General features: G+C 38.3%; 7 protein-coding genes, 1 long non-coding RNA gene and 2 pseudogenes across 8 annotated transcripts; 7 read left to right on the top strand and 3 right to left on the bottom strand.

Moving 5' to 3' along the window:
* Window positions 1–4,825: 4,825 nt before the first annotated feature.
* Window positions 4,826–6,198, top strand: LOC116525345 (olfactory receptor 6A2). The gene has a single exon (XM_032241149.1). It carries the CDS (start codon window positions 5,020–5,022, stop codon window positions 6,001–6,003), a length of 984 nt encoding a protein of 327 aa, XP_032097040.1. The 5' UTR covers window positions 4,826–5,019; the 3' UTR covers window positions 6,004–6,198.
* Window positions 6,199–13,407: 7,209 nt separating this feature from the next.
* On the top strand, window positions 13,408–14,334 carry LOC116525344 (olfactory receptor 6-like). Its single transcript, XM_032241148.1, has one exon. It carries the CDS (start codon window positions 13,408–13,410, stop codon window positions 14,332–14,334), a length of 927 nt encoding a protein of 308 aa, XP_032097039.1.
* Window positions 14,335–17,012: 2,678 nt separating this feature from the next.
* On the bottom strand, window positions 17,013–30,624 carry LOC116525343. The gene is made up of 3 exons (XR_004257650.1): window positions 30,545–30,624; window positions 20,100–20,110; window positions 17,013–17,023 (listed from the first exon to the last, which is right to left on the bottom strand). It is a non-coding gene; the product is annotated as an uncharacterized LOC116525343 (long non-coding RNA).
* Window positions 30,625–45,830: 15,206 nt separating this feature from the next.
* Window positions 45,831–46,754, top strand: LOC116525342 (olfactory receptor 2D3-like). Its single transcript, XM_032241147.1, has one exon. It carries the CDS (start codon window positions 45,831–45,833, stop codon window positions 46,752–46,754), a length of 924 nt encoding a protein of 307 aa, XP_032097038.1.
* Window positions 46,755–60,118: 13,364 nt separating this feature from the next.
* Window positions 60,119–61,042, top strand: LOC116525341 (olfactory receptor 2D3-like). Its single transcript, XM_032241146.1, has one exon. It carries the CDS (start codon window positions 60,119–60,121, stop codon window positions 61,040–61,042), a length of 924 nt encoding a protein of 307 aa, XP_032097037.1.
* A 10,190-nt stretch (window positions 61,043–71,232) lies between these two features.
* LOC116525064 (olfactory receptor 2AG1) lies at window positions 71,233–129,120 on the bottom strand. Its single transcript, XM_032240594.1, has 2 exons — window positions 129,043–129,120; window positions 71,233–73,466 (listed from the first exon to the last, which is right to left on the bottom strand). The coding sequence occupies exon 2, from the start codon at window positions 73,444–73,446 to the stop codon at window positions 72,496–72,498; it is 951 nt and encodes a 316-aa protein (XP_032096485.1). The 5' UTR covers window positions 73,447–73,466; window positions 129,043–129,120; the 3' UTR covers window positions 71,233–72,495.
* Window positions 86,949–88,855, top strand: LOC116525065 (olfactory receptor 2AG2). The gene has a single exon (XM_032240595.1). It carries the CDS (start codon window positions 87,891–87,893, stop codon window positions 88,839–88,841), a length of 951 nt encoding a protein of 316 aa, XP_032096486.1. The 5' UTR covers window positions 86,949–87,890; the 3' UTR covers window positions 88,842–88,855.
* LOC116524996 lies at window positions 94,461–96,082 on the bottom strand (annotated as a pseudogene).
* On the top strand, window positions 99,680–106,946 carry LOC116525067 (annotated as a pseudogene).
* Window positions 129,105–131,886, top strand: MRPL17 (mitochondrial ribosomal protein L17). Its single transcript, XM_032240596.1, has 3 exons — window positions 129,105–129,591; window positions 129,871–129,939; window positions 130,285–131,886. Exons 1-3 carry the CDS (start codon window positions 129,418–129,420, stop codon window positions 130,567–130,569), a joined length of 528 nt encoding a protein of 175 aa, XP_032096487.1. The 5' UTR covers window positions 129,105–129,417; the 3' UTR covers window positions 130,570–131,886.
* Window positions 131,887–144,179: the final 12,293 nt, after the last annotated feature.

Here is a 144,179-nt window from a genome sequence, read left to right as displayed (position 1 = left end):
TTTTGAGAAATGTTTTCACCCAATTACCTATAAAAATCCTACTTAAAACTCAGAATCTCAAAAATCCTCCTCTTAAATCTCCAATGTTCTCATGAATAATTCTTTCTCCTATACCAACAGACTCAGATTCAACAAATATCCTTCAACAACAGCTAATATTTACTGAGAAATACTATGCTCCCAGTGCTGTTCTAAAAAACTTCCATTCATATATTAATTCATTGAATCCTCACAACAACTCGGTGAAGTAGATATCAGAATTGTTTTCATTTTACAGCTGAGAAAACAGAGGCCCAAAGAGTCTGAATATTTTCCCAAGGTTGCATATCTGAACATAAGCTATGTGACTGTGAATCCCATGTAATTATTTTGTTGGACCTCAGTATGACACTGAATACTGTGGATTGAATAGGGTGCCAAATCTTGTCACAAATTTTGGGTTTTTTAATCCTCAAAACACTTTAATAATATTTTTATATGTTTGTATCATTTTGTGGAAAACAAACACATGTAACAAAACCCCAAATTAAAAATCATATCCAATACAAACATGAAACTAAAACCCAGAAACCCTAACTCTCAATTCAGTGCTCCTCATATGACAACATGGAGTTAATGAATATCACCCAGATGGCATCAGGGGCTAAAGAAGGAAGTGTCTAGCACTGATGAGCCCCTGTCATGTTCCAGGCTCTGTACATATGTTAATAACATTGGCTCCTCTCAACAATCCTGTGAGGTATATGAATCCCATTATATTGATTAGGAATGTAAGGCCTGAAGAGGTTAAATAAATTGCCCAAAATTATATATCAGAGTTAGAATATCAGCCCTTGTCTTTCTTTTGAGCAGGAGTATGTCATAATAGAAAGGGGAGACTGAAAAGGAACAGGAAGGCAAGGGAGGGAAGTATGAGATCGTAGGAGTATCTTGACATTCTCTCCTTCATGAAACTTCCTGATAAAAGCCTATGACCTGAGCTTTCCAAACATTCCCCTTCTCTGTCCTCTGCCCCAGTCTTTTTTTCCCTCTTGTACCTCTTTCGGTCTCTTGGGCTTCCACCTTGGAGCCATCCCAAAGCATCAGAAGGAGGAAGGCAAAATGGGGACTGAGGGAGCAAAGTGCAGGATAAAAGAATCTTTCCTAGCTTGGTTGTGTTTTCCAGCCATAGGACAAAGAGAAAGTGGACTCTCTGTATCATCTTTCTTAGTCCTGATGATTCAACTTTTTTTTTACATGCATTCTTTAAGTCCTCTCCTAAACAACCCAGCCATCAAAGAGGACCCTGATGAGTCAATGACATCTGAATCAAGTGAGTGGATTCTGTTATATGCTAATTCCTCTTCAAGTGGTCAATTATCCCATGCTTTCTTTACTTATGTCTAATATATCCATCTCATTAGCCCTCTCTACACCTAATAAAATCCCAAACTCCTCAATATCTTCCACGTCTGGTTAATTCTGTTGATACTTAGACTAATATCACCTTCCTTATATTTTCCTCTCATAGGTGGTCCTTAATTTATTCATAATCTACCTACCTTCCCTACAGTATTTCTGATCATCTATTTCAAATCTATCCTTTCCATATTCAAGTTATCTTTGCCTAATCTCTTTTTGGATTTATTGCCTATATATCAAGTTCATTTTACCCAAATATTACACCTTTTATTCATGTAATTCCAATCTTCCTGCACTTAATCTAATGTCCTCATGTTTTATCTGGTCCCTGCATATCTACAATCAATGCATGTTTTACTTCCATATAATTCTAACTCTTTCATAGTCTCTGGTAAATGCCTAAAGTTTGTATTCCTGACCATTTCCACTAAAATGCTTTTTACATTTTTCTTCATATTCCATTCCTATTATCTGCAATTCATCTGCTCTGCCCGCATCCTATCTTTCTCCATTTTGCTATGCATTCATGCATCCACATTATAAACCTTAATAATCAGTAACTAAAACAGACCTTATAATGGGAACTAGTGTCAGAAGGAGAGAGAGACACTCCAACAAATAATCTAGTGAATAGAAATTTGAGTACTTTGGGAGGGGTAATAACTAAGGGACCAAAACGTAAAATATAAAAGTTCCTAGGAACAGGGTGGGTGTTTTTGACAGAGAGATGTGTAAAGTTACAGAGTTATATAACATCATCACATGTTTTTAAAAAGTAAAATACCAGGAAATGACTGGACTGTGGTATAATAGTTAAAAGGAAATATATTTTGATGCTTTATTGAGGATTTTGTATGTGTTCTCAAAAGCTGAATGCCATTGTGGTCAGCAGTTTCTACAGAGAAATATGACTCTAAAAACAAGTAGAACTTAAATTGATGAGAGTACAGGCTGGAGGAAAAAAGACCAGGTAAAATCCGATTGAAATAGTTAAATCAAGAAATACCAAGAACCTGCTGTGAGGAACTAAGAGGAAGGCAGTAGAAATAGGAAGAAGAAAGAGGACTGATATGAGAGGTAATTAAAGAGGCATTTTGGCTAGAACTTGGATTAGTCAAGTGTGAGATGTGAGTTGTGGGGAGGGGAGGATGGGTACAAAATATCTAGGAAACTTCCAGATGCCTTGCATAGGAGACTGTGTGAAAGCTAATGGCATTTATTGTAATAGAGAAATAACTTGCTTGGGAAAGCTTATTCTAGACATAGTGTATTTGTGGAACCCCTGTGACATCCATGGAATTATATCCATTCTATCCTCCACCATTAAGGACATGTGGAACCACTTCAGCTACCAAGATCCTCCTTTATATCCACCTGATCAATAGCTGCAGTGATACAGCAAACAAAATGATATATAGGATTTCATAGATGCTAATGAGACAAGTAACCATAGGAATCTTACCAAAACTGTGAAGGAAAAAGGAAAAAAGAAGGGTAACTAATGTCTCTATGGGGAGATGCCCCATGAGCCAAGATTTGAAGGCTAAATAAAAGTTAGCCATGCTTACGGAGATTGCAGCATGAGGAAAGCTATGAGGTGATGCACATGAAATGGGCTGAGAGCTGCAAGGTATAAAATACAGCGCAGACTGTGGTAAGAAATAAGGTTTAGGTGAAAGCAGAGCAAAGATCATGAAGTGCCTATAGGCCTTGTACCTGCAGGCTAAATGGTTTGAAGATTTATTGTGTACACAAAGGGGCACTATGGACAAGCTTTAAGGAGGAGAGTGAAATCGTCTGTTTTGAGCTCAGGTCTCACCTTTAAGGGTGAGACTGTAAGCAGAAAGATCAGTTAGGAGTCCATGTGTGAAAGGCTATTTTTTTCAGGTGTACAGAGCATCAAACATGAAGGTTGAAGTGACTAGAGGAAATGAAAGAAAGTCTGAGGCCAAGAGGATCAAAAGCACAAAGAAGGGTGTATAAGGCAGGTATTGAGGAGAAAGCATCAAAGCTAAGGTCATAAATAAAATTGTGGGTGTGGTGATAAGAATGGAAGTGATTGGAAATGAAAGCCAAGAGCATAGGTATTTTGTAATTGCGTTACATTGCTAAGAGAAACTTCAAGGATTCAAGTACTGAGTAATGCTCAAGTAATAACAGGAGAATATAAAGAGAAGAGAAACTCAGATATAAAGATATAAAATCATTAGCAGGTTGTTTTGATTTGTGACCACATTCTGCCCTGATGAGAAAATATCTAGGACTAAAAATTAAGATGACAGGGTGATGGATGTAGCAAACCACCATGGCACATGTAACTATGTAACAAACCTGCACATTCTGCACATGTATCCCAGAATTTAAAGTATAAAAAAAGAATTTTAAAAATTAAGAAATCTGAGAAGAAATAGCAATGAGGTGTCCAGCTGATTCTACCCCATTCTCCTTTCTAAACTCTACACTCTCTCCCAATGCTATAGCTGCACTGGGGCACAGGGTAAAAATAACCCTTCCTTCATAACAGCTCCCATTTAGAAATGTCAACTTCTTTTCCACATGAGACACAAAAATGGCTTGAAGTTTTTAAAGGGAAAGGGAAAATTTTATCTTTGATACCAAGGTAAACAAAGAGTATCCTAGTAAACATACGTTTTCATACTGTTCTTAATGTTAAAGGAAAGTACTCAACTCTCATTCCAAGATGCTTAGTGCAATTTTCAGAACTTTGGAACTCTTAGTCTTTCTGCCATCCAGCATCCATTTCCTAATCTGATTTCCCCATGAATTCCAGGTCTTCCTCATAAGTACTGGGTTCTATAGACTTCTACTCTACAGTTACTGTGACCTTCTTGTATTCTGCTTTGGTCTCTTCCTGGCAGGAAGGAACTGTTTCTCTAACGGAGTCCCAAAGACTCCCTCTCCCAGATGTAAATCCAGAATGTATTGTACAGTCCTTCCTTTATGTCACCTAAATATTTTGGAAGCTCCAAGGTCCTGACTTCCTAGTTCCACCTCATGCTATTTCTGCAACCCAGAATTAGTCACTTAATTCTATATTTTGGTTTCTTTAGGTATAAACTTGTGGCTACTAGTAGTACTAGCCTACAAGATTGCTACGATCAAGCAAATTAATACTGCAAACATTTCACAACAGTGCCTGCACTAATAGTTATAATAGTATAATTCAATTATGTTATACATGATTATTTTTCCTCCATTGTGTAACAGATTTCCTCAAAACAGAGTCATGATCCAACTCATAGACAAACTCTGATTTTAGAGCAGTCCAGACTCTTTCTAGTTTTTGGTTTTTAATCTATGTTCTTTGGGGACACACTAGTGTCATTTTCATCCAGTGCTTGTCAATGCATACTTCTCCAAAGGTCAGGAGTCTGTTCTTGTTCCCAATACAAAACTGTTTATTTTTGTATGTTTACCTTAGCTCATTTTCAGATTAAAGAAGAGAGCAGTGGCCTCAGCTCAGTGATTAATTACATGAACTTCTTACATGGCATTCGACCAGTATAAACCCATTCAGAGACAGGCGGGGTTCTTGTTGCAGCCTACTGAAGACTCTCTATTCTTCTCTCCTGAAGAGCAGTGGGAGAGACCAGTTCCATGGAGTGGAGGAACCACAGTGGGAGAGTGAGTGAGTTTGTGTTGCTGGGCTTCCCTGCTCCTGCGCCACTACAGGTACTATTGTTTGCCCTTTTGCTGCTGGCCTATGTACTGGTGCTGACTGAGAACACACTCATTATTATGGCAATTAGGAACCATTCCACCCTCCACAAGCCCATGTACTTCTTTCTAGCTAATATGTCCTTTCTGGAGATCTGGTATGTCACTGTCACTATTCCCAAGATGCTTGCTGGCTTTGTTGGGTCCAAACAGGATCATGGACAGCTAATCTCCTTTGAGGGCTGCATGACACAGCTCTACTTTTTCCTGGGCTTGGGCTGCACTGAGTGTGTCCTTCTTGCAGTTATGGCCTACGATCGCTATGTGGCCATCTGCCATCCACTCCACTACCCAGTCATAGTCAGTGGCCGGCTGTGTGTGCAGATGGCTGCTGGCTCTTGGGCTGGAGGTTTTGGCATCTCCATGGTCAAAGTTTTTCCTATTTCTCGTCTCTCTTACTGTGGCCCCAACATCATCAACCACTTTTTCTGTGATGTCTCCCCATTGCTCAACCTCTCATGCACTGACATGTCCACAGCAGAGCTTATAGATTTTATACTGGCCATTTGTATTCTTCTAGGACCACTCTCTGTCACTGGGGCTTCCTACGTGGCCATTACTGGTGCTGTGATGCACATTCCTTCAGCTGCTGGACGCTATAAGGCGTTTTCCACTTGTGCCTCTCATCTCACTGTTGTGATAATCTTCTATGCAGCCAGTATCTTCATCTATGCCCGGCCAAAGGCACTCTCCGTTTTTGACACGAACAAGCTGGTCTCTGTACTCTATGCAGTCATTGTACCATTGCTCAATCCCGTCATTTACTGCTTGCGCAATCAAGAGGTCAAGAGAGCCCTACGCCGTACTCTGCACCTATACCAGGGCCAGGATGCTGACCCCAAGAAAGCTAGCAGAAATATGTAGCAGGGATGTGTGAAATCTGATAAAACACTATTAAACTTGGGATCGATGTGTTCTATGAAGTCCAGTGGCGTTCTTAGGGCCTAAATTGGAGGCCAGAGTTTCAAAACCATCACTAAGGAACTAGGAATACTTGCTTGTAACCTGTCCAAGAGGAGAAGGTGGGGTAGGTTGCAAGCTAGAAAATGGATTTCTGCAGAAGAGGGCCATAAAATGCAGGATAGAGCTGGGTCCACTATTGTCTGCCCCATTGTAATTTGCATAGACATGGTTCCAATCAAGGAATCACAGGCTTCATTATGGAAAAGCAACACAAGACTTTTTAATAAGATCTCTTCCAGCCACAGGCCACTGGCTGTAGCCTATTAGGTAGCAGCGCCCAGGCAGTAGTCATTCCAGTGCATGTTACAGAGAGATAAGAAACTAGGAATTTTTGTATTTGAAATATATCACCTGATGAAACATAGCAGTTTCTAGGTTTATTTTCTAATTTACTGTGGTCAGTGTCCACATTGAACTGGTGGCTGAGAACAGTTGTTTCTTCACACTTTGTCTCCCTGATTAGAGTATAAGTGGTATGGAGACAGGATCAGATTTGCTTGCACATCATTTTATCACCATGGGCAGGAACAGTATCTAGTGCATGATGGCTATGAATACACACAATGAATGAATATAGTTTGGAGCCATGTAGGCAAGGCATGTGTGTCATGCTTATATGTGGGGTTGGCAGGTGCAGGAACTAAACCCCTCATACTTTACTAGTGTGCAGAGAGATCCAAATTGTCTCAGCCTTAACAGAAAAAATTTTGAAAATACGTATTACAAATCCTAAAAATACTGCAACCATTCTGATTCAGAAAGATTTGTGCAGATAGACACCTACTTATAAATACAGAAACAAGGAAAGGAAATAAGCAAAATATGCTTAACTTTTGCAAACAGGGCACTGGTTAAGTAAATTGTAGCTCATAGAAAATGTATACATGGAAAACTATGCATAAATTGAAATAAAGTGATCTAAATAGAGTTAATAAAAGAAAAAATATTTTTCTAACTTCATAAAAATATGTTATATAACAGTGTCATAAGTATCAGCCATATTTGCTTGTTTAAACAAGACTAGAAGGAATTTGACTAAAATGTTGACTGTAGCTATGCTGGACCCCTTACTCCTGTAAATTGTATTCTGTGGCAAAGCATTGCCATCAAGATATTTATTTAAATAGTTTTGTCTCAGTGTATACTATATATAACTTTATTCATTTGGACAGGGAGATGGATACAGAGTATGTCAGTATGATTTTCAGAAATTTAGCTCCTTACCATCACCCAACAACCAGATCTCTGAAGACAATGATTCTATCTTCAGATACGGGATCCAACTGTTGCTCAAGATGTGGGATCTAACTTCATTGTTGTCTGTTACTTAATAAAGTTTACAAAAGGATACTACCAAGGATATCATGTGTTATTTGCTAGCCCACATTTATTAAAATTTTAATATAATATGCATATATATTTGTGTCAAAACAGTATAAGTATCTTGTAATAATTTCTAAAACGACTGGATATGAAGTTCATCGAACGTCTGCTGTCCAAGTGTCCCCACAGAAGAAGTTTCTGAAAAGGGGTTGTAATTGGTGATGGGAGAGTCCTCCTCTAGGCACTGTGATCACAGCTATGATATAAACTTCCCTTTTAGGTTAACTCCAGTTCATAGGAAATGAAAGCATAATGTTGCATTTCTTCACTGTGCTTTTCTTTTATTTTCCAAGCTTTTTAGTATAAAATGCTTTAAAACACCTCTAATTCTGATTTCAGGTATTGGAATAGGGTTTAGGGCAGTGTTCCTCATATATTCATCTTTCAATAAACCTTGAATGAGTTTGAGTCTTGTGTATTATGGTGAGATTGACACCTCTCTAGACTTGAACTGAATTTTTAGTAAACATATGACCCTCAGGGCTCATTTTTAAATTGATGTCACAAAACTTCCTAAGCTTTTTCACATGAAGTATTGATTATCAGATTAAGTATTCCTCATCCTCCATTTATGTAACTGATTTTTCCCATAAACCTACATACAGAACTTTATTTTATCCATGTTTCATATGATCCTATTTGTTTTGAACATCTTTGTAATCTGCCAATCTTTCAAAGTATTGCTTATATAATACAAGTCTTGTATAATTCCCTTTTGCTTGTACAGTATCTAGAGAAGCCCCTAACCTCTTGCATCAGTACAAGAGGTGGGAGTACTGGATCCACCTGGGTTATTCAGATGGGAGTGCTATTCAAAGTGACTGCTAGGGCTGCTGGGGTCCTTTTAGCAGTGCCACTGAGTCTGGTAGCAAGGGCCTGGGCAAGTGGCAGGGGCCATAACCAATCATAGACATATGTATGGAGACCAGTAGTGAGCATACATCAAGCTACAGCACATATAAGAGCATATAAGGCTGCAGGAGTCATCCACAGGTGCCTGGACAGTGGTAAGGGCTTGTAGTAGGAGTCAGTCAGCTGCGTGCACACACACAGCTATGGGATTAGCTGCAAGGCCCACGGCATCACCACCTGGGGCAGCTTTTGGTGAGAAGTGAGTGAAGGGTGACAGCTCAGCTCTGCAAGGGTGGAAACTACAGCACACTTAGTGACAAAAACTATGGGGGATCCTCTGTGAAGAAGGCGGCTGAGGTCCATGACTACAAACACTGTGGGGTCCTCAATAGTGAAAGCTGCAGAGGGTGTATGACAGCTGCAAACACTGTTGCTGTCCTGAACAACAAAAGTTGCTGGGGTCAGAACAGGTCACCTGGAACTGCAGAGGCTCCCCTTGCATCACAAATGCTGGTAGCCTCAACCCTTCTTCACTCCTAGCCATATCCAGATGTCTCAGCCATCCCAGTCTCACCAGCAAACTAGTGGGGTGAAACAGACGTGGGTCCTTCAGGCAGTGCTCCAAAATGGTGAGGGTGCTGGTTGGTTTCCCTGCTCTCCTCTTCTGTGAGTGAAACTCATGGAATGGGATGCCAACAAAATGATATTTTTACTAACCTTTCTGTGTAACTATTCTGATAATTTTTTGCTGCACTGAGTTGCTACACCTTTTAAAATGGACTCCTGACTTCTCCCAGAGCTACTTTCATGGATAGCTGTCTAATTATTGCGGGAGTCAAAGACAGAGATCTCCTACTCTGCCATCTAGCTGATATCACTCTCCTTATACTATAACTTTTCATGCTAATATAAATTATATAATATTGACAATATTATATTGACAAGGAAAACATTGTCAATTGTTGACAGTGGAAATATTGACAAGGAAAACATTGCTAACCCATTTAATGGATGAATAAATTAAGGAATAAAGACAAGCTTCTGAGGTCAATTGTCAAAAAAGTTAGTGAAATCCAGATTAGAAACCAAGTATTTTAATTGGTGTATAAAAGTTATTTTCCATAATACTACTTCCAAATTATCTTTCTTCCATGAGTCTGAAATAACATCTATTAGATGAAATTTTCCCCAAGTTCTTCAGTTAAAACAAATTTGTCCCTCGTTGGAGTTCTCAGAGCATTTTGTTTGTACCTCTCTTATGGCACATGTCACTTTCTATCTTAACTATACTAAATATTTCTTATTTCACTGAAAACATCATAGGCTCCCAAAATACAGGGATCAGGACATATGTGTTTATTCCAGGGAATGTATAGCACACTGCCCTATACATAGTACAAGATGAGTGAAAGCAGGGAGCATATTTTATATAAAGAATGAGAAAAAAAATGAAAAAGACTGGACGAGGTGGCTCACACCTGTAATCCTAGCACTTTGGGAGGCCGAGTCAGGTGGATCACAAGGCCAGGAGATGGAGATCAACCTGGCTAACAAGGTGAAATCCCGTCTCTACTAAAAAATACAAAAAAATCAGCTGGGCGTGGTGGCAAGCACCTGTAGTCCCAGCTACTCAGGAGGATGAGGCAGGAGAATTGCTTGAACCTGGGAGGCAGAGGTTGCAGTGAGCCAAGATCACACCACTGTACTCCAGCCTGGGCGACAACAGTGGGACTCTGTCTTGAAAAAAAAAGTCTCTATTACCTTTAACCCACTTATGCTTCTTATTGTGGTTTCAGAGTCACTTGCTATATCACCTTGCATGTAAGTCTAAGAGAAAAGGACCACACCATACTCATAGGTACAAATAACATTCATTCAGGATTAAACAAGAATTTAGACATGAATGGTGATTCAGCTTCCCAGGTCCCCTGGACATATCTTGGCAGTACACACCAAGTTTCCCTAGAGCTAGGGAAGATAGTGTAAGTTGGTCCCTGGGGAGAAGACATTGGGGAAAGGGTAGGCTAGAGCTGAATATATTATTCTGTCCCTTCTCATGTTTTCATGCCTTAGAGCTGCAATAACTACCATGTAGAGCAAGCAAGGGCCATACACACTTCTATAGAAAGTATACAAATCTGTAGACTAGTTTGCTTTCTCATGATCAGTGCAAATGTCTGAAGAAATTTGTATTCTCAGAGTAAGGACGGACAGACCATGATGAGTGGTAGGAGACGCCAAGACAGATTGGCTGATTTCTGAAGAACACTCCAAGGAAGATGAGGAAGACCTTGGGAAAATGACTGGAGGTATCATTACTGAACAGATAAAGAGTATTTTGGTGAGGCAAATGGGAAATGAGATCCAGTACATCTTTACTCCAAGCTGGGGAAATTGGTGCAGCTCCAGATCTTCTAAATGTTGGACAAGTACCTAAGGGATATGTTGCTTGTTCTTGAAGTAGTCTTAAGAATTGATATTGTCTCTTGAGTACAAGTATGATCATAACTGTAAAAAAGAAGTCTTATGTATAATAAAGCGTTTTTTTTCCCCTAGGATACTGTAGGGAGCCCATAGTTCAAGACTTTGGATCTAAAAGACATTAGAATGAGAGTGTTCTTTATCCTCACATGCTTCAAACTAGAGCATTCTGGAAGTACATTTGCATTAAAAAGTGGAGGAAAATGTGAAGGAAACATGGATATGTTTAAGCAATAAAAACAATTTATTAAAGTGTGAACTAGGAATAAGGCATAAGTGGTCTATAATCCTGTTCTCCAGAAATCTGGGGTTATTTGATTCCCCAGAATATAACAGGAAAAGAGAGTAAAGAGAGAATGACTGTGTTTATGAATATATGTGAGTGAAAACATGTGAGCATATCTAAATAAGTAGACTTGTATGGGTCTAATATGATATAATAACAATTCATGCTTGTAGGGAGCAACTTTGGATCAAGTCCTATGTTAAAAGTCCTCCATGCATTCTCATATTTAATTATCACAACAGAATCTAGTAAGGTAGGTGTTATTATAGCTTTTCTCATTTTACAGGAGAGGATATGGAATTATTTAATTGTTAAGTGATCTGTTTGGTATGACACAACTATTGTGAAATGAAAATAAGACTGAAATATTGTTTGACTCTAAATCAGTGTTCTTAAATTCTATGCAGAGGTGAATTTTTGGTACACTGTGTGGCTGACGATGGAATTGTGGATTGTTACAAAAGTCCTGAAGAGTAGAAGCCTCTACATTGGTGATGCTTCCTACTGGGGCTAGATCATGAGTAAAGCTAGCTACTCTCTGCTCCCAGAACAGTTTCTTTTCCCCAAGAAAAACATTTCATCAAAGGTATTGAATAACTAGGCCAGGAACTCTTTGCTAGTAAACTATGAGTAAAGTGCAGCTTGGAGCCTGGGAGTAAGGGACAATCTTTTCCCACCCAGCAAAGAGTCCTGAGCTCTGCCAGTGTGTGCTGCTATGGAAAAGAGACAGTGGTGCCAGTAATATGCATTTAACACCCCATCATTTATTCCTTCCCATGAGCTATGCCCAGAATCTCTCTAGTCCAGGGGAAGATCAGAGTGAACCCTGATTGACCTACCACTCTTTCCGTGCCAAGAGAAGAACATAGTGGACGAGAAATTGTCAGAAAAAATGAACAATGGTCTGAATGCAGCACCTGAATTTATGCTTTAAGAATAGGGGACATTTAACAAAATCAATTAGTAAGCTAGTTGGTCTAGGTCACAAAAAAATGTCTGCCTTCCAGCATTACAAGATCTACCTATCCCTCAGTATTCATGTTCCTTCCTTCCTCTCCGTACCTTTCTGGACAAGAGCATGAAAAAAAATAGCTGATACTTAGAAACACGGACCTACCAAGTGAGTTAACACCAAGGCTCAGATATAATGTGCTCAGACATTAGGGATGTGTTTGTCATTAAAGTGTCCTGGGTATGCAAACAGTGGATGTTTCAAAGATAGGCAGTGTACAGATACATGCTTCCTGCCAGTGTAGACCAAGATAATCACTTCCTTCTCTCTCTGACCTATTTCCTGTGATTCCCAAAGCACCACAGGATTTATTAATCCACCTGTTAGTTCATATTCAATTAAAACATATGTGTTTCCCAGTCACTGTTCTAGGCATTTGGCTCACAGTCATGAAGGACAAGTTCTCGAGTTTTGGAAGTTTGCAGCGCAACAGGGAAAAAACTTGATGCATGTGAAGGCTGTGCACTGGGAAGAAAATGCTGATGATGCACTCCACCCAGTCCGTGTAGATGCCTTCTAAATGGAGTTATGAATCTTGAATCAGCAGATAAAGATCAGGGAGCGTGCAATAGGAATTGGAAAGAGAGTATGGAGAGCCGAGGAGGTCAGAGAGATGACAGTGTGCTTGGGGAGCAAAAACTAATCCAGTATGTCTGGAGCATGGACTACCACTTAGAGGGTCACAGGAGATGAAGTTGGAGAAATAGGTAAGGATCAAAATATGAAGTGCCTCCTGTATATGATAACTAAAACCTCTGCATTTTAATATGAAGTCAATGCAAGAGTCATTAAGAAATTTTCCAATAGTTACTATAATTTTAAAATTCCTCAGACTCTAAATAAACTATCCTAGTTCAAGGCCCAGGGATCACCCAAATATTAAACTTCTTAACTTTCTGACTTGATATTATCATTTATGTTTCCTTTCAGGTAAGAACAAATGTTTGTGCAGTGGGTTCCTAATGAAACGGATAACTGAAATCAACATGGGAGAGACAAATGGGTCTATGTTCATTCCCAAAGGAGCTAGGAATGATGTAAATATTGAGATTCCAATCATTGTCATCAAGTACTTGAGAGCTGGGATGGAAGTGCACTTAAAAAAGAATTAATGAAAATGTTTGCTTCACCTTTGAAGATGTGTTCCCATTAACATAAATTATTTTACGCATCTCATTCACAGGGAAGACTGAATTATTAACATACTTTTGACTTACGTTTCATGCCATAGTCATCTTCATTATTTGTAATGTTACAAGGAAAGACTCCAATGTTTTCAGTGCTTTTAATCATGCTGCAGGTAAACATTACTCTGGTCAGTGAGTTCATCCTGGTGGGCTTTCCCACTGCCCCATGGCTTCAGGTTCTGCTCTTCTTCCTCTTCCTTGTGGTCTACCTGTTAGTGGTAGTGGAGAATCTTGTCATCATGCTCACTATTTGGGTCACTAGCTCCCTCCATAAGCCAATGTACTATTTCCTGAGTAGCATGTCCTTTCTGGAGGTCTGGTATGTCTCTGTCACAGTCCCCAAGATACTGGACGGATTCCTCCTGCAGAAACAGCACATTTCCTTCACAGGTTGCATGACCCAGCTCTACTTCTTTATTTCACTTGCCTGCACAGAGTGTGTGCTCCTGGCAGCCATGGCTTATGACCGCTACGTGGCCATTTGCCACCCTCTTCGATACTCAGTCATCATGACCACAGGTTACTGTGGACAGCTGGTGGCTTTCTCTTACATGAGTGGTTTCATGATCTCTGTCATCAAGGTCTATTTCATTTCACATGTTGCTTTCTGTGGCTCCAATGTTATGAACCACTTTTTCTGTGATATCTCACCAGTCCTCAAACTGGCATGCAAAGACATGTCCACAGCTGAGCTAGTGGACTTTGCTTTAGCTATTGTCATTCTTGTGTTCCCTCTCATTACCACTGTCCTCTCCTATATCTACATTGTCTCCACCATTCTGCATATACCCTCCACCCAGGGAAGGAAGAAGGCCTTCTCCACCTGTGCATCTCACCTCACTGTAGTCATAATTTTTTACACAGCCATGATTTTTACATATGTTCGGCCCAGAGCTATTGCATCATTTAATTCCAACAAACTAATCTCAGCTGTGTATGCAGTCCTCACACCCATGCTAAATCCATTCATCTACTGCCTAAGGAACCAGGAAGTCAAGAATGCTATCAAAAAGACCTTGAGGGGTGGCTAATGTCTCCTGCTCCGCTGAGCCCTACTGCCTTATGGAGAAGACAGTATCCTATGCAGGATGCCATTCCCATGACATTTATCACAGCCCTACTGTTATTATCACTGATCTATAGGCCTGGATTCTGAAATAAATCACAACATGGGCAAAGTAAAAAAAATTAAAAGAGGAACAGAATACTTGATATATATTGCTTTAAGCATTAACTAGTATTAATATACATGTTAGTGATTATCAATTACTATTGATATTAATAATAATGTTGATCATTTTACAATCTTCTTCCAATATTTGCCTCCTAAGTCTGTAATAGCTAATTTCTCATTACAAGAGTGAATCAATAGATTCACGAGAGATTAAATAATGATATTACTGTAACTTTTGCCATTGATTTGCATCTCGAGACACTTTCTTTAGTGCTGTTGAATTTTCGTGTCCCTCCATGCTATATCGTAACCCCCATCAGCAAACTAATGGAATATCATTCCATCAATATATGTCTGAGCTGAAATTCTCAATATATTCCTGCAGTATAGGTCTACATAAAACTTAGGTGAAAAACAAATGTGAAATTTTTAAGACAAATGAGAGTATTAAATATCATTGAGGCATGTGCTGGCTAGATAATGAAATACAGGGTACCAGAGAAAATTCTATAAAATTTCATTAAATTGAGACTAAATATACAAAAAAAAAAAAATCAGAAAGAGCCATTCCAACTGTATACCCTATCTCTTTTAAGTGGGAGTCCAAAATTTGTTTACCATTTTCAGCTAAGCCACCTTCAAAGTTATTTAAAATACCTGACTAGCAGTCCTCATATATTGCTCTTATAATATTACTCAACTACTTAAGAATTCTTGATTTGAATTAAATAGGACCTATTCATTATTTTTATTACTTTAGAATTATTCTAGCATTCATAAATCTTAATAACATCTTCTCTCCATCTATACCAGCCCAGCCTTATATTTTACTAATCACCAACATGAAACATTTATTCTGATGTTAGTCACTATATGTCATCAGTAATTATATCAGTCTTTCCTTACTTAATGTATCAATTTATTTATTGTTTCTTGTGTTCTATTCTATGCCTGGCACTGTGATTATATATGAGGATATAATGGTCAATAAAACAATACCAATAGACATAATTCTTCCAATCAATAGTTTAGAGATAAGTATGGAAGATAAAAACAATTATATTACAAGTTATAGCCTGAAGATACAGGAAAGGAAAAGTGTACCATGAAAGCAAATGGCAGGCAGATGGCTAGGATAGTCAGAGATATATTCTAGCCTAGCAGGAGAGGCATTTAGGCTAACACATGGAGCAATCAGACAGATGAAAAGTGGTAGGTAATAGGGAGGGTCGGGGGTTGCAGGGAGAGGAAAGGACAAAAATCATGAGAGACAACAGCACTCCAAAGACTGAAAGATGATTAACACATCTGCAGCATAAAGGGGCATGAAGAAAAAAGGGGTCACATGAGGAAATAGTTTCATCTTTACCAATAAAAATCTTGCAATTTCTGAATTTTATCTTATTAAGAAATTATGAATATACAATAAATTCTATAAAGGCATTTTTCAGTTTCTACAAATCCTAGATCGTCAACCTCTAGTACTTCTACCAAATGAATGGTAGCCACTAATAAAGTGAGGCAGGGACAAGGTGAGTTGACTAAATATCTGGACTCCTCTACAGTACCTTTTGATTTCAAATAACAGATATCTATCATATTTATATGCTTGACTTCCTCACTATGTTGTGAGTTCCTTTAGAGCAGAAACTAACCTTACTCATCATTGTACCTACAATACCTACCACAGTGCCTGATAGGCCCTTGTACAGGTAACTGTTTCTCATTCCTAGTCCCCAGTTTTCTATTCTTTGCACACTCATTTAAGGAAGTGAGAAAAATTGATCCTGTGGACTGTATCCCCCTGGCTCTGTTGGCCTCTGGCTTCCAATTTGGTTGGGCCAAAGAGAAGCACTAGTAGGGGAATTGAAGGCTGCAATCAAAGGGAAGACAAGCGATTTACTCCCTGGCTGGTTCGGTTTCTGGAGCAATGGCTACAACTCCAGTAACAGAGGCACCCCTTCCAAGGATGCAGCTGCCACTGGGTTTCTGCACTGTTCATCCTTAAGTCACTCAACATCTCTTGCTGGTTGTTTTCACCTTGCCTGACCTCTGTTAATAGTTGTAACATTTAATTCTACTCAAAAACCTGTGCAGGAATTGCTTTCTGTTTCTTGGTCACCAGTATGCCATTTGATAAATATTAGTCAAATTGAAGCAAATCTCAGTGGTGATGCATGGAATAAATGTATCATTGTAAAAACTCAAGTGTTTATATTTTGAAATCAATAACATAAACAAAGCTCATTTTCTACTTAAATATATGGTGGAATTGAATAAAATATAAAATGTTTACTCCACATTTAAATTTTCAAGTATTACTCCATAAATATAACTTTTATTTTTCTTCCATCCACATCGATGCCACTCACAAATTGAATTGATTGAGATGTCTGAGTTAACACAGTCAGAAAATGTAAACAGAAGTATTAAATATATTTTGCCTCAGTTTTCCTGCCATTTATTTTAAGACTCCCTGTGCCACTAGGAAGCAGTAAGTTCCTGTAGAACTAGTTTGATTAAGTTTATTACCCAGAAAACCACCCCTCTGCTTTTTCCCTTTTATGTTTCTCATTCTTTCGTCAAAGCAAGTCACACTATATTTTATGATCCATAGAAGAATTTCTCTGATATCTTTTTCCAGGTGCTTCTAATTCACTCCTTCAGGTTCACTATCTTCCAACAATACCATATTTTAACCTTTAAAACCGCCTCATTGGAAATTGAGTAAGTAGGAAAATATTAGGAAAGTGGATGAGATTTGGGGGCAAATATTTAGCTTAAGACTAGAATTCTCAGCTGTTAGCTTCATAATTTTTGTAGGTTATTACAACTTCAGTTTCTTTGGACTTCAGTTTCCTCATTTGTAAAATGTGAGTTATAATATATCTACATTGAAAAGTTGGTATGAAGATTAAACGAGAATGAATATATGTGAAGGCACCTGGCACAGTGCTTGACACGTACTATTTTAAATTATTTAACAATGTACACAATAAGCACAATTGTTCATAGCATCTTTAAAGTACAGCTGAAGCGTCAGGTCTCCCATGGTGCTTTCCTTGTTTTTTACCCCCAGCTTCCAGCTTGTGCTGATTTAACCTCACATATATCAAGAAGAATCAATCTCTAGCTGCACTTAACTCCTGTTCAGTGTGACAATATCATGATTATAACACACTTCAGACTCTGCTTGTACTGATAATGATCCCAAAACATATATTATTTATACATTATATAAATTATATATTATATATTAATATATGTTTATATATGTTTATATATAATATATAATGTATATATATAAAATGTGTTATATTTAATATATTATTTAAATTATATATAATTATGTTATATATTTATATATTTTATGTTATATATTGTGTAATATATAAAATATTTATATATTTTATATACATTATTATATATAATATATAAAATATTTTATATAAGTTTTATATTATATATAATACATATATTTTAGATTGTATGTTTCTTATAATACATGCATATGTTTGTGACTCACTCTTAAAACTCATCTCTATGTATGTGATGATCAATAACTATTTGGTGAAGAATTCCCTGTCTTAATAAATGTAACACTTTCAATCTATAGCCAAAGTGCTCATATCATCCAAATTTTTGGCAGAGTTCCAGTTGTAAATATTCTGTTCTCTCTGACTCTTCCAATTTTTAATTATATAACTGAAGCAAATAACATATCAGTTTTAATTCTTTCTAACATGCTGAAGCCAGAAAGCTTAAAATTATAGTTCTAAGGCTTTTATTTGTGTTTAGGTTACCCTCTGGTTAACTTACATGAGACATTTAAAAATTTTGTTTTTAATTTGTAAAAATAATTGTATATATTTATATAAGTAAATGTGCTGTTTTGATATATGTTTACAAGGTGGAATGATTAAATGATGGATGGCTAATAAATCCATCACCTCACATACTTAAGATTTTTTGTAATGAAAACATTTAAAATTGCAATTTTGAAATATACAATGCATTATTATTTTATTTATTTATTTATTTATTGACACTGAGTTTTACTCGTCATCCAGGCTGGAGTGCTATGGCGCAATCTCGGCTCACTACAACCTCTGCCTCCTGGGTTCAAGCAATTCTCCTACCTCAGCCTCCTGAGTAGCTGGGATTACAGGTGCCCGTCGTCATCATGTCTGACTAATTTTTGTATTTTTTTTTCCAGTAGAGATGGCCAGGCTGGTCTTGAACTATTGACCTCAGAGGATCTGCCTGCCTTGGCCTCCTGAACTGCTGGGATTATAGTTGTGAACCACCATGGCTGACTGCATTATTTATTGTAGTCATCTTCCTGTGCAATAGATCACTAAAGCTTATTCTTCCACCAATTAAGCCTTATAAAACAGGGAAATTATTTCATTTATGGCAACACCCATAAATCTAAAAGACATCCTGTTAAGTGAAAAAAAAAGCCAGGTACAGAAAGACAAATATCATATGACCTCACTTATATGTGGAATCTAAAAACGTTATATGAGACTTTGATTCACACGCATCACAGGCAGAGGGAAGCAGGGAGTAGGGCATGCATTTCACTGAGGTGGATTACAGCCAGAGGTCTGAAGCCAGCAGCTTCTGACTCATCAGTCCTATAGAGGAAGCAGCAGCAACAGTAACTTTCTCTATTGGGATGGGATAAAAAGTTCTGGAGCTGAAAGTTGTTCCTGGGGCTCAGTCTAAAGCATTCTTCTCCAGTCCTTTTAATAATTTTAAAAGAACCATTCCCTTTCTGCTTAAACTACCTAAAATGGATTCCATTATGTGTAACATAACATTAACTAATAGTCAACATAAGAAAATTATTACATGTTCTGAAATTTGATTTTCTTGTTTGAAAACTGGGAATAGTAATAACATTTTATAGAATTCCTGGAAGAGTTAAGTTAGATAACACATGTGACATCTTTAGCACAGAGCAGGCACACAATGTATTAACATAAGTCTCCATTTTGTATAGAGTTCATCTTATGTATATATAGATATCCTTATGGCCTTACCCATGGCCGTCTCCACCTTTTTAAAATAAAGGTGACCTTGGTCATCTGATTGACTATGGAGCGTTAAGGCAAAGGAATTACACCTTATAATAATTTAAAGATTTCTGGTTTAAGAGATTAAACAGGTAGTTTTACTAGTCCCCAAAGGATCTGGAATATCCTAGAGTTACAATGTTTCAGTTATTAATAACCAAGTTAACCAAATCAGTAAACCTTATGAATATTGAAAAGCAGAGTTCTTTATAAGCATAACATGCAATAATATGAGATGAACCCCTAAATTAATTCTAAAAATTACAAGGTAATTATAATAATAACTATGTTTTTGTGAATTTTAACATTATTTCACCTACTTTTATTTTAAATAAGGGCTATTAATGGAATGAACAAATTAACATACTATTTACGACTATGTGTTTTATAAAAGTAAATTCAAAATGTTTTAAAATGTTCCTGCTCATAAATGTTAGTGCAAAAAATGTTTAAATGAATACTGTGAGCATGGTACCAAAATTTTTCTTATCAATGTATTTATGTTTGTTACTCTTCTCTCTACTAACATTTGACAGATAACTAAGAAAATCTCTAAATATTGCATAATAATCTTCAGCTGCTGCCATCTCACTTGTTTTTAAAGAGTAACGTATAAGAGGAAATGTAGGTGAAGACACATTTTGTTACACATTAGATTTATGTCTTCAGTCTTCTCACTGGTGACAAGGCCTTGACCAGATCTGAGACACAAGATCATTTCTTGCTCCCCTGGCCTATTTCCTAGACCCTGAAAAGACTAAATGATATTATTATACTTTCCTTCAGAACCACAGTCTAATCAAGGATCTCTTCTTATCATTCTGATGGTAACAAGCTACATGGAAAGATTAAGTTAGGGGAAACAGAACATTGCAATCTAGTTAGAGGAAACAGAATGTTGCAATCTAGTTTAGAGGGCAAATGCCATCAGCTCCCTGCTCCATGTATACTTCGTCTTGTCTTCCACTCTCCTTTGCTTTGGATTCTGGAGCAGATTTCCTCTTGGATAGCTAAGGATCGATATTTCTCCCAAACCTCTTCCTCAGGTTATTCTCAGTGACTATTCACATAAGACAGGAAAAAGAGGAGCAATGTAAAACAATTCAAAAGGAAAAGCCAAGAGAAAAGAATTTGCCAGCCAAAATTGAGCTACACGAAAGATAGAACTCTTAAGTTTGCTTTACCCAACAAAGCTAGATTCCCTAGCCGTATGTACAATTCTGTATCTTTGAGTCTTGGGTGGAGAGAGTGAAGATAAGATTTTGCTTTTCTCTCATGTTTAATATGCTCTATCAACACTGTTAAATCATTATTTTCTGTACTTTGATCCTCTCACCAGCATTCTCCCCAAATAGTATTAATATCTTAAAGAAACAGATCATGTGTAATAGTTATTTCCCCAGAGAGAGTAAAGAAAATTGAGAATCAGGACTAGGATTAGAATTAGTCAACAGGCTGATTTGTCATGAACCTGGTGCCGCCCTTCTCTGTTTCTCCATCTGATAATCATTTAGTATTTTCTCTGCTGATCTACCGAGATCACTAGGGAAATTTCTCTAACTTCTGTGTTACTATTGTGCTTGAAAATCCTGTAGCTTTTATGAATCAGATGCCTAAGGATGTGTCTTTTCAAGAGCAGTCGCCCCTGCTGAGCAGTGTGCCCACTGTACCCTGAACTCATCCAGCTCTGGGTACTGTCTGGGTGAGACTGTGCAAGGAATCAATACACAAAGCCAGCCCAGGTTCTTGGCAGAGAAACAGATCAGGAACGAGAGTGAGAGGAGACTGGGAAGAGGCACACAGTGAAAAGACACAGAGTCAAGAAGCACACACAAACAGAAGGATCGCTCCCATCTTACTTCCCAGAAGTAACCTATGAATTTTGGATTTAAAAGCTTTACCACATCTACAAATTGAAGTAATGTTTCTTTTTCTTTAAATTAATAGCAGAATAAATTTTCATTTCCTTATAATCATCTGGACTCCACAGTCTTTCCCAGGCAAGGAAAATCATAAAGTCATGGAACTTATGAACGTCATAGAACAGATTTTCAGGATTTGGTTTAGGCTATTCCAAGGCCCTTTAAAAGCTTTCTTTTTCCTTTTCCCTTTTTTGTGATATTTTTGCCACTCCTTTCAGGTGGAGAGGCAAAGATTCATGATGTGGTGTGGGCCATGTTCTCTGAGCCACCTTCCCACATATCTGACCACTGGACAAGTGAACCAAGATCTTCAAGACAGAGTCAACCAAGATGATCTAATCCACCAAGTTCCTGAAGAGAAATAAACACAATTCAGTATTGTGAAACTTCTGGTTTTAATTAAACATCACAAATCATTTACTTACTGAGTGACAAACACAGATCAGAAAGCCTAAATATTAGAGATAAAAGGATAGGCCAGAAATAGGATAAAATTGTATTTTCAAGGAGTTCACAAATCTAACAGTAATAATATGTAAGAAAAATGACACCTGTTATTATGATATGATGTCATAAGGTCCAGAATATTATAAAACCAGAGGTGGCACTGAATAACTAGTTACGGGTAATGGACAAGAGGTGACTGATGGAAGAAACTTGTTAGGCATGGTTTGAAAGAAAGAATGAAGTCTGAATAGGCACTTGCTGGGTGACAAGATTTATAAGGAATTTCAGGTAGAGGACAGAGTATGTACAACTGCACAGAGTTTTAAAGGTGAATGTTGCACTGAAGAACTGCAAATTTTTTAGTGTGGCTTAAGCTTCATTTGAGTATCTGCCAAAGGCAGAAGATTAGGATATAGAGGAATGTGGGGTGAGCTCATGAGGGACCCACTATACAATATAAGGAGGTCAGACTTACAGGAAGCCACTGAAGGATTTAAACTGAAGAATCACATGTTCACATTTATATTTTAGCGAGGTCACTGAGTCTGGAGATGGTAATACTATTTAGTATCTATAAGTGTTGTCTTAAATAGACAGTTGACTTTTTTTTCACCCTCTGCATAAGTCCCAGCTCCTTGCGGTGCATATCCACTATTTCTCTGCTAACACTTGGACTTTGGATTTTCCTTTCAAGCCTACCTTCCACCCTAATTAAATAACCTTCCTTCCTTTATTTTCATGATTCTCCTAGTTCTCATAAAACTTCCTCTTCCTTCTTGAGAAAACCTACTTCACACCTGTAACATCTTCTGAGTAATCCATATCAATTCTATTCCTTTGACTCAGCAAGTGAGCCTCCTTCTCAGGATGAGCTAAGCCTCTATTCCTAAAAAAGACTTTCAAAGTTAGGAGATGGGTGGAACACACCTAGTCAGTGTGGAAGCTTCCCCCGACATTAAATTGACTTCTGATCCTAGACTGCGGCATCAGAATTCAGTGTACAGTGTGTGGGGGGGGAGGGGGAAGCTATGTAGATTCAGACTCCAGACACATACAGCGTTTCCAGTAAGGGTGGGCCAAGAGCATCACAAGTATCAGTGGGCCTTGAATGTTCTATAGACTTGGGAGGCAAGTTGCCCATGGAAAATGACTAGACAAATAAAGTTTAGGAACTTTAATCCTGAAAGCTCAGTTGGGGTGTAAAGGCTAAATTTAGGGGTGAGGAGCTTGGACATAAAAGCTTTGAACAAAAGAAAAATTGCTTTCATTATAAGGATCAAAACAAGGGATCGGGAGAGTGGGTAAGGTGGGAAAGAGCAGACTATGGATACACAAATTTGATGTGGGTACTGGAAGTGTGGCAATGGGCAGAGACAGAGGTAGGATTATTGCATAGTAGAAAGTGTATAGATTTTGGAGATAGGCAGTCTTAGGTTATCATTCAATTTCTGACACTTTTTTTTTTGAGACAGAATCTCACTCTTACTGCCCAGGCCGGAGTGCAATGGCATGATCTCAGCTCACTGCAAACTCCGCCTCCCAGGTTCAAGCAATTCTCCTGCCTCAGCCTCCCAAGTAGCTGGGATTACAGACCCCCACCACCATGCCCAGCTACTTTTGTATTTTTAGTAGAGATGGGTTTTCACCATCATGGCCAGGCTGGTCTAGAACTCTTGACCTCGGGTGATCTGCCCACCTCAGCCTCCAAAAGTGATTACAGGCGTAAGCCTGTGCGCCTGGCCCTGACACTTTTTATTTGTGTAAATTTAGTTGAACTATTTTGCTATTATCTATACTATGTGATGATTAATATTTAACTTCTCAGGTTATTGTTAGAGTTCAGTGGCATTTGTTTGGAAAGAACCTACAACAAAATCTGTCCTGTGATAAAGGCCAGTAAATAATGACTATTATTATTATTGAACAGACTATATGGGTTTGAGTATAGCAGAGGCAGAGATGGGCAATGACGGTGAAGGCAAAGTAGGAAAACTGGATGAGTTTTCAGTGGGGAGAAAGTGTAGGACAGCAGTCCCATGTGTCTCTCTCTCATTCATCTATCCAGAATACTGGAATGTAGGCACACATCTAGGTAATGTCCTAAGCTATATAGTCATATGAGTCTACTCAAAGTTTCAAGAACAAAATATACACTTTAAAAATTAAGGGAGCTCAGGCTAATATTAGAGACCATGTAAATGGGATTCATCTCATTTTCCACAGGAAACCAATACGACAAGAGCTATTCTGCCAGATATTGCAGGACTCAGTGTGTGGGAAATGGGGAGAATTAGTAGAAGGTTATAGAAAAACATGTGAAATAAAAGGGTCAATCATACATAACCTCAACCTCCAGCCTTGTCTCTGTCCATTTCTGTCATCCACAACACCAAGTCTTTTGAATGAAGATGCAAGTCATGCCATCATTAACTTTTCATCTCTCTACTTTGTACCTTTGCATTTTTTATTTTCTCTCCCTGAAGTTATCTCCCCTCCAAAACTCTGCAATGCTTCATTCAGTGCACATGACACCTCCTTAGTAAAGGCTTTCTGGGCTTCCCAACGGAAAGAATTAATCTCTACCCTCAGTTTTCTATTGAAATATTTAGTACAGTATAATCCTCTCTTTTTGTGTGTGTGCCTCCTTGGCTAAACAGCTCCAGTATATATTTGTCTTGGTGTTTTCTAAGCTTGGAACTACCTGGCCCATGGTAGGATTAAAGGTGTAGGGGATGGGATGAGGGGAGAGGTCAAGGATTGCTATCACTTCTCTGGAAATATTGAGGTATTTCCCATGGGAAACAAACATTTTTAACATGGGAAATACCTCAATATTTCCAGAGAAGTGATAGCAATAGAAAGTAAGCAGTGGAAAGAAAGGGAAGAGAGGGGTTAATTGACAGTAGAATGTTGTTAAACAGATACAAAAATATGATCAGTAAAGAATAAGAGAAATTATTTTTAGAGAGATAATTTATTGACCATTTTAAAAATTGTAGGAAACAAAAGATAATAAAAAAAAGAAAAAAAATTGTAGGAAACAATTCCATATAGAAGAATGTACCAAATTTATTCTTAAAACATTAACAAGATTAAGATGTTTTAAGAATCCTTAAGACATAAATAAGATTACACAACTGCTCAAAACTTTCCAAAGTCTCCAATTAACTAGTAAAAGCCAACGAAATTACAACTGCTTAGAGGGACCATGATATCCTGTTCCTCATCACCTCTTCCACCCCTTACTTCTATTCATTTCTTCCCCTTCACTAACTCTGCTCTAATCATACTGGACTGCTTGCTGTTCTTCACATTGTGCCTTACCTTGGAGTCTTTAAACTGACTACTGTATTCCTTTTGTCTGGAAATCTCTTCCATCAGACAGCCAGATAGCTAAAGCCTTTGCCTTCATCATGACTGCTCAGTGGGGCCTCTTCCTATCATTCTGTTTAAAATATCAACCTGTTGCTACTACCTGGACTCCTGATTTTCCTTTCCTTGGTCTAATTATGTTTCCTATAGAACTTATCAATTCCTACATGTACATCCTTACTTTATTTTGTTTATTTGCCTGACTCCCTTCACTAGGATGTTACTACTTGAGATTAGGGCTTTTTGCCTATTTTTGTCTGTTTTGTCAACTGAGCTATTCCAAATGACATTCAGAATAGACATATCATATAGGTGCTCAATGACTGTGGCTAGAATAAATTTAACATACAGAAAGAGAATGATACCTGATACATGAGTTTCCTAAGAAATGGGATCAAGAGTAGATGGAGATAAGAAGTAAGAAGAGATAAGATGGAGGGTGAACATTAATGATTTGGTAGTGGGAAGTTAAATAAAATCCAATCTGATACCCTCATTTATCTTCATAAAATAAGAGGTGATATTGTAAGAGTTGGGAGATGGAGTGGGATTGGAGACTGAAGATCAAAGTCAAGAATCTTTGGGAGAAGTGGAAAGTTAATTTACTGAAAACACATTGCAGGACAGCAGTATTATAGCCATTTTTTGTAACCCAACTGAGCTTACGACCATAAATGTATGGTGGTATCATATGTCCTCTTGTGTGATTTTTGTCCAGCAAGGCACAGCTGTTGGGGAGCAGATAAGAAGTCCTACTGCTTTCTTAAAGGCCACTGCTGCAGGCAGTGTTAGGTCCTCCCTCCAATAGGCTACCTGAACATAAATCTTTCTTGTGGCTGTAACACATTGCACTGTAATGCCTTACTTATGTGTCTCTTCCTCAAGATTTTGGCTGGAAAAATCTGACTTTTTCATCATTAGGTTTTCAATATTCCAGTGTGGGGCCAAGGCCCCAAATAAGTATTCACTAGATCTTTATCATAATCACTACTGATGCTAAAATTTCTCTATTTGATTTGCAGCATTTTTCAGTATTATAGCTTTTTTTCCATTCATAAGTGGATTTAAATTTAGACATGTTAAAGTTTGCTTCAGATTATAAGGGTAATAAGTGATATATCATGGACTAGAATTATGCTCCTTTTGTCAATGTTGAGTCTTTTGCTATGTTACTCTTACATTATCTATGACTCCTGAAAGATCAGACATGACTGAGTCTGCATTCACATATAAAAATTCCTTCACATCCTTGTTGGGATATTGTTTGGTTTTAGACTATGTGCTTCTATACTACATTACACATTCTGAGCAAAACTTACCTTTCTGACAGAGTTGTTAAACCTGACTAAAGGATAATTCTTCTTAGTGGAGAAAGAAATCATGTCATTACTTTTAGCCTAAACACTGTATATTTCCAATGATATGTGCCATTTTCCTTTAATCAAAAAAGTGTCCTGGGCCATGGCTCTGACGGGGCACTAAAAATAGTATAGAATGCTTTGATTTGAATTATGTAATTTTTTTATCCCAATCCTAGAATTTTCTAATCTTTTTGTCAAAAGAGAGCAGTTTCTGCAGTATGTATATCTGCTTAAAAACCTTTACTAATAGAGAAATACAAATCAAAACCACATTGAGATACCATCTCACGCCAGTTAGAATGGCGATCATTAAAAAATCTGGAAACAACAGATGCTGGAGAGGATGTGGAGAAATAGGAACACTTTTACACTGTTGGTGGGAGTGTAAATTAGTTCAACCATTGTGGGAGACAGTGTGGCGATTCCTCAAGGACCTAGAAATAGAAATTCCATTTGACCCAGCAATCCCATTACTGGGTATATATCCAAAGGATTATAAATTGTTCTACTATAAGGACACATGCACACGAATGTTCATTGCGGCACTGTTTACAATAGCAAAGACCTGGAACCAACCCAAATGCCTATCGATGATAGACTGGACAGGGAAAATGTGGCACATATACACCATGGAATATTATGCAGCCATCAAAAACGATGAGTTTGTGTCCTTTGTGGGGACATGGATGAACCTGGAAATGATCATTCTCAGCAAACTGACACAAGAGCAGAAAATCAAACACCGCATGTTCTCACTCATAGGCGGGTGTTGAACAATGAGAACACATGGACACAGGGAGGGGAGCACTACACACTGGGGTCTGTTGGGGGGAAATAGGGGAAGGACAGCGGGGGGTGGGGAGTTGGGGAGAGATAGCATGGGGAGAAATGCCAGATATAGGTGATGGGAAGGAAGGCAGCAAATCACACTGCCACGTGTGTACCTATTCAACAATCTTGCATGTTCTTCACATGTACCCCAAAACCTAAAATGCAATAAAAAAAAGAAAAAAAAAACCTTTACTAATTACTAATGGATGATTATTGCTATTTTGAGATCTCACAAGGTTATTTTTTATCACGTTCTAACTACAATAAAATGATAAGTGAAATGATGGACATATTTATTAGCTTTATTGAATAATTCTATAATATATACAAATAACAAAACATTATTTTGTATTCCTTAAATACATATAATTATTATTTGTCAATAAAAAATGCTTTTTAATTTTAATTCAGCAGCTATGAGGGTCATTTATTACTATAACTTAACTGTCATAGATATTTGTAGCCTGACATTCACTTTCTGGTTTAGACCACCTGATTTTTTAGTTTTACATGTTATGGAGGGTGATAAGATGGGAGTATAAGGAGTTACTTTTCAATGAGTATAAAGTTACAGTTTTACAAGATGAGTACATTCCATAAATCTGCTGTATCACATTTGCTTAGAGGTAACAATAAGGTATTGTGCACTTAAAATTTTTTAGGAGGGTAGGTCTCATGTTAAGTGTTCTCAACACACACACATGTACACACACACACACAAGGCATATCAGGACACTTTTGGAAATGCTGGATATATTTATTGCCTTAATTGTGATGATGATAGCATGAATGTAGACATGTGTTCAAACTCATCAAATTGTATGTATTAATTATGTGCAATTTTTGCATATCAATTGTATCTCAGTAAAGGTAGAAAAGATAATAAATAAGCAAACACCATTCCAATGATCTAATGGCTCTGTATAAAACTTTATTTACTTATTTAAATATAGAGCGTTTAATAGTTTAATAGATATTTAAATAAAGTGTTATATAGAGCCACTATATCATTCAGTGTACAAATCATTTGTAATCTTGCTTGTATTCTATTTTTCTTGATAAATTGGATTTCCAAGTGAGCAAGTGAGTTATTTACCTTTATAACAGTACATTTTCTCTCTCCTTTTATTGTTATGAATTTACTTTTTATATTTTTTACTTTAATATTTAAAATATTTTTAAATGTTTACACAAAAAAGTAAAGAATATAATCCTAGAAGAAAACCTAGGAAATATCCTTCTCAACATAGCCTCTGCCAAATAATTTATGGCTAAGTTCCCAAAAGCAATTGCAACAAATGTCAAAAGAGACCAGTGTGACCTAATTGAACTAAATAACTTCAACACAGCAAAAGAAATTGCTAACAGAGTAAACAGACACCCTACAGAATAGGATAAAATATTTGCAAACTATGCATCTGACAAAGATCTAATATCCAGAATCTACAAGGAACTTAAACAAATCAATAAGCAAAAACCAAAAAAATCCAACTAAAAAATGGGCAAAGGACACGGATGGACAGGCACTTCTCTAAAGAATAGATACAGATGTCCAACAAAGATCCCCAAAAAATGCCCAACATCACTAATGAGAGAAATGATAATAACCAAAACCACAATGAGATATCATCTCATACCAGTCACAAATAGCTATTATTAAAAAGTCAACTACTTAAAGTATAATTAAAAAATTTTTTAATGTTTTAAAAAGTCAAAATACAAGAGATGCTGTCAAGGCTGCAGAGAAAAGAAAATGCTTATACAAACTAGTTCAGCACCTGTAGAAAGCAGTTTAGAGATTTCTCAAAGAAGTTAACACAGAACTACTATTTGACCCGGTATTTCCACTACTGGATATATACCCAAAGGAAAATAATTCATTCTATCAAAAAGACACATGCACCCACATGTTCATTGCAGTGCTGTTCACTATAGCAAAGACATGGAATCAACCTAAGTGTTCATCAACACTGTATCAAATAAAGAAAATCTTACGCATATAGACCATGGAATTCTATGCAGCCACAAAAATGAATGAGATGATGTCATTGCAGAAACATGGATGGAGCTGAATACATTTCATTACTTCCACCACAGAAGTAATGGCAGCACTTTCTTCATACTAGAAGAGACAATAACTGGATATGACTTTGCCTTTTTCTGAAAACAATACTTCTGTCAAAACTAGCATCCATAGATTTACAGAATGAGTTTTCCATTGGCATGGTATTCCACGCAGCATGCTATATTCAATCATCACCAGGTAACTCATTGATCACACTGGGAAATATATCATGTTCTGAACACAATAATGTAGTTTAGGCACTAGCTGTAGCCAGGTCTTTGATGAGTGGAATTCCATGTTGTTGAGTCCATGCATAGCCTTTATCTCTGTCACCATGGCCACTTTGTTCATGAGCCCATTGGGTAATAACCGGAGTGGATGAGCAAAGATGTTGATTGATAGTCACAGAATGGATCATCCTATTTGCATGATTATTAAAATTCTCTCCTGTTGAGGTAACTTTTGGTGAGCATTCACATGGAACACAGATATGATTTTTTGCTCATTCAGAGAGGTCTAGTCACATACCTCCTTCTCAGACGTTCTTCTTACCAATTTTCCAATCATGTTGTTTCCAAGTCCCAGACAATTTAGCCAAATCATTTACCACAGCCTAAAAATATGTAGACTCTATAAACTCTTACTTTTGGCCATTTCTCCTTCTAAGCAAAATGAACAACCAAATGCAATGCTTGAAGTTCTGCCCACTGGGATGATTTCTTTTTACCATTGTCTTTCAGGAATGTACCAGAAAGGGGTTGTATTTCTGCGCTTGGTAGATTTTTTGTATGGTTACTGCATATTGCAGAGAGCCAACTATAAACCAAGCTCAAGTTATCTCTTCCTCAGCCAGCTTGTCATAGAAAACTGGAGACCAGAGACCGGGGCGTCCAGGGAGCGGGGCCCGCGGGGCGCGGGAGAGGAACTTGGTCCCGGCGGTGGGCGTCTCCATCAGCGGGGGGCTCAGGAGGTGGCGACCCGGCTCCACGCGAGCAGGCAGATGAATGTCCGTGGGAATGATCTTCAAAAAGAATTTAAAATGGGATAGAGAAGTCATCTGCACTTGCGTCTGAACCAGAACTACCAGGCACGCCCATGTCAGCTGGTTACCGAAGCAGGCTGAGTGAGGAGTGCACCTGGGCTTCTGCCTTGCAACCACCGTGGCTACTTCAAAAGAATATTATTGCATTAACTTTCCCGCTTGTTCTTGAGGAGAAGCACTGGTATCAAAAATCGGATGGGGTGATACATGCTTTAGTCAGTATTTCCAAGGCTCCTTAATCACTTCACTGAACAAATAATTCATTGAGCACCTACCGTGTACCACGCAGCGTTCAAGGCACTTCCAGTAATTTCCTAAGGGCTACAGCTGCCCGTGGATAAACTTCAAAGTGTGTAAGCTCCTAAAACTTGTTCGTAATTATCTTCTGCACATTTTTGTCGTTTTGGGGAAGAGAGTTTATGGAGTTCATGCAATTCTCAGAATTATTTGATCCCTTTAGGAATGAGCTTCTCCAGCCTCTGCCTGCTCCTCTGGGACAATCTGCACCTGGGCGTGGGCACACTGCTTTGGGTCATTAGGTATCAGGAAGGCCATAGTTGGATGGAACACTTCCCCTGGACTCCTTTTAGTCTGGACTCCATGCTCATTCCTCAATTTCTTGATTCAGACTTTCGGCTGAGTTACTGTCCCAGTAATGACAATGCCTCCCATCATGCAGAGACTTAATTTGATAAAATGCATTCACATACAAAAAAAAAAAGAAAAGAAAACTGGAGGCCATATGCATGAGTTGAGAGAGAGAAGGTAATGTAGCAAAACTAAGGGCCAGGGCATTTGGCCCACTTCTTCATGTAAAGTATGCTTTCAAGGTCTGTTCAAGTGTAAACTTATAAACACCACTTCCATTTAATATTGAAATGCTGTTTTCCATGTCCAACCTCCTGCGTGGTGGGGCAAATAACGCTCAGTTAACAAATGGACAACCAGGTTACATAGTAACTTATTGGCCTATGGTTATGCATTCAGTGCCTACTAGGTCCAGTAGCAAGCCAAAAGCTCTTTCTCAAAAGAAGAGTAGTTACCCACAAAGTACGGCAAGAATTTGCTCCAAAATCCTAAGGCTTTTTGCTGTGATTTACCTATAACGGTCTGTCAAAGCTTAAATAAACAACTTGATCTTCCACTGACACTTCAAGCACTGTTCATCTGCTGTATCGTATAGCCCAACGTACAGAGCATTTTGCACGCATGGCCAACTGGGCCTTTTTTAGAGCCTTCCCTTGTTCTGGGTCCCACTCAGAACTAGAAGCTTTTGGGATCATTTGGTAAATAAGCTGGAACTACACCAAAGAAAAGAATATTTCTAAGAGGCCCAGTAAGCATTGTACCTTTTTAAAAAATCGTAGGAGAGGGCAGATACAACAGCTTTGTCTTAGTGTTCACCTTATAAGGGATAGCTCAACATTTCCCCACCTCCAGACTCTTGGATATTTTACTGTAGTAGATGGTACTTAAATTTTTGTTATCTTCAACCTCTGATATCAAAATATATTAATAAATATGTCTTGAGTAGTTGCTACATCCTGATAACCAGGCCCAATATACATAATATTATCAATGTATGGATCATCATGATTTCTTAGGGAAGGCAACGATGATCAAGGCTGTCATGAACTAAATTATAGCATTGGACTGAAGTCCCTGAGGTAGAACAGTGAAGGTATATTTCTGGCCTTGCCAGATGAAAGCAAACTGCTTATGTTGGTCTTTATTAACAGACATAGAAGAAGGAAGCATTTTTCAGACCAATAGCTGTGTATCAGGTACTAGGGGATATGTTAATTTTCACAAACAATAAGACCACATCTGAACAGTAGCTGCAACTGGAGTCACCATCTAGACAAGATTATAATAATCTGATGATACACTCCAATATCCATCAGTTTTCTGCACAAATGAAAGAACCAAGTTCAACAGAGAGATGGTAGGAACTACCACCCCTGCATATTTCAAGTCCTTGACGGCATCACTAATTCCTACAATCCCTCCAGAATGAGGTGTGGCTTTTGCTTTGCTATTTTTGTAGACAGAGGCAGATATAGTGGTTTCCACTTAGACTTTCCCACCGTAATAGCCCTCACTTGAAAGGTCAGGAGATCATTGTGAGAATTCTATCAATTGCTGAGTATGTGTATTTCAATTATGATTCATTCCAGAACTGGGAAAATAACCACAGGATGGATTGGAGACCCACTGGATCCACTGTGAGAAAGATGTGAGCTAAAACTCCATTGATCGCCTGATATCCATAAGCACCTACTCTTATTAGTGGATGTTTGAGTCTCCAGGATTTAATGTCACTTCAGAGTCACTGTCCAGTAATCCCCCCGATGGCTGATTATTTCTTTTTCACCAATGCACCTCAGTCTGGTATATGGCTGTAGGTCCCTTTGCAGAAGACTGAAAGATTAATGGTATAAATTTTTAGCAGTGTGGTAAAGGTCCTTCCTCAAGAGGACTCAATCTGTCCTTCATCCAAGGAGTTGTGCATCTATAAACTGGTTTAAATCTGGGGATTGGTTGAGGGGTTATGGCTGTCTTTGTTAGCGATTAAAGTAAAATTATTAAAGTAAAATTCTGTTCAGTTGATCTATAATTCCTTCACTTATACAGTCCAAGTAAAAATTTAGTAAACTTCCCATCTATTTCTTTTCTAGAGACATCATTATTAACCAGCCATGCTGTAAGTAATGGTGTCAGGCTACTATGATTACTGCTTTATCTCCTCTGTCCATTACAGCAACCACACTCACTTTATATGTGATGATTAAGTGCAATCACTTGATCAATGCCACCCTTGGATCCTGTTATTCCCACTGTATTTAGGATTCCCAGTTAGATGATAACAGCTTCCACTGCAATTTCTGACCTAAGGAGAAAAGACATCACAGAATTCTTCAAGGATACTGGATCTCCCCTCATAAATTTATTTCTCACAGTGGTGGTGAAAGGTATGTTCTCCTTGAGTGGGTAAGCAGGTGCTACGTGGTAAATACACTTCAACAGCTTAATCTCCCTAAGCCTTTGGACACCTTACTCTGCAATACACCAAAACAGTCCTGCCATCTCAGTTTTATTTAGTGTAGGCCACTTTTGGGTCCATGTTTCAGCCAACAAAGTAAATAAACTTAGAGCCCTTTCTAACCTCTTGGAGCTGAAACATCAAATTCAGCATGTTAGCTTAGCGCATCCATATTAATAAATTCCGCCAGATCAACTTTTTGTTCCTTCCACTATGATTCCACACCCTCAACTTCCATACCCACATATATTTCCCAGATTTCTGTCTGAATAATTGAAAAAATTGTGCCATTCTTTTGGTATATAGCACATCTCATGGAACATACTTTGTGTTCCACCCTTTAAGGGCTGCTATGACATGAGCCTACGTAACAGGTTTAGAAGCAAAGAGAGGTGGTGAGGGTTGGCCCTGAGGAAAATCAACAGTGCTTTGGTGCCTCAGGGGAGTACAAATTCTTAACACAGAGGAAGACTAAACTCCTCAGACAGGGACATAAGAGCTATTTCTCTGGTAAAGAAACAGCAGAACTCAGGAGTTCCATGTCACCAGAGGCATTGGTATCTGTCTATATGCCCCCATTCCAGTTTTTTTTTTAATTCAAGTTTTATTCTAAGTTCAGGGGTACATGTGCAGGATGTGCAGGTTTGTTATGTAGGTGTATGTGTGACATGGTGGTTTTCTGCATAAATCAACCCAACACCTAGTTATTAAGCCCAGCATCCATTAGCTATTCTTCCCGATGATCTCCCTCCCTCACCCTGCAACAGGATCCATTGTGTGTTGTTTCCCCTGCCCATGTGTCCATGTGTTCTCATCATTCAACTCCCATTTACAAGTGAAAAAAATTTGGTGTTTGGTTTTCTGTTCCTATATAAGTTTGCTGAAGATAACAGCTTCCAGCTCCATCTATGTCCCTGCAAAGGACATGACCTGCTTTTTATGACTGCATAATATTCCATAGTGTATATGTATCACATTTTCTTTATCAATTATATCATTGATGGACATTTGGATTGATTCCATGTCTTTGCTATTGCAGATAGTGTTGCAATAAACATATGCATGCATGTATATTTATAACAGAATGATTTATATTCCTTTGGGTATAAACCCAGTAATGGAATTGCTGGGTCAAATGAAATTTCTGCTTCTAGATCTCTGAGGAATCACCACACTACCTTCCACAATGGTTGAACTAATTTACACTCCCAACAACAGGGTAAAAGGGTCCCTTTTTCTCTGCAACCTCACCAGCATCTGATGTTTCTTGACTTTTTAATAATTGCCATTCTGACTTGCATGAGATGGTATCTCATTGTGATTTTGATTTGCATTTCTCTAATGATCAGTGATGTTGAGGTTTTTTTCATGTTTTGTTGGCCAAATAAATGTCTTCTTTTAAGAAGAGTCTGTTCATGTCCTTTGCCCACTTTTTGGTAGGCTTTTTATTACTGCCTAAACTTCAGAACTCGTTATTCAGGGATTCAATTTATTACTCATTCAGTCTTGGGGGGAGGTGGGGTAACCCCCCATACAGGCACTGAGGAATGAAAGCTAAGCAGAGCCCTGGCACAGTTAGGGCTTAAAGAATATCTCACTTTATAGTGTTACTACTCAGCTATTTCCTTTTATATAATCCTTTACATAATCATATATTAGTTTATAGAAATAGGGCTTGAAGTCTCCCTTTATATAATCCTCTATATATAATCATGTAATAGTTGATAGTATGAGTGCCTAAAGAATATTTCCCTACATATATACTTATAATTATATCTTAGTTCATAATCGGAAGAATGCCTAGAGTGGACACAATACACAGCATAAATTCAGGAATAAGCAGCTTATAATCGGAGGAATGCCTAGAGCAGACACAGTGCAAAGCATAATTTAAGGGAAAAACAGTTATACCAGGACAAGAATCCATAGCCCAGGCAGCAGTGTTCAGTATCATAAAGATACCCGCTGTATGGCAGGCTTGGGGTGAGAGCCACTCCTCCTAATAAAGGAGTTGTAGGACCTTGCTCCAGTTCTTATAAAAGGCTGCCCTCAGAACGGCAATCCACCTTGGTAACTGTGAATTTTATCAGCTCTTGCTACTGTGCTGCTTAAAAAATATCTTCCCATAGAAGCCATTAAAAGCTGCCAGAAGGTGGCGGTAACCCTGACAGCTCTGCCACTGCTATGTGACTTAAAGCATCCTCCTATAAATCTTCTTAGAAATAGTTTTCCCAAAGATAGAAGTATTGCACACTGCACCCTCTTCACTTTGCATGGCCCAACTTCAAGCCTTGGTAACCTAATGGGGGTGAACCCTTTACTGCACACGGCCCTTGCCTTCGTGGGAACGGGCCCCTTGCTGTGCACTGTCCACCTCCTGGCCTAGGTGACTTAATGGGGGTGGACCCTATGTTTTATTGCTCACAACCCTATCACTATCCTTAAAGATGATTTCACTCACTGCCCTGCCCCCTAATCTATACACAATAAATACTCATGCTTCTAAACATTCAGGGCCTCACCTGACTCCACATATAGGTGGCGTGGCCCCCTAAGCCCAGCTGTATTTTCTTTGTATTTCTGTGTCCTGTCTCTTTATTTCTCAGATCCTGCACCTCAGCACAGCATAAAGCTCACCCCACGACCCTGTGGGGCACTCAGCCCTACATCTGGCTCCCAATGTGCCCTACAGGGAGGCATATGTGTCCAGAAATTTGTCCATTTCTTCTAGATTTTCTAGTTTATGTACATAGAGACGTTTATAGTATTCTCTTATTGTTGTTTGTGTTTCTGTGGGATCAGTAGTGACATCCCCATACCATTTCTGATTGTGTCTATTTGGTTCTTCTCTTTTTCTTATTAGTCTAGCTAGCAGTCTATCTATTTTATTACTTTTTTCAAAAAAACAGCTCCCAGATTCATTGATTTTTTTGAAGGGTTTTCGTGTCTCTATCTTATTCAGTCCACTCTGATGTTGGTTATTTCTTGTCTTCTGCTAGGTTTGGGGTTTCTTTGATCTTGCTTCTTTAGTTCTTTTAGTTGTGATGATAAGGTATCAATTTGAGATCTTTCTAACTTTTTAATACAAGCATTTAGCGCTATAAATTTTCCTTTTAACACTGCTTTTTCTGTGTCCCAGAGATTCTGGTACATTGTTTCTTTGTTCTCATTGGTTTCCAAGAGCTTCTTGATTTCTGCCTTAATATCATTATTTACCCAGGAGTCATTCAGGAGCAGATCATTCAATTTTTATGTAGTTGTGTGGTTTTGAGTGAGTTTCTTAATCTTGAGTTCTAATTTGATGGCCCTGTGGTCTGAGAGATTATCTGTTATAGTTTCAGTCATTTTGCATTTGATGAGGAGTGTTTTACTTCCAGTTATGTAATCGATTTTAGAGTAAGTGCCATGTGGTGCCAAGAAGAATGTATATTCTATTGTTTTGTGGTGGAAAGCTCTGTAGACATCTATCAGGCCCATTGATCCAGATCTGAGTTCCTAAATATCTTTGTTAATTTTTTTGTCTCTATGATCTGTCTAATACGGACAGTGGGGTGTTAAAGTCTCCCACTGCTATTGAATGGGAGTCTAAGTCTCTTTATAGGTTTCTAAGAACGTACTTTATGAATCTGGGTGCTCCTGTTTTGGGTGCATATATATTTAAGACAGTTAGCTCTTCTTGTTAAATTGAACCATTTACCATTATGTAATGTCCTTCTTTGTCTTTTTTGATCTTTGTTGGTTTAAAGTCTGTTTTGTCAGAAACTAGGATTGCAGTCTCTGCTTTTTTCTGTTTTCCATTTGCTTGGTAAATTTTCTTCATCCTTTTGAGTCTACGTGTGACTGTGCATGTGAGATGGGTCTCTTGAATACAGCACACTGATGGATTTTGACTCTATCCAGCTTGCCACTCTGTGTTTTTGAATTGGGGCATTTAGCCCATTTCCACTTAAGGTTAATTTGTTATGTGCAAATTTGGTCCTGACATTATGATGCTAGTTGGTTATTTTGCAGACTGGTTTATGTATTTGCTTCATGGTGTCACTGGTCTGTGTACTTCAGTGTGTATTTTTTTGTTTTGTTTTGTTTTCGTAGTAGCTGTTCATGGTTTTTCCTTTTCATATTTGGTACTTCCTTCAGTAGCTCTTGCAAGGCAGTCCTGGTGGTGATGAATTCCCTCAGCATTTGCATGTCTGAAGGACTGTATTTCTCATTCACTTATAACACTTAGTTTAGCTAGCTATGAAATTCTAGGTTGGAAAATATTTGCTTTAAGAATGTTGAATATTGGCTCCCAATCTCTACTGGCTTGTAGGGTTTCCACTGAGAGGTCCGCTGTTAATCTGATGGGCTTCCCTTTGCAGGTGACCTAGCCTTTCTCTCTGCCTGCCCTTGACATTTTTTTTTTTCTTTCATTTTGATCTTGGAGAATCTGATGATTACATGCCTTAGGGTTGATCTTCTTGTGGAGTATCTTATTGAGGTTCTCTGGATTTTCTGAATTTGAATGTTGGCCTGTCTTACTAGGTTGCAAAAATTCTCCTGGATGATATGCTGAAGTATGTTTTCCAACTTGATTTCATTCTCCCCACCTATTTCAGTTACCCCTATCAGTCACAAGTTTAGTCTTTTTACATAATCCCATATTCCTTAGAGGTTTTACTAATTTCTTTTTATTCTTTATTCTTTTCTGCTTGTCTGCACACCTGGTTCTGATGAATAACATCATCTGTTCTGTCATTGAGAGGTAGCATTATATTTTTTTCTTCAGCTGTTATTCTGTGGATTATATCTTGTTTGAGAGAAATAAGCTACTGCTACTCCAGATCTATAACAAAGGTTCCAAACAGGATAACTTAAGTGATTATTATTCATAGAACTAAAATCCACTTTTATTTTACTAAAACAAAAGAGCAACAAATGACTCTATTCCACTAAACCTATTTATACTCATCTTTTTAATTCTCAGGACCTATTTTTCTGCAACATCACAAAACGAACTTCACTTATGGTACAGGATAAGATAAGATACCTTAGGTTTCTGCTGACAAGTCTACTGCTAGACATATCAGAGCTCCTTCACAGGTTATTTGCACTTTTCTCTTGCTAATTTTAGAATCCTTTCTTTGTCCTTGATCTTTGAGAGTTTGATTATTATATGCCTTGGACTTTCATTTGGATTGAATATGCTTGGTGATCTTTAGCCTTCCTGTACCTGGATACTTATATCTGTTTCTAAATTTGGAAAGTTTTTTATTATTCTTTCAATAAGCTTTCTACCCCTTTCTCTTTCTCTGCTTTCTCTTTGAAGCCAATGACTCTTTCATTTGCTTTTTAGATTCTATCTTAGATGTCTCTTAAACATCCTTTGTTCCTTTTCTTTCTTTTTTTTTTCTTATCTAACTGTATTTTCCAATAGCTTGTCTTTAGTCTCACTGATTCTTTCTTCTACTTGATCAATTCCACTGTTAAAATCCTCTAATGCATTTTTCAATTCATCCATCATATGTTTACATTCCAGAATGAAGGCTTGATTTTTTGAATTATTTTAATCTCTGTTAAATTTTTCTAATAGATTTCTGAATTGGTTTTCTGTGTTTTCTTAAATTTTACTGAGCTTAATCAATACCACTGTTTTGAATTTCCTGTCGGAGAAGTCATACATCTTTATCTCTTAGGATCAATCAATGGCACCTTATTTAGTCTGTCTAGTGAAGTCATATTTCCCTTTATGTTCTTGATGCTTGGTGACATTCATCAATGTCTGGGCACTGGAGAATTAAGTATCTATTCCATTTTCACATTTTGGTCTTGTTTGCACCTGTTCTTCAGAAAGCCTTCCAGGAATTCAAAAGGGACTGCCTGCTGAGATCTCTAAGCCTGTGCTCATTGCAGCCATTTCAGCACTAAAAGGTGCCCTTAGCCCAGGTACACTGCAATCTTGCAAATTCCTGGGTCCTTCATGTCTGATAAACTTGGAATCAAGGAGAGTTCCCTGGGTAATGTCCCCTGAATTATTCTATCTCTTTTCACACTGTGCTACCTTGAGTTTGGAGAGAAATGATACAGGCACTCCTATGGCCACCCCAGCTGATGTCATGTTGGATTGCATCCCAAACATGATCTCCTATCTCAGTGCAGCACTAGGGCTTAACCAATGACTGTGGTGACTATGGCCTGATTGCCCTTAAAATTTATTTAGGACTCTAGGGTTCTTCACCACCATAGTCAGCTGGTGGTGAGGCAGGTCAGTACTCAGGTTTCTTCTACTCTTGGAACTAGTAAATAAACTTAGTAAACTTGTAGAATTTAAAATTAAGATACAAAAGTCAATAATGTTTCTATACACTAGAAATAATCAATCTATAAAAGAAATAAGGCAATCCCATTCCCAATAGCTACAAAAAAATACCTAGGATTCAATTTAACAAAAGAAAGTGAAAGATCTCTACAAGGTAAACTATAAAACACCAATGAAAGAAATTGAAGAAGACACAACAGATGAAAGTATTCTCCATGCTGATAAGTTGGAAGAATTAACATTGTTAAAATGTTTATACTACCCAAAGTAATTAGAGACTCAATGCAATTATAATCAAAATATCAATAACATTCTTCATAGAAATAGGAAAAAAAAAAAACCCTAAGCTTCTTATGGAACTACAAAAGATCCCAAACAGCTAAAGCCATCCTGACAACAAAGGACCAAAGCTAGAAGCATCACACTATCTGATTTCAAATTATATAACAAAGTTATAGTAACCAAAAGAGCATGGTACTTTCATAAAAACAGACATATTGACCAATGGAACACAATAAAGAATTCAATAAATTCATTTACAGCCAACTCATTTTTGACAATACACCAAGAACATACATTATGGAAGAACAGTTTCTAATAAATTGTGCTGAGAAAACTGGATATCCATATACAGAAGAAACTAAATTCTCATCTTTTACCATATAAAATAAAACAACTCAAAATGTATTAAAGACTTAAATGTAATACCTGAAACTGTAATACTACTGGAAGAAAACATTGAGAAAAAGTTATCGGATCTGGGTTGCACAAAGATTTTTTGGGTAAAACCTCAGAATCACAAACAACAAAAGCAAAAGTAGACAAGTGGAATGTTTCTGACAAAAATAAATTATAAATGCTTAAATGACAAATGCCTGAGGTGGTGGTAACCCAAATTACCCTGATTTATTACACATTCCATGCATATATCAAAACATCACATGTATATCATAAATCTATACAACCATTATGTATCCATAATATTACAAACAAAAATTTAAAAAATAAACATATAGTATTACATTATTAATCTAGAAAGCTTTTGCACAGCAATGGAAATAATCAATGGAGTGAAGACAGGAGCCAAGAAAGAATGGGGAAAAATATTTACAAATTATCCATCCAACAAGAGATTAATAGCCAGAATATCTATATAAAAAAACTAAAACAATTCAATAGTTAAAAAAAAAAACACAAATAATCCGATTTAAAAATTGGCAAAATATCTAAATAGACATTTCTTAAAATAAGGCATGCAAATGGCAAACAGGCATATAAAAAAATTCTTAGCATTACCAATCATCAGAGAAAGGCAAATCAAAACTGCAATGAGATATCATCTCACCTCAACAACCACAAAAGAAACCCAAGAAATGCTGGCAAAGATGAGCTGAGAAAGAAATGTTATTACACTGTTGGTCAAACTGTAAATTAGTACAACCATTATAGAACAGTATGGAGGTTCTGAATAAAGTAAAAATAGAACTACCATGTAATTCAACAATCCCACTGCTTAATACATCCACAAGAAAGGAAATTGATAGATCAAAGAGATACCTGCACTCTGATTACTGAAGCATTTCTCACAATAGCCAAGGTTTGTAAGCAACTTAAGTATCCATCAATGGCAGAATGAATAGAGAAAATGTGATATAGATGCACAATAGAATCTTATTCAATCATGAAAAAGAATTAAATCCTGTCATTTGCAGCAATATGGGTGGAACTAGAGGTCATTATTTAAGTGAAATAAGCCAGGCATAGGAAGGCAAATTTCACACGTTCTCACTCATATGTGGGAGCTACAAAAGTGAATCTCATGGAAGTAGACAATAGAAATGTGGTTACAAGAGGCTGGGAAAGGAAGAGGGGAGGAGGGAATCAAGAGAAGTTAGTTAATGGGTAAAAAAATACAGTTAGATAAAAAAAAATGAGTTCTAGTGTTCAATAGTAAGGTAGGGAAATTATAGTTAAGAATAATTTAACTGCATATTTTAAAATAGCTAGAAGGGAAGAATTGTAATGCTCTCAACACAAAGAAAAGATTAATGAGGTGATGGATATCTCAATTACATTGATTTGATCGTCACACGTTTTATACATGTATCAAAATATCACATGTATCCCCAAAATATGTACAATAATGATATATCAGTAAAAATACAAAAAAAAAAAAAAAAAACATGAGTAAAGAATGCAAGGGTGCCTGTCTGCATGTACTTCATAGTCTTGACTCTGCTGCCAAGCAGAAAGACGAAACAGGTAGAGGTGGCTCCTTGAGTCTTTCTGAGACTCAGAGTATATACAGTTTTTTCTTTGTTTAATTAAGGAACGTGAATTAGATAAGATTCACAGAATTCAATCTACAAATAAAAAAATTTTTAAAAAGTCCCAAGGTATCTCATTATGTGAAGAGTACCTCATTGTATAAAGTGAGCTTTTTCCAAGGACTTCCCTAGGGAAAATCTTATTTGCATCACCTCTCAGGACCTCAATCTTTTAGGAACTCCTGATAGAAAATTATTCAGATCAGTGTTGATGCTTGAAAAATAATTGTTTACCCCATCCAAGAAGACAGCAAGAGTTTGAAATGAAGCTTGCTGCAAAGCCCGGTTTTGCTCAGCTGTCAGGAGAGATGATTGAGAATCACCAGGATTCAACACCTACTTCCAGATATACAGCTTAGCTCTCTGGATGTCTATTGTACTTGGTGTGAGAAAAAAAACTTATCCTAAGACTCCAGGTAAAAAGGAAGGTGCTAAAGTGACCAAGAAAGAAAGGTTCGAAGGGAACAAGAACCTCCCAAACTAGAAATCTTGTCTGTCCTAGGAGAAACCCAAATCTTTATTTTATAACCCACAGTCTATTTGAGAGAAGAGATTTTTCTTTTTCCCTTCTCTAGAATTTTCAGCCTTAGAAATGTTACTACTGGGCTGTTTTTGAGGGGGGACAGTTTAGGTGCTGAGAGTCCCCAAAAACGAAAAGTATTATTGTAGCTCAAACTATCTACACCTTTTCAACTACTAGGATTTCCTTGTCCTGTAATCATTCAGTCATTTCACCACAGGTGTTCTCTTCCTCTTTTGCTTTTCTCATGATCTCTTCTTGGTGAAACCTCTGGACTCACAAGACACTGCCTAATATGCAAGACAGAGCTCCCTGAAATTGGCCACTCATTGTCTCAGAAATAGGGGGAAACCAAAGCTTGGTGAGTACTATGTTTGGTGTATGTGTGCTATAAGCACCAGTACAGTAGTCTTCAGAGGTATTGATAAACACGAGGGGTAAGAATGAGAACAAAAACAGGGTTGCAGATTGAGGGCCTATTCCTATTTCCACTAGAATAAGAGCAACTACCAATCATGCTCTCTCATGTACATACCTCATGTTCCTCCTTATTATGTACAAGATGTCCCCATTCCAAAGAGATCACCTAGGTGGACCAGCAGCAACTGTGTCTTCCAAATTTCATACTGTGCTCTAGGTAGGATGAATAGTGCCTAGTAACATTTGAGTACATGTTTGTGACAGTGCCTTGTGCAAGGAGGAGTCCATTCATTCCTGGATGCATTCAGTTATTCATTCACTAATTCAGTCACTCATGGAACATTTCTTGAAAACGTACTACATACCTGGGGATTCAGACATATAGAGTGAGGCAGAGTTACTACCCTTTGAAACTTAGAGTTATGTCAGGGAGACAGTTTCATAAATAATCATGGGTAACTTAATAAGTATCTTTTAAAAGTATATCGTTTTATACATATATCAAAACATATCCATTTCTACACATTAAATATGCACATTTTATTGCATAAAAATTCACCATAATGAAGCAGTAAAAAAGATGTACTCATCAAAAATTGTTGGAAATAGGGTCAGTAATGAATTACTTTATATGTCCTTAATAACATTTGACTTACAGCAGTATTCTTTTTAAAGTTGTTGACAATAACCCTTAATCAGGAACACAGTTTACATTGTAACTCAGTGCACACACACACAAAAAAAATTGAAATTAATACTTTCTCATAACCATGCACCTATTGTAAGAAACAGTTTTTCTTCAAATTTTAATAAATGCTGCTGTTAACTCACTAAATCCATCTCATTAACCATGAATGTGTTATAAATCAGTTTCAAAAACAGACTTATGCAAGAGGTTATGTTGGCTTTTGATGTCAGAATTTATCACTGATTCTCTTGTGTCATGTCCTTAGAGTGAATCTAAAGGGAAAATCTTTCGTATTTAATTCTACCAGTCTCTCAAAGTGTTCCCTGCCTCTGCCTTCCTAGTCCCTCAAAGCCAATAGACTCTCCTGCAGGTTGGACCCTCCTGTAGGTTCAGGATGGATCCAATTCAGATCGAATCTTCATGATTAGAAACTTCACTGTCACTCAGTAGTCTTGAAGCTAAGTCATAATTGACAGCTCATGTGCCAGTGCTCCAGCCACATTTCACATTTCTCCTATACTGCCAAGTAGACACAGAAACTTCTGTGTGAAAACAAACTCTGATATGTTTGTCATGTTTGATTTTTCTGTTTCAAGAAGGTCCTGCCAGGAGGGCTGAATTTCTACTTTGATACCTTGTTCATTCTAACAGGTAGCTCAATCCTTTCCAGGGATATCAGATTCCAGCTGTGAGTCCCAGCCATTTTCCCATGACCCTGCTACCTTTCCTAACTCTGATTTATTTACCCATTATTTTGGATTCACCTTTCATTAGCTTAGATTCAATATTTCTATCCAACATAGAGATGGAAAAATTATAAAATCAAATGTGTTCAACATTTACAAGAGATTTTTAAATCAAACATCTGTTCTTCCAACAAGATCTTCACTTTCTGTATTTGGTGCTCCATCATAGTCAACATTTGCCTGATTGCTCTAATTGTGCTCTATTATGCTACAGTAGAAAAATCTACTGTATTCCTTGTTTATTGCTGGCATACAGCAAAGTATAGACTTGGAATAGTGTTTCTTGCCTGGCTTCAGAGCACTGGACTAGTGCCTGGTTTCCTATCAATGCACCCATTCAACTGGTTGAATATTCTGCATCAAACCTCAGCATAAATGAGATCAAACACTGTTATGCCAGATAAGATATTGCAACTATGCAGTAGTTGCAGCTGCATTTGGTCTTCACAAAGGGCCCTTCCTACCACAGTGTGTGGTGCTGCCTAGATGTGGCCACTTGTCCACTGTCTTAGATCTGTGACAGTAAAGTCTCTTCATACCTTGCTCTTGTAAACTAGCATCATCATGAAGGATAGTTTTTCTTTCCAATAAAGAATTTAGGAAAGCATCAGGACTAAGGGTCAATAACATGATCAAAAATAACTTCTTAAAATTCTTTTTCTTGCTTAGAAGGATAATAGAGAATTCACAGGAAACAATAGAAAAGTTGATTATTGTTCTCTCCTATTTGATGGAATTAAAGAAAAAATCTACTGTATTATAAGTAAACTAGAAAATAAAAGACAACCTGAGATTTCTATTAAAGGGAGAAATTGCTATATTTTTTCAAGTCATTATAAAATATTTGCATCCTTTTTCTTTAGTTCAAATAACATATAATTTTCTAAGAAGACATTTTTTGACATTAGCCACACAATTGTTGAACAATGACTCTATGGATGATAATGTTCTGCCAGCAAGGAGTAACAAGAAGGCATATTCCTGAATTTTCCATACCTACCAGCCACACGACTTTAGTAGAAATATAAGGATAGAAAAATTATAAAATCAAGTGTGTCCAATGTTTACAAAAATTTTCTAAATCAGAACATTTGTTCTTCCAATAAGACCTTCACTTTCTGTATTTGGTACTCCATCATAGTCAATGTTTGATTGTACTAATTATGCTAACTTATAGACAGGAATAAATAATGGGCAAAGAAAACCAAACCTATCTGACTGAATTCATCTTGCTGGGCTTTTCTTCTGATCACCGAACCCAGATCCTGCTGTTTGTGATTTTTCTCATCATCTACTTGTTGACTGTGTTTGGGAATCTGCTCATCATACTCCTAATTCACATTGACTCTCGACTTCACACACCAATGTACTTCTTCCTTAAAAATCTGTCATTTACTGATCTCTGTTTCTCTACAACCATTGTTCCCCAGATGCTATCCCATTTGCTCAACATGAGAAAGACCATGTCTTTTACTAGGTGCTCAATTCAAATGCTTTTCTTTCTAATAGCAGGGTGTACAGAGAGTTCACTTCTAGCAGTGATGTCCTATGACCGCTATGTGGCTGTCTGCAAGCCACTGCACTATTCCACTCTCATGACCCAGAGAATTTGTGTTCAGCTGGTCATGGGGTGCTGGGCCAGTGGAGCATTTGTGTCTTTAGTAGATACCACATTCATTTTATGTCTCCCATATCAGGGACAGAATATAATTAATCCTTATTTTTGTGAGCCTCCTGCCCTCTTAAAGCTGGCTTCAGCAGATACCTACAGCACAGAAATGACCATATTTGCAATGGGTGTTGTAATTCTCCTAGGTCCTGTCTCCCTCATCCTTTTCTCCTACTGGAATATTATCTCCACTGTGATTCAAATACAGTCAGAAGAGGGGAGGTTAAAAGTTTTCTTTACCTGTGGATCTCACTTTATTGTTGTTTTCTTCTTCTATGGGTCAACAATATTTACCTACATGCAATCTAATTTGAAGCAAATGAATAAAGGGGATAAGGTGGTCTCAGTGTTCTACTCAGTCATAGCATCAATGATGAATCCTTTCATTTATAGCCTAAGGAACAAGGATGTGAAGGAAGCACTTAGGAAAGTATTAGGAAAATAGCGTCTCTGAGGCAGTAGTCTATACTGGTATGTAATCAGAGGGCAGAGACATTCTAAAGTGGTTTAACATCTTTAACAGCTTTTTTCCCTCAGCTATCTCCAGTCTGAGACATCAGCAAAAGTCATACAGGTGCCCTTGCATCCCTAGAAATGTTTTCAGATTTGTCTAATGCAGTTTTGCTCAAGCTTATTTACTGTGGCTACAACTCACTTACCTCATAACAGCTTTTTTGGCTCGTATATGAAAGAATATTTTTAACAGTGAATACAATCTTTAACGTGGTGCCTTACAGTGCACCAATCCATGTTCACCTGGGGATGTCTCCTTCTGTCTCTAAACTCCACAGCTGCTTGCTAGACTCATAGGATGCCAACATCATCTATAGCTGTCCATTGCTTTTCGTGAAGTGGGAAAAGTATTGAGGTACTTTATTGTTTTCCCGGAAGTAGTTTAAAGGTGGAGGTCACCTCTCACTTCAAGATCTCCTCTTAATGTATCTACAATAAAACAATTATGGGTGAAGGATAACATGAGCCATAGAAAATGGGTTGGCCTTGATATGAGTCAAATGTGCTACTTTGATTTCTAGCTGCTATAGCTTCAATGCCCATGGCCTGTCCTTACTTTCCAGTATTGTTTATTCTATGTGATGGTGTCCTTGCTGAATTGGATGTATTGTATGTAGAACAACTCTGCATGGGAAAATAAATGTGTGCAATAATCACTTCACTATGCACATATGAGGTATACTGTTTTCAGATTATGTGGACTAACATGTTAATACAAAAAGCAGCAGATCTTTGATGAAATTGGCATTCTGTTTTCATCAGACACTGAACTATCTCTAAATGTTGGATAATGAAAGTTAGACTTAAGAAATGCAAAAATGCAAGGTGATGTAAATTGGATTTGTGTCCCCACCCAAATCTCACATCAAATTGTAATCCCCAGTGTTAGAGGAGGGGCCTGGTAGGAGATGATTGGATCATGGGGATGCTGTCGTATGGTTTAGCACCATCCCCCAGTGCTGTCTTATGACAGAGTTCTCAAAAGATCTGCTTGTTTAAAAGTGTGTAGCAACTCCCTGCCCGCTTCCTCCTGCTTCCATCATGTCAGATGTGCTCACTTCCCCTTCTCCTTCTACCATGATTGTAAGTTTTGGTGATGCCTCCCCAGAAGCAGAAGCCTGCACAGCCTGCAGAACCGTAGGCCAATTAAACCTTTTTTCCTTATACCAAATACCCAGTTCTCAGGTGTTTCTTTAAAGCAGCATGTGAGTGGACTAACACACAAAGCTAATAATGCAAAGGCTAATAATGTGCCTAAAATGTGTGAATACACATTATAAATTGATATTTCTAAAGTATTAAGCAGAATTTTAGGATCAATGTGTGGTTTTCTGTAGATATACATAGAAATATATGTATATATATAGCCTGTAATATCAAATATGGCATATGAAAAATCAAAGCTGAGTATTGTTTTATTGCAGTATAAGAAAGCAGATAATAAAGCCTATTGAAATCATTTTATTTCAGTGCTTATCTATCAAAGACCTTTCTTGATTAGTCATTTAAGTATCTAAACCTACCACACTCGTAACTTGCCTACCGCTAGAAGCAATTTTGTACCCTACAGTGTTCAATATGTTGCCCTCTGTGCTATCAAAGTGAATAAGGACTATCCAAAGATTAAGTAATAATGAATATTAGGACAGAAAAAGTCAGTCTATATGTCTGTTTTTGCAAATATAATGGTCAGTCCAAAATTCTGTAGTCATCTGCATATTGTCTCATTAAAGGTGGGTTGGTGGGTAGATAGTGTCAAATAGTGGCATGCTGGCATTTAAAACAATGGCTACTACCTATTAGAAAAGAATGAGACTGTGAAACAGTTTTGAGATGAAGATGACACTACAAAATGGTCTTAACATGGGGCATGCCAAAGAGAATTATCATGTACACACAAACTTACAAAACTGCTTACAGAAGAAATGCTATATATTGATTTAGTCAGATTATAACATTTCTAACCTAAAGCTCTGGTCAATTGTCAGTATAACCAATACCAGCACTTTTGGTTTTATCAACCTTCAGATTTGTCAAGTGGTAAAGTTGAAAATTTAAAAAGTAGGCAATGTTTGTTCCACAGATGGCAGGTTGTGTGAAAGATATCATGTGCATCACAGATGATGGAAGAACTATAGTGGTCTGCAAAGTCCATCTCAAGGGGCAATCACACCCCTTGGAGATGGAAGAAAAATTGTGTCCAACTATTCAAAAACTGCAACTAGCATGCCATTCTAGTTTTATAAATAGAAAGATCACTAGGTTTTCAGCCTAAGGAGGCATTAAATCTTCAAAAATCATAATAAAAGTATAGTATTCCCTTGAAATTCATCTCGCACATTTCTGCTTGTGTTATAAAAACCAATACTACAAATAAGTGCTACTCAAAGTGTGATCCATGAGCTGGTATCTTTCTATGAACTGCAAGTAATGTATATGCTTTCCAAAAGTATTGGTCCAGCTGGGCACAGTGGCTAATTCCTATAATCTCAGCACTTTGGGAGGCCAAGGCGGGTAGATCACGAGGTCAGGAGTTCACGACCAGCCTGGCCAACATGGTGAAACCCCGTCTCTGTTAAAAATACAAAAATTAGCCAAGCATGGTGGTGCATGCCTGTAATCCCAGCTACTCAGGAGGCTGAGGCAGAAGAATCGCTTGAACCCAGGAGGCAGAGGTTGCAGTGAGCCAAGATCACGCCACTGCAATCCAGCCTGGGTGACAGAGTGAGACTTGGTCTCAAAAAAAAAAAAAAAAAAAATTATCAGTCTTTAGTGTATGAAAAAATTCAAAAATACAAAAAGAAGAAAACTAGCTCTGCACTACAGATCTTTTGAGAAGCAGTGTTATAAATAACAGCAGCTACTCTTAGACATTCTGCTGTCTCATGACCACTCTCTTTTCTTACCATTAAGTAATAGGGAAGTCATGTAACATAATTGGAACGATCAATGAAAACATGCTCATGGATCACTCTGAGTTTATAAAAAATTGTATACCTTGTCACCAACAAAAAACTAGTGGAGTCAACAAGGTAAGAAAATACAAATAGTGGCAATAATTTTTAAATGAAAGCACCAACTTCTGACTAGATGCCAGACCATCAGTAACTGTGCAGCAGTATCTAGATAAATGTATAGCACTTGAGGCTTTAACAAATTACCATAGTTACATTGTTCTGGGAAATACCCATGTTTTCTAGAACAAACACTTTTTCACACTTTAAAGGTAATAAATTTTCTTTCACTTATGCCAGATTGTATGACCATTACTTCTGTATTTACTCAACTCATATAATATCAATTTTAGTAACAGATTGAGTCCATCTAATTTATTTACTAATCTTCTAGATGCTAAATACATAGCAATGAACTATGGTCACAACTCCTTCTTTTCTAGAACTTACATTTTGAAAGAGGGTGATACAAAATAAACAAATAAGCACAACGCATAATATGTCTGATGTTAAGTGCTATGAGAAAATAAAAACAAGGGAAGGTGGATTGCAATTTTAAGTAGGTGGGAAGGCTACCTAATGGTTAAAGGACATCTTACATTCAGAGAAATTAACATTTGTGCTGTGACCAAAAGGTGGAGAACAAAGAACTAACCAAGGAAAGATTTGAAGGAAAAGGGTGCAGACAGAATAGGGAGTCTAACAGCCTGGATAAAAATACGATGTTTAAGGTCAGGGCAGAGGAAGGTGTGTCTGGAGGCTGAGTGACAAGAGAGTGGTAATGAATGTCACCAAAACAGGCGGAGGCCAGACCAGTAGGTCTTATGTATTAGTTTCCTACAGCTCCCATAACAAGTTACCACAAACTCTGTGGCTTAAAACAACAGAAATGTATCCTCTCAGTTCTGGAGGACAGATGTCTGCACTCAATCTATTTACAGTCTCTGCTCCCTCCAAAGGTGGTCCTTCCTCTTCCAGCTTCTGGTGGCTTCCTTGGCTTGTGGTAGCATAACTTCAATCTTCACCTCTTCATGTCACCTTCTTCCCTTTGTCTCTATCTTCCTCTCTTCTTATAAGAATGCCTGACATTGGACGTAGGGCTCACCCCAATCCAGGATAATCTCATCTTGAGATTTGCCTTAATCACATTTGCAAAGATATTTATTACAAAGATGGTCACATTCAGAGCTTCCAGGTGAACTTATCTTTTTAGGTAACACAAATTAAACCATGGCAGCCTTGGGAGTTCCAAAAAAGTGATTGATTTTACGTTCAGTGGAAACCCATCATGATACTATGTCTTGGAGGGTCACTTTGAGGGTTATAATGAATTGTGGGGACAAACATGGAAGCAGGAAAAGTAATCAGTGAGGTTGGCTCTCTTGCAGTAGCCCAGGTTAGAAATGATGGACTGAACAAGGATTGTAGCAATAGAGAACCAGAGAAGGTGCCAAGACATGAGTATATAGGTTGTGCAAAGTGAAAAAAGAGAGGATAGAAATATCCTTGCTAAGTCTTTGGCCTGAGCAATGCTGTGGATTCTGGGGAAGACTCAAAAGGAAGACTCTGGAAAAATCAAGAATTTTCCTTTGGACATGTTTATATGGTCCTGTGTTATGTGCTGACTTAGTTTTCACATTGTTCTTCCGTATTTTGATAGATACAATAAAGTCTTCATTTAAACAGTCATAACATCCTGGACTGCACCATGTACCTCTAGTGTGTTTCCCCCATTAGCAGAAGACAATTAGAGCATTTTGAGTACAAATGCAGACAACAATTCTGAATCCGCTGGTAGTTCTTAGTTTAGCAGGCATCATCTAGATGCAGAATATACTTATATCAGTTACCTTTTACATTATCATCATTACTGAAACCTCTATTTTAAAAATTGTGACAAAGTACTTGGAGACCCCTGAAGTCCATAGGTTGGTTTGAGAAACATTAATGTAGTACGTGACATTAGATGAGATTCAGGTATTTCAGTTTGAGATTACAATTAAAAATGCCCATGGATATCTTTTACTGTAGAAAGGTTTAAAAAATTAGCAGCACTGACTGCTCCAGGGAATATCCTGATTATAACAGCTCTTGGGGCCTCAGGTTTAAAGATTACTTTTAAGTAAATCCTCTAGACTTGTTCCCAGGTGAATTTTGGATTGTGTCCTTTAATAAGACAGTACTCCTTGAGTTGAGCTAGAATAAGACTCGGCCTAGATGAAGTCCCAACCTCAGCATATTTGGTAAATTGCAGTGGAGGGTGCCTAGCAGGATATGGATTAGCAGCCTGCAGAAACCACAACTTTCTTCATTCATCGCTTATCTCTTCATCATTGCACTGTGTCCTGTGCTTGCCTCATGCCAGTGCTCCAGGTGCGAGTGGTTAGAATGGGGAGGAGTAATTAATTCTTTTAAGGAGTGTGAAATCTTGATTCTGTTCATGAGGACTTTGCCTTTCCTTCTTTTGCTTCTTTCTCTTTATCATCTGGCTTCTGGAGAGAATATGTGCTCTTCTTTGTTGCTTCTCCTGAGTAATGGCCTCATAAATCCTGTATTGCAACTCCTCCTCGACCAGGGATACCAGTGTGTGACTGCAAGGGTTATGGATATCCACTGCCTCTCCTTCTGCAATAAAAGCTAATTTTATTGCAGATTCTCTTCTGCCCCTTGCTGTCTCAGTGCACCCCATTCAAGGCTCCCTTTCTCATTCTTCTTAACCATGTGAGTTTAGGCATTGAGAGTCAGCAAGATTAGGACAGAACCTAAGCCTCCCGCACCAGATACACAGACAAAAACTGCTTGTAGTCAGATGTCCCTGGATGGCCCCACCAGGCTGTGTGAGCATGGTAGTCTGCATGAGAAGGCATGCTGCTCTCTTCCCTATACTTAGTCTCTGTCACACTGACCTCACCCTTCTTCATGGAGATGTTGTTGACAGTGTGTCCGTAATCTCCCTTTCACTGGGTGATCAATCCTGGAACTTTCTAAGTCAAGATCTTCCCACACCCCCAGGTCACACTTTTCTTGAGGGAATATGTTGGTGTGGGTCTAGGCATGAGTCTGCTTATTCATTCATTAAATTAACTTTTATTAAAACCCTACAATATGTCAGGGTTATTAAAATACAGATGATAGAAATAAATGCTTTATGTTACACTACCTTCAAATAGCAACTCTGTCCAGGGAGATGAACGGGTAAACAAATATGAAAGACTGTAACAAGTGCATGAAAGGAAGTATGTAGGAAGATTTTTTGAACATTGTGAAGATAAAGGTCAATAATGCCTCCTAGACTAAATAAAAAACTTTAGAAAGTAGTCACATTAAAGCTGTCTCTAGGCAATTAATGAATGGTTAAAGCCAAAGAAGCCAGAATGTCCTTGTGAGAAATGTGAAATTTAGGAAACTGCAGAGTATTTTTGGCTGAAGCCTGGGATAAAAGGTGAGGAAAGAGGCAAAAATGATTTTTGTGCATATGGGTAGTAGACAAACCACTCAAAGAATTGGAAGAGAATTAAAAGAATGGAAGAAACGAAGTGATCAAACAGTACAAAATTTCATTTATGCAAAATAAGTAAAACCTTGAGATCTAATGTACATGTACGTCATGGTGAATATAGTTGATAATAATGTGTTATGTACTAAAGTCTGCTAGGAGGGTAGATCTTAAATTAACTCTTTTCGCCGCAGGATGAAAAAGGAAATAGTAACTGTGCGAAAGGGATATGTCAATTAGCTTGATTGTGGTGATCATTTTGCAAGGTGTACATATCAAAATATCAAGTTGTACACCTTAAATATATACAATCTTTACATGTCAATTATATGTCAATAAAGCTGTTTAAACTAAGAAGCTGAGATAAGCATTAACAATTTTCTAGTAGTATCACTTTGCATTTTTTTTGTGATTTGTTTTTCCACATGAGATATAGACAATCTGGAAAAAAAAGAAGTATTAACTTGGGAATGGGGTTTAAAGAACATGATTAGTAGAATACAAGAAGAAAAGCAGTAAGATACCATTTCCTATAATCACAGAAAAAATAGGGTTTCAGAACTATTTATAGTTAAATTATACCAAGTCTCATAAAGACTGAAGAAGATACAGGATACGAAAACATAATGGCTTTGGTAGGATCATGGATACAATTATGGAAACAAAAATGAGATTGAAAGGATTTGAGAGATCAGTGATGTGATACAAAGTAGAAGCAGTGAGTGCTGAACATGTATTTAATAAATTTAATAAAAGAATAAACAAAATTTATATAATGGATACAAGGAATAATAGAATCAAGGGAGGTTTGGTGGCTTTCTTTTTTCAAATAATATAATTTTTTTTAAATTGTGGTTTAGAAACCCCACAAAATTTATCATCTATACCATTTTTAGGTACACACAGTTTAGTAGTGCCAACTATATTCACATTGCTGTATAAAGAACTCTAGAGGCTTTTCATCTTGCAAAACTGAAACTGTATACCTATTCAACAATGCCCCATTTCTCCCTCTCCTTAGCCCCTGCAAACCATCACTTTACTTTCCGTTTCTATGACGTTTGACTACTTTAAATATTTTACGTAAGTGAATCATTCAGCATTTGTAATTTTATGATTTACTTCACTTAGCATAATTGCCCTCAAGACTTTTCTTTATTTTAGCATGTGACAAGATTTTCTTCTTTTTAAAGGCTAAATAATATTCCATTTTTTTGTACATATCAAATTTGGTTTATCCATTCATTGCTTGATAGACATTTCCAACTCTTGGCTATTGTGACTTGTGCTGGTTTTTTCTCTTTAAAGTGAGAGATATTGAGAATATTTGACAACAGAATTAAAGGAATGAAAACAAAATCAAGAAAAAATTAATAAGTTTTTAAAAAGGGCTTAAAACTGTGTTGGTATTAGTATACAGCAAAATAAGAGTTGACTTGATTTCACTCTTAGTCTGCTTTATCTCCCTAATTATTATTTCAAAATTATTAGGTTTTCAAAAAGAGGCAATATGTGTAGTGATGAAGAGCGTGAGAATTGAATCTGGGGACCTGGGGTCCAATCCCAGGTATTCACTCCTAGAATATTACCTAATCACCTTACTCCTCAGTTCCATTATCTACATAAAATTGGCAGAGTTAGAACATTCTGAAGATCAAATGAGATAATGCATGTGAAGAGCTTAATACAAGGCCTCTCAATAAATGGCAAGTTTAGGAAAGGATGTATGCAATGTTCCAGAATGTAAAGTTGGAGGATAGAAAGAGGGAAAGAGATGAGGATAAAGAAATAAGAAGGGTCCAGATGATCACTTTTCTATTGCAACGTTAACTTTAGCATTTATTTAATTCTTAGGCAGCCTTTGTTGATTCTGATTTCTACTCTGATCCAACGATTTGCCTTTCTGTTTTTGCAACACTCTAACATTATCATTATTGTTAGTTACAGTTTATATTGTCTGTATTCTATCATCATTATAATTTATTCATATTTTATTTTTAAATGTACTTATTTTAAATCATTTTAATTTTCTTTCTTTGCTTAAAAAATGCAATCTAGGTTATAAAATAAAACAATATAGATATGCATTTAAAAAGGAAAGTCTCCCTCCAGCTATTTTCCCTGTTCCCAACAGAATTCCACTTCCCTGGAGGTAATCACTATTAACAGTTTATTTTCCATGAATCTACAAGCCATGTATACAAACTTTTCTGCTACAACTTAATACTGAATTTCTATGAATCCTATGTATGGTTATTTTTTAACTTTTAATTTTGGGGAAAGCTTTGGTTCTATTGTTAGACTTATATAACAATCTTAATTTTTAGACCTTTAACAATAAAGGAGTTGTTTTAAATATATTTTGTTATTATAATCAAACTCTAATAAACTAAGCAAAAATGATCAGCACATTTGAGTCTTATTGTTAGGTACTTGAGATTTTAGTTTACTGTTTTGTTTTGGTTTTTTTTACACTTTATATGTTTGAAAATTGAACAAAATAAAAAAAGAGAGACTAATCTGATTAAATTAACCAGTGCTTACCCTTGCCCTTTATTCTATATGCTTATATAGGGAGAGAATGAGATGCCTCTCATTCTCTCTTACCATATTTGGCCTTGACTTTGAATTTTGCTAGCAATACAGTTCCAATCTCAAAGGATAAACAAAAAATTTTAAAAAGATAAGGGTCAAAATAATCACAATAATCATCTTCCTCACTCAAACACATCAACCATGTGTTACTATGCTTTGTCCTTAATGGCTATTTTCATAATTTTTAGTTACTTCTAGATCATGATCCCATTTTTATAATGGGATATTTTATAATATAATGAGCTAGGCTTGTTTACTGACAAGTAAATGGTTTATATTTTATTTAATCTTTATGTGAACACTATTAGATATGTATTACTTACAACAGCATTTTACAGATGAAGAAAGCTAGGCCCAGAAAAGCTGAGTAATTTGCTGTTGGCCAAACATCAACTAGAGAAGCCAGAATTCAAACCTGCAGTACAGCTTCAGAACCTCCAGAGCTAATCAGTGAGCTGTGCCGCCCCCTTACAGCCAATAGCGGCTCATGATGAGTGGACTTTCATTGCAGGAGAAACATCTGTAGAAATATAAACATCCCACAAATACCCATATGTACCCAAACATACCCATTTACACTTCATTTAAAAGTTTAAAATGATATATCACATATAAAGTATGATGGCTTTTCACTTGATAATCTATCATAGTAATCTTGCTATATTATCAAACTTAAAAGAAATATCCTTTGAAATTTTAGCTAAAAGGCAAAATATTATAAATATTATATCTCATTTGTTGTATTAATGTACATGTTCTTGTTTCATGTTCATTTTTCAGTTTTATCTATTTTGTGGACAGGAATTAAAGTCCTTGCATAATGAGTTATAGGTCTTTTATTACTAATCTTTTTTTTTTTTTTTTTTTTTGAGACGGAATCTTGCTCTGTCAGCTCACTGCAACCTTTGCCTCCTGGATTCAAGTGATTCTTCAGCCTCAGCCTCCTGCATAGCTGGGATTACATGCCCGTGCCACCACATCTGGCTAATTTTTTGTGCTTTTAGTAGAGATGGGGTTTCACCATGTTGGTCAGGCTGGTCTCGAACTCCTGACTTTGTGATCCACCCACCTCGGCCTCCCAAATTGCTGGGATTACAGGTGTGAGCCACCATTCCCTGCCCATTACTAATTTTTAAGAGGCCTTTATTTATTAAAAATAATTTTAAAGTCTTTTTGTTTGCAAATATGTTCCCAGATTATTTTACTTATATTATAGTGGCATCTACTACATAGAAATCTGACTTATGAATGGTAAAGTTGTTAGCATTTTCCTTTATGTTTTCTTTGGATACCTGTTTAGAAAAGCTTTTACCATCCAGAAATTAAAAAGATAGATAGATAATTAGCTAGACAGATAGAAAAACAGACTAAATGTTTTATATAAAGCTTTTACTAAAATATATTTTATTTATAAAATATATTGTTTATAATATATTTATAATTATTTTAATATATATTTTTATAATATATTTATAAATATATATTATATATTATATTTAATAATATATTTTAATATAATATATTTATAATTTTTATAATATATTTTTATTTATAACATATTTTATTTATAAAATATATTTATTAAAATATATTTTATGTATAAAATATATTTATCAAAATATATTTTATGTATAAAATATATTTTAATATATAAATAAGTAAAAAAGTTAACCTAGTGAAGTAAATGAACATATACATTATCTCATGTAGTTACCCATTTTTCATGTTTATGGCAAGAGCAGATACAATCTTCTCAGCATGAATCTCAAATACAATTTTATTACTGATAGTCCTCATGTTGTACATTAGATCTCTACATATCTGTTCCTTTTATCCTCCAACCTACATCTTCCCATTTCTGCCTCCAACCCCAGCCCTGTCCCTGTTAACCACTGTTTTGTTTTCTATCTCTGTATATTTAATTTTTGCTTTTTAGATTCCACATACAAGTGAGATCGTACACTATATTTTTTTCTGTGTCTGGCTTATTTCATTTAGTATAATATTCTCCAGGTTGATCATGTTGTGACAAATGGCAAGATCTGATTCTTTTTTAGGGCTGAGTAGTATTCCACTGTGTAAGAGAGTGTGTGTGTGTGTGTCTGTGTGTGTGTGTGTCTGTGTGTCTGTGTATATTTTCTCCATTGACAAACAGATTGTTTTCATATCTTGGCTATTGTGAATAATACTGCATTGAACATGGGAGTGCAGATATCTTTACTAGCTGGTGACTTCATTTCTTTTTGGTATATGCCCAGAAGACAGATTGCTGGGTCATATGGTGGTTCCATTTTTAATTTCTTTAGAAACTTCCATACTATTTTCCATAATGGCTATATCAATCTCCATTCCCACCAAAAAAACTGAATTAAAAAAAATTCAATACATTTGGGTTGAATTATTGCTTATGTTATGTGTGTATACACGTGGATATACATACATATGTAAAAAAATTTTAAAAGTGAAGAAGTAATTGTCCTTTTTTTAAAGAACTACATTTATTTAGGATGCCACATTTATCATGTATTAAATTTCCAAATATAATGAGATATGTTCCTACACTATATTTATTGCTTAAATTTTTTATGTCTATTCAGTATTCATTATATTAATAAGAGGAAATTTACAATGTTTTATAATTGAATTATTTAGATAAAATTTGGAATAAATATGTTAAATTCCTTTATAAAAATTCTCTGTAAATATGCTTGGAATTACAGTGAATTTTTTTATAAGACCTTGTGGTTCTATTTATAAAATCAATGTATCTATTTATCTATTCAGATATCATGTTTCACACTTTAAATAGGTCTTGGATCTTTCTTGTGCATACCTTGTTAAATTTAGGTATTGTTCCTTTTCCAAAAGAATTCTTTTTGCTTTAATTTTTATTTGGTTATATTGGGTACATAGTAACACAAGAGTTTTTTGTTGCTCATCTTGCATCAAACCGAATTTCCAGTCAGTTATCAGTTACCCTTTATGTGCTGAATTGGCTCTTTGGTTCTTTCAAGATATATAATCAAATTATCTGCAAATAATGTTTGTCACTTCTCTCCATATTTATTCCTTTAATATTTCCTATTGCCCAGCAGATAAGACCCTCTAGAAGTGTTGAAAAATAACTGTTAAAATATGCTTAACTGTTATTTTGTGCCTATTGACCACTCTGTTATTGTGGCTTAGTCCTAAAATCATAGAAATGGAGACACTGTGTGGGCTTGTCTCCCAGAAATGGATGTCAGAGATAGAACTGTGTAAAAAAGCTTAAACTCTGCAAGCAGTTTTTGAGGAAGAAAAAAATAATTGCAGAATACAGAAATAATGAGCAGGGTTCACAAGAACAAGTTTGAGAATTTCTGTGAGCCTTTGTCTCATCAATTGTATAATGGAGATCATTATAACTACCTCATTTACTTAAAGAGGATTTTTTTCAGTGAATGCAAAAAAAAAACAAACAAACATCAATAATGACTAATGCCAGGAGAATGCCCAATACAAAATAATTAGTGTCATTATTGCCAGAGACCCTGTGCAGAAAAAAAAAAAAAGGAATACAGAGGACAGATTAGGGGATATTTTAACGATGTTATTGAGCACAACTCTTAGTGAAGCAGCTATTTTTATTGATGTGCCTCAGCACCCTTTATATGTTGAAAATAAACGACAGGAGAATTTGGACAAGGGACAGGATCACAGACTATGACATTTTCCTTTACCCTAATCCTAATTTTCTACTGCTGCTCAGAGTGCTTCATTAGGATCATTTTGCTAACATAATTTTTTAAAATCATCCTTCATAAATGTCAAACAGTTTACAGTATAAAAAACAGTTTACAGTATACTGCTAATTGGTTTAAAGCAAATCATTTTGTTTGCTTCCCAAACCTACATAAAAGGAAGGATGCACTGTAATAAGTGCTGAAGACATCACTAAGGACTCTAAACCATTAGGTGGTCCAGTCAAGGCTTGGTCATGTAGCCCACTCAGGATGATTTCTCCCCTAAGGTGCTCCTAAAAGATTCAAAGGGAAAATATCAGAAATGGTTTTTAATTGTCAGAGCTATTGAGCAAAAGGAGAATGCAGGTTTTTTTTTTTTTTTTCATGTGGAAGCTATTAAGAGACAAAAATCAATAGCTCAATTTTGGACTCTGATTAATAAAATACGTACGTTACTTGGAGTTTTTAAATAATTGATTAATATGTGTTCCTTTTCTTGTTGCTGACCTATAAACAGGAATAAACATTGATGGGAGAGGAGAACAAAACCTATGTGAATGAATTTGTCTTCTTGGGCCTTTCACAGGATCCAGAGACACAAGTTCTGCTTTTCTTCGTTTTCCTGATTATCTACTTGCTCACTGTGCTGGGAAACCTGCTGATCATTGTACTCATTCACATTGACTCCAGGCTCCACACACCTATGTATTTTTTCCTTAGAAACTTGTCCTTTGCTGATCTCTGTTTTTCTACTACCACTGTCCCCCAGGTGCTAATCCACTTCCTGGTGAAGAAGAAAAGCATTTCCTTTGCTGGATGCTCAACACAGATTGTTGTCTTACTTCTGGTTGGATGTACAGAGTGTGCACTGCTGGCAGTGATGTCCTATGACCGGTACGTGGCTGTCTGCAAGCCCCTGCACTACTCCACCATTATGACACATTGGGTATGTGTCCAGCTGGCTATAGGGTCCTGGGCCAGTGGAGCATTTGTGTCTCTGGTGGACACCACATTCACATTGCGTCTACCCTACCAAGGAAGTAATATCATTAAACATTTTTTCTGTGAACCTCCTGCCCTCCTGAAGCTGGCTTCAGCAGACACTTATAGCACAGAAATGGCCATCTTTGCAATGGGCGTGGTAATCCTCCTGGCTCCTGTTTCCCTCATCCTTGTCTCATACTGGAATATTATCTCCACCGTGATCCAGATGCAGTCCAGGGAGGGAAGGCTGAAGGTCTTCTCTACCTGTGGTTCCCATCTCATTGTTGTTGTTCTCTTCTATGGCTCAGCAATATTTGCTTACATGAGGCCAAACTCCAAGATAATGAATGAAAGGGATAAAATGATCTCTGTGTTCTACTCAGCAGTGACACCTATGCTGAACCCCATCATTTATAGTTTAAGGAACAAGGATGTCAAAGGGGCTCTCAGGAGAGTAACTACAAAATAATTATGATGACCATTTTAGGGATTTGGAGAGAAGTGATTTTCTTGTTAATTTTTTCCATTTCACTTTTTTTTTCTCTTTTCCTATATCTTCTCAAAAAGGCAATTCAACAAATTGCCTATTCAGAGCAAGGCACCTTAGTAGACACAGGAAATAAAAGGAAGAAAAGAAAATGCAAGGGAAGGAAAAAATAAAGGAGGGGAAAGAATGAGGAAGGAAGGGAGGAAAGAAGGAAGGAAGGAAAGAAGGATGGAAGGACGAATGGACGGAGGGACGGAAGGAAGGATGGATGGATGGACAGTCACTTCTCTCCTGGCCCATACAAGCTAATAAGGAAATTAAAACAAGTAGGAATATAACTATACATCAATACCAAAGTACTAATAAATGTAACTATCACAAATATGAGAACATACTTCTGCCAACATCTTTTGAACACGTACTACATATCCTAGGTACATTTATGAAGCTAGGGATAGACATATAAAAAACAAAGTTTTATGGTGTCATATTTCTAACATGGCCTTGGATTCTAAATTTAACAATTTCTGAAATTGAAAAGAGAGCACATCAGAGGAGTAACAGATGGTAGAATTTTTCCAAGAGTACGTGTAAAGTTAGAAAAATAGTGAGCTATAAGGCTAAAAAGTAAGACAAAAGGTGCAAATTGAGAAGTGCCTTGAGTTCAATACTAAAGAATTCCCAGCATGTAATTCTGAGAAAACTGAAGATTAGAGGATTTGTGAGATGGTGATGAAAACTAAAGATAAATGTAAGAAAAGGAAGTCTGGGGCACTTTTTATGCCTTAGAAACTACAGGAAAGGCGTTTGAGCTTCATAATGTAAGCTGTAGTTTTGCATAACATGACCCACAGTGATGCCTAGATAGCTTGTTAAAAATGTTTCTCAGTACAGGATAGGGTGGGGCAGTTTATCCCAAGAATTTCCATTTATAACAGGTTCCAGGTGATTCTTAACACACGAAAACATTTATGCTGTTTTTTAGGTAATAAGATAACTTTTAATATAAATGATGGATGCAATTATTTGCTTAAGTTTGAATCTTCCATAGATTGTAAACTTCATGTGACCATTTTGCTGATCTCTATATTACCGCTGTAATAAAATGTGCAGCCATTGCTGCTCAAGAAATAGACCTGAATTAATGAATAGAACTGGAGTTTGGGAAAGAGATATGGACTACAGAAATAAATTTGGATGTTAAATAAATGAAATGCAATTTAATACTCTTAAAGATGTATGACAAATTTTAACCAGAAAACCAAATGTATAGGTGGTTTCATTAAAATGCAGGTACCTGGTCCTACAGCAGACCGTAAGAGTGATGAAGATGGATGTGCTCTCTCTCACATATATATATGAACCTTATAGCTCAATATTTTTCTAACTTTACACCTACTCATATATATGTATGTATACACATATGTAATTATGCATATATGTGTATAAGTATACACATATGTATGTGTGTATAGACATATGAGAGATATGTGTGTCTATATATAGCTTCATATATATGTGTATATATACACACATACATACACACAAATATATATGTATAATTATTGAAAGATCCTAGTTTAAATCTGTAATGCAATCCTGGATGAGACTTGACATTGCAGAAAGATAATGGGAAAGAAGTACTTGAGAGACTGAGTTGGGAGGACGGCTTGAGTCCAGAAGTCCAAGAGTCCAGGAGTTTGAGGCTGTAGTAAGTAATATTTGTACTACTGCATTGCAGCCTGGGTGACAGATCAAAATCCCACCTCAAAAAAAAAAAAAGAAAGAAAGAAAGAATCCAGGACAGAACCCTGGAGTCACCAACATTTCTGGGAAAGTGAAGAGTAGCTAATCAAGCCTGGAGCAGCAAGAATCAGAAATTCAGGAGGAAAAGCCAAATAAAAGCATGACAGGAGTGACAAGAGACCTTGGAATACTATGCATCCATAGAAAAACAATGTCCTTTGTATTCGTGTCCTTTGTAGGGACATGGATGAATCTGGAAACCATCATTCTCAGCAAACTGACACAAGAACAGAAAATCAAACACCACATGTTCTCACTCATAGGTGGGCGTTGAGCAATGAGAACACATGGACACAGGGAGGGGAGCATCACACACTGGGGTCTGTTGTGGGGGGCCGTTAAGGGAGGGACAGTGGGTGGTGGGGAGGTTGGGGAAGGATAACATGGGGAAAAATGCCAGATGTGGGTAATGGGGGATGGAGGCAGCAAACCACCTTGCCATTAAGTACCAATGCAACAACCCTGCATGATCTGCACATGTACCCCAGAACCTAAAGTACAATTTAAAAAATAAAAATAAAAACTCAGATAATTAGAAAAAAAAAAGAAAAGAGACCTTTTGGAAAAGATTTCTAAATGTCTGAGGAGTTTCATGTATTAATAAAAGCCTACTAAATTTGTCAGTTATGTCATTACTGATCTTGGCAAACATTATTCCAACAGAATGATGGAGTCACATAGTTACAGACCTTTAGCAAAGATACAGAATGCATTCCAGAGAAGGCAACCTTTAAGTTGAGAACTGAATGGTTCTGTCCTGGATTCTTTCTCACTATCTCACTATCCTTTTTTTTTTTTTTTTTTTTTGAGATGGGGTCTTACCCTGTCACCCCAGGCTGGAATGGAGAGGCAGATATATTGCTCACTACAGCTTCAAACCTCTAGGCTCAAGCAACTGTGCTCAAGAACTGACTAACAAAGAGATAACCAGGTAGAGGTATATTGTAGGGGTAAGAGGCAGTGAATCAATTATTTTCCACAGTATTTTATCATTCAACTCAACCTTTCTATTTTTCACCTTGTCAAAGTCCACTTTTTAATTATGCCATGATGTTTTTGATTTCATATATTGAATTTATAGGTTATTTACCAAAAGATTAACATCCTGAAATAAAAAATAAGTATTTTTATTTAGGATCATGGCATAGTCCTCTATTTCTTCAGCAAAGAGATACACACACACACACACTCTCATGCTCATATAATTTTCACATTGTTATTATATTATGCTACAGGTATTCCTAGATTTTATGGAGAAAAAACAATGACAAACACAAAGCATAGTTCATGCTCTCAAGGAGCTTTCATTTTGGAGGGTAAAGTCAGAGAGTAATCAAGTAAACTAAAATATAAAAAAAGAAAGTTTAATATAATGGTAAGTGCAATGAAGACAATAAAACGAAGTGTGCCATAATGCCTTTTGGTTTGGGTGCGTGCTACCTGCATTGATAACTTCTTTGAGAAGTTAACATTTAAGATGAGAACTAAATACTGTGAAGTACTAAAACAAGCTTTAACAGAGATCACAGGCTAGGAGAATAGCTACTAATTGGCCCTAAAGCAGGAACAATTTTGGACTATATGATGAACAGCAAAGAGGTCAATGGGTTGAGATTAGAGTGAGGGTCAGGGAGCACAGGTTCGGACTTGGGCTGAAAAGTTGGCAGAAACTAGATGATGGGCATCTGTATGGAAAGGCTTGACCTGATTTATATTTATGAAGATCAGTCTATGTACTAGGGGGTAAAAAAAAGATTATCTTGGGGCAAGAGTGGAAAAAGAAAGACCTATTAGGAATGTATCATGGAGCAACAGTAAACAAGTTATGGTGACTTGGACTGAGACATTTGCAGGGGAAACCAAGAGAAGTACACATATGTGGAATCTATTGTATACATGAAGCCCATAGGATTTACTTGTTAATGTGGTAAGGCAGAGAGAGAAAACAGTGTTTATATTTAAGCTTTCAGTTTGATCACATGTGTGGATGGTGATGCTATTAATTTAGGTGGAACAAATTGAGGGAAGAACAGATCAGTAGGGTGATGAATCGAAATTATACTTTAAGTTTAAAATTTCTATTAGTAGGAAGTGGTCAATTAGATATATAAGTCTGCATTATGCAAGTAGTGTGGTCTTTGGGACTCAAAAGTATATGGACAGAATTTAAATCTATATAAGTGGATGAAATTAGGAAACGATTCTTGATTGAGAAGACAGGGAATTCCATATTAGTATCATCTGAATGTGGAAAGATTCAGAAAGAAAAAGATAAGGCAAAAAAAGGGTAGGGATTAAAGAGGCAAGCCAGGGATGTGTGGTGTCTGGAAGCCAAAAGAAGAAAAATTTCCCAACAGAAGGATGTGGTCAATTATATCAGTGTTGCTGAAAGGTTGATGGGGGAGAATATGGAGGTGAACATTTTATTTAGCACATTAATGATAATTTTGATACAAAAAAAAAGATCCATAGAAAGAGACCAGAGCTTGACTCAAAGTGGGTTAAGATATGAATAGAAGATCAGCAAAAGGGAAAATGGGCATGGATATTCCCTTTGTATTTGTTTTTTCCTGCCAAGAGAAGCTGAAAATAATGCTACAGTAACTGAGGGGGACTGGAGTCATGGAAAGGCTTCTCATTTTTTTTTATTTATTTTTATTTTTATTTTTGAGGCAGAATCTCACTATGTTGCCCAGGCTGAGAGCACTGAGAGCACAGTGGTGTGATCTCAGCTCACTGCAGCCTCCGCCTCCTGGTTCAAGCAGTTATAATGAGGGAAAACAGGAAGTGTACATGCAAGCACAGGTGTGCAAAATATTTGACGAGGGAACAGAACCAACTGCTTCAGTTCTAGTGAAATGTGAGGCAAGGCATCAGCTGAGAATGATGGTGTGAAATGTCATTTTAAAACTGCTTTAGACTAGGTTCAGGAAGTATAGTAGTATACCATGTTCAGGAAGGCAAGGCTGAGTATTGTAAAAATGCTCAAATTATCAAATGAATTTATCAGTTAAATATATTCACAATCAAATTACAAATGAGCTATTAAGATGTGAATGACAGAATAAAATGTCTTCCAAAAGAGTAAAGAGGAGAAAGAAGCTATAACTGAATAAGCCAAAACATAGCTTATTAGAACATGTCTGATGAAAGTAATAGAATAAATTAACAGAAAACCGAAGGATTGGCTAATGCCCTTTTCAGCCTTAGCCCACCTGCACCCAGGTGAATAAATAGCCATGTTGCTCACACAAAGACTGTTTGGAAGGTCTCTTCATTCAAAGCGCGAATTTTTCAACATTAGGTGCCGGAAACCCGGGGCGGGGGAACTCCTATGGGAGACCAAATGCCTGTCCCTGTTCTTGTGCTCCCTCCATGAAGAAATCTACCTACCGACCTGGGGTCATCAGACCAGCCCACAGATGCACACCACTGGCTATTTTGGTAAGCAGTCTCTCTTTTTTGCTTTCCCATCCTTTTGTCTTTTCCTTTCTACTCCCTCCCCCTTTCAGTTTCATCCTTTTTCCACCACAAAAACAAGGAAAATCAGGTAAACTAGGCTCTTCTGTGAGGTTCATGACCAGAAAATCCGACACAGGTCACGGATCTGAGGACCCAGTTTCCCCAGGGGTTATACTATCGTGGAGACGTTCACCCTAGCCACTCGCCCACGAGGCTCATGGCCAATATTGGTGGCAGGTCAACATAGAGGACGCTGTCTTTGACCACCCACCAATGACGAGGTTCAACCCAGGCTCAATTAGGGACGCATTTTGAGCGGCTAGGTTGCGTGCCCATTTTCCTTGTCTCTGCTGCCTTTCCAGAACCATGGGCTATCGTCCATCTTCTATTCCTCCCACCTCTCCATTGGCCTGTGTTCTAAAAAACCTCAAGCCTCTTCACTGTCTCCTAACCTAAAACCCAAACGTCTCATCTTCTGCAACACTGCATGGCCACAGTACAAGTTAAACAATGGCTCCAATGGCCAAAAAATGGCACTTCCAACCTCTCTATTTTACAAAATTTAAACAATTTTTATCGCAACACGGGCAAATGGTCTGAAATTCCCTATGTCCAGGCATTTTTTTACACATCAATCCCTCCCTAATCTCAACTCCCAGCTTACAGTTTAGTCCTGCGGCTACCTTCTCTGCCCCTCCCCAACAATTCCCCCTTCCAGAGGTGGCTGGAGCCAAAGGCATATTTAGGGTGCACGTTTCTTTTCCTTTATCCAGCCTTTCCAAATTGGCCACCAGTTAGGCTCCTTTTCATCAAATCCTCCAATACTTAACCCAGTCCTGTAACCTCACCTGGAGGGACTTAAATGTCATCCTTACTTCTACTCTCACCCCTAAAAAACGCTTAATAATGCATTTTATCACCCAGTCAACCCCAACATTACAAAAAGGTACAAAAATTAAAATCTGGCCCTCAAACCCCACAACAGGAATTAAGCAACCTCACCTTCAAGGTGTTCAATAATAGCGAAAAATCTGCCCGGCGGCAGATTTTTTGTCTTCCGTAAGACGAACCCCAGCTTCTCCACTGGCTCACAAAGATTTCAAAGCGCCCAGACTGCAGCGTGACCAGCCACCCCTCCTGGACCTTGCTTCAAGTGTCGGAAATCTGGCCACTGGGCCAAGAAATGCCTGCAGCCCGGGATTTCTCCTAAGCCCTGCCCCGTCTGTGCGGGGGGCCCCCACAGAAAGTCGACTGTCTGACTTACGTTGCTGCTCCCAGAGCTCCTGAAGCTCCAATCCTCGGCTTGGCGGCTAAACACTAACGCTGCCCCAGCATCTTGGAAGCCCCCTGGACCATCATGGATGCGAAACTTCACTTACGGTGGAGGGTAAGTCCATCCCCTTCTTAACACGGGGGCCTCCCACCCCACACTGCCTTCTTTTCAAGGACCTGTCTCCGTAACTGTTGTGGGAATTAATGGCAAGGCCTCCAGGCCTCTCAAAACTCCCCAGGTCTGGTGTCAATTAGGCCAGCACTCCTTTCCACATTCTTTCCTAATCATCCTCACTTGTTGAGTTCCCCTGTTAGGCCTAGATATCCGAGCAAAATTGTCCGCCTCCTTAACTATTCCTGGGCTACATTCACACCTCATTGCTGCCCTCCTCCCCAAACCCATACCTCCCTCAATATCTCCCCTTATGTTCCCGAACCTTAACCCTAGGGTGTAAAACACCGCCTTCCTATCCGTTGCTACAAGTCACTCACCCCTCATCATCCCCTTAAAACCTAACCACCCTTACCCTGCGCAGCCCCAGCACCCCATCCCACAACAGCCTTTAAATGTAAAACCTGTTATCACCCTGTATTGCAACATGGACTTTTAATTCACCCTCCTGCTTCTGCAGCATCTATACTCAAAGGGGTATTGTGCAGCCCCTTCCAAAGCCCAAATTTCTTCCCCATCTGTTATAATCTTTCGCCAGCATACACACGCCCTTCCTGCCAACTGTATCCAGTTAATTTCCCAAACCCCAACCCCATCCACCAAACAACAGCTTCTCTCCTTCCTGGGTGTGGTTGCTACTTTCACCTGTGGATACCAGGTTTTGCTATTCTAACTAAGCCATTGTATAAACTCACTAAAGAAAACTTATCTAACCTATTAATCCTAAATCCTTTCCTCACTCCTCATTGCGCGACTTAAAAAAAAAAAAAGCTCTAAAACCTGCTCCCTCACTAGCTCTCCCCAGCCTGTCTCAACACTTTTTCATTATATACTGCTACAATCTAGGGCTGTGCAGTGGGAATTCTCACACAGGAGCCAGGCCCATGGCCTGTGGCCTTTTTATCCAAACAATTTAACCTAACAGTCCTGGGCTGGCCCTCAAGACAACACGCAGCAAGCAGCAGCTGCCACCCTAATACTCTTAAAATTCCTTAGAATCACAGGCTGTGCCCCAGTTAACATCTAGCTCTCACAACCTCCGAAGTTTTCTCTTCACACCTCACACACTTTCAGCCCCTCGCCTTCTCCACCTTTATGCAGTCGCCCCTGCTACTTAAACCACACCTCAAAAAGTCTGTTTCTATTATTTGCTAACTGTGCTCAAATTCACTGTACTCATTTACTTTTACATGCCCTGCTTTTGTTTAAGTTGCCGGTTTACACTTTTCCTCCAGGTAATTACAGCTAATATTTCACTCTTAATCTGGCTCCCGCTCTCTGCTCAAACCCAATATTGTTAATAAAAGTGAGTGGTTACATATAAATACCACGAGCTTCCTCACACACCATAAAAACAAAAGCTCTCCCTCCACACACTTAACCTTCTCTAATACTCCTTCTTCTCTTATTTAAGCCCTGTGTTTTTCCAATTAATCTCTCAATTCCTATAAAATCGTATACAAGCAATAACCAGTCAATATGACAAAAGCTCCTTCTAACAACCCCACAATATTACCCCTTTCCCCAAAATCTCCCAGCAGTTTAAATTCTTTCCCATTTTTAGGTTTCCGCCCTGCCCCCAATCCTGCTGGAAGAAGCCTTGAGAAACTTCGCCCTCATCCCCTAAAACCTGTTATCACCCCCTCTTCTCTAATTCTTTCTCTCTATATATAAAAAGATAGGTATATCAGGTCTCCATATGCAAGTCTGGAGCCTGAAAGTCTGAAGTCCTGCTTGCCTCGGCTGAAGTCTTCCACCCCCTGCCTGAGTTAGCCATTGTCCCTAATCGCCCAGCAGAGCTTCCCACAAGCCCCTCAGCCAACCCTGCCATCTTAACTGTTCTTATGATAATGTAAATACCTCTCACCCAACCCTGCCATTGGAACTGAACTTGTATACTCCTTGCCCCCCACCATTGTAACTGAACTTACTCTGTAACACCCCCATCCTCCAAAAAAACACTCAAACCTATAAAACCAACTCCTAACCCACTGCCCTTTTGCTAATGCCCTTTTCAGCCTTAGCCCACCTGCCACCCAGGTGAATAAACAGCCATGTTGCTCTCAAAAAAAAAAAAAAAAAAAAAAAAACTGAAGGATTGCTTTAAAATATTATTACTGGAAAAATGGTAGCTTTGATGAAAGTTAAAATATCATTTTCACATGAAAAGATAAATCAGACATTTATTTTTAAAGTTAAACAAATTATAAAATGACAAAATATGTACAGTATATAAATTGTTACCTAAATTGGACTGTGTAACAGACATCAAAGACGTCAATGAGAATAGAAAATTATATCCTAAGAGTGAAAAATCACTGGAAAAAAAACATAAAATATATCTTTCACTATGCAAATATTTTAAATATTTCTCTGTCTAAAAATATCTACTGTGAAGATATTGGAAGCCAAATAACAAATTCAAAAGAAGTTATTACCGCAAATATAACAAAGTCTCTGTGTTCCTAACCTGTAAAGAACTTCAACAAACTGATAAGAAAAATGTGAACAGGTTACTTAAGCAAACTAAAATAAACAAATATTATACCTTATCAATTAGTGAAGACTATTTATATGTAAAATTTAACATGAAAAAAGATGTAGTGGGTTAAGGACACTTATATGTTGCTGTTAAGAATGCAAAATATTTAATATTTTTTAAAAACCAATTTGTCTTTTCATATCAAGGGTACTAAGTAGATTTTTAACCCTAGTTTCAGTAATTTCATTCATAGGAATTTTCTATAGAAAAAAAAGTCCTACATCCAAGAGATTGACATTACTGATTTCAAACACACACAGACGGCAATGTTAAAGGTAAAACCATGATAGCTAATAATGGTACAAAACACCCATATGATGTAATGTTATACTATCACTCCACAGTATTTTCAGGGCCATTTATTCTGTAGGTGTTAAACTTATTAAATACTTATTATATGACACATGCTGATTACAAATAGAAAGATGCCTTATATTTATATTTACTAACTTGTTTAATTCTCACAACAGTACAAAGTAAGTCTTATTGTTAATGTCAGTTTACACTTTGCAGACTTGTAAACTTGCAGACTTGGGCACAAACAAGTTAAGTAATACGCTCAAAGTTATAGAACTAAGTGGGGTGTATTGAATTCTAACTCTGGACGCTGATAATAGACCCTAGACTCTTTGCAGTGCTGTATACTGCCATTACAGGTATTGATCGACTTACCACCTATGCAACTTACGACCATTCGACTTTACGACCACAATCGCTAGCCACGACTGCTCCGCATCTGGCAGCGCAAACGTTGCCCAGCTGGGCGTACGACAGTGCGGACCAGCTTCCGGCAGCACTACCATCTCCGTGTGCACCATTTCAACTGTACATATAGCCTACTCAACTTACGACCAAATCGTGTTACAACCGGTCCGCGGTCCCGACCGTGGTCGTTAAGTCGAGCACTAGCTGTATATACTATAGGGAAAAATAACCATATGCTAGTAGGTTTTAAAAATCTGTTTTACACACACATATCAAATCAGTAAATTGCATGCCTGTATTAAAATGGAAGGAAATTCATATAAATATGTGTAGAAACTATCTCTACTCGGCCTGCCTTCCAAACATGATATACCACTATACTTTCTGAACCTAGTGTCAGTTATTGTTTTAAGTTACTACAGAATTGACTTAAAAAGTGTTAGCTATCTACAGACAGCAATATCCTCCAAAAGAGTGTAATTTAATTAGCCATATTATTTTAAATTGTTTTTAAGGTTCAAAATGCAACTCACAGCTTTTGTTGACGCCTTTTGTTTTCAGTATTCTTAGACTTACAAACTAATAGTAGTGCAGCATAATTAAGCTGGTGAGAAAATGCAGTATGTTGTCCTCTCCTTCTTGAGCACAAACACACAGACACAGACACACTGACTCATATATCCACACCCACCACACATGTGACCGCTGCAATTGTTGGAATGTTTCAAGATAACCTTGGATAATGGAAAAATCACTATTTTGCTTGTTTTTTTTTTAGCAAAAAATAAGCAGAGTTATTTATCATAAACTTTGCTTATAGACCGCCTTCGCCTCTGTTTTCTCCATTTCATTAATAATTGAATTTTAGGAACTATAAAATATCTCCATGTCAAAAACCAATAAACAAAAACAAACAAGCAAAGACACCTGTTGGGGTGTTTCATGTGGCTGATGTTTAGAAAAAGAAAAAAAGAGTTAGTACAATGCAAATACAAGCAAACTATTACCAGTTGGGACATTTGACAAGAAGTCTATATAATCTTTTAATAAGATCAGTTGCTCTAAATTTGTGCAAATCTCAAGACATCTCCCCCTTTGATGTTTGGGTTTTGCTTAGGCCACCCACTTGAAACTTTCCTTTCTCTGGTTCTTTTCCTTTCTCTGATCCAATATAAACTTCCAAGGTTAGAGGTCATGTCCCAAGGTGGGACCCATTTAACTAAGTACCTTCCTGGAAAAATAAAGAGTAATTTTATATCGAGTGAAGAGTAATTTTAGATAATATAAATCATGCCCTATAAATTACTTCATGGAGAGAAGATTGAAAGAGCATTTGACAAATCCAGTTACATTCCTTCACTTTTCTATTAAATGCTACACTCTGAACTGTATTAATTTACCATTAGTATTTGATTCATAACATGAATTTTCTGACTTTGAGGAGAAAGAATTTTGGGAGGTAGCCAGGAGATCTCCCTAGAGCGTGGATTGTGCCAGCAGCACGTATTTTCCCAGGACCCTCCTCAAGGCCCCCATGACTTCCTTATTTCTCAGGCTGTAGATGAGGGGATTCAAGGCTGGAGTGACAATTGTGTAGAAAACAGATATGATGTTGTCTTGTTTGGGACTGTGGAAGGAACTGGGCAAGACATACATGAATGTGGCAGCTCCATAGAACATTCCAACCACAGTCAGGTGGGAAGAGCAGGTGACAAGGGCTTTCTTTCTCCCCTCATTTGATGGCATACGGAGCGCAGTGAATAAGATTAGTGTGTAGGAGGCCAGTATAGCAGCAAGAGAGGGAATCAGGAAAGTCATACCCATCACATATACCATGAGCTCATATCTGGAGGTATCAGCACAGGCCAACTTCAGCAAGGGTGGGATCTCACAGAGCAGATGCCTGATCTTCTGGGCCCTGCAGAAGGGATAGTGCATGGTATACACGGTATATACTAGGGCACTTAGGGATGCCAGGATCCAGGATGTGGCCACCATGAGCCAGCAGACTCTTGGGCTCATGAGGGTCATGTATTTCAGAGGATGGCAAATGGCCACATACCTGTCATAGGCCATAAAGGCCAGTAGGAGGTCTTCAGCACCACCCATTGTCAGTGCCAGGAACATCTGAAGGGCACAGCCTCCAAAGGAGATGGTGTTTTCTCTGCGCAGAAAGTCTGCAAGGGCCTTGGGAGTGACAACAGATGTGAACAGGAGGTCCATGAGAGAGAGCTGCCCAAGCAGTAGGTACATGGGCACGTGGAGCTGCACTTCTACGGTGATGACCAGGAGCAGCAGGCCATTGCTGGTCAAGGCCAACATGTACAGGACAGTAATTGTAGCACAGACCACTTCAGGAGATCCACTGTCATTCAAAATTCCCACCAAGCTGAAGGCACTTCCCAAGGTGGAGTTCCAGAGCTCCATGCTGTGGCTTCTTTCATTACCTAGAACAAGATGGATACTCCATGAATTTTTGCTAAGATAAACTCTAGTTTTGTAACATCAGGGGCTCTGTAGGACATGAATCCACTGAGATAATACCCCTTCCACTGATAATTGGCTTTTCCTCTTGATTTCTGAATGTCTGACTTTTTTTGTAGTATTTTAATAAAAGATCCATCTAAATGGAGAACAGACATCACAGTAATAACTAAACATTAAGAGATACATAAAATCTTATTTAAGACATTAAACCTGAACATGTGTCTTTCCAGAAAAATTATCCTTATCTTAAGATTAAAGAAATATTCTGCCACACACACCCTAGATTATCCTTGGACCTATTCAGTTAGTTTTCTTCATAGACCTGTTTTGATATGAAATTCCAAACATACAGAGATTGGATTTCAATAAAGCACTTCCCCTCCTTCTCCATAGAGCTAAGAGCCACATTTGTTTGCAGTACTAAAGGCAGTAGATGAAAGCCTCATTAGTAGACTAAAACTTGTCCACCTCAATTACCTCTCTTAGCCAGCCCTACAGAAGCTTGAGAGAGAAGGGATGATGGACTGTCTGAGACAAGAATATGTTGTGTTTGAGGAGGTGTTGCGTTTAGAGCTAAATACTTTAGGATCAATGCAAACATGTTTATTTAAAATAGGTTAGCTTGGAAGGGCTCAGAAACATAATATATGAGGTCCTTCCTAGGAAGAGTAGGATATTTGTGTTTGGGAGAAATGGTGAAAGGGAACAAAAGAGCATCTATTTTATGTGTAATCATGCTCAATAATTTTATCCTCTCTCCTGCCTTTGACCAGTTGTTCACTCTCCCTTCTGCAGGGCTAGAACATCTAAACTTGATGGAAGGATCACAGTGATAGAGACGAACTCCTTTTCTGGAAAGCAGCTCTTGGCATTGTGGTACCCAATGCCATGGAGAAGCCAAGGAGGAAAAGGGCCTAAGACTGATAGGAGTCTGTGTGCATCATGAAACTGGACCGATAAAGCCAACTCTGAGCATGCAGTTAAAGATTTTGAAATGAAGCGCCCTTCTATAAATCATCTCTCCATATTATGGCATCTGTGTTTTAATATTTCACTGGTTTCCACTGACCTTTTATGGGGCCATTAGTACCTTAATGGTTAAAATGTATGAGAACATGTAATGGGCACATCATCATGTTTTAGATGGCCCTTTGAGGGATATTCATCATCTCATAGATGCAAAAATGCATTACTAAAAGGAAGCAGAGCACATAGGGTCTAAAGACAAGTATTGCAATTTCCACCAGGAAGCAGATACCCATGCCTGGGCTGTAGCACAGTCCTTATTGGTTCTCTTTTCAGGTTTGGAAAATTAAGAATACACAAATTGGAACAAGCTATGAAGCCCAAATATTATACTAGGAAATCTGGCAGACAGAGTAGTTTAAGTTCTCAGGATATGCTTTGGACTCCGTTTTTCCTACATGACTTGCCTAGAAGCACACCTTTCCCTGAAAGAGATACAAAATCCTTACCTCAGGTGGTGAGAAGCTGAGCCGTCTGACCACTCAGACTTTCCTAGGGATTGTTTGAAGGTCAAGGATGTTCCAGTCAAAATGGGAAGAAAGGACGTGGCTTTGTTCAGCAGTATTCAGTTGGTTTAATTTTTGCCAAGCTGGGTTAAGTGTCTGAAAAGTCCTAGTGAGATTAGACATTAGGGCCCTTCTATTCCTTCCAGTTATCTGCAGGTCTTCCCTGGAGATGGAAGTGGATGCAGAAAGACAGCTAATACAGAATTTGGGTAGTTTCCTATACAGGAAGAAGATTACTTTCCTGTTTTCCTACCTGTGAAGAATTAGTAGAAACTACTACTTTCATACAGGTTCCCAGGGAGAGACCCCTCTAGCCCTAGAGCAGTTACCAGACTGACTTCTTGGGTTCAGATACTCAGACTTTCCTTAATTCTTGCCGGGGTCAGGGAGCAAAGATAAAGGCTGCAGGGTCCTGGAGGAAGTAGATACTGAGTTGATATTGAAAGAGCTGCCCAAAGAAGATTCTGTTTTCCCCTGCCTCACTCTCCCTGGAGCCAAAGGTGAGCCAGAGCCTTGTCCTGAGAGAGTGTGCCCTGTCTTCTGACCCGTAATCTTTTCCCTCTATTTTACCCTTATGTTCCAAGGGACTTATCATCTCAGCTCAAATGGCCTCCCTGGCAATGCTGGCCCAGGACCAGGATGATAATTAATCCTCGTGGGCGTGTTTCCTGGCCTGGAATTCCTGTATTCTTCTTTCACTAAATAAGCTCCAAGGCTCTATGTTTCTATTCCACAAGCAAAGCACTGATGGCTCATTTCTAAATTAACTAAATAGAGCAGGACATAAAGCCTCCTTGTGTGGCCAGCACTCTGTCCCAGAATATAAGGTTGATTTCCTTACTTATGTGGCATGCTGCTTCCTTCTTTATGGTCCTTTTACCCTGGACTATTTCCTATTCAATGTGACTGCTCCCTGAGGAGTCTAAATGCGAGGTCTACCCTTCATTGACCTTTGGCAATTCAGTATGGCTTATGTGTCTTGATGTTACTGTGTTCTGCCACCAGTGATGCTTAAAGAGTAAATGGACAATTTTCCAAGTTCTAGAAAGGAAAACAAAAAGGAATTTATAGAGTACTGAACTTATAGGGTATCAATATCAATTGATATTGATACCCTATATAAAAAAACATTTTATATTCTCCCAGAAATAAAAGACAGATTAGCCACTAAGTAAAGACAACTAGATAATAGTGGACTATCAATAGCAGCAATAGGACAAGGAAGAAATATATTCAAAAGTGCTGAAGAAGTATAACTGCACACCTAGAATTCCAGGCACAGCTGAGCCATCATTAATGAATTAGGTCTAATTAAAAATGGCATTGAAAGTATTTATCCTCAGACTCAATAAAATAATTTCGGCAAGGAGAAAAGTGGTGCCTAGGAAATGTATACAAGAAGAAACAGTGAACTTAGAAGTTGATTCAATAAGTGAATTGTCAAGTTTAATTCTTGAAAAACAAAATATGTTTATATTTTTAAAAGAGTCAAACCAAAACTCTTCACAAAAATAATAACATGAGTGCAATTTTCCTATGGGTACTTGAAGTCTGTAGAAGCAGAAATATTAGAAGCTTCATACTCATTTATTTAACACTATAAATTTCTGTTTTCACTATTAATTAAAGTACAATCTACATACGGTAAAATTGACCTTTTTTAGTATACAATTTAGCAAGTTTTGACAAATGTATATAGTCATGAGACCACCACCAAATTCAAGACATACAACTTTCATCAGCCACAGAAATTTTCAGGTGCCTGTTTGTATTCCTTCCCCCCTGGCTCCTGCCAACTGTCTGATCTGTTTACTGTCACTATTATTTTGTCATATAAATGACATCATACATTTTGAGTCTAACTTCATTCACTTAGAATAATATGTTTCAGATTTATCCATATTCTTTTATCTACTAGCAGTCCTTTCCCATTTAGTTCTGAATAGTATCCAACTGTGTGGATGTATCATCGTTTGTTCATCCGTTCACCAGTTGAAGGACATTTCTGTTTTTTCCTATTTTGTTGATTATAAAAAAGCCATTACAGTATAAACATTTATGTACAGGTTTTGACATGAACATAAATTGTCTGTTGACTTGGGAAAAGATCTCAGAGTAAAACCGATTGGTTATGTGGTAAGTGTATGTTTAGGTTTACAAAATATTGACAAACTTTTTTGTATGGACTAAACTATTTTGCATTCCCAATTTTATTTCCATTTTGCATTCTTTTAAGCTGTGAACTATAGGCTTTTTTTAAAATTCTAACTCAAAATGAATGAAATATTGCCTGAGGCCTTACATTTCAAGTCTTCCCAGTTAATATGCAACAAAAAAAAGGAGAGTTTTGTAAAGGAAACAGGATTACTTATGCACATAAAGAAGGAGGTACAATTCAAAACAGAAAATCGTCTAAGAAAACACATACATGCATACATGCTTTGAGTTAGAGACTGAAAACATTGTCATAATTAAGTGCTGTCTAGTTAGGAACATTGAAAATGTTCTTACAAAATTTCTTAAAATGTTTTTGAGACATGTAAATTATACAGATTTACGAAATGAGTTTGTGCTTCAGAGGAAGTCATGCCCTTGGGAGTTGAAATGCACTTAAACCTATGGGATGATGAAATTGCCAGAGAGTATTCAATGAGAAGAAAATGAAGCTTGCAATGGAGCCACAGGCTGCTTCAATATTTAGATGTCATGTTGAAGAGGAACAGTTGGCCAAGTAAAGACTGAGTCCAGGGGAGTACTTAGAAAACCTATTGGTTGTAGTGGCCTGAGAGTAAAAGATGATGCTACCAAAAGAAGAGAATGATCCAATGGTGTCAAATGTGGCTGAATGTGTGAGTAGGATGAAAATAAAGAAGAGATACTGAGTTTCGTATAGGAACATCATTGCTGACTTTGACAATTACAACTGCAGTAATGTGGGACTGAGGGGAGAGAAGCCTGATTACAGTGGTATGAGCAATGGATGGTAGAAAAGGATGTGGAAACTTTGGGTAGGTACACATCTTTCAAGATGATTTGCTCTGAGAATTGGGGGACTTGTAAGGGAAATGTAATTTCAAGGGAAGACTTCCCTAAGATCAAAGATACTAGAGCATGTATGTGACCTATAGTTATATTCCAACAGAGAAATGATGTAGAGGAGAATCAGGTATTGCAAGACCAATTTCTTTGGCTATTAAGAGAATTAGATATGAAGAGCATTAGTGGAGGGTTTCACCTCTTATAGGCACTTTCAAAAACGAAAAGCTACGTGAAGATGTATGGTAAATTGGTAGTAGAAAATGAGGAAGTCCTATATGATTGCTTTTAATTTCCCAATGATGTATAAAGCAGTTTCAGAAGCTGAGAGTGAAGGTATAAAATGGTATTTTCAGAGAATAAGAAAGAGGTTGTATTAGGGCTGTGCAAGTTACTATATTCTTGGTGTAGAAGACAGAATATTGCAAAGAGCCAACATTCCCAAAGTAATTTATGAGTTCAACGTAACCGCAATGAATATAATAAGGGGATTTTTTGACATTTGGCAGATGAATCAAAAGCTTATCAGAAATAACAGATAATAAAACATAATAAAAGGTCAGTGAGGAGAAATGGAAAAAGAGAGCGTTGAGAGACTACTGGAACTAGCGAGCTAGCTCAGAAAAACTCTTTATTACCATATATATAAGAAGTCAGTATATGGTCAAGTGATTGTAAAAAATAATAATACATTTTTAAAGGTCATTACAAATGCTAACAGGAAAATCAGCTCTTTGAAAACAATAATTTAAAGTCTCAACATACATAATACACCTAAATAGCTTGGAGATGAAATAAAAAGTTAAATATAATTAACAAAATTATTAAGCATATGTATAAGAAAATATTTTCTGAAATAAGATGGAAATTTTGAGTAAAATTGCCTGAAAATTATAAGGAAGAGTATGGATTTTTATAACTACCTAAATATTGTGATCTTTCCCTATCTAATAAATCCTACCATGTAGCCAAATTTTAAAACTGAAAAAAATGGCCACATACATAAGTGTTAAATTGTTTGTGGCTTTCATCTATAAAGATCTGTAAAACATCATTATAAAAAACAAAATAACAATGTAAATTAAAACATCTATTTTATTTCCTTGAAGTGTTTAATAAATTAGCAATGATAAGACAGAATTAGAAATAACATAGTAAGGCAAGCATTCTCACATAATGCTATCCAGAAAACAAAGTGTCTCTAACTTTCTGGAAACCAATTTGGCTCTTTGTAATAAGAACTTTAAATAGAGTGTTGATGTTTATCCCAGTAATTTAACTTTTAGAAATTTTATCTAAGATAAAATTAGACCCTCATATAAGAATATTTGGAGGAGTAAAACTAAATGTCAGCAAATGCCTACATAGATGCTAGAGAACTCATGTGATAAGATAATATATAGTCATTAAAACTACATTTTTCCTAGACAGATACAACCTACCAAGACTGAAACATTTAACAAATAACTAATGCCAATCTTTCTCGAAGTTTTTGAAAAAAATTAAATGGAGAGTATACTTTCCAGCTCATTTCACAAGGCCAGTATTACCCTGATACCAACACCAGAGAAGAACAATACAAGAAAAGAAAACTAAAGGCCAATATCTCTGATGGACATAGATACAAATCTCCTCAATCAAATACCAGGAAACCAAATTCAACAGCCTATTAAAAGGATCATTTACCATGATCAACTGGGATGCAAGGATGGTTTGACACATGTAAATCAATAATGTTATATACCACATTTATAGGATAGAGGACATAAACTGTAGATCATCTTAATAAATGCAGAAAAGGCATTTTATAAAGTTTAACATCTTTTCATGAGAAAAACTCAATAAATTGCATATTAAAAGAATGTACTTCAACACAATAAAGCCTATATATTACAAGCCCACATCTAACATCACACTTAGTGGAGAAAAGTTGAAAGCTTTTCTCCAGTATCAGGAACAAGATAAGCATGTCCACTCTTGCCATTTGTATTAAACACAATACTAGAAGTCCTGGCCAGAGCAATCAGGCAAAAGAAAAAAATAACAGGTATCCAAATTGGAAAGAAAAAGGTAAATTTTCTCTATTTGTAAATGATCCTTTATGTAAAAAACCCAAAATACTCAAAAAAGTGTTAGAACTGATAAACAAATTCAGTAAGGCTGAAAGATACAAAATCAATATATAAAAAGCAGTTGCATTTCTATAGACTAAAAATGAACTATCTGAAAAAGAAATCAAGAAAATAATCTCATCCACAATAGCCACAAGGCAAAATAATAAATTAATTAAGGATAAGATAAATGAAAAAAGATTAAAGATAGCCATAAGATAAAATAATAAAATAAATCAAAATACTTAAAAATAAGTTTAACCAAGGATGTGAAATATTTGCACACTGAAACTATAAAACACTGATGAAAGAAATGGAAGAAGATGCAGAAAATGGAAATATATCCCATGTTCATAAATTGGAAAAAATAATATTGTTAAAATATCCATATTACCAAAAGAGATCTATAGATTCAATTTAATCCACATAAAATTGTCAATGGCATTCTACACAGAAATAGAAAAAACAATTCTAAATTCATATTGAACCACAAAAGACCCCAACTAACAGAAGCAATCTTGAGCAAAAAGAGCAAAGCCAGAGGCATTACTCTACCTGATTTCAAAATATGGTTGCAAAACTATAGTAATCAAAATAGCATGATAGCATAAAAACATACACATACACAAATGGAATGGAATGGAATGAGATGGAATGGAATGGAATGGGATGGGATGAAATGGAATTGAATAGACACTATAAATCAATACATACAGCTTTGGGCAATTGATTTTTGACAAAGCTGTCAGGAAAACATAATGGGAAAAGGGCAGTTTTTTCCATAAGAAGTGTTAGAAAACCTAGATATCTACATGCAGAAGAATGAAATTTGACCTTCTGCCATATACAAAATAATCAACTCAAAATGGTTAAAGACTTAAATGTAAGACCTGAAACGGTAAAACTACTAGAATAAAACATGGTAGAAAAGATCCGTGACATCCTATAATTTGTGACAACATAGATTAACTTGGTGGATATTATGTTAAGTGAAGTAATACATGACATTGGTATAGACAAAGATTTTTTAATATGACCCCAAAAACACAGGCAAAAATAAGCAAATGGAACTATGTCAAACTAAAATGCACAGCAAAGGAGACAATTATGAAAGTAATGAGACAACCTATGGAATAAAAGAATATATTTGCAAATCATACACTTGATAAGAGACTTAAAACCAAACTATATAAGGAGTTCAACTCAATAGTAAGAAAACAGTCTGATTAAAGAATGAGCAAAGAAACTGAAACACATTTCTCAAAATAGGACCACAAAAATGGCCAACAGGTATATGGAAAATGTTCAACATTACTAATCATCAGGGAAATGCAAATCAAAACCACAATGAGATATATCACTTCCCATTTGTTAGAATGGCTATTAACAAAAGGACAAAAGATAACAAGTGTTAGCAAAAAAAAAAAAAAATGTGAACAAAAGGGCACACTTGAACACTGTTGATGAGAATGTAAATTCATACAAACATTAGGAAAAGCAGTATGGAGGTTCCTCAAAAAAATAAAAATAGAACTACCATATGATCCAGCAATCCCACTACTGTGTATATACCCAAAGGATATGGAATCAGTTTGTGGGAGAGATCTCTGCACACCTACGTTTATAGCATCCTTCTTCTCAATAGCCAAGCTACAAAATCAACCTAAGTATCAACTAATGAATGAATAAAGAAAATGTGATATATACATAGCTAGATATAGATATACATACACACACATTGAAATACCTTTCAGCTTTACAACAAAAAGAAAATTCTATAATTTGTGACAACACGGATTAACTTGGTGGATATTATGTTAAGTGAAGTAATCCACTCAGAAAGAAAGATACTGCATGTTCTCTTCATATGTGGAATCTAAAAGAGTTGAATTCACAAAAGCAGAGAGTAGAATGGTGATTACCAGGGTGCAGCAGGGGTGCAGAGCATTGGGAAGATGCTGGTCACAGGATACAAAATTTCAGTTACACAGGAAGAGTAAGTTTAAGAGATCTGTTGTACAACATAGTAACTAAAGTTAATAGCAATATATTATATTCTTGAAAATTACTGACAGTATATTTTAGTGTTCTCACCACACAAAAAAGATAAATATATAAGACAATGCCAAGTTAATTAGCTCAATTTAGCCATTCTACAATGTATATCTATTTCAAAACATCATGTGGTACACAAAAAATATATACAATTTTTACTTTTCAGCTAAAAACTTTTAAAGAAAACTATTACAAAAATGAGAGAATTTAGAGAAATCGTATGAAAAAAATGAAAACCAAGAGATTATTTTTTGAACGGAGAAGTCTTGATTGTCTTTGGAAGCTAAACGAAAGGATTGGAAGAGGGCTTATGCTACAAGAAGAATATATAAATGAAGGAGTAAAGGGAGAGAGGGTAGGGAATGAAGATGAGAAAGGAAGGATCTCAGTAATAACTGGAGAAGTCAACCCTAAATTGGAGAATGAGCACTTACTCCTCTGAAATAAAAGGCCAAGGAGTAAAAACGGTTCCTGTATAAGATAGTGAAAATGTGTAAGAAAGTTTCCATCTGAGAAACTTAATCATCTGTGATCTTTATTTTTACCTGTGAAATAGAAAGAAAGGTTGAATGTCAGATATGTAGAGACTAATTGATTATTACCATAAAGTCAGCTCCCAGAATGCAAGCTAGGACCTTGATAATACCCTCATCTTCCCATAAGGTCATCTAACAGTGAGAGAGGTCTAATGTGGCTGACTACATCTTACTTCTGAGCTCACAAGCTAACTGCCTTTGCTCATTCCTACATGTGGACCAAGCTAATCACAAACAGAATTTATATTATAGTTTAACTTTAGAACTAATGACTCCCTCTCTTTTGAGACAGACCCCCAAGGAAATAAGGAAGTATGCATATAAGTAACAATGATTAAAGATTTATAGAAACAAGGTGGACTTGACAAGTAGTTGACCATGAATGAAGAAGTTTTTCAACCTTCTCAGACCCTTGCTGATGCCCAGACATCTGTGGTCACCAGTTACCTCCTGGCCTTAGCCCCGTCCCTGTTCCCCCTCCCTCTAACATAAAAAAAGCCTAAAAATTAATCAACTTTAGGTAGTTCTTTAAGATATTAGTCCACCATCTTCTCAGTTTGCTGGCTGTCTGAAATAAAGTTGTCTTCCTTGCCCCAACAACTTGTCTCTCAACTTATTGGGTGTTGTGTGGCAAGTAGTAGACTTGGACTTGACAACAGTCACTAGCAGTCCAGCTCTCTGCTTCCTTTCACTATAACTATTAACCCAAATTTTATGTCCATCATTCTCTTCATTTTTATGTAGTTTTATTGAATGTACACGTATTCATAAAAAGTTTACTTTCACTTAAGTTCCTAATTCTGTAAAAGAAGTACTGAAGTACCATGATATAAAATACTAAGGTCTCTCTTTTTTCCCTTAATATTAGTTTCCTGAGTTACTTCTTCTGTTGTATGCCCTGGTTCCTTTGCTTTGATTGCTACTGAGTAACCCTTTGGTGAATATTTATCTGTTTCACTGTTGATGGACGTAACGGTTGTTTCCAGTTTTTATTGTATTTTGAATAATGCTGCTCTTATACTTTACATGTTTAAAACTTCCTTTTCAGAACATTCTTTTTATAATGAAAAAATAGATTTTTATATTATTTCTTCTGTTGCACTTCTGAAATAATTTTCTTGAGTATACTTTTATATAAACAGAAAGTAGAAACTTATTTTCAATTTTTAAGTTCAAAGAGAAAAGATGTGATAACTCCAAGAGCAATTTTCAGCATTTCCTGGTGAAATGAGTGATTAAAGAGATAATCACTTTATGAGGAAGATCAAGCAAAGAATCTGGTGAGGGATGGGAAAGCCTGAACTAAAAGCAGTGGTGAGTGCAGGCAGGTTCTGTGTCATCATCCCAGAGCTCTGAGCAGCTGAGCTGACTGATCACAGAATACGCAATCCCATGCACCTGTGTGCACACACACAAGAGGGAGTAGAAAGGAGAAACAAAGGACTGAAAATAAATTAGTGTTGGACGCTCATTAAAGCTCAATGAAGACCTGATATTAACAGAAGCATAGTTAACTGCCTCTAGCTGGTAGTAGTCCGGGCTAGTGGCACAAAGAGGAATATGGGAGTGGCAGCATCTGTAGAACCCATGAGACATACTTTATAATATGGATAGAGGGCTGGACAGGGAGGTGAGAAACAGCCATTTGGTCAGAAACAGCCTCTGACTGGGTTTCCACTCAGTGATTTCTAGGTTAAAAATAGTTCTGGTTTTGTGAGGCAGGAGAAAGATTTAGACTCTAGTGAGTGGTGAAACATAGCAAGTTCATGAGGGGCAGAACAAGGCCTCAAGGTGCAGAGCTCATTTGGTGGTAAAGTTTGAAGAAACGGCAGGCCAGGAGACATGCCCAAGGGGACTCATTAAAATGCCATTTCCTGGAGCAACATTTTCAGGGAGGTCATGTCAGCTGAGAGGGTGAGACTATGAAGCCTCCCCCAGGACAAGGCTCACTGTTGGCCCAGGGACAGTGAGGCTGGGCATTGGTGGGTCTCTTTTAAGCAGCTCCTCTTATACCTCCCTTTTCCACGTTCCTGTTGTGCTCCTCTTTTATCATTAATCCTAGCACGAGGGGAATATGTGAAATCTGAGGACCTGGACTCAAGAACTCAGCTAGAACCATTCCAAAGCAGTAAGGACTTTTTCATAAGGACAGTGGATGAAAAAACTTTGGAGGAGATTCAGCTCCTTGCTTCTGCAGGATCCTGCCCTGGTTCTCAGCTGCCTGTCTGCATCTATCTCTACTCTAGAGAGGATTTGAGGTGCCAGTGACTGGAGGAGCCTTTGACTTCTCATCCCAGAGACAGCCATACACACACCTACATTCATCCCTGCCAGAAGAACCAACTCTTCTTTCTTTGTCTTCTTGAACCTCTTTATCCCTCAAATGATTCTCAATAGAGTTGGTATGGTCTGGAAGCTGTGCTCCTTCCTATATGAGGTAAGGGCTGTGTTTCTGTTTCAAGGCAATATGTGAAGCCTGGAAGTCCTGAGATACAGAGTCAAGACCCTACACTGCTCTCCTTCTCAGATTCTCTAGTTCCTCAGGCTTCATTGTTCACTCACTCCCATCTATACCTTATGCACCTTGTACATGTACCATCTTGCACATGTGGGGACGCCCAAAATAATTCTGTGCCACTAGCCAGCCGTGAGTTCCTAGAATTCCTGATGCTGATCTCCTGGTAAAAGTCTCAGTACTTACCTTTGTTACATCTGGACTTTCCTGGCCTACAATAGTTTGTTGTGAGTCCCCAAATGAATAGTAGCTCAAAGGAGGACTATCTAAAATATGCTGAAGTGACTTTCCCTTGCAGGCCTGCTTGGCGCTAAGTCCAGTGCCACAGGAAAAAAAGCCAATTGATGTAAATTCAAAAAATGGATCTGCTGAGCAGAGAAAAAAAATCTTATACAAATACGCTTTCAAAAATTTAGCTCTACCTTATTATTGACTGACCATTTTCCATGAAATATAACAATGCCTCTCTTAATCTCAGCCTCTGCTGACTTCTCTTGGTTTGAAATACCTGCAACCACCAGCAGATTTTTAGAAAGAAGCGCTTCCTCTGTAGGCTCTGCATGTGTTCTCTGGCCTTTCCCTTTAGATGACCCCAGAGGGTTCTCTGGCCTTTCCCTTTAGATGACCCCAGAGGGGAGGACCCAGTGAATGGAAAAGGAAGGGAAAACGATAGTCCAGGATCAGAGGGAGGAGATAGGTATGTAGGATCCTGAGTCCTGGTTACGCCATCTTACTCAAGCCCTGATTTTTGTTCTCTTTGAAATTCTGTCCAAACATCTGGTGCAGGGATCTAGAGGAATGTGCCCAGCTAATAGTTTTACTCATTTTATTTCCCTGTCCATCCATCTTTTTATTCAAGAAAAACGAAAGCATTTCAAATCTAATATTTAGCAGAAATAGTGCTTAGAATTATTTTTGGACTTGTTTTTTTGTTGTCAACAGACAAATAAGTTTTTCCAGTCAGTGGTTCCTAGGTTAAAATTATAGTTTTTGTTTTGTAAGACAGGAGAAAGATCTTAGACTCTGAGTGGTAGAGGGCATTTTTCTGGCTGGTTTCTACCCAGACTTCACTGGGCAAAAGTGCAGGGAGGACATTCCTGTACTATATTTTTAATATGTGAATGTTCTGATGCTATCCCTCACTTTTTAAAAATTATATCCTGACCCTTTTTTATTTAGCCAGCTCCTGTTTATCCTCAGCCTGTAGTTTGTATGACACTTCCTTGGTGAATCCTTTCCTGAAACCTCACTTACATGTTCTCTTAGTATATTTTCTTTCATTTATCAATCATCACCATTGGCTGTATGTAGGTGTTTGTGTGATCAATTTTTCACATCTACGCAGTTGCCCAAGTGTAGTGTCTGATATATCATAGGTCCTTAGTAAATATTTATTGAATGGATAAAAGGAGCTGGACAGATGGGTCTTCCAATGTCAGGTTTTAATGACCTTACCACTTAAAGGTTCTAACTCTGAATTGACCGGGATAGTGACATAAATGGGTATTTGAAGAAGTAGGTGCAGATTATGCAAGGGAAAGATAACTAATTTGATGAAGAATTATTTTTCTCTTCCAAAAGGCCTCCTAAGTCTTCCATCCAACTGTGAAAAAAAACTGCATTCATAAAGAGCAAGCCAAGTGAATGCTGTCCCACACAAACCTCACACTCCACCTCTCCTTCTCAATCCCGACCAGCAGTGCTATCGTATGGATTCAGGGTTCGGCAGGACCACCATTCTTCCTTGTATTCCTAAGATTTGTGGGGAGAAATCTTCCCGCCTTGAGTGTGTTGCTGTGGCTCACAGGTAATGCTATTGCTTTGGGCCTTTTCTGCAATGCCTTCTCCTCAGTAGCTCACCCCTTGTATCATGTGCCCTAAACACAAGCACCTGCCATGCCACCACAAATCGCATTGCCTTTATTCCTGCCTGTTTCTGAGTAAACATCTTATTGTTATTTTCAAATAGGTAAACTCCTTTTGTACTGTTCCTCTAGATTTACCTCTAAAATCTACACCACATGACTGTTAAATTCAGCCGAGAATTCTCTTTCCGTCCAGCAGAGTAGCAGTTGAAGACTCCAGGTGAACAAGCAGCCCAAGAGCCCAGGGAGTCTCCTATTGAGGAAGGTAATCAACAACAATGAGACTGGTTTAAGGGAGAAGAGAGTAAATTTTTTTTTAATAAAACAAAAACTGAATTGGAATTCCAAGTACATGTTAAGCAGAAAAATAGCTGTATCTTAAACCAATGCCCAGGGTATTCGTTCATTGTAAAAAGAGAGACGCTCTCATCTATCTGCTAAGATGTTTGCTTTGGCTTGTTCTTCTGGAACCTTGTTTGAAGGGATTTCTAAATGATTAACTGTTAACAACATACCAAAATACCTGATACTAATTTAGTTGATGGTTTATCATAATTCAATAAAGGCATTCAGAAATCAGTTACATTAAGAGATGAAAAAGATACCATATTATGGGATTCCTATTGGCCAATGCACAGTGACTTAGAACAATCCAAAGCTACAGTGAACACTTTTAGAAAAGCTTCCACTGATAATATATTTTGTTCTAGGCCACTAAAAAAAAAAAACACATCATGGAGCTCCGGAACTCCACCTTGGGAAGTGCCTTCATCTTGGTGGGAATTCTAAATGACAGTGGGTCTCCTGAAGTGGTCTGTGCTACAATTACTGTCCTTTACTTGTTGGCCCTGACCAGCAATGGCCTGCTGCTCCTGGCCATCACTATGGAAGCCCAGCTCCACGTGCCCATGTACCTCCTGCTTGGGCAGCTCTCTCTCATGGACCTCCTGTTCACATCTGTTGTCACTCCCAAGGCCCTTGCAGACTTTCTGCGCAGAGAAAACACCATCTCCTTTGGAGGCTGTGCCCTTCAGATGTTCCTGGCACTAACAATGGGTGGTGCTGAAGACCTCCTACTGGCCTTCATGGCCTATGACAGGTATGTGGCCATTTGTCATCCTCTGAAATACATGACCCTCATGAGCCCAAGAATCTGCTGGCTCGTGGTGGCCACATCCTGGATCCTGGCATCTCTGACTGCTCTAGGCCATACCACATACACCATGCACTTTCCTTTCTGCATATCCTGGGAAATCAGGCATCTGCTCTGTGAGATCCCACCCTTGCTGAAGTTGGCCTGTGCTGATACCTCCAGGTATGAACTTATAATATATGTGACAGGTGTGACTTTTCTCTTGCTCCCCATTTCTGCCATTGTTGCCTCCTACACACTAATCTTATTCACTGTGCTCCATATACCATCAAATGAGGGGAGGAAGAAAGCCCTTGTCACCTGCTCTTCCCACCTGACTGTGGTTGGGATGTTCTATGGAGCTGCCACATTCATGTATGTCTTGCCCAGTTCCTTCCACAGTCCCAAACAAGACAACATCATATCTGTTTTTTACACAATTGTCACTCCAGCCTTGAATCCCCTCATCTACAGCCTGAGAAATAAGGAAGTCATGGGGGCCTTGAGGAGGGTCCTGGGAAAATACGTGCTGCTGGCACATTCCACGCTCTAGGGCCAGCTCGTGGCTTGCCTCTCACCATTCCTCCTCCAAATAAAATTCTCTACTTACTCATTCTTTATTACTATACTCTGTCTGAGATGATACAAACATTTTTTTTAATTTTACTTTTATTTTCTACTCTGTAGCTGGTGTGTACAATGATCTTGAGTTCAACTCATTTGGCACACATCATCCTGACTTTGGAAACCCATGTTATAAGAACTAGATGGGGGAGAAAGCCTTGAATGGGTGTTGTAGACTCATTGTCTGGTAGGGCATCATCCTGACACATTACCAAGTAGAAATGGTAGGGGATTAGCTTTCCATTTTAACATCATGTAGCAGTGAGAAGCAGCAGTAGTTTTGGACTGACCAAATTCCAGTAGATTCTCAGCACCAGAGGAGGACTGCTCCCTTTAAAGCAGATTATTTATTAATAGAGGGAAGAATTTTCAGAAAATATATTAGGCTTCCTGTTTATTAAGTAGATAATTGTTTGAGTACTTAGTGGAAATGAATAAGAGATATGTGACTGCATTTGTACTCTACACCTGAAGAGACGTTCACATTGGTACCTGAGTAATGATAAATAATTACATTGAAAGAGTGGGGCTGGGCACAGCAGCTCATGCCTGTAATCCCAGCACTTTGGGAGGCCAAGTCAGACAGATCATTTGAGGTCAGGAGTTTGAGACCAGCCTGGCCAACATGGTGAAACCTGGTCTCTACTAAAAATACAAATATTAGTTGTGCATAGTAGCAGGCACCTTAATCCCAGTTACTCTGGAGGCTGAGGCAGGAGAATTGCTTGACCCTGGGTGGTGGAGTTCGCAGTGAGCCAAGATCACACCACTGCACTCTGGCCTGAGTGACAGAGACTCTGTCTAAATAAATAAATAGAAAAAGTAGAAAGGGATAAAGAATGATATTTCTACTTGGAAATTTTGACAGAGTCTTTTTGAAAATGGGCATTTTTACATTGCCTAAAATAAAGAATGAATAAAATAGAATTGAAAGTACCACTTTTAAAATGAGTACAATAACAATAAGAGAAATTTGTTGGGCATATTGTCTAAATTTTTTAAAATGTGGACTTGTGGATATAAGAATGTATTTTTAAACATTAAAATAATTGAAAAAGCTTATACTCTTGAGGTGAGTACATGTATATCTGTGTGTCCATAGGAACAAAAAGTATAAAATATATAATTTACTTTTTAGCTAGCCAAATATGCTTTTTTTTTTCCATTTTATTCATTGGTATGGGAAGATTTATAGCAAAATCAGGGAACTTAAATTTGTTGAGTGCAGAATTTCCAAAATAACTTGGCTTATATAGGTGTTATTATTCTTGAGAATAGTGCTTTGTCAACACATAATAATTTTTTCTACAGAAATAACATTACATTATTTAATCTATAAAGCTAAACCATAAAAAAAGATAAAGCTAATCTATAAAATTAATCCAAGTTATTATAAGAACTGAGAAAATTAAGAAATTTAGAATGAATAAAAAATCACATAAATTTTTATTTTTTGTTGTACATATTTGTATTTTACTGAATTTAAATATCCATGATGATGAAGGTCCTGGGTTTTTTCATTTGAAATTTGATGAATCTTCTTCTTTGTTGTGAGGGGATATTTTAAAGTAGTGATGAGGAAGGGGACCAGAGTGCCTGCATTTGAATCCCTCTCTTCCCTTGGTCATCTATGCATCTTTGGACACTAAATTAAACTCTTTGTACCTCAGTCTGCTGTTGTTAAAAGTGGTGATATTTACAGGCCTGCTCTCATGATATTGTTGGGTAAATTAAATAAGATCATAAATATCAGATACTTAGACCACAGCTTAGTAAATTGTGCTTAAAACATTTTGGCTGTTATAGGGATAAATTGTAAAAAGCCTTTTAAAAAATATTATTTTATTGTTTCCTTTTAGAAATGAAACATTTATTGTTTTTATTAACAAAAATTGTATGTATTAATGTGGTACAACATGATGTTTTGAAATATGTATACTTTATGGAGCTGCTAAATCAAGCCAACTAACATATGCCTTCACACACTTACCTTTTTTGTGTTAAGAACAGTTAAAATATCTGCTTTCTCAGCAATTTTCAAGTATACAATATATTCTAATTATTGCCGTGATGTACAATAAATCTCTGGAACTTTTTCCTCCTGTCTAACTGAGTTTTGTGTCCTTTGACCAGCATCTCCCAAATCCCCTTACCTCAGCATTTGGTAACCAACATTTTACTCTGTTTCTGTGAATTCAACTTACAGGTTCTGCACATAAGTGAGATCATGTGATATTTTTCTTTCTATACCTGGCTTATTTCTCTTAAAATAATGTTCCCCATGTTTATTCACATTGTTATGAATTACAAGATTTCCTTCTTTTTTAAAGGAGTTTCTATTGTGTATACATTTCACATTTTTAAATCTCTTCATTCGTTGATGGACACTTAGGTTGATTCCATAGCTTGGCTATTGACAATAATGCTGCAATGAACACAGTGCAGATATCTCTTAATCATACTAATTTCATATTCTTTGGGTATACACCCAGAGTGGGATTGCTGAATCATTTAGTAGTTCTATTTTTAACTTTTTGAGGAACCTCTGTACTGCTTTCCCTAATGTCTGTACCAATTTACATTTCCACCAACAGTGTGCAAGAGCTCCCTTTTCTCCACATCCTAACCAACACTTGTCATATTTTGTTTTTTTGATAATAGCCAATCTAACAGATGGAAATGTGATATCTTATATTAAGGTAATATCTCATTTGATGTGCATTTCCCTGAAGATTATTAATCTTGAGAACATTTTCATATACTTGTTGGCCATTTTTATGTCTTCTTTTAAGATGTGTCAGTTTAGGTTCTTTCTCCATGTTTTACTTAGGTTACTCTTGCTATTGAGTTCCTGATATGTTTTGGATATTAACCCTTTATTAGATGTATGATTCGAAAATATTTTTATCCATTCTAGAGGTTGTCTCTTCACTTATTTCATTTGCCATGCAGAAGCTTCATTGCATAAATGTGGCATATCACACTTATTGATTTGCATATGAGGCAGCATATAGTTGATTCTTCTTTTTTCTTTTCTTTTTTTTCTTTTTTGAGACAGAGTCTCACTCTATCGCACAGGCTGGAGTGCAGTGGTGCAATCTCAGCTCACTGCAACCTCCACCTCTCAGATTCAAGCAATTCTCCTGCCTCAGCCTCCCAAGGACTATAGCCACCACATCTGGCTAATTTTTTGTATTTTAGTAGAGACAGGGTTTCACTGTCTTAGCCAGGGTGGTCTTGATGTCCTGACCTCATGATCCGCCTACCTTGGCCTCCCAAAGTGCTGGGATTACAGGCTTGAGCCACCACACGTGGTCTATTCTTCTTTTATAAAAAAGTCTATTCAGATATTCTATGTGTTTTTATTGGATAAGTTGATCCATTTAGATTCAAGTGATAGGTGAGGTCTTACTACTATGATTTTATTGTTTTCTGGTTCTTTCGTAGATTATTTGTCCTTCCCTTTCTAGCTCGCTGTCTTTCATTGTAGCTGGGTAATTTTCTCCACTGGCATGCTTTGATTCTTTACTTTTTATCTTGTGTATATCTTCTGTAGGTTTTTGCTTTGTTGTTACCATGAGGCTATATAAAACATCTTATGGCTATAATAGGCTATTTTAAGATGGTAACAACTTTAACATTGATCACATACAAAAAATCTATACTTTTACTGCACCCTTCCCGCAACATTTTATGTCTTTGATGTCACACTTTACATCTTTTCATATTGTATTTATATAACTTAACAAATTATCAAATTAGTTTCGTTTTTATACTTTTCTTTGTCTAGGACAGTCTTTGTCTCTCTGTTTATGAAGGACAGCTTCACTGAGTACCGTATTCTTGGTTGGCTGGTTTTTTTACCGTCAGCACTTTGACTATATAATCCAACCTTCTCATTACAAAATTTCTCCTGAGAAATCCACTGCTATCCATATTAGGACTCCCTTATATGTTATCTTCTTCTTCTGTCTTGATGCTTTCAGGGTCCCTCTTTGTCTTTGTTTTTTGACATGTTGATGATAACATATCTTGATGTAATCTTGTTTGTATTGAATCTTATTGAAGACCATTGACTTTCCTGTGCATGGATATTTATATTTTCCATCAGCTTTGGAAAGTTTTCTGTTACTATTTCTTTAAGCTTTTTGTTTCGTATCTTTCTTTCTACTTCTTGACCTTCTGCACTATGAATATTTGTCCTTTTGATGCTCTTTCATAAATTCTCTAAGATTTCTTCATTCCTTTCATTTATTTTCTCTCCTGACTATATTTTTTTAAATAAAATGTCTTTGAATTCACAGATTCTTTCTTCTATTTGATCAGTTCTGCTGTTGACACTCTCTATTACAGTTTTCAATTCATTTATTTTATATTTCAGCTCCAGAATTTCTGTTTGAGTTTTTTGTATAAGCATAATCTCTGTTAATTTTTCTCTTTTGGTAGTTTATTGTTTTCCTGATTTCATTGAATTGTCTCTCTGATTTTCTTGAACACCATTAAGCTTCCTTAAAACAATTATTTTGAAATCTTTGTCAGACAGTTCATAAATCTCCATTTTTTAGTTCTTAGTGCTTTATTTTGTTCCTTTGGTGGTAATACATTTCCCTGATTTTCTTGATCCCTGTGACTACACTCGTTTCTGTGCTTTTGTTGAAAAAAAAAAAGACTTATTTCAATTCTTGCAGACTGTCTCTGTCTGTCTGAGAGAGACCTTAACCATTCAGCCTATCCAGAGATTCTGAAAAAGTCATTGGTGTGAAGTGCAGGCAGGCTTGCTGCTGGAATCCTTTGTCAGGCTGGCTGGTGCCTGGGTCAGGAGGTGGGCAAGCATGGCCCCTGGGTTCTAGAGGTTGGGCCTGGAGCCTGGATTCACTGGCTTGACCTGTTGTTTGGGTCCACAAAAGTGGTCCTCGGGCTTGTGTCCATAAGAGCTACCCTAGATCCTGTATCTGCAGGGACTAGACTAAATCTTGTTTCCATCAGGCTAATCTCGTGCTGGGGTAGACCTGGAGCTTGTGTCCACAGGGGCTGGCTCAGAGCCTAAGTTGGCAGGAGTGGTCCCTAAAGCCTCTTTCCATGCTGTCTTCTTCTGAGCCTTCCAAACTGTTTCAACCTTTGCCTGTTACACAGTTCTAAAATCACTTCCACATTTTCAGGTATCTTTTCAACAATAACCCACTCTACTGGTACCAATTTACTGTATTAGTCTGTTTTCATACTGCTGATAAAGACACACCCAAGACTGGGCAATTTACAAAAGAAAAAGGTTTATTGAACTTACTGTTCCACATGGCTGGGGAGGCCTCACAATCACGGTGGAAGGCAAAGAGGCGCAAGTCACATCTTACATGGATGGTCACAGGCAAAGAGAGAGCTTATGCAGAGAAACTCACATTTTTAAAACCATCAGATCTCATGAGACCCATTCACTATCACTAGAACAGCACAGGAAAGACCAGCCCCATGATTCAATCGTCTCCCACCAGGTCTCTCCCACAACATGTGGGAATTATGGGAACTACAAGATGAGATTTGGGTGGGGCCACAGAGCCAAACCATACCAGTTCTAATTATAAGGAGGAGTTGTTTTGGGATTGTTCAGGTACACTGACTCTTTCATTCAGACACTAGGGCTCTTTTGTGATTATTGAGTATTATTGTTTTTTCAAATCTTTAACCATGTCCTGCTTTTGGATTTTGGCCCATGAGTTAGGGATTTTACCTTTACCTGTAATTTTTTTCTGATATTTATATTCTAGCTCTGATCCAAAGTAAGAAAGAAACCATTTCCAAGATGACTGGGTGGAGGAATCTAGAGTGATGCTCCACGTGGCATAATCTCCTCCTGCCTTTTGAATACTTCTTATATGGGATTCTTCTGTCATTGTGCAAAACCAATGAACAATCACTTGCTACCAAACTAGTACAGCAATCAATGACAGAATGGTCTGTTTCATACCATTCTTCTCCATAGACAGCCTAAGGACAGGCAAAGGGAACACTATGGTGTCCTTCATGTGTAGGAACTGTGTTTGCATAAATTGCTCAACAACAGGGACACTGTTTCCAACAGCCACAGAGATGTTCAGAGAGCATTTTCTCAATTTTAGAAAACATTACTTCCATAGGCATACTTGAATAATTTCATTCTATTCTCTTCATTGTGAGATCCAAAGCTGCACTCATGTCTTCTCTGAGAAACTGAATATCTTTTATCTCCTGGTGTTTAATGCTTGTCAAGTCTCTCTGTGGAAGGATCAGGCTGCTCCCAGGTGATCATAGAATAAATCCAACCACCCTGAAGCACTGCTGCTTTTATCTTTAGTTACTGATGTGTCTTCATGAGGGGCAGAGAGGATGCCATTATCAATGTCAACTAAACTTTTCTCAAAATATTTTCATTTTTTTACCTGCATTGTCTAAACAGAATCTCTTAATAAGGATTTTGATATAATTCCTTAAAAAACTATTCTTATTATGAAGGTATTACCAGTAATTACCAAAGTTGCCTTATTTTGCCAGAGATATGAGAATGTGTTTCTCCATGTGAGCCCTGTTTCCATTGAATGCAGGGCAGGTAGCTTACATGTCCCCTGCAATTTTAATGGTTGTTTTGCCCCCATATGATGGTAGAGACACCAGGAATGAGCTTGTGCCGCAGAAAATCAATAAGTGCTTTGCTGGGGATGGCTTCCTGACAGGAAATATTAAACCTCATGAAGAAATCATCTTTCTTGCTTTCTAGGTAGTTTACAGGATCATTTGCTCTCTTCAATGCCCTGTGCATTTCCTTACAATTCTCTGTTGCTCATTGGAATAAGCACACACATAAATCAATAATATATTTATTTTTAAATATGTATCTTTCCTGAGTAGATGCAGATTTCACTTCATCTGTTGTCTTTAGAATTTTCTGGAAATATTTTGGATTGCAATCACATTGTTTATTCCAAATATTGTTAATAGTTTTATTAAATCTTGAAACAGTGTGATCAGTTAGCCATACTCATGAACTTTCTTAATGACATTAATCATCTTTGAGAAAGAGTTCATGAATATGACTACTAATCATATTGTTTCAACATTGTTATATTTCTTAGTCATTTTGACATGTTTGCCATAATTAATCTGAAACTTCTCTGCAGAATTTCTTGTCAGTACATCCATGACGTCCATCTCATTTTTCAAATAATCTCAAAGGGTGTTTTCAGAACCCAAATCATTGCCAGGCTCTGTGACTTTAGGAAGAGTTGTGGACACATCACAGACCCATTTTTTCAAACATTGATTGAATTTCTCTTGTAAGTCACCCACTTTTGAATGGGGTTGTTTTTTTCTTGTATATCTGTTTTAGTTCTTTGTAGATTCTGGATATTAGCCCTTTGTTAGATGGGTAGATTGCAAAATTTTTTCCCATTCTGTTGGTTGCTGGTTCACTCTAACTACTGTTTCTTTTGCTGTGCAGAAGCTGTGGAGTTTGATTAGGTCCCATATGTCTATTTTGGCTTTTGTTGTCAATGCTTTTGGTGTTTTGGTCATGAAGTCCTTGCCTATGCCTATGGCCTGAATGGTTTTGCCTAGATTTTCTTCTATGGTTTTTATGGTGTTAGGTCTTATGTTTAAGTCTTTAATCTATCTGGAGTTAACTTTAGTGTAAGGTGTCAGGAGTCCAGTTTCTTCTTTCTGCACATGGCTAGCCAGTTTTCCCAACACCATTTATTTTTGTTTTTTTATAAATAAGCCTTCTACCACTTACTCTCTTACTCTTGCTCAGCTCCCTCTTGAACAGCAACAATTTTTACATTTGGTCTCTTGAGGTAATTTTCTGTATCTTGTAAGCAGCCTTTGTTCCTTTTCATTATTTTTTCTCATCAGACTACCTACTTTCAGATAGCTAGTCTTTGAGCTCACTGATTCCTTCATCTGCTTAGTTAATTCTTGTGTTGAAAGCCTCTAAAGGATTCTTTGATTCAGCAAACGTATGTCTTGGTTCCAATATTTTTGTTTGGTTTTTTAAATTATTGTTTCAATCTCTTTGTTATATTTTCTGACGTGCTTCTGAACTGCTTTACTGTAAAGATAACTGAGTTTTTCTTGGGCAGAGAACTCACAGATCACTATCTCACTAGTCAGTCATTGGATTTTCGCTTAGTCTTTCTGAGGAGGTAATGGTTCCCTGTTTGTTTTTGTTTCTTGTGGGCATGTATCAATGTCTTTGCATTGAAGGAGAAGTTATTTATTCCAGTTTTCTCTCTTCAGCTTATTCTCATTTTTATTTAGTATATTTATTGCATATTTACCACTAAATTGCTGCCTCCTTTTTGGGTCTATGTGGTGCCTTAAGCCTAAGTTCACCTTGGCTCTAGTAAATGATTATAGTACTGACTGCTGAATGGGGGAGGTCTCAAACGGATTATCCCAGCAATGTGGAAAGGCTGGCTAATGGCTCATGCCCAGGATACCTATGGAACCTGCCTCCTGCAATGTGCTGCTGCTAAACAGCCTTCCTGATTTGACATCTCCTTTGACCAAGTAACAGAGCAGAATTCTCTAGACTGTGGATGATATTCTGACTTCTTCCCTTTGTCTTTGCTTATCATCAGGGGTATTTATCCCTTTAGTCACGATGCTTCCTGTGGGTTAAGGCAAAGACAGGTCAACTTGCAGCTAACTCAAAAAAGTGGGAAAGCTGGCTGACCACCTCAATTTCACGTTTTTCAATGTAGAAACTTTGAGTTGGGGGTGGGGGGAGATTTTCGATGCTATTAGTACCAGTGTGGTCCTGGGAACTGTCTCATCCTGATACTTGAGCTCTGGTTTATTGATGGTAAAAATTTCAGTGCTATATATTTGTTTTCGGTTTTCTGAGCAGGGAGAGTAAAGCCAGCTTGCCCCTATGCCATACTTTTGTAACTGTAAGTCTTTAATTTTTCTTTTAAATGTCCCTTCTATGATCACTCTTTAAGGATATCTCACTATGCATAAAATTTTTGTCTGATATTTTCTTTCAACGAAACAAATATTTCATTCTATTGTCTTTTGGCTTCCACTACAGCCATTGAAAAATCAGCTCTCTATTAGGTTTTTTAAGTTAAACTTTTTCTATGGATACCACATATTTGTTGTTTTGTTGATGTTGGTGTTGTTTTCCACAGTTTTATTCTGATACATCTGAATGTAAAGTTATTTTATTTCACTTTAATTTTTTGCCTAATATTTGCTAAGGTCTTAAATTTTGTCTTTATAATGGAAAATTTTCATTCATTATTGCTTAAAATTATTTACCTTTTCTGTCAGGTATGTTTTACCAGGTGAATTACTTAAGGCTTTTAAAAATTGTCTTATAAATTTATCTACCTATTTTGGATGTCTTTCATTGGAAAGATTGGTTTGAGCTGCTGAGTTTACCATTAATTAAAGTACAGACTTAAATTGTAGGGACATTGAGGAAGAAGGAATGCACAAGACAAAAATGACTGCAAGATGGTGTTTTACTCTGCTTTCCGTTGCTATAGCAGAATACTTGAGACATGGTAACTAACAATAAACAGAAATTTATGGTTCAAAGTTCTGAAGGCTGAGAGTCCAAGATCAAGGTGTCAACATCTTGCAAGAATCTTCTTGCTCTGTCATCACATGGCAGAAGGCAGGAGCACAAGAGGCAAAAGGGGACAACATTCAACCTTTCATAACAGCATTAACCCCACCCATGATGGCATAACCCTCATGGCCTACTCACCTCTCAAAGGTCCTGCCTCTTAATACTATTACAATGGCAATTGCATTTCAACATGAGCTTTAGAGAGGACAAACATTCAAACCATAGAAGACGAAATGACTATTACAGCAATCCAATACACATGATGAAGACAAAATCTAAGGGAGACCTGCTAGGGTGTCAAAAAGAACTGAATTTAAATAGAGGTTTAAGAGGACAAATTGAAAAGACATTATCTACTAAATTCATGTTAAGAAGAAGAAGGATGAATAAGACACCCATTGGTCTGAAAATATGGTGGTGCCATTCAGTAGGACAAGAATTACAGGAGGAAGGGAAATTGAATAAAGTAAGAAATTGAAACATTTAAAATCTCATCCCATCTGCTGGTCAAGGATCTGTACTGGAGGTAGTGAGGGGAAAACACATCATTAATGAAACATTAAATACAGAGGAGCATCTGGGTCTACAGACGCAGATGAAGGTGGCATCAACAGACAGACAGGTATTAATGTAAACGAAAGATGATATTAACTAGGGAAAATTAAAAGTAAGAAGGGGTGACAAGCATAAACCAAGTTAGTAGCACATTTAAAAGGCAAGAAAGCAAATAAATATTATAAAATTCCCTAGGAAGAAGTGACACAGAGACAGGAAGAAAAGCAGACAACACAGATTTCACAGAAACTAGTAAAGAAAAGATAATCTATTGATGCCATCACTCCTTAAAAGAAAAAAAAAGCTACCAAACTCAAGCATATTTTCAGACTCCATCTCTCATCTTAATATTTCATATGCAATTGATTCTATGTAAAATGAAGTGTCAAAATCAGTCTAGTAAGTTGCAACCTACACTACAAACCACAAAGGCAATCCATGTTGAGAATACCCATATGATGGCTTGCACACAAAAAAAGGGTGTTAAAAATTTTTGTTAAAACAATTAAATGAGAAATGAGAAAGCCTTGTAGACTTGCATACTAGTACACTTACACTTTTGGCCATGTGGCTGACACTTCCTAAGATCAGAACAGTCAGGCTGAGTGTCTGTTTTTTATGCAGCCACGGCCACAGGAGAGCATATCACTGATGAGCCTCTGCTCAGAGGCGAAAGGCCAGAGGTGGGCCTGGCTGTTGAGCACCGGTTACCCAAGCTGCAGGAACACCTGGGTGTGACTGTGCCCAGGTGTTACAACACCTAAAAGAAAACAACCTCCAGAAGCTGAAATCCCAGACACAATATCCATGGGAGAAAAGGGCCCTGGAGAAGCTGCTTAACCTGTCACATTCAAACAGTCTTTAAGAGTTACAGGAGTCTCAAGTGGAGATGGCAAAGAGAAAGCAGAAGGAGCCAGAACAAGCACTGCAGGAGTTGAGGGTCTTGCTGTCAGAAGGGAAGCAGAGACAGGAAGAGGCAGTAAGGACAAGAGAAGCAGAGCTGAGGCAAGTGATCGACATCCCTGAAGAATACTAGCAATCTCCTGAAGAGCCTCTAAGGGAAGTCATGGAAACCTTGCAGAGACAACTCAACCTCATGGAGTGGACACTGTGCCACAGGCAGAACCTCCTGGATAGAGGCGTGGTGAGATGGGCATCTGGAGGGCTGGCCCTCCAGGGAATTTACAAAGCCAACCACCAAAGGGACTAACAGAGAAGAGAGAGGAGTTGCTCAGTGTCCCCAAAGAGCTCTTACTCTTGGGTCCTTAGCAAGGAACACAAATGGAAACAAAGGAATTCACATCTCCTCAAGCTGAATTTGTATTTACCCACATGGTAGAAAAGCTGGGCTTTAGTTAACTACTTCAGCCAAGGACGGAAGTTGGGGATTTAGTCTAGAAGCTGGTTTGGATCACAGCAAACATTAAGAATCCAAGGAAACCCAACAATCAAGTTCTGAGCATTTTTATTTCTGCTCAACCAAGTTCAGCTACATCCCCCTGCCTCCTGCCACTCTCCCACTGATCAGCTCCAGTTATTCAAGGCTGCTCCCCAGGAACTGAAATGCATTGAAGACCTTCTGGGTCAGACAGCAAACCCAGACAGATTCTCCTTGCTGAGGCACAGGATTGGAAACTTCTTCCACAGGTTTGGCTCTCATGTTAACCAAGGCCCTCTGCACCTGGGAGGAATCTACTGGTGGAAGGCCATTTCAGAGGGTTATTTCAGGGAGCAGTTGGCAGAAGTGAGGCAGCAGTCAGCAGAGGCCCTGGACATTTTCATAAGGGACAGCTACAGCGGCTTCAGAGTGAAAGTTGCTGCAGGTGTGAATGTTTCGGACTCTCATTCAAAAACAGCCACTCAGACCAAAACTTTCCCAAACCTCCAAACCAAGGTTCAATTATCTGTGGCCCAAACAGGTGGCCCGACAGAAGCAGATGGCCTTGTCCAGTGGAAAGCTGGCCTCATTGCCAGCAATCAAACCTGATGTGTCATTGATCGCGGGCTTCAATTGGTACCAATTTGGCACATTATCCTCTCCAGCCACAGAAGCAATTTTAAGGATCCTCTTCAGGTGGCTAACTCCCTGAAAGGCAGCTACACTGCTGTGACTAGCATCACTGCCCATATCCAAGATGAGGAGGAGCTACTGAGTGCTGGGAAGGAAGCCAGGGTTTTTCTAGAGGATGTAAAATATTTGGAGGTATCTGATCCTCAAGAGCAACTTAAAAAACTGATAAATTTCATGAAAATGTTGAGTCAAAAACTACAAAGTTATGACACTTAGATTGATATATGTCTCAGATTGGAATCTGCAGAATTTTCTAGTAAACACTATCAACTTTGGCAAAAAGTCTTCCATTCATAAGACTGAATGTATTAAATCTCATTTACGCAGCCTTCTGGATCCCCATGTCTACAGAGTGACAAACTTTCCTCAGGCTCACTCCATCATGCAGTGGACCTTGCAATGAGATTCAGAGCAAGAACAGGTCGATATTTCCCAATTTACTCAATTAATTGAGCTTTTAAAAGGAACCCAGAATAACTTCATGGAAATGAACATCAAATCTGAGTCCCCAGAGACAGTGGAAGAAGCTCAGAGAAAGTCCACTGATGAGGTGAGCTTCTTGAATTATCTCCAAAAAACAAAGCAGACAGACACACAACTCTTGCTAATTTCCATTGCAGCTGCTGCAGGATATCGTGTGGTAAACAATACTTTTCAGAGTCTCTTGGGGTGTGATGAATTAAACTTCCTACTGGATGTAATGCAAACTGCCCAAAATAAATAACAGGAGCTTAAGAATATTTGCAACTATAGGGCCCAGGCATTCCTGGTTCTCACAGGTCTGACAGCCACAGTTGGAGACACAGCTATTTCTTCAGAAGAGAAAACACAATGCATGTCATTAATGAGACATCACATGGGACAATCGTTGTCTAAAGAAGTTACACATATCCTCACCAAACCTGGAGCAGATCATGATTGGGAAAACATAGAGAAAGACAAAATTGCTTATTAATGGGGATTATGAAGAATAAGTCACCATCTCTTCTTTGCAAATGGAATAGGTGAATAAACAGTGTCTTCTATGGAAAGAAACAGCCCCATGAACCACATGACAATGAAAATAACAAATGGGAGATGATCAAAAATGGAGCCTTCCTAGACTTACTCCAGTGTCTAAGCCTAGAACATTACTACCCCCCAAAATTGAACAAAGCTAATTTCCATCTGATCTATAAGACTTCTGTGTACAACACCCAGCCCAGCTCTGAATGGGAGCTTCCCTTCTATTTCCTGCAGAAACTACTGATGATGGATTATGGGATGAGATACCTTGTCTTCAAAGATGAAATGCAGAACACCAAGTATATCCAAATGCCTCAGATCAGGAAGATGAGGCTTTTGATCCATATGAAAACTTTTTTGAAGACAGTGATAGTTCCACTAAATCATTATCCACTAAGCCTAGGCCCCACATTCACCTGATGGATATTCAGATGGCAATTTTTCAGTGTGCAGATGATTTTTCCAGATAATATATTTTGGCCAAACTTTCCACTTGTCAGTTTGCCCTCCCTCTTTTGGTGCCTAATCCCTGTACTTCTCAAATTGAATTCTTTCTCTGGTTTTTCTGTCAGATTGCAAGAAGTTGGCAGGAAGCAAGGAAATCACCAAAAGGAAAGAACTATTATAAGAATCAGCAGATGTGTTGTGTCTCTACCTCCATTGTGTCCTTCATAAGAGTTGGAAATGGCCTCTCTACGTCCAAATCTCAGATTAACATAAACATGATGTCTTCTCAGTAAACATAAACACAATGTGTTTTTTCACCGATACTGCAGAGGAAGCAGGAAAGACTGCCTCTTGATGGAGGGTGTGGTGGAAATCTATTGGTTCTTTCCAGGAGGGGAAGATGAGGACAGATTTGACAACTGCATGACCTTCATCAATCTTCGTGGAGATGCAAAGGAACATGAGCAACAGCTCACCTTCCTGAAGGAGGTCTCTACTGTCATTGTGATCCTTATGTCAGCCTCTGATGACAATGAAGGAAACTGAAAAATTGTCCATAACTTGTGGCAGTCATCAAGGCCTTTGATCTGCTTGCTTGATGACAAAGAAGCAACCATGACCAATAATTCTGGCCAAAGAATGAGAATAGGTATCAAGAATAGAAATGAGGCAGAATTAACAGAGGAACTCACAACTACAATCGGACATTTGCTAGAGCTCTCAGACACTGCTCTCATCTTGGAAGACTGTTCCCAGATTGCTTGCCAGCAAGGATTTCTTGTTGATGAAGACCAGAGAGACTGCAAGGAAGCCAAAGAAAAGGCATAGGCGCTAATGGCCTTACTGGGGAAAATGAAGTTACCTCAGATTACAGAAAAATTACTACCCTTCAGGGATAACTGTGGCACCACTGGTGTAAGAAGAACAAAGAACTTCATCATTTTAGAGAAAAGGGAAATCAGGGCATTGAGCAACACAAGAATGAGACTGAGACAGATAAACAAATAATACGGCATGAACAGCTGGCCAGAGCCTTTCCTCTCAATGATTTAATGCAATCTGTCCTTGAGTTTCTTCAAGAGCATTCAGAAACTCACGCCAAACTATACTTCTTGCAGTGGCTGAGTGTATTTTTGGACAAACTGCCTGCAGGACACTTGGAAGAACTACATGACAAACAAAGATGTTGGTGGTCGTAAAGCAAAAGGCACTCCCTGATATGCCTGCAAAATGAGATAAAAGCTATTTCCACAGAGATTAGTGACTGTACTATGGGAATTGAGCAACTTCTCAGAGAAGTTGGTCAGATTTAAGAAGCTCTGGAAGAAGCTTCCTCCATAAAAAATATCCTTTTTTTCTCTCTTCCCCAAATTGCTGTAGACCTGATGATATCTGGTGTTCCCGTTGAGCTGATGGATGGGGATGCAGCATATGTGCCTCTAACATGGGTGGTAGCTATTTTTGACAAGATCTCTGAGAAACTTGGAGACAAATAGCTATTTGTTCTCTCTGTCCTTGGCCTGCAGAGCTTAGGGAAATCCACCTTGCTGAATGCCCTTTGGGTTTCAGTTCACTGCTAGTGCAGGCAGATATACCCAAGGGGCCTGCATGCAGCTCCTGAAGGTAGAGAAGACATTCACGGAGGAACTTGGCTTTGACTTTGTGCTGGTTGTGGACACAGAAGGACTTCAGGCACCAGAACTCAGCAACAAATCCCAGAATAGGGACAATGAGTTAGCAACCTTCATCACTGGACTTGCAAACTTGACTCTGATCAATATTTTTGGGGAGAATCCATCAGAGATGCAAGATATCCTTCAAATAGTTGTCCAAGCCTTTCTGAGAATGAAACAAGTAAAAATCTTTCCAAGTTGCCTCTTTGTCCATCAGAATGTGGGGGAAGTTACAGCTACAGACCAAACTATGGATGGATAAAGATGGCTAGAGCAAAAACTAGATGAAATGGCAGCAATAGCTGCCTTTTCACAAGAACAGTGCTCAGACGTAACCTGCTTCAGTGATGTCATTAGGTTTGATGTCAATACTCACGTCTACTACTTTGCTTACCTCTGGGATGGCAACCCCCCAATGGCCCCTCCCAATCCTTGCTATAGCCACAATGTCCAGCTACTGAAAAGTAGAATTCTTATGACTGCCACACAGGAATCCAGGGGAAACATCATGAAGATATCAGATGTAAAATCCCAGGTTCAAGATTTGTGGAGAGGCCTGATGAATGAGAACTTTAATTTCAGTTTCAGAAACACCCAAGAAGTCACGGCCATGAGCAAACTGGAAACCAGGTAAAACCAATGGACCTGGGAGCTGAGGAGTCATGTGCTGGGCTTGCAGAACCAGCTGATCAACCAGATTCAGAATGGAAAAATCCAGACACTTGAAGAAACCACACTTGAGGTTCTGGTTAAGGAAAAATATGAAGCTGTCAAGCAAGATCTTGAAAAATATTTTAATGAAGACCCATGTAGCGAAATTCAATGGAAAGCAAATTTTGAAAATAAACTAATAGAACTTAAAGAAAAACTTATTTTACATAGCAAAAGACAAGCCAATGAACTCATTAGTTTTAACAAAAAAGGTCAAAATAGGCTGAATAAGATAAAGACAGATTATGAAAACAAATTATTGGAAAGGAGCCGACAGTTGGCTTTAACTGTAAAGGGTAAAGAATTGAGTGAGGAAGAGTTACATGAGAAATTCAATCAGCTTTGGAAAAAATGGGTCTGTGATGCATCCACAACTCTCCCACAAGTCACAGACCCTGACATTGATTTAGATTCTGAAAGCATCCTTTGGGAGTATTTCAAAAACAAGACGAATGTTGTGGGCATACTGACAAGAAATGCTACAGAGGAGTTTCAAATCAATTATGAAAAACATATCAAAGTGAATAAGAAATACAGCCATATCCCAACGACATTAACAGTCTTTGAGAAAGAGTTCATTAATATGACTACTGATCACATTGTTTCAAGATTTAATAAAATTATTAACAGTGTGGTTATAATCCAAGTTATTTCCATGAGATTTTAAAGACAATCGCAGAAAAGATACACATTTACAAATACATATATCATTGATTTGTGTGTATGTTTATTTCAAAGAGCAACAGAGAATTTTAAGGAAATGCTCATGTCTACTATTTTGCTTACCTTACATAAGACATGTATATTTCAACCAATATACATGTCTTAAGGAAATGCAGAGGGCATTCAAGAGAGCAAATGATCCTGTAAGTTATCTAGAAAGTAAGAAAGATGATTTCTTCACAAGTTTTAAGATCTCCTGTCAAGGAGCAACCTCCATCAAAACATTTGTTGATGTTCTGTGGTATAAGCTCACTCCTGCGGTCTCCACTACCATATGGGGGGAAATGACCATTAAAATTCGGGGGGACATGTGAGCTACCTGCCCTGCATTCAATGGAAACAGGACTAACCTGGAGGAACACATTCTCGCCTCTCTGGCAGAAGAAGAAAACTTTGATAATTACTGGGAATACCTTCATAATTCAGAATCATTTGTTAGGAGTTACATAAAAAATCATATTAAAAGATATTGTTCAGACAATGGAGATGAAAAAATGAAGACTTTTTTTGAAAAAAGCTTAATTGATACCAAGAATATCATCCTCTCTGCCATTCATGAATCCACATAAGTAGCTAAAGATAAAAGCAGCACTGCATCTGGGTGGTTGGATTTATTCTGCGCTCGCCTGCGGTGCAACTTGATCTTCCCACGAAGACACTTGATAAGCATCGAACATCGGGAGATAAAACATACTGAATTTCTTAAAGAAGCCATGAGTGCAGCTCTTGATCTTACAATGAAGAAAACAGAACAGAATTATTCAAGTATGCCCATGGAAGCAATGGTTTCTAGAATTAAGAAAATGTTCTCTGAACATCTCCGTGGCTGCTGGAAACAATGTCCCAGCTGTGGAGCAATTTGTACAAACACAATTCCTACACATGAAGGAGACCATAGTGTTCCCTTCCACCGTCCTCAGGCTGTCAATGGGGAGGAATGGTATGAAACAGACCATTTTGTCATTGATTGCTGTACTAGTTTGGTGGCAAGTGATTGTTTGATGGTTTTTCGGGATGGCAGGAATTTCCCATTTAAGAATTATCGACAAACAGGAGGGGATTATGCCACGTGGAGCATCACCCCAGATACCTCCATCCAGCTGTACTGGAAATGGTTTGTCTCTCACTTCAGATCAAAGCCAGAAGACAAATATCAGAAAAAAATTTACAGGTAAAGGTAAAATCCCTAATGCATGGGCCAAAATCACAAAGCAGGACATGCTTGAAGACTTGAAGAAACGATAATGCTCAGTGACCACAAAAGACCCCCAGTATCTGAAGAAAAGAGGCAGTATATCTGAAAAACCCAAAACAACTACTTACAGTTAGAACCTTCATCATTTCCATTTTTTAAATAAAATGAGTAAAAATCAATCAATTAACACATTAAGAGATGAACATTTCCAGTAAAAGGATTTCATTTCTCTCTGCTTTGATTCCTCTAGTTTAAAAACAACTAACTAAAATCTGTTAATATATAACGAAATCAAATAACATTATTTTAGAAACCTGTTTCATAGCTTAAACTATTATTCTAGATATTGCTTTTTTATTTTTAAATATTTAAGTCTCAGAGAAAGTCATTTTAACAGAGGAAAATCAAAATCATTTGAGGCTGCAACAAATTTCTATAGAATAACTGTATCAGTATTTCAGCCAATATACATGTCTTGACTGTAAGCTATAAACTGGCTCACTGCAACCTCCACCTCCTGGGTTCAAGCGATTCTCCTGCCTCAGCCTCCCAAGTAGCTGGGACTACAGGCACACGCCACCACTCCTTTTTTTTTTGTATGTTTAGCAGTGACGGGGTTTCACTATGTTGGTCACGCTGGTCTGGAACTCCTGACCTCAAGTGATCCACACACCGCAGCCTTCCAAAGTGCTGGGATTACAGGCACTAAAAAAATTCAATTTTTTAGTGGATCGTTTTCCCGCTCTAAAGTTTCAAGAAAAACTTATTAATCTTTAAATATAAAAACATTCATGGAACGTTCATGATTCCCAAGCATAGCAATATTTATGCATATTCTGTTCTTGGAAAGAATAAATCAGAGACTTGACCAAGATAGAGACATCATCAAATCAGGAAACATTATCAAGCAAATATGGGAAGTAGAAATCAAATAATTGTTTTTCTCACTTAACCTCCACCCTGTTCTTCCTTGATATATTGACAATTCCCTGTGCAAGCTAAGACAAAAAAAAGTCACAAAGCTTTGCTTTTCAAAGCTTGGTGTTGGTGTACAACTTGATGTACAAGTCTGAGGATTGGCTTTTGGAGCAAAATTTATGATGACCAGATAAAATGTACCACTTTAATGAAGTCTGTGGACAAGGTTCAATTAGATTAGCTATTTTTAAATGATTCCTTGATTATTTTAAACTGATTACTTAAAGGAAAATATCAAAAGTATACAGGTTTAAGGCCAGATACAGTAGCTCATGCCTGTAATCCCAGCAGTTTGGGATGCCGGGGCGGACAGATCACCTGATGTCAGGAATTTGGGACCAGCCTAGCCAGTACGGTGAAACCCCGTCTCTACTAAAAATACAAAATTTAGCCAGGCATGGTGGCAGGCACCTATAATCCCAGTTACTTGGGAGGCTGAAGCAGGAGAATGGCTTGAACCCAGAAGGCATAGTTTGCAGTGAGCCGAGAATGTGCCACTGCACTCCAGTCTGGGCGATAGAGTGAGAATACATGTTTAAAAAAAAAAAAAAGCATACAGTTTTTACAAATATCCTACTACACTTAACTGGGTTCTAATATTTCAATAAGAAATTTATTTTTATACATAAAAGTGCAATGAAATGCTTTCCTCCACATCGGGCATATTTGTGACTCTTCTTCACACCATTTGAGCCATAAGTTCATAATTAGAATAAAAATGAAGAACACTCTGAATCCAACCAGGGCCTCATAAGGGAAGGAAATCACCCTTCTGCAAACCTACACCTTATGCTAGGTTCTCAAAGTTGATGATCTAAAGGAATCCTGGTGCAAAGAAGAAAATCTCTTCATGTTGGACATAAATGCACCCATTGGCTTCCATTTACAGGTGTACTCTATCTTTCATAAACAATGAAAATAGGCCAGGCGCGGTGGCTCAAGCCTGTAATCCCAGCACTTTGGGAGGCCGAGGCGGGTGGATCACGAGGTCAAGAGATCGAGACCATCCTGGCCAACATGGTGAAACCCCGTCTCTACTAAAAATACAAAAAATTAGCTGGGCATGGTGGTGTGTGCCTGTAATCCCAGCTACTCAGGAGGCTGAGGCAGGAGAATTGCCTGAACCCAGGAGGCGGAGGTTGCGGTGAGCCGAGATCGCGCCATTGCACTCCAGCCTGGGTAACAAGAGCGAAACTCCGTCTCAAAAAAAAAAAAAAAAAAAAAAAAAAAACAATGAAAATAGACAGTCCAGGAAGCAGTAGCCAAATGACTTGGATCTTCAGAGCTTGGAGATAGAAATGCTAACCGTATCTCCTTTGTCCTCTCAAAGGGCTTCCAGCATATTCTCAATGTCAGGTCAAATGACTAATCCCTCCAAAAAAAATTAAGGATAGAAAAATTACAAAGGAAACGTGTTTTTTTTTTGAAACACGTTCTTTCTAATTATGGTTTCTTTTGCTGTGCAGTTCTTTAGTTTAATTAGATCTTATTTGTTTATTTTTGCTTTTGTTGCCATTGCTTTTGGTGTTTTAATCATTAAGTCCTTGCCCATGCCTATGTCCTGAATGGTATTGCCTAGGTTTTCTTCTAGGGTTTTTATGGTGTTAGGTCTTACGTTTAAATATTTAATCCATCTGGAGTTAGTTTTTGTATAAGGTAAAAGGAAGGGATCCAGTTTCGGCTTTCTGCATATGGCTAGCCAGTTTTCCCAACACCATTTATTAAATAGGGAATCCTTTCCCCATTGTTTTTGTCAGGCTTGTCAAAGATCAAATGGTTGTAGATGTGTAGCATTACTTCAGAGGCCTCTGTTGTGTTTCGTTGCTCTATATCTCTGTTTTGGTACCAGTATCATGCTGTTTTGATTACTGTAGCCTTGTGGTATAGTTCGAAGTCAGGTAGTGTGATGCCTCTACCTTTTGAAGAGTATAGTCTTTCTTTTATTCTCTAGAAAATAATGTTAGTGAGAGTTGGAAGGATATCCTAAAACAATAAAATTGAAACATGATGGAAGCAGAACCCCTGCCCTGCATGGTGCCTGTCTTTCACATCACTGTATCCTTAAAAACTGTTCAGTGTTCAATTAATATTTTCAGAATGTTTTTTCTGTTTGTTTGATGAATTCGTAAAAGTCTTTAACTAAAGTGAAATAAGCCAAGCATAGAAAGAAAGAAATAACATGTTTGGCCAGGCGCAGCAGCTCGCACCTGTAATCGTGGCACTTTGGGAGGCCAAGGCAGGAGGATCGCCTGAGGTCAGGAGTTGAGGCCAGTCTGGCAAACATAGTGAAATCCCGTCTCTATTAAAAATACAAAAAAATTAGCCAGGCGTGGTGGCAGGCACCTGTAATTCCAGCTACTTGGGAGGCTGAGGCAGGAGAATTGCTTGAACCCAGGAGGAAGAGGTTGCAGTGAGCCGAGATCACACCATGCACTCCAGTCTGGGTGATGGAGCCAGACTCGGTCTCAAAAAAAAGAAAAAAAAAGAAGATAGATAACACATGTTCTCACTCATAGGTCAGGACTAAGAGTTGCTCTCATAGAATTAAATGGAGTGGTTACTAGAGGCTGGGAAGGGAAAGGCTAGAAAAGGGATAGGGAGAGGTTGGTTAAAGAATACAAAATTGCTGGCCACAGTGGCTCACGCCTGTAATCCCAGCATGAGGCATGTGGATCATGTGGTCAGTAGTTTGAGACCAGCCTGGCCAACATGGTGAAACCCTCTCTCTACTAAAAATATTTTTAAAATTAGCCAATCATAGTGGCGCATGCCTATAATCCCAGCTACTTGGGAGACTGAGGCAGGAGAATTGCCTGAACCCAGGAGGCGGGGTTGTAGTGCACCAAGATTGCACCACTTCCATCTCAAAAAAAAAAAAAAAAAAAAATACAAAATTACAGCTAGATAGGAGGAAGAAGTTTTATGGTCCTATAGTTCTGGAGGGTGACTATAGTTAATAATAATTCATTGCATATTTTCAAACAGTGAGAAGAAAAGATTTTAATGTTCTTAACATAAAGAAATGATAAATGTTTAAGGCGAAAGACATGCTAATTATCCTGATCTAATCATTACACATTATATACATGTACCAAAATCTCACTCTGCATATACACCAGGGAATATGCAGCCATAAAAAATAACAAGATTATGTGTTTTGCAGGAGCATGGATGGAGCTGGAGACCATTGTCCTTAGCAAACTAATGCAGGAACAGAAAAATAAACACTGCACATTTTCACTTATAAGTGGGAGCTAAATGATGAGAACTCATGGACACAAAGAGGGCAACAACAGACACTGGGGCCTACTTGAGGGTGGAGGGTGGGAGGAGGAAGAGGATCAGAAAGATGAAGAAGCAGGTATAAGCCAAATGTTGAGAGTTAGCGAATGCCAGCCTGCAGTTGTCATCACCTAGGCTTAGTACCTGGGTGATGAAATAATCTGTACAAGAAGCTCTCATGACATGAGTTTGCCTATATAACAAATCTGCATGTGTAACCCTGAACCTGAATAAAAGTTTTTAAAAATCTCACTCTGTACTGCATAAACATGTACAAATATTATGTGTGAATTAAACATTTTTAACAAGGTATCACATGTATGTTAACCTTGACTTTCAAACCAAAATTAGTGTGTGTAAAATTTCAAAAGTCTTTGATAAATTCCTCAGGATTTTAAGCTGCATGGTTATTAAATGAGATTCAGAGGCTGTTCTCAAGATATCACAAAAAAAAAAAAAAATTGGGAAAGAGGTAAATTGAGATAAAGCAAAGATGACTACGTAGAGATGGAGATTTCTGGGATAGACTGGAGACAGTAGCGCTGCCACCAACGTGGGGTTACTGTTGGAGAGGATTACAGTGTCAGTGGGTTGGGCAGCACTGGGGCAGGAGACCTCAGGAGTCAGGAGGCATGAGATCATCAAGAAGGGAAACACCTGCATTCAAAATCCTCACTCTGTAAAAAAATTAGACCAGTCTTCCTAGTTCTAAGATTGCATGATTATCAAATTTATTTACTGATCTACTAATCACCATGGTACAAGGAATTCAAAATGAAAACATCATCTATTAACAAATTATTTTGTGAAACCAATAAATAAAAGGGTTGGGAGAGACACTGGGTCCAGGTGCAGCTCACAGGATGAGGTGGCCAGAGTTATGAGGTTGGCAGGAATAGAGTTCCCACGGTCAGTGGAATGGGTCAGAGTCATTGCAAGTGGGACCATGTCTCCACAGACATGGGAATCGGAGATCACTTCAGTAGATACAGGGATGTTCCAGTCAGTTAAGGCAGAGAGCCAAGTACAGAGAGAAAGAAGGAGTCACAAGGCCTGTAGAAAAGGGGCTAGCAGGGTGATGGATTCTAGAACAACATCAAATCACATGAACAGGTTGTGAGTTACTCACTTACATGTGGCATCTAAATTTGAAATCATAGAGGTAGAAAGGAGAATGTTTGTGCCTGGGCACAGTGCCTCACGCCTATAATCCCAGAACTTTGGGAAGCTGAGACTGATGGATCACAAGAGGTCAGGAGTTGCAGACCAGCCTGGGCACCATGGTAAAACCTCGTCTCTACTAAAAACACAAAAATTAGCAGAGTGTTGTGGCAGGTGCCTGTAATCCTAGCTACTCGAGAAGAGAGGCAAGGGAATCACTTGAACCTGGGAGGCAGAGGTTGCAGTGAGCAGAGATAGCACCACTGCACTCCAGCCTGGGTGGCACATGGAGATTTGTCTCAAAAACATAAAAAAAGCAAAAGAAAAAAGAAAGAAAGTAGAATGTTTGTCACCAGAGCTGGGGTAGTGGGTGGGGGAAAGCAGAAATGTTGGTCGAAGGGTAAAAAGAGAGAGAGGAAGCAAGAAGGAGAAGGTAATTCAAGATGAAGAAGCAGGTATAAGCCAAGTGTTGAGAGTTAGAGAATGTCCGCCGGCAGTGGTCATTAAAAGCACAAACTTGGAAGCTAGGCTATTAGGTGTGCAAAGGGTCTCCACTGTTTACCACATGTGGGAACTTGGATGGGTTAGTTAATCTGTCTCTGTTTCATTTCCTTCATATATAAAATAGTGCAACCTCAGTAAAGTGTTAAGAATAACTTGAAATAATATATATGCCTGAAACATGGTACATGTGCCAATAATGTTAGGTAGTAGCATTGCCAACAGCAGCAGAAGCAGCAATAACCGCAGCAAAAGTCATGTTAATAGAAGTAACGATAGCATTTATTAACATTATTATTACCATTATACTGAAATGTAGTTATGGCTACACTCCATCTTAATTGTAAGGTCCTGAAGAAGAGGGTCCAAGTTCTGCTCTGTCACCTAGGTTGGAGTGCAGTGGTGCGATCTTGGCTCACTGCAACCTCTCTGGCCCAAGCAATTCTCCTGTTTCAGCCTCCTGAGTAGCTGGGATTACAGGCACCTTTCACCACTCCCAGCTAATTTTTATATTTTTTAGTAGAGATGAGGTTTTACTATATTGGCCAGGCTGATCTCGAGCTCCTGACCTCAGGTGATCTGCCTGCCTCAGCCTCACTAAAGTGCTAGGATCACAGGTGTGAGCCACCACGCCAGGCGAGTCCAAGTTCTTTATTTTAACTGAAGCAGCAGTTACAAATGTGCTTGCTTTATTGTTTTCTGTATCTATATTTTATTTTCTCTTAATAGGATTTTTAAAATAAAATATAATTAAAACATAAACCTCAAAAAAGGGGTGACGAACGGAGGGAAGATATGTGAGTAGGCCCGCACAGAATTAGAGTGTTATTGTGGGTTCCAGAGGCAACAGTTATCCAATAACATTGTTATTTCTAATGAAATTCAAGGAATTTGCATTTAATCCAAATTGGAAAAGATGTAAACCAGGAACAAACTACCTGATAGTTTATGTATCTTTGGTGATTTTCTTTTGAGCCATGGGAACAATCATGTTTATCTTGCAGTACATTGTAAATCCCATCCACTCCTCTGTGAAGACATGGAACTGTGCCACCCAGATCCTCCTTCAAGAGAAGACTTGCTGCCCAGCTGAGGGGAGTGAAGTAAGCAGCCAGGCTTCAGCTGTCAGATCTTCCCAATCTACCTCAATTGCAGAGAGGCCCTTCACCTGAGGCCATGCCCTTCCTGGTGTAGCCTGTATCCAGACGCTGAAGCAGAACGGTAAAAAAGACCCAGCCATTTTAGCCTGACACAGGATGCTCTGTTAGTCTTCACTCAACAGAGATCTCCACCAGGTTCAGGGAAGGTTTGTAAGACCTGCAACATAGCTCAATTTCTTTCTCTGCCAAATCCTACTTTTGCCCCTTTTCTTCACAGGTGTTGATCTCTAATAAACATCTTGCCCTCCACATTGTTTCGCCATCTGCTCTTGGGGAAATCAAGCTGCAACATGCTTCAAGGCATTAGTAGATATTGCGATGTTCAGATAGATTTGAACAACGGGGTGATGAATAGTAAAGAAGTAGTGCAAAATGAAAATGAGGGCTGTATAACAATCTCCTCTTCCCAACATGTGTAGGAAGAAAGCAGCATCCTTTCAAGGAGTGAGAGAATGCAGACCTTTCAGAAGTGACCAGCAGGCAGGAAAGTGGCCCACAGCCCTGTTGAGAGGAGCAGAGAGGAGCATGAGACATAGCTGCCAGATGGGCAATTCATTAGTAAGTGATCATTAGAAAACAGAAAACTGGTGGATAAAAATAAAAGAAGTAAAACTGATAAGCAGGTAAGAACAGATATTTCTTCTACATGGTTTTCAAATTGGGGATAGGTGGAGTGGAGTCAAGAAATGAAGCCTAGGCCTTGCAAATGCATCCCTTAGTAGAAGTGAAATAGAAGTAACAGTTACATCAAGCCAAAACAAGGAGCCTTGCCTTGGTCCCACATGTGATCTAGACTTGTTCCTGGCAGAGCTAAAGCTTTATCATCCTATGTACTGGGGAGGCGCCTATGGATGCAAGTAGAGTTTACACCCTTACATCAGCCACATTAAATCCATAAAGTTTTCCCAAAGCCTCTTCTGCCTCAGCATCTAACTTAGTTCTTCTGAGTCTCTGGAATCCCAGTGCGGCTGGAAAACGGAAATCATAATGTAGGGTTCATAGATACAGAATGGCAGCGTCAAGAGCAACTACTGGTCTTCGTAAGAGCATCACAGACCCTCTCAGCCATGAATTAACTTGCTCTGTTTCTGCCTCCCTTTCTAACTAGAGCTGCGCTTCTTATGGCCTCCTAACTTTTTTCTGAGGCCCTAGTTTGGCTTCCGGCTAAAATTACATTGAAGTTGCAGGCACTTCTCTCACCACCAGATGGTGATAAAGAGCTTATCAGGGTAATGAATTCTGAGATTTCCCAACTAGAGAACAGTTAGCATTTAGAGTCATAATTTATTGTGGGAAACTCGCCTGTGCATTATAGGATGTCTAGCAGCACCTCTGGCCTCTATCCATTAAATGCTAGTGCCACTACTCACAGTTATGGCAATATAAATGTCCCTAGACATTGTCAAAAGTCCCTGAAACATTGGCATTGCCCCAGTGGTGAACCACTGTGAAATGAAGTGTTTTAAGAATTAAGTAGGAGAAAGAAAATGAATGAAATTTTGATGAAAGTTTTGAAACACTTTGTTATTTTGTATAAAATTACATTTATTGAAAAATTCAAAAATGTGGAAAAACATAAAAAGATAAAATCAAAAATGCCCAAAATCCTGTCATTCAGATCAACTTCTGTGAACATTTTTATGATCATCCTTCTAGGCATATAGACACATAGGAAAAAACATAGAATTTTGCATCCATGGCAATATACAATACACATACTCCTAAATTTGACTCATAAATGGCACTGCAGTTAACATAGAGCTTTAAGCATGTTTTTTTGTTTTGTTTTGTTTTGTTTTGTTTTTGAGACAGAGTCTCGTTCTGTCACCCAGGCTGGAGTGTAGTGGCACAATCTTGGCTCACTGCAACCTCTGCCTCCTGGGTTCAAGTGATTCTCCTATGTCAGCCTCCCAAGTAGCTGAGATTACAGGTGCATGCCACTATGCCTGGCTAATTTTTGTATTTTAGTAGAGACAGGGTTTTGCCATGTTGCCCAGGCTGGTCTCGAACTCCTGACCTCAGGTGATTCGCCCGCCTTGTACTCCCAAAATGCTGGGATTGCAGGCATGAGCCACTACGCCCGGCCTGAACATACATCTTTGCACAGCTTGAGTGTGACAGTTTTCCATTCCACATTTCCTGTGTATCTACAATTTTGCCAGGACAGGACCCACAGCTTTACTAAGTAATTCAGACATAGAAATTCTTCCAAAGATGTACAAAAACTGGTGGAAAGAAATGTGAGCAGGCCTAATGCAGTGGCTCATGCTGTCTCTACTAAAAATACAAAAATTAGCCAGGCGTGGTGCCAGGTGCCTGTAATCCCAGCTACTCAGGAGGCTGAGGCAGGAGAATCACTTGAACTGGGAGGTGGAGGCTGCAGTGAGCCAAGATCATGCCACTCAAGACTGGGCAACAAGAGGGAGACTCTATTTCAAAAACAAAAAGTGTGAATAGAAGGTAGAATAAATATAATTAATGACATGGAAATGCAAGGTGGAATATTTGGCAAAATTGAGAAATAACTGATTAGATGTCAGAGACACCTTCACAGACATGGGCCTAGATACAAGCAACATAAAAGTTAGTCTCAGCCAAGCATGGTGGCTCATGCCTGCAATCTCAAAGCTTTGGGAGGCTAAGGCAGGTGGCTCACTTGAGATCAGGAGTTCAAGACCACTCTGGCCAACATGGTGAAACCCCATCTAAAAAAAAAAAAAAAAATGTTAATCTCAGCTCCTTTTTCTTCAACCATAGTACTTAGAAAAATTATTTGTTTAAATGCATATTTCCTCTGGGCATGATGGCTCTCACCTGTAATTCCAGCGCTTTGGAAGGCTGGGACAGGAGGGTCACTTGAGGTCAGGAGTTTTAAGACCAGTCTGGGCAACAGAGCAAGACTCCATCTGTACAAATAATTTTCAAATAAAGAAAAAAATGTGTATTTCCCCTGCTCCCCTGTGTGCAGGCGAGGGCCAGCTTTCTCTTCTTTATATATCCTGTATTTATTATAGGCCTCCCACTTATCAAACCTTTAGTAAACATTTACTGAATGGAGCTATTTATTGGAAACTCTCCTGCTTGAAGAGCATTCTCCAAAACAAAGAGAAGCGTGGATCATGTAGGAGACAGAGGGTTATGGATTGAAGTTCAAATTCCCTCCAACTTCCCAGACTCAAAGGCAGATCAGGAAACATGGATAAGAAAGAGAGGAGAAAGGAAGCAAAAAAGGTAAATTGATATGCACTTCTGTGATCTCTTGCTCTTTCTGTGATCTCTTTCCTTTTCTGGCAACCTTATCCAAGGAAAACGCTCAATGACCTTGCAGTAGGGCAATTGGGGATGATTCTAAGGCTTACACTACACCCCAGATGATGTACAGAAACATTTTACTGTCTTTATTTTAGTCTATAATCTGATATCCCTCTCAAATCCCTATCTACAGATTAGCAGGAGAAAAAAAAAAACAATTAGTTCAATCTAATTTTAATTTAGTCTAACCTGACAATATAAATATACCTTCAGAAATTATTATTTCTATTGGATAAAATAATGATAACTCAGAAAGCCTCTACTTCCCTTGCTTCTCTCCCCAGTGTATGATGGAGAGACTGTGGTTATGCAATCCCCTGCCACAGAGAAGGAAATATAGCCTCAGGCTGGTTTTTATGTTGTGGCAGCTCCATCTGCTGGTCTCTGGGGCACCTAATTATTCAACATTCTGTAGAACACCGCGGCTGAATTGGCTGGTTCACATGGGGTCTATACTTTTTATAGGGACAATGTTCCTGAGTTGCTAAGGCTGTTAAGAAAAAATTTGCTGTCTGCAGAACCCTGAGTTGATTGCCACATCCTCCAGCATGCAAGTTGGTCCAGCAGTCCACACTACCTTATTGTTGAATCAACTCATTTTGCTATTGTAGGCCTAGGACAGTCCACTGGGTTTCAATCCAGTATCTAAACCATACAAAAATTCAAGGTATCTTTGTAAAATTAAGCCTCCTTCTACCTAACCATGATGTGCTACATTTCTGTGAATGAATCCTAAAGTTGATGCATGGCATAATCCATTTGGATGCCAAACGACTAATATTACCTCAGTCTTATATTTTTGGACAAAATTCTAACTCCCTCCAGACAAATGAATGCCTCCAATAGACTAAGGAGAAGCCCTGATAATGACATTTTTATCTACATCCTCATCTTCAATTTTGTTGCCTGATGAGTTCAAAGCCAATGCTCTGTTCACTTCACCTCCAGGACCTTGGTCTGGAAAAGCTGAGGTTTGGAAGATTAGCAGGAGAGAGACAAGAAAAATGCCTGGTCACACCACACCACATCGATCTTGAATTCTCACAGACAAAAACACCTTTATCTATTTGTAAAATTTCTCCATCAAAATTAAGAATCAGACATGTTGGAAGCTTGGCCATTCATTCAATACACACTCATGGAGTACCTATTATGTGTGATGTATTCTGACAGGCACAATGTGTAACCCACTGTGTTCGTTTCCTCTTCCTACTATAATTACAAATTATCACAACCTTGGTGGCTGAAAACAATGAAACAACAGATTTATCTTACAGTTCTGGAGGTCAAAGTCTAAAATTAGGACTTATGGAACTAAAAACAAGGTATTGGCAGAGCTTCATACCTTCTAAAGACACTCAGGGAAAATTCTTTTTTTTTTTTTTTTTTCCTTTTCTGCTTCTACCTTCCTTGACTCATGACCTTCTTCCATCTTCAAAGTCAGCAACGAGAAGTCAAGTTTTTCGGTGCCTCACACCAATGCTTGACCCTACTGCCTCCTTCTTATAAGGATGATTGTGATTACACTGGGCCCACCTGGATAATCCAGGATAATCTCCCATCTCAAGATTGTTAATTTAATCACATCTGCAAAGTTATTTTTGCCATATGAAGTAACATTCACAGGTTCAGGGGAGTAGGAGGTAGATTTTTTCGGGGGACCTTTATTTGTCAGTATTAAACTTCCACCTTGGGAATGTTTTAACTGTTTTGCTATAAGCATTGCTGCATGTCTTCTGGTGCACATATATACACATTTCCATTAGGTATGTGTGTATATACTAGGACTAGGATTTCTGGGTCATAGCATATACATTTTCAACTTCTGTAGAGTACCAACCAGCTTTCAAAGAGTGTGTTACAATTTATGCCTTTATCAGAAATGTACAAGAATTCCAGTTGCTTCTCATACTCAATAAGACTTAATTTTATCAGATAGTCTTTTTAACTTTAGCCATTCTGGAGTACATAGTACTATTTCAACATAGTTTTAATATGCATTTCCTTAATAATGAAATTTTACATTTTTGTCCTTTTTTGACTATTTGAATATTCACTTTTATAAAATCCCTGCTCAAGTTTTTCACCCATTTTTATCTTGTGTTGATTTTATAGGACTTCTTTACATATTCTGTCAACAAGCCCTTTGTCAGTTATAAGAGGTGCATACATGACTTGGGCCACAAAATATGTGCATAAATTTGAAATGTAAATTTCAACTGATTTCATACAGGTTACCATTTCAGTTTTATAGTATAGAATTAAGCTAAACAAAGTATTTTACAAATCTGTGATAAATAATTCTTAAACAGAAAGTACTTTTTTATTAAAATACATATTCTAAAGACATGAACAGGGCAAGTCTGTTTTTTTGTTTTGTTTTGTTTTCTTGAGATGGAGTTTCTCTCTTGTTGCCCAGGCTTGAGTGTAACGGCACAATCTCAGCTCATGCAACTTCTGCCTCCCAGGTTCAAGTGATTCTCCTGCCTCAGCCTCCTGAGTAGCTGGGATTACAGGCATGCACCACCACGCCCAGCTAATTTTGTATTTTTAGTAGAGATGGAGTTTCTCCATGTTGGTCAGGCTGGTCTTGAACTCCGAACCTCAGGTGACCCGCCCACCTCAGCCCCCCAAAATGCTGGGATTATAGGCATGACCCATACCACACCCAGTCTTTTTAAAAAATTCGTTTGCTTATCCTTAAACGAACAAAATACCCAACACTAAAATATGACTGGGTTTAGTAGAGATCAAGAGCAAACGGTAAAGGTACTGGGCCACTTAGAAGTGCAGGGGTTTAAAACGTGTATTAATTATTGTTACAGAAGGGTTTTAACAATAGGATTAACAAAATATTTAAATAAAGCTAATCTAAATATCTTAAATTGATGGTAGGAATGAATAAATGACAAGCAAATCAGTGGAAGAGTAACAAGTAAAAGTCATTAGCCAGGGTAAAAACAAATACGTATTTATAGGACCCAAACTTTATCAAAAGCTGATGAAAGAACCTTATGGTATGTGAATTTAGCTCAATAAAGCCATGTGAGGCCTGTGACTATATTTAAAATGGAAATCTGATCATGTCATTTCTCTACCTTAAATGCTACAGTGGCTTCCCACTACCTTTTAAAACAGAGTTCAAAATTATTAAAATGATAAAGACAGAGTTCGAAATTATTAAACTAATTTACAGTATAATTTATACACAATGGGATTCATGCTTCAATCCAGCCTCAGTGCTCACCCCGTTCCAGTCATTCCTCCAGCCACAGTGAACTTTTCTTCAGTCCAGAGAGGCTCCCATGAATTTTTTCTGTTTTTTTTTAACTACATTTTAAGTTTTGGGGTACATGTGCATAACGTGCAGGTTTGTTACATAGGTACACACGTGCCTTGGTGGTTTGCTGCATCCATCCCCCCCATCATCTACATTAGGTATTTCTCCTAATGTTATCCCTCCCCAATATCCCCACCACCCCCCTGCTATCCCTCCCCTAGCCCCCCACCCCCCAACAGGCCCCAGTGTGTGATGTTCCCCTCCCTGTGTCCATGTGTTCTCATTGTTCAACACCCATTTATAAGTGAGAACACGCAGTGTTTGATTTTCTGTTCTTGTGCCAGTTTGCTGAGAATTATGGTTTCCAGCTTCATCCATGTCCCTGCAAAGAACATGAACTCATCCTTTTTTATGGCTGCATAGAATTCCATGGTGTTTATGTGCCACATTTTCCTTATCCAGCCTATCTTTGATGGACATTTGGGTTGGTTCCAAGTCTTTGCTATTATAAACAGTGCCACAATAAACATACATGTGCATGTGTCTTTATAATAGAATGTTGTATATTCTTTGGATATATACCCAATAATGGGACTGCTGGTTCAAATGGTATTTCTGGTTCTAGATCCTTGAGGAATCGCCACACTGTCTTCCACAATGGTTGAACTAATTTACATTCCCACCAACAGTGTAAAAGTGTTCCTATTTCTCCACATCCTCTCCATTATCTGTTGTCTCCTGATTTTTTAATGATCGCCATTCTAACTGGAGTGGGACAGTACCTCAATGTGGTTTTGATTTGCATTTCTCTGATGACCAGTGATGATGAGCTTTTTTTCATCTGTTTGTTGGCTGCATAAATGTCTTCTTTTGAAAAGTGTCTGTTCATATCCTTCAACCACTTTTTGATGGGATTTTTTTTTCTTGTAAATTTGTTTAAGTTTTTTGTAGATTCTGGTTATTAGCCCTTTGTCAGATGGGTAAATTGCAAAAATTTTTTCCCATTCTGTTGGTCGCCAGTTCACTCTAACGATAGTTTCTTTTGCTGTCCCATGTACTTTTTCTTCTGGGCCTTCAAACATGCCATTTCTTTCATTCAGAACACTCTTCCCCTACTTTTTCATGTAGCCTACTCCTATGTATCTTTAGGTCCCAGCTTAGCCATCACTTCCTCAGAAAAGCCTTCTGTGACCCACTAAACTACATATATCTTAAATTTCCTCCGTTATATATTCCAGAAAAACCTATATTGTTCCTTTCTAAGCATGTAAATCCACTTCTACATATCTGTTTAATGTTTAACTCCTTATAGATTATACACCTTATAAGAACAGTTATCCAATGAATTCCAAACAGCTAAATCAATTGTTGGTGCATAGTAAGTTTTAACACATATTGAATGAATGAAAGAAACCTAGGCCAGGCACGGTGGCTCATGTCTGTAATCCCAGCACTTTGGGAGGCTGAGGCAGCAAATCATTTGAGGTTAGGAGTTCAAGACCAGCCTGACCAACATGGTGAAACCCCGTGTCTACTAAAAATACAAAAACCTTAGCCAGGTATGCTGGCAGGTGCCTGTAGTCCCAGCTACTTGGGAGGCTGAGGCAGGAGAATCACTTGAACCCAGAAGGCAGAGGTTGCAGTAAGCTGAGATCACGCCACTGAACGCCAACCTGAGCAACAGAGCAAAACTCCATTTCAAAAAAAACAAAAAGAAACCTGGAGTGGGGTTGAAGGTAGTGACTTGACATTTACTGAGCTATACTGGAATTCAAATGTAGTTCTTCTCTTTCCAAGAATAAAACTTCTCTTAACTTTTTTCACAAGGGCTTTTCTCTGTTTCCTCACCTGCAAAATAACTGCGGTGTTCTTAGTCTGGAGGTCTGATACCCAAGGGGTCAATGAATAAAACTCAGGATGTTCATAAATTTGAATGGGAAAAAAAAATATGCCTTTATTTTCATTGACCTTTACTGCAATGTAGCATTTTCTTCCATTTGTATGTAGGTGGCAAACCACAATAGTATTAGTTGATATGATTCTAATTCTAAATAGTACATATTACAATGTCACCAATTTGTAGATTTTTTAAAAGTATTTTGAAAACAACATAATTGGTTTCCTTTGTAATTCTTTGTATTTTCTTTCATACATTTAAAAGCATTATTCTGAGAAGATTAAGATTGCTCAGTCTTGGCCAAAAGGCACAAAAAAGGCTAAGAACCCTTAGACTAGATGATCAGTAAGTCTCCTTCCAAATGAATCCAGTTTATAGCTACTGTCTCCTCTGATGTGACTATTGCCCAACTTTTATCTGATTCAAAGGTTTCCAAAATACATAAGCAGGGAATAAATAAAAGAACCAATTTCCAGTGGTACAGAAATATATCAGTGAGGATGAGAGAAAGGACCCAAAGCAAAAACAAATCAGATGCTTTGCAAATAATACAGTCAGTAACATGTTTGAGTTCAGAAGCATAGGAAGAACTAAACTGGAGAGACTTTTTAAAAGATTTGGACCCAGTAGTGAAAGGTCACAGAGAACGGGAAAGGTCAGAGAGGCACAATCAGAGAGATATTTAGTGTTGAGGTGTAATGAAAGCTAGGTGACAAGAAATGTGCCTAGCCACACAATAAATTATCAATAACAGGCCAGGTGTAGTGGCTCATACCTGTAATTTTAGCACTTTGAGGGGCTGAGGTGGGAAGATTGCTTGAGCCCAGGAGTTTGAGACCAGCTTGGGCAATACAGTGAGACCCCATCTCTACAAAAAATACAAAAATTAGCCAGGTGTGGTGGCACATACCTGTAGTCCCAACTACTCGGGAGGCTGAGATGAAAGGATCCCTTTAGCCCAGGAGGCAGAGGTTGCAGTAAGCAGCGATCTCACCTCTGTACTCCAGCCTGGGCAACAGAGTAAGCCCCTGTCCCAAAAAATTAAAATAAGTTTAAAATTCTCAACTAGCAAATGAAAGAGAAAGGAGAGAATGAATAATTGTTCTAAGTAAAGGTGATGTCATCAAGAAACACAAAGAAATCAAATTTCTCTCTTTTAAGTTTTTTTTTTTTCTTTTTTATGAATTTGTAAACTTTTTTACAAACTTAGAAAAGCACAGCACTAGCGTGGGTATAAAAGGGAGGGGAGAGGAAATGGGATACATGAGTCAGAGTCCTTCTCTGACCTTGAAGGACCTAATAATTTCAGCAGCAGTCAGTTCATCTCACTAATAATACAAGGAAATAAAGCAGGGAGGGGAAAGAACACCACATGAAGCGAATAAGCCAAATCGGAAACAGCTAGTCACCGTTTCCAGAATGAAGTCACCGTAGAGGATTGTGCTGATTCTATCCAAATTCTGCCCCTCTATCACCCTGGACCACCTCAACTTTAGTTACATGTAAATCCAGAGTTAATTTTTCTAAATTCAATTGCTTACAAGGCTTCTTGCTTCCACTTGGGATGTGTTTTGATTTGTTGTTATCCTCAATATTCTGGTGACTCTGAAAAACTCATTTTACTGATCACCTAATATGATCATCATTCCATCAGATACTAGAGATAGGCTGTGTCTTTGTCCAGTGCCTCCCAAAACACTGGATTCAGAGAAGGGTTAAGACCCTGCTCTGAGGGTAGGAATTAATTAATATATGTCAAGAAAGAGCCAGTTCCTAGGATATTTCTAGACATTCAGGATTCTAGAGATAGAATCAGAAGTTGGTTTGGGGTTTACTCAATAATAGCTTCCCATAATCATCACTAAATCCCTGACCAAACCCTTCCTGCACTCCCCTAAACTGGCTCCCCAAACACTGCTTCACAGAGGCTCCTGCAGAGTAAGATACAGGCATTTAGAGGTTCTCTGCAGTGGCGTCAGCAGATCCAACTCCTTCTTCCAGTAGAGGTTATGGACAAAAATTCTCTTAGAAGCTGGGATCTTTTTTCGTCGGCTGCCTGGCTGGGGTGCAGAAATAAGGGGTGAATTGTCTGTAAAAAGTGTTTAAATAGTAATAAAACTAAAAGTCTATCTGATTTTTATCATCACCTTGTACAACAATTCTAGGCAATGTTAGTGATACAATAACCCTCACCAAAAAAAAAAAAAAAAAAAATTGTTAATCTAAGTTCTAGGCAATTGCTGCAGTTACTGTTGCATTATAAAAATATGTATGTAATTTTCAAATTATCACTTTTTACATTTATTCACTAAAAATAGTGTATTATACGTGGAAATTAATTTGGAGAACACTAGTTACACAAACTCTGCCACATATATTACTTTTTTTTTTTTGACAGGAAAGCAGTTTTATTATTACTCAAATCAATCTCCCTGAGCATTCGGGGATCAGCGTTTGGACAACTTGGTGGGTGGGGGAAAAGTTAGTGAGCTGGGAGTGCTAATTGGTCAGGTCATATATGAAATCACAGGGAGTCAAAGCTGTCTTCTTGAACTGAGTCAGTTCCTGGGTGGGGACTACAAGATCAGATGAGTGCCTAGGATACTCACCAAGCCAGACACCCTGTAATGAGGCTACAGCTACAGACACTCCATGACTGGGTTACAGTTATAGGACATCTCCCCAGGACTATTTCTCTATTGTAATTAAATCCATGCATTGGGTCAGCAGTGCCCTGTCAATAGAGACAGTACCAGAGTCAGCCCCCAGTCCAAGAGAACTAGGCAGCTGCTTGGGCTAACATCAGCATCCATCACCAGAGGGGGACTACCAAACCATGGGCAGGTAGCCACACAGGCAATCCTGGACAAGCCCCCAAATTTGTAACCACCCAGTGGGTTCACCTTGCCCACTACCTAGAGAGAGCTGATTTAACAAGACAGAGGAATTGCAACAGAGAAAGAGTAATTCACGCAGAACTGGCTGTGCAGGAAACTGGAGTTTTATTATTACTGAAATCGGCCTCCCATATATTACTTTTGACATAAATTCATAAGAGTTTAATTAGCTTTTAGGCTCACTTCAGGCACATTTCATGACTCCAACTCCTGTTGTATAAGATATCCTTGCTTTTAAACATTAGATTTAAGACAAACAACTTTAGTTTTGCAGGATTTTTCTTTTATGAGCATGTTTTTTATTAATGCAAAGTTTCAAAGAAGGCCAATCAAACACCAAAGTATCTCCAAAGAGCCAGACTAAGCATTGAACAACACAGAGTCAGTAGAACATCAAGGTTTAAATTGTTGCTTTAACTTCCTTTTGGCTGGAACCTCAATATTCTGGTAATTCACCAAAATTACCAAAACAAGGAAAAGAGGAGAGACGCCAGTTGTATGTTCTCCAGACCTTTTAGAAAACATGGAGTTGGCCCTATGTATGGAAATCTATAAAAAAGGTGATATTGTAGACATCAAGGGAATGAGGTAAGGTTCAAAAAGAAATGCTTTACAAGTGTTACCAGGGCAAAAACCGGAAGAGTCTATAATGTTACTCAGCACGCTGTTGGCATTGCTGTAAAAAGGAAAATAAAAAAGTTAAGGGCAAGATTCTTGCCAAGAGAATTAATGTGCATGTGGAGCACATTAAACACTATAAGGGACAAAGTAGCCTCCTAGAATGGATGAAAGAAAATGATCAGAAAAAGAAGGGAGCCAAAGAGAAAGGTACCTGGATTCAACTGATGGGCCAGCCTGCTGCACCAAGAGAAGCATACTTTGTGAGAGCCAATGGAGAGGAGCCTGAGCTGCTGGAACCCATTCCCTATGAATTCACGACACAATAGGTGCAAATAATAATAATAATAAAAGACACCTGGACTGTTTAAAAAAAAAAAAATTGTTCCACTAACAGCAGCCCACAGAAATTGCAGAGAAAGCCGGTAGTAATGCCACAAAAACAAAATGTAAGGAAACTGACATAGAAAAAAAGAATAAAATTTTGAAGACTACCAGAAAAGACAAGAGATGATTGCCTTGTATTGCCAGAAAAAGTCAAAAGGATGATGTTGGATGCTACAATTGTTTTTATCAAATGTAAGCATTTTCTAAAACAATGGATCAATGTTTCATTTTACCTAATTTTTGCTGAGGAAGAGACTCTTAACAAGTTTTTGCCAATAGAAATTTATGATACATTTTCTGGTGGGCCAGGCGCACTGGCTCACGCCTGTAATCCCAGCACTTTGGGAGGCCGAGGTGGGCAGATCATTCATGGTCAGGAGTTTGAGATCAGTCTGGCCAATCTGGTGAAACCTCATCTCTACTAAAAATACAAAAAAAATTAGCTGGGTGTGGTGGCTGGCACCAGTAATCCCAGTTACTTGGGAGGCTGAGGCACAAGGATGGCTTGAACCTGGGAGGCGCGGTTGCAGTGAGCCAAGAGCACACCATTGCACTCCAGCCTAGGCAACAAGAACAAAACTTTGGCTCAAAAAACCTTCTGGTGAAAATATCTTAGTGAAATTTTTTAATTGCAAAGACAATTGAAAACTACGAGAATTGTTTCCATAGAAACAAGAAATGAATGGTATTGTAATTTCTGTAACTGTGAAGTGTGATTTGTATAAATCTGTCAATGTATTGATATGTTTATGACTTTTCCTGTTTGCATATTTGTTGATTCATATTAGAGAAGCTTTTCAAAATTAAAATTAGGAAAGAAATGTTCTTTGGTCACGTATAAGCTGACAGAGTGACAAATCTAACTATACTGTCTACTGAATATGTACACATAAAGAGGAGTGATTTCATTTCTTAAAACTGCTATAACAAACTATCACAAACTGTAAAACTTAAAACAACAGAAATTTATTGTTTGTGGCTCTAGAGGCTAGAAGAAAGAAACTGATGTGTCAGCAGCAGGATCATGCTCTCTGATGGATCTGAAAAAGAATACTTTTTATGCCTTTCCCTTAGCCTCAGGTGTCCTCCAGCAATCCTTGGTATTCATTATTGATTTGCAACTGCTTAATTCCATAATCTCTGCTTTCAAGGTCACATGGCTTTCTCCCTATATGTCTCTGTCTTTACCTGGTCAGCATCCCCCTGAATGTCCATCTCTCTCTCTCTCTTCATATGCATTTTTTTTTTTTTTTTTTTGAGACGGAGTTTCACTCATGTTACCCAGGCTGGAGTGCAATGGCGCGATCTCGGCTCACCGCAACCTCCGCCTCCTGGGTTCAGGCAATTCTCCTGCCTCAGCCTCCTGAGTAGCTGGGATTACAGGCACGCACCACCATGCCCAGCTAATTTTTTGTATTTTTAGTAGAGACGGGGTTTCACCATGTTGACCAGGATGGTCTCGATCTCTTGACCTCATGATCCACCCGCCTCGGCCTCCCAAAGTGCTGGGATTACAGGCTTGAGCCACCGCGCCCGGCCGCATTTTTTTTTTTTTTTTTTTTGAGATGGAGTCTCACTCTGTCATCCAGGCTGGAGTGCAGTGGCCTGATCTCAGCTCACTGCAACCTCCACCTCCCGGGTTCAAGCTATTCTCCTGCCTCAGACTCCTGAGAAACTGGAATTACAGGCATGAGCCACTCACTACACCGGCTAATTTATGTATTTTTAGTAGAGACGGGGTTTCAACATGTTGGCCGGGCTGGTCTGGAACTCCTGATCTCAGGTGATCTGCCCGCCTCAGCCTCCCAAAGTGCTGGGATTACAGGCGTGAACCACCACGCCCAGCCTGCATATATGTACGTATGTATGGATGGATGGATAGATGGATAGATAGATGATAGATAGATAGGTGATACAGCCTTCAGCCCGCAGGACTCCGAAGCTTCCAGGTGCCTTTCTCCTCAGATGCTCTTTTTCCTAGGCGGCTCCGCGGCAGAGTCCCATCGCCCTAAATGCCACACTTCTGCTGACGCAGCACAAGAAAAGCCCGATAGCCCGCTTAATCCAAAATGCCTAGTGTCGACAGATAGATAGATAGATAGACATTAGGCATTTTGGATTAGGCGCCCACCTATGCCTGTATATCTTCATCTTAACAAGTTACATATGCAATGACCCTATTTCCAAATAAGGTCACATTCTGAGTTATTGCAGGTTAAGACTTATAGCTTTTTGGGGACAGGAAGAATCATGGGGAAAGACACAACTCAAGCCATAACAAGAAACACTTTCGACAGTCACTGCCAATTTGCAGATGTTAAGGCTCATATAATATTATTATATTAATGAACAATAATTATAATATTATTGTTCATTAACACATAAATGTGTAGGTATGTTTTTCCCCTTAAAAAAACCACACTGGTGTAATGAAAAACAATCCACTACTTTTCCTTTTAGTGCTGCAATTTTTTTTTAACTGGAATGATTACTTCAACAAAAGAAAATTTCACTATCAGCGTTTCTTTTCAGGGCATCGTTATTATCCATTTCACCATTTCTACTGGAAATCACTGTGTTAAAAACGATGCGCGCAGGTGTCAGCCAGGCCAGCTGGCCACTGCTGGGCCGGGTAGGGCGGGCAGCCCGCAGGACCCCGAACCCTCCGACAACCTTTCTCCTCAGACGCTCTCTTTCCCAGGGGGCTCCGCGGCGGAGAGTCCCATCCCTCTAAATGCCACACTTGGGCTGACGCAGCTCAAGAAAAACCCGATGCCCGCTAATCCCACACTAGGGGGCGCCTGGTTCTTCGGCTGCCACCGAGCGCTCACTCTGCCTGAAGCCGGTCCAGCTCGCCGCCTCTGGAAAAGCTCAACACCGTTTCTCCGCCCTTTCCGAGACTGCCAACGAGGCAGGCTCTGATGCGCATGCGCAAACACGTTTGCCACGCTCCATGCTAAGGCGCATGCGTTCCTTGAAATTGCCTCCACCAGGTCTACCTTCCAGTTTCCAGTTCCGGCCTCCAAGGGGCGGGCAGAAGGTGGGAACATGCGGTTGTCGGTCGCTGCAGCCATCTCCCATGGCCGAGTATATCGCCGTCTGGGCCTTGGTCCCGAGTCTCGCATCCATCTGTTGCGGAACTTGCTCACGGGGCTGGTGCGGCACGAACGCATCGAGGCACCATGGGCGCGTGTGGACGAGATGAGGGGCTATGCGGAGAAGGTGAGGAGCGGGGCCCAGTTGTCCACTCTGCGAGTCTGGTCTGAAGGGACTGGGACCAACCTGCTAAACCATTCCCCAAGTCTGAGTCCCCTAGGACCCTGAGCTGAACTCGCCTCTCCATCGCCTGTAATGAGACTGGTTAAGGGCTGCGGAATTAGGGGTGGCGTAGATTGGAAGTGCTTTGCTAGTGGAATGCATGGATTGCGGTCCGGCATTAGAGAAATTAGATTAACGCCTGTTTTCTTGCTCGGTCGGATCCGTGATGTCTTGTCCTCACAGCTCATCGACTATGGGAAGCTGGGAGACACCAACGAACGAGCCATGCGCATGGCTGACTTCTGGCTCACAGTGAGTGCGTCCTATCCGCCTTCAAAATCCTACCTACCCTTTGCTCCCAGGGGTAAGGGTTGGAGGAAGGAGAACTGGGCAGAATTAAGCTAGGGTACTCACTTACCGGTCAGTGTTATTGACTAAATTAGAAACTGTGTCTTAAGTTAGTTGAAGTCGATGTGAATACGTCTCTGCACAACTGCCTATAAATGACCCTTTGTGTAACATTGACTCTACCAGATTGGTGGGGAAGGGGGAGGTCTTTTTACTTGTGGGTGGACCTTACCTTTGGGAGTGGCGTAAAGTTAAATGCCTCTGCAGTTGTGCCTTACTCTGCTGTCTCTTGGATACTTCTCCCTCTAGGAGAAGGACTTGATCCCAAAGCTGTTTCAAGTACTGGCCCCTCGGTACAAAGATCAAAATGGGGGCTACACAAGAATGCTGCAGATCCCAAATCGGAGTATGGATCGGGCCAAGATGGCAGTGATCGAGTATAAAGGGAATTGCCTCCCACCCCTACCTCTGCCTCGCAGAGACAGCCACCTTACACTCCTAAACCAGCTGCTGCAGGGTTTGCGGCAGGACCTCAGCCAGAGCCTGGAAGCAAGCAACCACAGCTCCCACACAGCTCAAACACCAGGGATTTAACTGGATCTGAAGAGTCTGCAGCCCTTAATCAGTCCCCATGATCACAGGCCTTTGGAGTGCTTTTACTCTCTGAGAAGAACGGGAGCTAGAGCTGTAAAATGGACACTCTTGATGGGGTTGAGAACCTTTTGGGGAGCCAGATGGCCCTCTCTTTGCACAATAGATAAAAGCCTTTATATAAATATATATAAATTCATTTCTTTTTTCCTTCCTGTGGGGTATCTGGAGAATGAGAATTATCCAAATGCTCAGTCTACCTGAGATAGTAAATCCATGGCTTATGCTTCTGGTCCTTAAATTTGGGTTATTTTTGGTTAGTGCAGTTTTGTTTCTCTTAATGCCAGTTTAGATGGGCATGCATCCTGTAATTCCAAATGTTGCCAGAGGTGGTTGTTTTGACATCTGGTCTCCTAGAGACTGAGTGCTTGGGATTTCTTAGAGAAAGATTACTTCCTGACAGGGGTAGGGGAGTGACAATGTGCAAGTGAAACTTCCTTAAACAATCTAGTACCCTACGAACCTTCTGGGGATACTGCAATCACTCCTCTGTTTTGAGGCAGGATCACACATTACTTTCATGTGTTCCCTTCAACCCCCTGAATGGACCTGGGAGGAGAGGACCCAAGAACTCAGATGTTCCACCACTTTGGCCAAAGGGGTGGAGACATTTAGCAGAGGATGTTGGGCTCCAGGATAAGCTCCTTCCTCTTGGTAGGGGGAAGGGGTAAGAAAGTCTAAGCCAGAGAAGAATTAGGAAATTAACCCTCCTGGGAATTTCCTGGAAGTTTTTATTGTTGTCAAATCTGGCCTCTCTGGGAACCCAGAAAAGGGAAATCCGGCTACAGAATGTGAGAAGCTGGGAGCCCCTTTCTTGGCACAGCCAGACTGCTGTTCCCTTGGGTTCAGAGGCTTTCGTAGTGTGGTAGTTTTGGAAAGGAGCCATCGCTCTTGGTCTGAACACTTGATAGCAGTGCCTGATAACTGCCATATCCCCAGTAGAGTAGGTAGAAGAGATTTTATCTTGGGCAGTATCTTCTGAGTGTATTTGGCCCACTGAACCCATCCATTATCTGAGACAATAAGCAAGAGCAAGGGTAGAGGGGTCACTGGTGTAGAAGACATAGCTTCAATGACAGAACTATTCTGGGTTATTTAGCCGCAGCTGCCTTAGTCTGATACTTGTCCACTCCCAGCAGAGCTCTTTATCTCTTTTTCTCTACTCTAGTTTGTTCTTCACACTGTTACCAGAAAGCTCTTATATTTTGAATGATATATAGTAGACACTCAAAACATTTATGAAATAAAGCTACAACTCTGCTTCTGCTACAAAAATATACCCCTCCTCCTGTCTTAGCATGAACATCCACCCCAGCTTGAAATCTAGGAGTCATACCTGACTTCTAGAGAAATCACTTACCTTAAAACCACATCTTTATTTTGGATAGATGGATTGTGGCTGGGCTCCTGTAGCTTTTCCTCTTAGACCCCAGAAATGTATCTCCCTTTGGGACTTTCAACAGTTCCCTACATGCTTTTTGAGCATCTGCTAGTTCCCAGCATCAATTTAGGCAGCAGGGATACAATATCTACTGTTTGTCATATAGAGACTAGAGACAAGAAACAACCTGTATCATCAATGAGCTCACAATAACAGACCACTGCCACTACCACAGTGGCTTCAAGGGATACTGCTTTCCCTTTAATGTTTTGAGTTTTGGTCCAAATAAAACATGAATCCTAAGACATTTGCTAAAGGCTCAGGAATAACACTAGGAAAATAACAGCAACAAGAATTTTACTAAGCTGGCCTATAAATAAATAACTTTTCTTCACCTAGTGGAATGCTCCCCCAAGTCCATCTACGTACCTCTTTAAATACATTCCAAACCCTAGAGCAGCACTCTCAAAGGTTCCCCCCATCTTGGGCTCCAGTTCTTTATGGTAAGGTTGACAAGGTAATGATCACTCCTTTCTCAAAAGGTAACACATTTAGGCTTTACAATTAATACGCTATAAACCTGATGTCCCAGGGAGATGACTAGAAAAGTCAGTGATTATTTCCTTATACTCATCTACACTGAAGTTAACACGTTTATTTCCATGATGTTTCTCAAATCTGCAGTCAACTCGCTCCCTAATATGAAATCCATGATCCCTCTATCCTGGATTACTGCAACAACCTCCTAACCTCCTTCCTCCATATTTTTGCTGTAGTGATGGGAATCTGATCATCTTAATTCCCTGGCGATGATCTTCAGTTGTTTATTTCCTATGGGAAAGAGTCCAGATTCCTTATCATGACTACCCTCCTTGTTCATACATCTACTCATCACCCCAGCTACTTCCTTTGCCTCTAAATGTTGTGGCTTAGAAGCATGAAAGTTCCTATTTTGGATGTTTCCTTGTGTACAGCTCCCCTGTCCACAACCTTTTGTTCAAGCAGTCCCTACTATGCAGAGAGGCTTCTCCCTTTTAAAACCTACTTAACTTACATATAAACCTTTGTCATCACCTAGGTGGCTCCCCTGACCATCCCCACACCTAAATTCATGACTGTCAACCAAAGTGCTCTATGTTTCCACAATACACTGAGTTTGCCACATTGCATTTCAGTTCCTTATAGTGGATTAGTTCCTGAATGGGCTCTGGTGGACAGGCCTAAACTAAGCTGAAGCAGTGAGAACCTAGGCTCTATTCTGCCTAGATGAATAATTTGGCATGTTATTCTAAGTGTCACTGGGGAACTGGCTTTAGGCAGAAGATAACACTGGGAGTGGCAGATTAGAACAACTAAAAGTACAAAACCAAGAGCTCCCAAATTGGAATCCTAATTATGTTGGATAATAATCTTTTTTAGTGATTATTTCCATTTGGGTGTGAATTTTCTGTTACTTGCTACTAAAGGTATTCTGATAATTTGTGTACCATTGAACCTTTACGCTAGTGCTTCTCATAAATTGTGACTGTGGCCCACAGACCAAAAAGCATTTTATATCAGATTATTCATAAACATAAATGATTGAAATAAAATCTTCATAAAATGTTATTTACCTTTACAAATATGATCTACACTCGTATTTTCTACTTGTTCACCTTTTATATGCTGGCCCCAATTCACTAAATTGATTTTACAACCCACTAACAATCTACTCTTTGAAAAACACTTTTCATAGTCAGTATTCCAATGACTAACCATTGCCTTCACTGGATAAAATCCAGACATTTAATGACACAAAGGTCATCTATGACCTGGTCCCAGCTACTTCTCAGCCTCCTCTTCTACCATTATTTGCAGCCACCCTTCATGAGAAACTGCTTGTTATTCTCTGACTATATCACTACTTGGCATATGATGTTCCCTCTAGAATGCTTGCCCTCTTTAAAGTCCACTCCTACTTGTCATTCAAATATTTGCTCAGAAGTCACTTTAGAGGCCCCAAACTCTGCATCACTCTCCAAATGGGCTCAGGCCTCTCCTGTGGACCATTATTTATAATCCTGTGGGCATATACCTGCCAATCATATATACTACTGTTGCTTGTCTACTTAACTGATCCCTTCATTCAGCCAAACTGCTGAATCCAGAAAGTGGGACTCATTCTTGATAACTCTACCATAAGGCCTGATACAAAATAGATGCTCAATATATGTTCATTAAATAAGGAGGAGTAAGCTACATCTGTGCCATATTCAACTCTCTGGCTGAGCTTTACAAAACAATAAACATGGTACCATATGCAGAGACACGGTTAAGCTATGCTACCGAGTATGCCAAGCAAAAGAAATGGTCTCCTTCTTCTTCCAGGAGGTAAATGCTAATAATGATTGTCAAGAATGTGAGCATATTTCTAGTTCATTTCCCACACATTTTATATTCCAATTTTCTGGAATATTTCTTACCAACCTACAGGCAGAAAACACCTATGCATCTTACAAGACCAAACGCTGAGAGGTTGCCTTTTTTGTAGTGTTGACAGAATTCCCCCAGCAAAGCTCAGCACTATTCCAATGATCCTTTTCTTTTTTAATTAACACATCCATCACCACCTGTGCTGTACATTTGATCCCCAGAACTTGTTCATCTTATAACTGAAAGCATGGACCTTTTGATCAACATCTCTATTTCCCTCATACCTCATTCCCCTGGCAATGACTGTTCTCTGTTTCTATGAGCTCAATGTTTTTAAATTTCAAATATAAATGAGATCATACAGTATTTCTCTTTCTGTGTCTAACTTACTCACTTAGCATAATGTATAAGTGAGTAAGTTACCCATGTTGTCATAAATGGCAGGATTTCCTTTTAATGGCTGAATAAAATTCCATTGTATATAAATATACCACGTTCTCTTTATTTATGTGTCGACAAACACTTAGATTGTTTCTATATCTTGACTATTGTGAATAAGGCTGCAGTGAACATGGGAATGCAGATATCTCTCTTCAGGATCCTGATTTTGTTTCTTTTGGGTATATACCCAGAAGAGGGTTTGCTGGATCATAGGGTAGTTCTATTTTTAATTTTTTGAAGAAACTTCATACTGTTTCCCATAGTAGCTGTACCAATTTACATCCCCACCAAGAGTATACAAGTGTTCCCCTTTCTCCACATCCTCGCCAACACGTGCCATCTCTTATCTTTCTTATAATAGTCATGTTAACAAGTGTGGGATGATATCTCATTGTGGTTTTGATTTACATTTCTCTGATGATTAGTGGTGTTGAACACTTTTTCATGTACTGCTTCTTGAGAAAAATGTCTGTTCAGATCCTTTGCCCATTTTCAAATCAGATTTTTTGTGTTTTCTTGCTATTGAGTTGTGTGAGTTCCTTATATATTTATATATACGGATATATATATAACCCCTTATCAGATATGGTTTGCAAATATTTTCTCCCATTCTGTAGGTTGCCTTTTCATTTTGTTAATTGTTTCCTTTGATGTACAGAGCCTGTTAGTTTGATGTGATCTAACTTGCTTATTTTTATTTTGTTTGCCTATGCTCTTTGTGTCGTATCTGAAAAATCATTGCTAAGGCCAATGTCAAGAAGCTTTTTCCCCTATGTTTTCTTCTAAGAGTTTTGCAGTTTCACATCTTATATTTAAGTCTTGAATCCATTCCAAATTCATTTTTATATAAGACAAGGTTCCAAATTTATTATTTTGCATATGTCTACCCAGTTTTCCCAACACTATTTATTGAAGGGACTTTTTGTTCCCCATTGTGTATTCTTGGTGCCTCATCAAAGATTAGTTGACCAGCTGAGCATGGTAGCTCACACCTGTAATCCCAGCACCTTGAGAGGCAGGAGCAGGAGGATCACTTGAGCTCAAGAGTTTGAAACCAGCCTGGGCAACATCTGGAAACTTCATGTCTACAAAAAAAATGTTTTAATCTAGCTGGATGAGGTGGAGTGTGCCTGTAGTCCCAGCTCCCCAGGAAGCTGAGATGGGAAGATCACTTGAGCCCAGGAAGTCAGGGCTGCAGTTAGCCAAGACTGCACCTCTGCATTCCAATATAGGTGACACAACGAAACCCTATTAAAAAAAAAAATTCAGTTGACCATATGACTATATATGCGTGAGTTTATTTCTGAGCTCTCTATCCTGTTTTATTGGACTGTGTGTCTATTTTTAGGCTGTACTTGTAAAACAGTATGATACATAATGTTTTGATTACTGTACCTTTGTAATGTAGTTTGAAATCAGCAAAGATGCCTCCAGCTTTGTTCTTTATCAACATTATTTAGTCTGTTTGGGGTCTTTTGCAGTTCTATAATAATTTTAGTATTTTTTTCTACTTCTGTGAAAAATGCCATTGGAATTTTCATAGGGAGATACATTGAATGTGTAGATCATGTTGGGTAACATGGGCATTTTATTATTATTAATTCTTCCAATATATAAACATGGGATGTATTTCCAGTTATTTGCTCTTTTTCATCTTCTTTCATTGGCATCTCATAGTTTTCAGTGTATAGATCTTTTGTGTGTGCATACAGATTTTTCACCTCCTTGGTTAAATTTATTCTCAAATTTTTATTCTGTTTGATGCCATTATAAACAGGATTGTTTTATTTATTTCCTTTTCCAGTGTCCAGTTTCACATTATATATTCTTTGTTACAACAACGGTATAATTATATTGTTCAGCATTCATTACTAAATAGTGAACTACTTAAGGGCACAAACACATCTAATTCCCTTTTCCTACCACCCTGTAAAGAACATGAGACAAAATAGGCATCTATAAATGTCTGTTGAATGAATCCATGTTTTGTACTGAATTCTTCTGCTTAGCTGTCTTTTGGACTCATTGATTCCTCCCTTCTCCTGTTTCTTCCTTCTTCATCTAAAAAAGAACTTCCTGCAAAGCTGATTCCCTGTTGTTCATGCCTAGGTAAGGTTTGTACTCTTAAGGCTTTCCTCTCTGCGCTCTTAAATGCATGGGCATAGTGTAGCTCTCCTCTAGTTCTGGAATATAAATTTGGTAGTTACTGGTGTTTCAGTTTTTGTTTGTTTGTTTGTTTGAGATGGAGTTTCACTCTTGTTGCTCAGGTTGGAGTGCAATGGCACAGCTCACTGCAACCTCAGCTTCCAAGGTTCAAGTGATTCTCCTGCCTCAGCCTCCCAAGTAGGTGGAATTACAGGTACCTGCCACCAGGCCTGGCTAATTTTTGTATTTTTTAGTAGAGATGGGGTTTCACCATGTCAGCCAGGCTGGTCTCGAACTCCTGACCTCAGGTGATCCGCCTGCCTTGGCCTCCCCCACTGCTGGGATTATAGGCATGAGCCACCAAGCCCAGCCTTAAATTTGGTAGTTAAATCTGAGATATCTTAATAATAGAAATGGTTTGTGTGCTTACATTTTCAGGAAAGGACCTTAAACTTTTCTGACATTTTTGCATTCTGTTCCACAACATATCTGTTTAATAGAAAAATAATGTTTTTAATTCTCACAAGTTAAATCCTGTACATTACACAAACACACACACACCCACAATTTTCTATCAGATGTATTGGGAAGACAAGCCTTGTTTACACTGTGGCTTCATATATGCCTTGGTACACTACTGTATAGTACAGTATGGGAAGCACAGCATTAAAGGAATTTTACTGCTATTCACTTGAAAACACAAAAGGAGATGAAAACACAAAGGCTGTACCTAGGGATGTCACTGAAGACTTTATGACATTGTCCTGGCTTAATTTCTAACTACTTTTCCTTAAAATGGTTTCAGAACCTTTCCTACAATTATCTTCTCCTTTTATCCCAGACGGAATAAAAAAAAGAAAGAAAGAAAATAGTTCAGTTTCATATGTGCTGCATTTGAGATGCCTGGGAGCATCTGGAGCTTGAAAAAGAGGTTTCTGCTGGAAGAACAGATTTGGGAGTTGTCAGCAATTAAAGCTAAATAAATGGATAGAGTGAGTCAGAGTATATATGTAGAGCAAGAGAAGGCTGAGGTCAGACATTAGGGAACAGACAGGATAGAGAACTTTTGAAGGAGATTGAGAAGTTTTTAAGAGAGGAAAGGGAGCCTGCAAAAATGCATCACAGTGCCTAGCACAGTATCTTCTTTGTCATAGGAGGCATTCAATAATTAATCAGTTAACTTAGCAAGCATATTTTTTCTCCCTCCAAAGCACTGTTTGAAATATAGGGATGTCCCCTCAAAGGCCCAAAAGATTAGTTAGAGAGACAGATCAAAAGTAAGTACAGCATAGTAAAACAGGTACTATGAACATGGTTGCATCTGAGGCCTACCGGAGTACCAAGAAAGGAGGCAGTCCATGCAGAATTTCTCAGAAGAAACAATGCTAGGGCTGAATCTTGAAGAATGACTAGGAATTCATCAAGCTTCAGGGAAAGAAGCCAGTTTGGAGGGCATTCCATGCAGCAAGATCTGCAGGTATTAATGCTTTAAATTATGAAATGGTATAAAGTGGTTGAAAATTCCAAGTAATTTGGAATTTAGAATTTGAGGAAAAAGTGAAGGAAGCGAAGAAGGAAAGCCAGGCAAGACCAGGTTACAAAGGGCCCTGAAACCTGATTTACTCTTGATAAAGTGTTTGGATTTTATCCTGAAAACTAAGGGATGCCACTAGTATTTTTAAATGGAGAAAAGAGGGATATGATTTACATTTCAGAAAGATCATTCTTGCATCAGACTGTAAGATGGGTCAGAGGGACAAGACTGGAAGCTCGTAAACCAACCAGGAAGCTAGTTAAGGAATCTAAGGAAAATTGGAAACTTTTTTCTAAGGAAAAAGCAGGGAAGACCTAGAGAAGCTAACAGATCAAACAGCAATAGAAAAGGTAGTATAGACTAGACACATTGTATGTGATTACATGAGGTGGAGGAGAAATTAAGAGTTGAGGATAATACCAGGTTTCTGTCTGGGTAGTTGAGTAGAGAAATTCTATTCACATATTCACAGAGAATGAGAATAAATAAGAGGGGAAGTGGATCAGAGATTACAGTGATGAACATGGTTGTAAATATACTGATGTTAAGAAACTGTCTTGTTAACAGTTGTTCTGGAGCTCAGAGGGTAGATGTAAGCTAGCAATTTAAACTTGAGAGTCACACACACATACATGGGAAATGAGGCAATTGGTTTAGATGAAATTTCTCAGACAGGAAATATGGTGTAAGAGAAAAAAGAGTCCTAGCATATAGCCAATATACAAAGGCCAGAGGGAGAGAGAGAGAGACAGACAGAGAAAGAGAGGAACCCTCTTAGGAGGCTGAAAAGGAGCACTACAACTATAACACTGGTGTCTCAAAATCCAGGGGAAGAGAGTGTTGAAAATGTCAATTTGAGTCTATCTCCCTCAGCAGATTGTGAGTTCTTGGGTGGCAGACAATAGTTAATTTTCTATTCTCAGAACCTAATGTTGGCCAGGCTCCAGAGTAGTGGTTTCATGAATATCTTTGGCCATTGGACTTCAAAATTAGGACATTTACTGTTGACCTCTGATAGAGTTGTCTCTTGAGAGGGACAAAAGCAGAAAATATAAAGACAGCTCACGAAGTTTGGTGACCATGAAAAGGGAAGACGAGGCAGAGACACATCAGCAACTTGAAAGGGAGGCACATTTAAAAAGTCAATTTTGGGGATTTTCTTTTGCAAGGTCATTTAGTTGTACAGATAGACACTTAAAGGGTATTTGTAAATTGAGGGACAAATTCAAAATCTTTGGTTGAGAGCAAGAAGGAAGGGAGCTTTCTTCTCATTCCTTATTGGTGCTTTCATAGCTCCTCCATTTTTTTGCAAAGCCCCTTACCTTTTGGGACTCAGGACATTGATTACACCACTTCCTCTTAATGGTCTTGGCCTTAGCTGCTAAGGGATAAGGATTCTAGGGCATCTGTTAGCCCAGTCGGCAGGAAGTCAATTGGCAAGCTTGCAGTTTAAGCATGTCTACCTTTCAGAAGAAAGCATGCCACAGCTAATCAAAAAAAATCATTAAACTCAGTCAATCAGAGACCTAACAGGATGGGCTGGAGCAGATTGAGAGAATATCAGGAATTCAAAATCTGACTGAGCAGTCAATACAGAGCTGGCAGAGATAGAAGTAAATATAGGAAGGTAAAGACCTTTCCAGAGAAGTTTTGCAAACACTCGAGAACAAGATTCCCTTCCCCGTCCCACCTTTTTCATGACAGGATGGTTCATTAATGCTGGGCTAATGGAGTTTGGGGTTGGGAGACGACAGCTCCTAATTACAGATTCAGTGAAGTCTTAGTCCCAGAGTCTTGCTCACCATCCTAAGACCTGCTGTCATTCCATCCATGTGCTTGCCTCCCTAATTGCTCCACCCAAGTCTCTGGCCCCGCTGTTGTATATTGTCTTCACCTCCAGTAACCCATCCAACCAGCCCACTCTGTTTACCAGGCCTCTGGCCCTTTCATGACAAGATCTGCTTTACCCCTGAAATTTTACCCTCCAGAATCTCACTCTGTAAACCCAGCTTCTTGTTTCTGGCTCCCTCATCCCCTTACACACAGACATTAAACCTCATGCCTCTTGAAACTCCAGTCCTTTGGACTCTCTCTTTTATCTTTTTGTGTACCAAGCCTTTCTTCTTTCTCATCCCAGCCTGGATGTCATAAGCCAACACCACCATTCTCATGCCATCCCCTGTTGAACCCTTTGACTTTTCCTCCCACCTACCTACTAATCACCAGATTTCTCTACTCCTGTGCCCTCATCACTGAGCACTCCTAGGAACAAGAAGCATCAACAACCAATGGAATTGGCACCAACAGAGCCTGGGTCCTGAACACAACTCAGCAAGCTTGGGTTGCCCAATTCCATCACCTCATTGACTCCTGCAAACTTTCTCTACTTTTTTTTTTTTGAGACAAATTCTCACTCTGTCGCCCAGGCTGGAGTGCAGTGGCACAATGTCGGCTCACTGCAATCTCCACCTCCCAAATTCAAGCAATTCTCCTACCCCAGCCTCCTGAGTAGCTGGGATTACAGGTGTCCACCAGCATACCTGGCTTTTTTTTTTTTTTTTTTTTTTTTTTTTTTTGTATTTTTAGTAGAGACGGGGTTTTGCCACGTTGACAAGGCTGGTCTTGAACTTCTGGCTGCAGATGATCCTCCCGCCTCGACCTCCCAAAGTGCTGGAATTACAGGTGTGAGCACCCCGCCCAGCCTTTCTCCACTTTCCTTAAACCCTCTATTTCACTCTCACCTCTCTCAGCACTTAACCTCACTGTCTATTTTGGGGAAAAAAAAAAAAAAAAGAGTCTGTAGGCAAAGTTCTTTCAGTTCCCTGTCTTCCATGATCCTTATCTGTGCCCACAAACTAGTCACTTATTTGAAAGACAATTCACCCAATGACCAAGCTACCCAGAGTCCAATTGACCAAATTTTCCAAATTTATCAACTTTGAAAAATTTGCTTTTGGACACCAAAATCTATTTTGGCGAAATTATCAATTCAAAAATTTGTTTACATCAGCAATTTATAAAGTTTATGACAACTGTGTTGCATGGAAAAGTTTAATAGTGTTATGGATTCTGTTCTTTAAGGTTTGCAATTGATTTCAGTTGGACTTAGTTTTAGTTTTACTAGTTTCTTCATTAGACTCATTGCACAGTGGATTTCAGTCAAACTCCACTAGAATGTCTGTGGTTTTTCTGTGTGATACACATTTCAGGCACTTATAATTCAAATGCCTAAAACGAATAGATAATGCTCATTTGATCAAGATGATAAAAGTCTCTGAATTTAAAACATTAAAATGAGCACTTTTCAACTCACTCTATGAGGCAAGTTAATTACCCTCATACTAAAACCAGACAAAGATGTAACAAGAAAACAAAAATACAGATCAATATCTCATGTGAATATGCAAAATTCCTCAACAAAATACCAGTCAACTGAATCTAACAGCATATAAAAAGAGTTACCATCATGTCAAGTGGAGTTTATCCCAAAAATAGAACATTGGTTTTCCATCCTAAAATCAATTAATATAATACATCATATCATATAAAGAGAATAAGAAATGAAAACACATAATCATCTCAGTATACATAGAAAAAGTATTTGACAATCTTGGACACCTTTTCATCATAAAACACCCAGTAAACTAGGGAAAAAGATAATTTTCTCAACCTAATAAAAGGCATGTATGAAAAACCTGTACCTAACATTAGACTTAACATTAAAAGATTGGATGATTTCCCTCTAAAATCAAGGAGGTCCTTTCTTGCTTCAACATTGTACTAAAGGTTCCACAAGAGCAACTGGACAAGAAAAATAAATAAAATATTTTCATATTGGAAAGGAAGAAGTAAAACTATCTAATGGTAGGTGACAAGGTCTTGTATATAAAAAAATCCCAAGGAATTCACACACACACACACACACACACACACAGGAACCCTATGAAAACTAATAAATATGTTCAGCAAAGCTACAGGATATAAGATGAGAATACAAAAATCAATTATATACACAAATCAATTATATTTCTGCATTGTAACAAAAAACAACTCAAAAAGGAAACTAACAATTCTATTTACAATAGCATCAAACAGAATAAAATGCTTAGGAATAAACAAAAGAAGGACAAGTCTTATACAGTGAAAACTACAAAACATTATTGAGAGAAATGTTAAAATACTAAATAAATGGATATTACATGTTCAGGAATTAGAAAATATCACATTATTAAGATGTCAAACTAATTTATACACTCAACACAATGCCTATCAAAACCATAGCTATCTTTTTGTAGAAATTGCTAAACCAATCCTTAAATTCATATGGAAATTCAAGGGACTCAGAATAGTCAAAATAATCTTGAAAAAGAACAAAGTTGGAGGATTCACATTTCCAGATTTTAAAACTTACTACAACATAATAATCAAGACTGTGTGGTACTGGCATCTATAGACATATAGATCAGTGGAATAGAATTGAGAGTTCAGAAGTAAACCATTACATTTATGTTCAATTCATTTCTGACAAAAATAAGAAAATTAAATAAAAGAGAAGTCTTTTCAACAAATGATGCTTGGACAACTAGATATCCACATGCAAAAGAATAAAATTGGACTGCTACCTCACAACATATACAAAAACTAACTAAAATGGATCATTGACCTAAATGTAGGAGTTGAAGCTATTAAAACTCTTAGAAGAAAACACAGCGGTAAATCTTCTTGACCTTCGACAATGATTTCTTAGATATGACACCCAAATCACAAGCAACAAAAGGAAAATCAGATAAATTTAGCTTCATTAAAATTAAAAATGTTTATGCTTCAAAGCATACTATCAAGGAAATGAAAAGTCACAAAATGGGAGAAAATATATGCAAATCACATATCTGATAAGGAACTTGTATCTAGGGATAGAATTCTTGTATCTAAATAGTCCTTACAGCCGGGTGCAGTGGCTCACACCTGTAATCCTAGCACTCTGGGAGACTGAGACAGGTGGATCCCTTGAGATCAGGAGTTCAAAACCATTCTGACCAACATAGTGAAACTCTGTCTCTACTAAAAATACAAAAAATTAGCCGGGCGTGGTGGCGGGTGCCTGTAATCCCAGCTACTTGGAAGTCTGAGGCAAGAGAATTCCTTGAACCCGGAAGGTGGAGGTTGCAGTGAGCTAAAATTGCACCACTGCACTCCAACCTTGGCAACAGAGTGAGACTCCATCTCATTAAAAAAAAAAAATCCTTACAACAACTCAACAAGAAAAAAAATGTAATGGGCAAAGGATTTAAATAGAGATTTTTTTTTCCAAAGAATATATACAGTCAGTTTTGGTTTAACAAGAACTCGAAGTCCCATGAGGTTCTCACTGGAGACTAGAGAAAATTTCCTCATGTGTCCAGCAGGGGGACAGAAAAAGTAACAAAGCTGAAATATACCCAGAGCTCTCTGTTCTTAACAAGGCCTACACTCAAAGAAAACTATTTTACCACAGCCTAACCAACTTAAGTTTTACCAAAGCCTAACCAACATGGAGGAAGGGAAATGCTCAACCTCAGCCCCCTTCAGCCTTCCTGTCTCTCTACAGTGGAGTGAGGAAGCTGAGAAGCAGCTACCTTGTCAAGGTCATAGCCCAAGGGC

The sequence above is a fragment of the Sapajus apella genome, unplaced genomic scaffold (assembly GCF_009761245.1).
Source record: "Sapajus apella isolate SASKATOON/1434 unplaced genomic scaffold, GSC_monkey_1.0 scaffold47, whole genome shotgun sequence".
NCBI classification, from domain to species: domain Eukaryota; kingdom Metazoa; phylum Chordata; class Mammalia; order Primates; family Cebidae; genus Sapajus; species Sapajus apella.
Note: the sequence above shows the minus strand (reverse complement) of the source record. Positions and strands in the feature narration are given on the sequence as shown.

Excerpts from the sequence above, each read along its gene's own strand:
- LOC116525345 (XM_032241149.1), top strand. The coding sequence starts at position 5,020 with ATGGAGTGGAGGAACCACAGTGGGAGAGTGAGTGAGTTTGTGTTGCTG.
- LOC116525344 (XM_032241148.1), top strand. The coding sequence starts at position 13,408 with ATGCTGCAGGTAAACATTACTCTGGTCAGTGAGTTCATCCTGGTGGGC.
- LOC116525342 (XM_032241147.1), top strand. The coding sequence starts at position 45,831 with ATGGGCAAAGAAAACCAAACCTATCTGACTGAATTCATCTTGCTGGGC.
- LOC116525341 (XM_032241146.1), top strand. The coding sequence starts at position 60,119 with ATGGGAGAGGAGAACAAAACCTATGTGAATGAATTTGTCTTCTTGGGC.
- LOC116525064 (XM_032240594.1), bottom strand. The coding sequence starts at position 73,446 with ATGGAGCTCTGGAACTCCACCTTGGGAAGTGCCTTCAGCTTGGTGGGA.
- LOC116525065 (XM_032240595.1), top strand. The coding sequence starts at position 87,891 with ATGGAGCTCCGGAACTCCACCTTGGGAAGTGCCTTCATCTTGGTGGGA.
- MRPL17 (XM_032240596.1), top strand. The coding sequence starts at position 129,418 with ATGCGGTTGTCGGTCGCTGCAGCCATCTCCCATGGCCGAGTATATCGC. Across the intron at positions 129,592-129,870 it reads TGAGGGGCTATGCGGAGAAG|CTCATCGACTATGGGAAGCT; the intron begins GTGAGGAGCGGG and ends TTGTCCTCACAG. Across the intron at positions 129,940-130,284 it reads TGGCTGACTTCTGGCTCACA|GAGAAGGACTTGATCCCAAA; the intron begins GTGAGTGCGTCC and ends TTCTCCCTCTAG.